Here is a 132,606-nt window from a genome sequence, read left to right as displayed (position 1 = left end):
ACCACCTATCCAACACTCCAAAATCTCTTTTTTTAAACACTTGAAATTATGTAATGCATTTTTTTTTTTTTTTTTTTTTACAGAAAAAATATCTAAATGCTCTCTGTTTGTACTGACGCAGTGGGTTCACTATCACTGATGGTCATCTTGGGTTTTAAAATCCTGCTGACAAGCAAGTCCTTGTCCACTTCAAGTCACATTCAGCTCAAAGGGAGACACGCAGATAGGAAACAGGCTGCTTTAATGAGTGCAGCTCGAAAACATTATAAAATTGTCAGCAATCAGATTACTGTTGGCACCTACAGAGAGGATGTAGTTAAATGTGTGCGCTGTGACCAGTTCAGCTCCAAATGAGTGGCTAAAATAACAGGAAACTTTTCCTCATGTAGTTTCCACAGATCACGAGCGTGCACAGTCACTAATGGTGGATAATGAGGTGAATGGGTTTGTCAAGTGTCTCTCTGTGTTACCTTCTCTCATTTTGCTGTTGCTCTAATGCTCATGCTCATTTGTCCCAGAGATTTCCCGAAAAGAGGGAAAATATTTGCCCCTTTATTCTCACTAATGAAGTCTGCCACGTTTACTGAGACTAATCTTTATCCCAGACTGCGCAAACAATCCTCAGTAATGCTCTAATGACACCGAGGTAAAATAATGCGCCTTCATTTAGTTAGTTAGTCGTCTTGATGGTAAAATTAATGGTACCTTTTAAAAAATCACATTAAACAGTCAGCATGTAAATAAATGTAACTACTACAATAACTGGTCGTCAGAAATAGCTGCCGATGTTTTAGTAATGCACTCTAATTAAATACAATTTTAAGGTAAGGTAATTGTGCATTTCCTATGTATATATTTGCACATGCATTTTTCTAAATTTGCAGGTTGGATAAATCTGATGGGTTTTGACAGTAGTAATGAAGTAGGGAATTAAAAAAGCATTTCCCTAATCTCTACTTTTTTGTGAAACATTTACTAATTTGACACATTTTTAAAAGAGCAGTTTATTGAGGAAATGTCTCTTTAATGGACAAATATGTTTGTGAGCCATGGGAATGTGTTTTCACAAGATTAACACTCAGGATGCTTTCATGAAACATACTAATGGGTAAAGTGACTATAGCCCAGTGGGCTGGCATTCCTATACACTCCAGCTCTTCTACTGTGCAGCCTGTAAACTCCAGACCGGTGTTCTCCTCCTGACACAGACATGATTGTGGCCTCTTTCTGGGTCCGGCTTATAAGATCTGACTCAGATCAGCCAATTATCACCTTGAACAAAATCAACCACAGTCATAATCCACTTAGTATCACCTGTTTGGAAAAAGGAATGGATTTTAGTGACATCTAGATCCATCAAGAACAATAAAACAACAATACAGCATGGGTTGTGTGACAATAAAGGACAAGAAAAGCACTCAGAGAGCACAATACTCCACCATGGCTGCTCAGTCGCATTTCTGACGGATGAAATCTTGAAAAAATTTGTGGCAGAAATCACGGCACCATAGAGTATGCCCATTTAATATAGATGTACCCACAAACAAAATGACCTTGTGCTGAGCACAGGTGTGTGTTATGCATGCATATGTTATGTACAGATACCGAATTGTGTGACCTAAATATGTAGTCGGCGGCGGGAATTGATGGGACTCAGAAACACCCCCACGATTTAATCAGTTGTTCCTTGTATCATTTCTGATGGATAAGTCCTGATAAGTCCACAGTGGCGGATTTGTAGTAGGATTGCAATCATGTGATTGTCAGCAGGCAGCTGACGAAGTGTTCACTTGATGTCATAGTTACAGTGACACATACACACACATACGCACACAAATCCGTGGATCCAGACTATAAACCACATCACTGCCAAAATCTAATCATTTGGTCCTTGTGTCATTTCTGACCTCCCCTGAAAAATTCATCCAAATCTGTTAGTCTGTTTTTGAGTCATGTTGCTAACAGAGAGAAAGACAGACAAACAGACAAACCAGGAATATTGCTTACTACTCTGCCTCCTTGGTGGAGTAGTAAGCAGTACTGTAAGTCTGCAAGGCCTATATCCTGCATTCATCCTGCCTATCTCCCATCTTTATGAAAGTTTCTGCAAAGTATAGCAGACTAGACTCACGAGTAGAGTAGAGCTTCTGTGTGACTTAACAGAGAAAGAAACATTTCTACACAGCATCTCTTTGCAATAGTGACATGCAGTGCAGTGATATTTCCCTGCTGGATGTGACGCCTGCAGCTATCTGCACATTCATTCTGCACAGGTCAGAAACACAGGCCATGCACAGTAAAGTATAAATGAGGTCCCATTGTTATGTTGGTCTGTATTTCCCCTGCAGCCCTGTTAGTCATTAATATATATATCTTCGCATCTCTGACAGAAATTCCTCCACACTTATTCTTCTTCTCAGCAGTTAAGAGCATGACTGCAGCATCCTAATGCAGCCATGAGCTACTTAAATCATCTGCCGCAGCTAAATAAAACACAAACATTCTGTTCAAGACAATAATGAAAGCAAGATCTGCACATCCATTTTTCCAGATGTTCTCACCACAGCTATCAGTGGAACTCATACACACACATACAGTATATGTATAAATATACATTTATATTTAGTGAGCGAGCCCTGGCAGCTATAAAGCAGCTATTCACTTCTCTGGAGAGGCTGTAAAAAATGTCGCCCTCCCACCTGATAGACTGCAAGAGACTGTGTCAACACACACACACACGCAAACACACACACACACACACACACACACACACACACACACACACACACACACACACACACACACACACACACACACACACTACCCCCTATTCTTAACCGAAAGCTAGAGGAGATTCAGAGCCAGGATTGGTGAAAGAAGGCCTTATGATCGTGTGCAGGCTTCATTTTCTTATTAGCAACTTATGTAGCAACAATTTTAGTCTAAAATTGAGGAAAATCTGTATTTATAATTATATAGAGAGTGTTTTGACACATGCGTTAGGTGACTGTGGGTTTGCAACAACATAGTATGATCATATATAGCATGATCTGCTTTTATTTCCAGAAAAATGTATGTACAGAATACTTGTCTCATTACAGAGCTAGTGCCATCTACTGACCAAGGATAGATGCTGCAGGATTCAGTACATAAAAATGTCTAATTTTGTTCTTAGTAAAACCATAGTTTCATGTTTGAGGATGTATACAAATACTCTGCCTTGAATAATAGCTTGCATCAAATATGTTTTGCCATTAAAAAGTTTCATTACCAGGAGAGAAATTACATCTGCACTACAGCCTTTATTGAAAAATCCATCATATGGATGCCCTTATTTGTCATTTCCAAAGTGAAGCTATGTCTCATATGTTAATGAAGGTCCATTTTCAGTGGATGTATAGTTTATGCTTAAAGTTTCCACATCACACTTCTGTGTTTTTCAAAAGAAGGGGACTTCAAATACACTGCTCTGGTAACAAACATATTTCTTAATTTGTTAACATGTCTATATGGTGCTTTATATATGATAGAAGACACACCATAACTAAAACATGTAGTCAACACCATGCTTGAGCATTTCCACCTTGAGATTGCATTGTAACAATGGCATTCTAAAAAACATGCATTCAGACTTTCAGGTTACTTACATAACAGAGCTGAGACCCCCAATCCTGCATCATTATTCTTCTTCATCATCTGTTTCCAATATAAACATCCATCGATCTATTATCTCTACACCGCTTAATCGTCATTAGGGTTGCAGGGGGACTGGAGTCTATCCCAGCTGACTTAGGGTGAAGGCAGGGAACATCTGGACAGGTCACCAGTCTATCATAGAGCTACACAGAGAGAAAAAAAACAGCACACGCACATTCACACCTATGGGCAATTTAGAATAATCAATTAACCTCAGCATGTTTTTGGACTGTGGGAGGAAGACGGAATACCCAGAGAAAACCCTGCATGCACAGGGAGAACATGCAAACTCCATGCAGAAAGATCCTGGGAAAGCCGGGAACCAGGGATCTTCTAGCTGCAATGTGAAAGTGCTAAACATCGAGCCACTGTGCAGCCCCAATATATACATCTGTGACTAAATTACTGCATTATTACAGTTTGTCATTGTGTAGTGTACAGGAGTTTGACAGTGTTTAGCAGAGCTGTAGGTGAGCTGGTGTGCTGGAGCTGCAGTGGGTGAGGAGGGGTCAATGGACAGAGAAGCAGGGACTACATAGATCTGTATTGTAAAGCTACACACAAGCCATTTTAAGGCAGTGTGGGACTATTTTCATGGAGAAAATTTCCTGAATAATAAAGTTTGATGCACAAAGACAAGTTTTAAGGGTTTAATCAATGGCCAGAGAGAGACTTGAACTATTTGCAAAGATGCATTTCAACCTGTTAACATCTTAACTCTGTAATGTTGTGACCAGTGTCCCGGAGCCTTGTGTCAATATAATAATATACACAAACAATCAGACCTAACTGATGTGTCAGACATCCTGTTGGAGTGGCACAAGGTTTTAAGTGGCGAATGTGAGCAGTAGGAGCATATTTTCACCTTGCAATGTATGTTCACCCACAAAAATAAATCCATTTGCATTTCTTCAAACTGCAAAAAACTCACAGTGCATCCAAGCAGCTAACCCTAACCAGCTGATTTCAGGTACAGGAGGACATTCTGAGAAGTGTTATAATTTTCTGGCATGTGCAGTATGTTTATGTTTCTCCAACCTGTTGCTGAACTCCAAGATATTGCTGAGACACGGCATGTAAAACCGTGTAAGCTGTTGCTGAATAGATACAGTGCTTGATGTGTGTTAATGTCAGGCTGAGAGGGCCATAAAGACACATCATTAGGATGGCATGCTTACTTTAGAAAGCCTCTGAGTGTTCATCTTATCTATCACCCTGAACCTGTGTGCTGAATTACAGTCTGCAGAGTGTACATGTAAAACAGGTTGTACTGTGGAGCTGCTTTATGTCAGGAGCTCTGATGTACAGACCACTGACATTTATAAAGAAATATATGCTCGGAAAGAATATTTGCACTTGCAAATTAGGTGGTTGTGTGCATTTTAAGTACGTGCATCTATATGTGAATTTAGACTCATTTAACTGTACACTGGCTGCCTACATCACAGTGGTATATTTATACTTACTCACAGTCATAATTTCTAAATTTGTAAGTGTAAATGTGTTTTCTTAAGAGTGCCTCTATGTCTTGACCTCCACATGTATAGGTGCTCTCAGGTTGTATCTCAGAGATGATCAAATTCTGTTTTCTATTCACTGTTATGTTAGTAGTGTTGTGAGGCTGCGGTGCTTTACCATCTTAATTGAGCCTTTTAGCTTGCTAACGTTTGCGAATTAGCACTAAAACGAATGGAAGACGTGAAATGGCGTTCGTTTTGCAAGTATTGTGTTATAAACTGAAGTGTTGGATGGCTAAAACCTTTAACCTGATGTCCAGAGGTCACCAAAGTTATCATCCTGTAGGGTCTGTACATTTTACATTTACGTTTATTGCTGTAAATGTGTTCACAAAATCAGAGAAAATGAGAGATATTTGGCATTTAAATTCCATCCATCCATTATCTATACACCGCTTATTCCTCACTAGGGTCGCGGGGGGTGCTGGAGCCTATCCCAGCCGACTCGGGCGAAGGCAGGGGACACCCTAGACAGGTCGCCAGTCTGTCGTAGGGCCACATACAGAGACAAACAATCACTCACACATTCACACCTACGGGCAATTTAGAGTAATCAATTAACCTCAGCATGTTTTTGGACTGTGGGAGGAAGCCGGAGTACCCGGAGAAAACCCACGCATGCACAGGGAGAACATGCAAACTCCATGCAGAAAGATCCCGGGAAAGCCGGGACGCGAACCAGGGACCTTCTAGCTGCAAGGCGAAAGTGCTAACCACTACGCCACTGTGCAGCCCTGGCATTTAAATTCTCATGTAAAATTAGGGTTTCAAAATGTATTTATGAGATGGTTGTTTTTGGTCATTTTATTGTTCCTGCTACCGGATTAAGATGCTTACCTTACTCTGCTCTTGACACAAGTGAAAAGGTGCGGGAATCACTATACATCCTCTGGGGACCAGGAAAGTCTGGATGAAATTTCACAGTAATCCAGTAGTTGTTGACATTTTTTTATCTGGATCAAAGTGGTGGATTGACAACAGAAAGACAGACACAGAGCTACACTTGTCCAGTGATAGGAGCCATGTGACCCAAAAGCAAAGCTCAAAATTCAAACAATTTCATGATCATCACCATATTTTATACACACATTCTTTACACAAGTGTGTGTGTGGGCTCTCTTTGTGTATATGTGAGCATGTATGTAGGCGTGTGTGTGTGTGTGTGTGTGTGTGTGTGTGTGTGTGTGTGTGTGTGTGTGTGTGTGTGTGTGTGTGTGCACGCACATGGGTGCAAGTTTTGTCTTATTTTCTGCAATCTGGTGAATTTTAATGCACCAGTTTGTGCTTGTCTGCTTCAGTTTATAGTGGAAACATTTATTGGTGTGTGTGTGTGTGCGTGTGTGCGTGTGTGTGTGTGTGTGTGTGTGTGCGCGTGTGTGTGTGTGGGAACAGAAAGAAAGAAGCCCATCGACCGAAACGGACGCCTCAGCACTTTTCCTGAGCTTGAAATTTGTCACCCTCAAGAAAAAGCCTCAGTCTGCTTCCAGTTGATCCCATCAGAGAACCCGTGTCAGCAATATTCCGGCTTGTTTCCAGCGTGCGGCTGCTCATATTTGGATCATCTGAGCTGGAGAAGAGAGAAAACACAAGCGTCTCTGTGTTGACCTCCCTCGTCCGCTCTGAGAGGTCTTTCAGGTGGACTCTGGCCTGTGTAATGCTTCGAGTTGCAACTTGAGTCGCAGAGAATATAAATGAACTGAAACTAGTCACTAAAAGCAAAGGAATGAATGTGTCAGCAAAGACACACAGATGAATAGACAAATAGTCGAGGTACAGTTTTAGGCGAACGTGACTCTTAACTCGTAAAACAAATTAACCAAATGCTTCACTTTGGTTAGAACAAATGGGACATTCAGCGTGGAACTAGCGCACTATATTGTATAAAATGGTGAGCAACAGGATATCACAGTCATTTAAAATGTAATATTATTGATTTTGTGAGTCAGCTGAACACCATATTCATACACACACACATTCTCTTTATGACCCAGACTGTGAAAACACACTACCTGTCTGTGTCTAGAGACTCCTTGCGTGCCCTAATATATGTGCACCCCAACACATAAAGCCTATACATTCAACATTTGGTGACGCTATAACATGTCTGAGGCTTTTCTTACTGGGTAAAACACAAAAGCGGTTCAGTTCTTCGGCTGCTGCAGGACAGAACAATTTTTTAATAGGTTTTGTGTTGTGACTTTGTCAGCAGTCTGAGCAATAAATACCAAACTGGAGGCAAATACGGTGAAGCCAGAATTGAAATCGTTACAATAACTAGCAGAGTGGCCAATGAATTTTCAAGATGAGAACTGATGGAACCTAATGAAGTGGGATTTTTTTCATTTATAAGACCTGAGTACTAAGAGTGGGTCCTAATGATGAAACACTGCTTATATCATCCTCATGTCTTGCTCTTTTTTTAAGTAATTTTTTTGGCCTTTATTGTAGATGGCAGTGGAGAGAGAGAGAGAGAGAGAGAGAGAGAGAGAGAGACAGGAAATGAGGGGAGAAGAGTTGGGTAAAGACCTGCAGCAAATGGCCGTGGGTCAAACTCAAACCATGGCCACTGCATTGGGGACTATAGCACCTGTTCGTGGGTTGCGCGCTCAACCGGTTGAGCTACTGGGGCGCCCATCCTCATGTCTGGTTGACATTATGGTGTTACAAAATTGAGTGCAGGTATGATGCAAAAGAGTTTCTTTTCTTGATGATCATGCAGCTTAGTGAGGTGTGATTTTTTACACGTGAGACCACGTGTGTCATGACTCATTACTGTTGTTAGAGCTTGTCTCAAAATAAAAGAGTACCTCATATAGAGTGGCAATGACTTTAAGCATAGCAGAAATATCTGGGACTTGAGAAAGGTGAGGTGATGAGGATGTATCTTTGGCTCCTTGAATCCAATAAGCTACAAGCTACACAATATAACCTGCAGATATGTTTCACTGTGTCAGCACTTCTAGTGGACTTGCACAGGAGAAAAGGGGGGATGCAACATATGGAGGTGGTAAGAGTGGATGGATGGGGTGACAAAACATTTAACTACATGTTTATTATTGTTACAATGACAGAAATCATCTGTTTCAGGTCACTCTCAAGAAGGAGATGTTAAAGAGTCCTCAGTGAGCTTCCTGAATAAATAAAGCATGACTAACTTACTAATTCAAAACAACTTTTGTGCCTAAACCTCTACAATTCTACAATTCCATTTAGTAGATGCTTTTATCCACAGTGATGTACATCTGAGAGTAGATACAACACAGTCATAAAACAAGTTTAAGTGTGATAATAGGAGCTTGGTATCTACAGGCAGTGCAGACGTAATAGGGTTTTTTATTTGGATTTTTTGTTTGTTTGTTTTCTCCAGTTTTGTCAGTCTTGATAAAATGCTATTTTAGTATGGTGGTGTTCTGGAAATTAGGTTTTCATCCATCTCTAAGTTCAAGCACTGATTATAAAATCACTTTCATCAGTTTAGACATCATTTTAGAGCCATTGCAACACACCACATACACAATAATGTAGGAGAAGTACACAAAAGGTGTTTTCTTGGTAAATTCTAACCATGACTTAAGTGAAAGTAAAGGATCATTTGCATTGATGAAGATGACTTCTGTTATAGTTTATCTCATAACTAACATAAAATTCTTGAAATGTTTTTGCAGTAAATTTTAAATCTAAGTACTAGTTTTGTGAAGATGAACAATTCTCCTTGCTCCAGAGAAATGAGACACACTCTTTGTTCCACAGTGTATAAACTGGAAAAAACGACTTTAGTCTGAGATACTGTTTCTTTGTCTGGCATTCCAGTTTTCTGTCAAGAAGCAACTGCAGGGTTTGGCCCGCCAACAGTCTTGGCTGTCTGCACCTTTAAAGACAAATTCATAGTCACAAATCAAGACAAGCCTGTCTGAGATCACAGCCACAGAAAATGTGAGTTACTTCAGGGTTATTAAGGGGATTTTCCATGAAACAAAACTATGAATGGCACACACATTTCTCCCTGCACATGTGAGAGGAGCGGTTTGATTCTTGGTATTTTGTAGTTGAGAATCACTGACTCCTTTTACATCATCTTATAAAAACTATAGGTATACAGCAGGACTAACTGGAATCCCCAGAACTATGGAGTTGGGATACTCTTCTTCAGCAGCTCCTGGTGAAGTTCATTTGCTTTCCAGTAGAGCTGGTAAGCTCCAGTATTAGAAATCTAGAGTTTTACAGGCAATATAACTATAAATGTGTGTCACCAGGCAAACCTTCCCTGTGTAAATAAAGCTACAACATAAACATCTAAAAAAAATTTCAGGCATGTAAGTTTCTGTGCTGCTCCTTCAAGATATATCGCCATGCAACAGCTGATTGACATGAATGATGGTGAGCAAACCTGATGTTTCTATTTCATCCGTGTGCAACTGCTGAATAAACACTGCATCTGCAAATAAGTCCTAAATGAGAGCAAATCAGCTGTTAATGCATTCTCCTTTGAAGACGTGGATGGTAAGTATGCGTCAGTGAGTGCAGGGAGCACACAGCCAGTATTTACACCTCTGAATAGAGTTCGGTGGAAGCCGAAATGGGAGACACGCCTTTCCTCAACCTCAGGCCAACATTAGCATGTTTAACTTTAAACACAAAGTATATACTGTATGCATACTGAAATGGTCACACACGTGCGAACACACCTGAGGATTTTCTTGTTTTTAATCAGCATTTTTGCAACACACATTTCACATCTAATATTAATAGTCAAACTTGTATTGTCTTTCTTAAAATTCTGTACCGCATGCAGCATCTCATTTCCTTGGCACAGTACTGGAAATAATTCAACATGAACAGAAATTTTTGTTGTTCTGTAAGTAAATACTACATAATCTAACTATCTCAACTGAGACAGTTCCAGGGCTATGTTCATCATTAGTTAACATGGCTGAGAAATTGCCCAGAATCAATCAGTCAAACCCAGTCAATTTACCAAGTGCAAAATGAATGAACTCTATTTTGTTTTGGCATCACCAGTGCAGACAAATTGACCCTTTAACTGCATGAAAGAGATGTTTTACCATTTCTGTGGGAAACGCTCATCTGTGATTGGCTGGCAAGTGTCACAGATTTACTCAGCAAACAGTCATTTAACATCTCATGTTAAGATCAAACACACATAATTCTGAATGAAAAGCTTAATCATTGCTCTGCATCAAGACACAAGGAGTCTAAATTGGTAAGCTTACTGGGGCAACAGTACAATCAAACTCTGACAGAAGACACAGCACACTGTGGACTTTATAGACACTGTTGCCTCACAGCAAAAAGGTGCTCAGGCTTCTTCCCAAAGACATGCATGGTTGTTTAGCTGGTGATTTTGCCCAACAATCTGTCATGGACTGGTGACCAGTGCCTAAACCGCCTCTCGTCCAATGTCAGTTGGACTCAAGCCCCTGACAAATGTGGTGTAGCTGATGGATGGACTTACAATAGCATAACATAATATAAACTTTATTGATCCCATACTGAAAACTGCAAACTTCTACACTCTCCCTAACTGATAGACGTGAAATAGCATCAGATTATGAGGATCTGAAGCTCTTTCACCACCACCACAGGCTGTGAAAGCTCCTGTTTGGAGGAGCCCTGAACATACTATAGACAGGTTTGAAAACATCTAAAAGTGCAACAGATCCTGTAACTTTAAGCCCAGTGAGTCAAACATTCTGCAAATCGCCTGCTAATGATCAGATGACGTCAGTTCCATTCACCAGTGGAGGTAATGAGTGTGGAGATGAATCAGTGGAAGATGATTCAGCCCAGGTCCATCTGTGGAACCACAGTTGAGTTGAGGTGTATTTCTTTTGATTATACTTGTGCTGCAGGAGCACACAGCAAATACTTTCCCTGTAGCATGTGTGTTAGAAATCATAGATAAACAAAAATTTTCAGGCTACTTTTAACTTTCAGATGTACCTCTGACAGCTTTGAAACCCTGTTTGTCTGTTGCCTTTGTAGTTTATGTAAAGTGTTTTGTGAAGCATCGACCTTTATTGTAAACCAATTTGATGAAGAACTTTACAAACACTGTAATAATGTGACTCTGGCCAGAAGCACCAGGTATCCTTTTTTCTGTGCGTCAGCTTTGATATTCCAGGCTGTTTGTATGACCTCACCAACTGGCAGAAGAGTACCACATCTCTCTCTCTCTCTTTTTCCCTCCCTCTGACTCCCTCTCTCTCTTTCCAACATCTAAATGTGTGGTAGAGTTTGAATAGAGCTTCTTTCTGCACTCCTACACAGGCAGGAGCGAGAGGCCCCTGGAGTCGCTGGCACTGGGAGCGCTGCAGCATCAACGGTACGTTTACAACTCACCACTGGAGACCCTGACAAGGAATATTGTGAGGAGGTTTTAGGACAAACTTTCACATTTCTTCCTCTGCTTGGGGGACAGGTAGTGATTCAGGTACTCAGATGCCAAATCGAAGGTAACTTTTTAAAGTTTGTTTTTCAACATGTAATGATAATTGAGAGGAATCACATTTGATAAGACTAAAATCTTCTTAGATTTTTAGTGTTCACTTCAGTCAGTTTTGTGATCTTCTTATTGTTGGAGTTGTGGGTTTTTCTTTATTTTTTGCTGAGTTTATTTGTTGGTGTAATTTCACTAGACTGTATTACTTGGTTGAAAATGTATATTTATATAGTATTTAGTAATAATACCACGGTTTGCACTCTGGGAGTTATCACTCTACTGTATTATCAGATGTAGTCAGTGTCTTAGTAATCAGGTCTTTTCTCTTTGCAGCAGTGTGTCCTACAGTTGGCTGTTTTCTAAATGATTTGATCAGTTCTTATATTCAGTGACTATTTACACCAGTGGTCTAACTGTTTGTGTCTCATTAGGCCTTTAAGCAGCCGCTCCACACTGTTTGCATGTCGGCCGATTGTAACCGCTTCAATCAAATAGCTATTTGTACTCCTCTTTTTGTTTGAAAAGTCACTTTTAGAGGTCTGAAAAGGTCAAATTACTCAGTAATTTCAAAAGCAAAAATTAGAGGAAATTCTAAAAAAAAATTATTTAGTAGGATACAACAGAAATGTCTGCCTTGTGATCCCTTAAATGTATCTCTAGTGTAGGTTCAACACTGATGTAGACTTCAGGCACTGCATGGAATAAGATTCTACAGCACTAGCTGTCTGTGACTTTATGACAGAGATCAAATTTATTACAACTTTTTATATGCAGGACACTGCGGTCTTGTCATTGCTTTGTAAAAATGAATCAATATATTGTCACACAAGGTCAGAAATGTGTTGTTTCCACATTTAATTCTTGAGACTTTGAGGTCTCAAATGGAAAGAAATTTCACTTTTGGACTGAAATTCTTGTTGGTTTTGATTGCAAACTGCTCCAATCAGTATTTGGCTAACAGAGTTTAAACACTGAGAAACAGTAACATCCTGTTACTATGGTTACATCAGGCTGCATGAGCACATGTTGTGAATTACATTTTTCAGATGTCAGCATAAAACTCAACTGACAAAGGGTTCAGTTAAATCAAATATCTTTACACTTTGCATTTAGAATAAACTCATATTTGAGACATTAGACGTTCTTATTCCAGCTATTAGTCATATGTGCCTGTGTGTATGTGTGTATGTGTGTGTGTGTGTGTCTGTGTGTCTGTGTGTGTGTGTTTGACACATTTCATGAACTAAAGTGCACATGCTGCCCGATCACATCTTTGATCTCAGGCTAGTGAGTATGTAGGCATGCACTAATGTACTCCTGAGCACCTGTGAATATGAATTTTTGCCCTCCACCCATTTCACTGTACAAGAGTCTGTGTGTGTTCTCAAACACAGGCCTTACAGTATGTGTCAGTAGTGGCGTATGTGCACACGCTCCCATGCGTTTTGCTTTAGCAGGGGCATCAGACGTGCGTTCCCACACATCCCCTTGCTGATCTATGAGTGTTGGTCTGTGTTCCTGTGTGTGTACATATCAATGTCGACTCTGTTCTGCTGCTGAGGGACTCTGGAGGGTTAGAGGAGAGTGGGTAGGTGGAGGGAGGAGGTGGTGAGCGGAGGGCTCCCCTGGATGCCCGCCTTGTGTTTACCTTGGCAGGGTCGCACCCCTCAATGCCCCGCCCCCATCCACTGCTGGAACAGACCAAGGCCTTATTGCCCTCTACCTCAGCTTGGAGCAGAACATACCACAGCAGCCGAACAGGGGAGCAGCAGCCACCCCACTGACTGAAAGGGCACACTGTGGAGAAAGGGCTGACCTGGCCTGGCCAGGTTGGCTCGCAAATACTGGTGCCACATTTTAAATGATGCATTTAAAGAGAACAGAGGATGTGCTCAATGGTGGGGTGGCATGGAGGCAAGGTTTTGGCTCGAGAAATGAGGGAGGGCTTTTGCCGGTGATTCCTGTGTTAATGCATTGTGACACAGTGAGCACAGTTGGATTGTTGGCTAGGTGTGACTGTCTTTGTTCATCACTGTAGGGACTACCCAGCTGTGACAGAAGACATTGTAATTTCATGTAAACGTATATTAGATATAAAGCTCTTGGGCAAAAGTACAGACATACTGAGGCATATGCAACTTCAACCCTTTGCCAAACATTCCCAAGTATACACTACTGTTCAAAAGTTTGGGGTCACCCAGGCAATTTCATGTTTTCCATGAAAACTCACACTTTTATTCATGTGCTAACATAACTGTACAAGGGTTTTCTAATCATCAATTAGCCTTTCAACATCATTACCTAACATAGTGTACCATTAGAACACAGGAGTGATGGTTGCTGGAAATGTTCCTCTGTATCCCTATGGAGATATTCCATTAAAAATCAGCCGTTTCCAGCTAGAATAGTCATTTACCACATTAACAATGTCTAGACTGTATTTCTGATTAATTTGACGCTATCTTCATTGAAAAAAAATGCTTTTCTTTTAAAAATAAGGACATTTCTAAGTGACCCCAAACCTTTGAACGGTAGTGTAATACATTGTAATTTCATGTAAACAGACATATGGAGGCATATCCTACTACAACCCTTTGTCAAACATTTCCAGGTATAAATAGACAAAAACATTTTTTAAGCTAAAATGTAGCTACAATGGCAGTCTACGAATCGTGTGTCACTGCACACAGAGTCACAGGCACCAACGACGTCACATTAAACTGACACATCTTTGAGAACACGTCTAACTCACTGCAGCAAGACCAGAAAAATCAGCTGCTGTTAAGCTGACATACGTCATGCTTTGCATTTGTAGGTTTCACATGTTATTAACTGATTGTTTGGGACATTGTTGACGACAGTGTGACTTTATGGCCAGACAGTAAATATGCAACCACAACAGAATGGAAATTTTCCACAAATAAAGTTTAAAAATGTCACTGGATTTTGCTGTTTCATAAATCAGAGCTGAAAGTTTATTCTCAACAATTTGAACAAACGTTCAACAGTCACAAACAGATTGTATTCATAGTCCCTTTCCTACAGTGACATCTTGAAGAATAATTTCATGAGAGCATGTAGTTGGAAGTAATTTGGAAACAGTAATAATGTGGTAACAAGCCAGAGAAGTTGAGCTGCAGCCTAACAAAGTTTGCAAAACCCTGAAAATACAGATTTAACCATAGAATGATTAGAAGCATTTGTAAATAATAGAGAAAAGTCCCAAAAAGCCAGAAGTCAGGAGTGAGTCAGAAACTCAACTCAAACAGCCAAAACAATAAAACATCAGTCAGATACTATATGTATTTGCAAATAGGTTCCGTCAATGGACGGATCATCACAGACTCGTGATTATTCCCGGGTGGATTCGTCCTTCTGTCTACATATGCTGTGTGGTATTTTGTGTTTCCTCCCAGACTGTGCCAACATTCACTTCCAGACAGATCATACACAGCAGCGCAAATATTAGTCCTACTGTACTGTATGTGCTGATCTGTGGAACTCTGAGAACGCTAGCGGCCCACGCACACACAAACAAATCCTCATTCATACAGCACGTTCCACACACAGATACACCTAGTGCGTCTGCATAAAGTTGTTATGCATTTCAGTGTACAAGATTGTGTTCTTTTATGCTGAGTCACTTGAAATACCAAAGGTCACTGCAGTTCTCTGTTGGTCTTTCACTAGGCTGCCATGCTGTGGTGACCATGAGCTTCAGGTTTATTGGCTGTAAATGTCTCTCTGTGGCTGTTTGGAATGAACGGGGAGCGTTCTGCAGCCCGTCCTGGGGCTCGTGAACGCAGCACAATGAGGGTTCAGTTGGGACTTGCAACAGTTTTGTATATTTGACTGCGTTGCACGTCACAGCAGTGGAAAGTTGAGGGAAAGTAAACAATGTGGTAATCAGGGTTTGACAGATGTGAGCTTGTGATACTGAAGCTGATATTTTTGAACGGAATGTGCCAGTTGCTGATATTTAATTATATTTATGGTCAAGTTTGACTTTTGTGACCTGAAAAAACTAGCAAACAAAAAGATCAGAAGCTGCATTTAGGTACCAAAGGAGAGTTAGGATTGTGAAATTCCAACATCCTGCCATCATGCTAACAAACAAAGTACAGCTGAATTAGTTTTACTGTTTTTTTTTTTTTTTTTAAAAGTACTGGACAAAGTGATTTTTTTTTCCTGGAAGAATGTTTAAAAGTATGTATCTGCACTACCAGTCAAAAGTTTGGACACACCTTCTCATTCAATGGTGTTTATTTAATTATTTTCTACATTGTAGATTAATACTGAAGACATCAAAACTATAAAAGAATACATATGGAATTATGTTATAAATAAAAAAGTGTTAATCTTCAGTATTAATCTACAATGTAGAAAATATTACAAATAAATACAAAGCATTGAATGATAAGGTGTGTCCAAACTTTTGACTGGTAGTGTATGTATGTATAAAAAAGTCAGGGCAACACAAATGTTGCTGTAACTCATCCTATGGTTCCACCCTCTTATTTAAGTAAAACCTATGTACAGGTGTCCCATTAAAAACAATCTGACCCCAGACAGTATTTGAATGCATCCACTATGTATACAGTGCATATAGGTTTTGCATTGTTAAACTAGCATACACACACAAAATAAGAGAAGTTTCGGTTGGAGGGAAAGCTCAGCTTTAACGTTCATTTATTCATTAGCTTTAAACAAATGGAAAAGCATTTGAGATGAATGAATCATACTTCTTCCCCACTGCCCAAACTTATTATAGCCCTAAACACATTTCCTGTGTCCAGAGACAGAGGGGCTTTCATTCCTCAGTAGGCATTTCCAAATGATACTAGAGACTCTTGACGTCCAGTTTCCATTTTAGCTGCTGAGGTTGACGCAATAAGCCGCTGCGCTGCATATCCTGGATTACACAGAGTATGAAAATACGTGTACAGGAGTTAGGAAAAAACACAGTGGCACACAGAGGCAGAGGAAATTGTGATAAATAAAACCACTCATTCACTCTGACACTTACGTCACTGTTCATTCACACAAATGGCCATTTCTGGTACAGATAAGTTAGAGAGTTTGTGTTAGTTTATATATGGTTTGTACTTGCTTTATTTGTTCTTTGCCAACTTTAACTCACGTATGATCAGAAAGAGATGAAAGGCTTGAAAAGTATATACTAAATATGTTTTCAACTCTGTCTTTTCCTTCATTAATCATTTTGTCAACACATACGTGATTCCAGTGTTGGGTATTTTGCAGGTAACAATGACCCCCCTGCTTCTGCTGTGTTTGTCTTTGCTGCCCTTCATCTCGGCAACAATATCATTTGAAGACCAAGATGGTAAGTGGAAACTATGAAAAAATCCAGTGGCAGTTGTTGCATTTCAGTATTATTTTTGTAGAAGAGTGCAATTAATGTGATCCTGGAGCTTTAATCTGTTTAAAGTAGTGGAGGGATCAGTTAATCCATTTCTCTGTTGTGTACACAATCTGATTAAAAGTTAATTATATGTGTTGCTAGTGTCCCAGCTAAGTCTGCTTTTCTCACGTTGCCCCTTTTTAATCATTTACCAGGGTAGATTTGTAGTGCAACACATTTTTAGAGATATAATTGTCCTGCAAATAAGTAGGAAACAGAGCAAAGTCATTCTAAGTAGACTTTTACGATTGTTTAATGAGTTTTAAAGACATTATTTCATGGGATCGATTGATTCAATTCTCCTTGAGTGAGTCATTTATTAATTAGAGATGCACTTGCTAATTTGACCCCTGACCTCAGTTGTTCTTGATGTTCAGATCAGGAAGTCAAATTTGGGAGAATATATGTGCAGGATAATTGAGAGACAACAATATAATTTTTTTTATACTGTGCCATAACCCATTGTTTACAAGAGAGTATGAGGCTTTACCAAATGTACATCAACACAGTGTATTAGATTGACTGTGCAAAAAAAAATCTAAACATAACATTTACCTACCTCCACCGCAGACGTGGATGGCACATTGCGTGTCAGCATCCCTGTGGAGATGCCTCTGCGTCCTCTGCTAGGAAGCAAAGTCGTGGTGCCATGTTACTTTCAGGACAACACCGTCAACGACCCCGGAGCCCCAACCATTGCCCCGCTCTCACACCGCATCAAATGGACCTACGTCACAAAGGAGAAAGTCAGCACAATCCTGGTGGCATCAGAGGGAAAGGTTCAAGTGGAGACAGAGTATTTGGACAGAGTGACAATGGTCAACTACCCGCTGGTGCCCACTGATGCCACCATGGAAATGACAGAACTGAGGTCCAAAGATTCTGGCACCTACCGGTGCGAAGTGATGCATGGCATCGAGGACAACTATGACTCTGTGGATATCCAGGTTCAGGGTAAGCTACTGAAACAGTTCAGTTCACTACAATGAGCTATAACAATAGTATCATCACCGTTTATCCGAAAACCTAATTCCCTCAAAGAGTTCTCAAACTGAAAGTTAACAGGAGTTTCTTTTTACACCTCCATAAGCTCGCCTCTAGAAACAGCATTTCTGCTTGTTTTTTGATTGGGTTTGCATGAAAAAAAGTAAGGCTGTGAAAGCATTCTTGGGCAGAAGGGCATTTCTTCAGATTACCTCTACTCACTATGTCTATCTCACAGGAATTGTGTTCCACTACCGGGCCATCTCCACCCGTTACACTCTGACATTTGAGAAGGCCAAGGCAGCCTGTATCCAGAACAGTGCCACCATTGCTACTCCAGCCCAGCTCCAGGCTGCCTATGATGATGGATATCACCAGTGTGATGCTGGATGGCTTTCTGATCAGACTGTCAGGTAGTATTCATTATCCATTATTATTATTACACAATAAAGATACATTGTTTACAAGCTTTACAGGTGCTTGTAGCTGGGTGACAGAGCCAGGCTAGCTGTTTCTTTCATCTAAATCTTATGCTAAGCTAGGCTAACTATTAGTAGCTGGCTTTAGCATCATATTTAATATCAGAGATCAGTCAGTTAAAGCTCAGTGAAAGAACTGATCAATTAATCAGACTCTGTTGACTGAAATCTTTCTCGTCTCCTGAAGATACCCCATCCATGAGCCACGGGACCGTTGCTATGGTGACAAGGAAACCTTCCCCGGTGTGAGAACTTATGGCGTGAGAGACGTCAACGAGACCTACGATGTGTATTGTTTTGCAGAGAAGATGTCAGGTATGCTCATCAAACATGGGCAGCAACAAAAGCTACCTGACCCACATGAAAGCTCTATAACATAAACCCGACTGCATACGTCATTGTGTTCTCCTGCCCTCCTCAACCCTCTCTCCTCCCAGGCAGAGTCTTCTACTCCATGTCTGTAGAGAAGTTTACCTTCTATGAAGCAGGAGATCAGTGCGCCAAACTGGGTGCCAGACTCGCCACTACTGGAGAGCTTTACCTTGCCTGGAAAGGAGGCATGGATGTGTGTAATGCTGGGTGGCTGGGCGACAGGAGCGTACGTTATCCCATCAACATCGCCAGGCCTCAGTGTGGAGGGGGGCTCCTGGGAGTGAGAACCGTCTACCTGTTCCCCAACCAGACAGGATACCCCTACCCAGACTCTCGCTATGATGCCATCTGCTTTCAGGGTAAATTCCTTCTGAGGACTTTCAGATACTCATATGTTGACTGATGAATTTTCAGTGCATTCTGGGGGCTTGTTTGTGATACGACAGCTGTCTGGTAATGGTTATTTAAGCGTATACAGACAGGTGATGAAGACGGGATTGCTTAGTCATATCTGGAAAAGCAAACATTTGATCCTCCTTGAAACAGCACTGACTGACAAAGTTGAGATACTCAAACACTGCAAGAAAATGTTTTTTACTCAACAAAAATAGCAATAGCTGCATTATTCTTCTTTTGCCTCAGGAGCTAGAACTTCCACCATTAGCAGAAATAGCTTGTTGGAGTTTTGAATAACAGTCCTCCAGTCTGTGATAATGGCTTGCTGAAACGTTTGACTGTTCTTGCTTCAAAAATCCTTCAGTTGCCAGTTGATGGATTTGAAAGTGTGAGAAATGTGGGCAGTGTACTTGCTATGTGACTTACATGACTGGTTTGTTCTTTTTTTTTTTTTTAAACTAAAAACAATAAAAATGAGCACAAAATTGTAACTTCATGTAGCATTTGTATTTGAGCACACCTCCTTTATCTATAGACACTGTTTCAAAAAGGATCGTTTGCCTGCTCATATATGCGGAAAAAATCAACAATTTCCATTAGACACACTTTTTTTTTAACATGACTGTATTATTGTGTTAAAATGGGTTTTCTGAAATGTCAGACGTCTTTGTGAATTGGAAGTATAAATATCTATCCTTGCTTCTTGACTGCCAAGGACATAAAACGATGTCAATCATTCCCTCTTGTCTCCACAGCTGGTGAGGATGGAGGTGTGGTGCCTGAGAGGACCACCCCCTTCCCCGACATCATCAACATGACACCAGCCCCTGGACTCTTTCCAAGCAGCACCACTTCGGCTGGGCATAAGGAGAGTAGGTCTGGAGGAGTGGACACTTTCTCCCCACGACCCATCCCACCCAGTGTGACAGACACAGTGACCCCTGTGATCCGTGAGCCTGGACTGGGTCTCACAGATATATATGCTGCCATGGCTCCCACCGGTAAGTTGATAATGCACGTTAAAAATACGTTTTAGAGCAGTGCTGTAAAATGACCCAACAGCAAAAGACGATTGTAGAAGAACAGCTTCAGTGTAACTCAAACACAATATTTCCTGTTAAGCATCAACATCTCAACAACAAATTAAATAAGAAGCAGAAAGTCAGCTTTTTTACTTAGATGCACCATCTCCCACAGTCTTCTCACGTGTTGCTTGCCATTTGTCTGTTGCCCATAAATCCCAGTGCCATGATTGGCTAACTTGATATGACATCTAAGTGCAGGCAAGACAGGACTTGACCAAGGAGGGAAAATGAAAAAGATAAAATGAGATAACCTTTTCACCCCTCCTTCTCCTCTCAGGTGTGGTGTTCCACTACCGACCCATCACCGGTCGATACACTCTGACCTTTTTAGAGGCTCAGCAGGCTTGCCAGAATATTGGGGCGGTCATTGCCAGCCCTCCACAGCTGCAGGCAGCCTTTGAGAAAGGGCTACACCAATGTGATGCTGGCTGGCTGCGCGACCAAACCGTCCGGTGAGCTGGTTACAGATTTTAAATAACAAAGTAGAATTTTTTTCATGCAAAAATGTATGATTTTGTTCTTGGCTTCTTATGGCAACCCCAATGATGACATCAGATTGATTAAAAATTCTTAAAGATCCTGGCTGTTGATGAGATGGATGGGTTGTTTTAAATTTACAAGAATCACTACAAAGCAAGTCCATCATATGCTGCACTGACACTCCCTTTCATGCTTAGGTATCCAATTGTGTCACCCAGAGATAACTGTGCTGGTAATCTGCCACACCTTCCAGGAGTCCGATCCTACGGCCTTAGACCGGCCACTGAGCGCTATGACGTATTCTGTTATGTGGAACGTCTCAGAGGTCAGAAGCATTAAGACTAAAGTCCTGAGATCAAGTCACTAGAATGCACATTTAAAGGAACCTTTACAATCTACAAACTTGCCTGATTACTGCAGTCATGTTTGCACTGTTCTGAATGTTGGTGTATTATTCTGTCTGTCAGGTGAGGTCTTCTTCACCAGCGACTATGACAGTTTCTCCTACGAGGAGGCTGTGCAGCACTGTCAGAAACTCAACACCACCCTGGCTGCCCCTGGGCAGCTGTATGCTGCCTGGAATCAAGGACTTGACAAGTGTCGTCCAGGCTGGCTGATGGACCGCAGTGTCCGTTACCCCATCACAACCCCCAGGTCTCACTGTGGTGGTGGCCAGGTGGGAGTCCACATCATCTATGCATTCCCCAACCAGACAGGCTTCCCGGATGAGCATTCACGCTATGACGCCTACTGTTTTAAAGGTAGGAATGGGTTAGGGTTGGTTGAATTTACATGTGAAAATAAAAATGCTATCAGCTACAGTTCTTCTGCACTTACTGTGCACAGCAGCATAGGAGGACTGTAGATGGGCACAGCCAGAGTACCAGCTACAGGGCAACCAGAGGCTTTTATAATTTTATTGCCAGAAATTTTTTGGCCTTTTTGCCTATATTATTGTGAACAGTGGAGAAAGAGACGGAATACATGGGGAGAAGAGTCGGGGAAAGACACACAGTAAATGGCAATGGGTTAGACTCCATGACCACTGCATTAGGGACTATAGGCCCTGTTTATGGGTCAACCTGTCGAGCTAGAGGGCCGCCCATAAATTTGGGTTTTTATTGATGTGTGATCCATGCATGAGGGTGGTAAATGACTGATTCACTTTGATTAAAATACCAGCATGCATGCCATCAAAGTTTGGCAGTACAGAATCTTGAACCTCCCTCACTTTAACTCAAAGAGGAAAAAAAAAATCTCTTCTTGATGCCAGTGGCAGAAAATCAAACATGAGAACAATCCTCACCTTCTGTGGAGCTAAACGCAGGCAGCAGTGGCAGCTACTTTTCTTATTCTTATTGTTCAGATTTTCATTAACAGCAATCATAGTTGATAAAAGCTAAATCAGGTGCTCTGTAAATGATGTATCTGTTGTTTTTGACCACCATGGTGTAGTTAACATTCTGAGTGCAGTTTATTTGAATAAAAGGAATTGACTTACAAAAATACACATATGGATAAATATTTGGTGGATATCTTAAGGCATTGAGCTACACTGTAGGATAAATAATAAAGAACCTAAAAATAAAGCTGGCTGAAAGCAATGCATTTATGGTTGAAATAGTGTTTATGTGTTGCTGAGGTATTGTAACGTTTGTGATTCCGTTTTCAATGTGACAAGATATTGTACTTTGCTGTGACAGCAACATGAATGAAATATTTGTGTTAGCAGTGGGCACAGCACACGTTTTGACATACCACTATATGTTGGGTTTGCTGTACTGTTTTTGTCAAAAATGACCCTATTTCTTCATAATTGAATCTGTTACCTAACTTTTTCCTTTGCAGCTGAATTTCCTGTTGTTCATGCTGAAAATGAAACCAGTGTAGACCTGACAATAGTGGCTGTGGATGTTATCAACAAGACAACAGTCACAGTTGATCACTTTGCTCCCACTGGTAAGACAGATACATGGAATTTGTCCATTTAAATCCTTATTAATATTGTCATTAACATTTAAAGACTTTTTGACAAGAAGCAAGCAAACAGTTTCCCATTCTGGTGGTTTTCAATTTGAACTGTGAAGTTTCCAAACACAGACAATGTTGAACTGCTTTGCTCTAATAATTTGTCTTGTTTGCTTTTAGTTGAGACTACTGTAGACTACAACGAAACTGAAACCCACGTAATTATTACTGAAACTGAGTTTATCAACAAGACAACCGTCACAACTCAACAAGTTGCTCCTGCTGGTAAGACTGCTGGTATTCACCGTGTGAAATTAAACTGTCTTCATCTTTCTCTCTCGACGTCAATGTTTTACAGTAACCAAAATGGATGTTTTCTGTCCATGTAAAAGTGGCCACAAATAAAAGAATTACGTTCTGCTTTATGGTAACATTTTTATTATATATGATCTTTTTACAGGGATTATAATTTGTAAGCAATGGTCTTATAGGTTTAAAAAAAAAAAAAACAACATTTATACCAGGAACAAAAATGGATCCAGAAATATGAAAATCTGGTAAATGGTGTTATTTTGGTGCATAACAAAAAAATTAGCCCTTTCAATCATGCCGGTGGTTTTGGAATAAGAGTCAGTAATAAGGTTTCAGGTTGTGAAAGGTCCTGTTGGCTGGATAAACCATTTGACTAATAGCTGCAGATGATTTGGACCAAAATACTCTTTGAAATAAAAAAAACATTTTAAATATTTTATTACCAATTATGACTGCAAATTTGGTTGCTTGTTAAAAAGTCAGAAACCCATGAGATTTAATTAGTGGATTAACAGCACTTTTGGCTGCTTTATTACGAAACAGAAAGAATAAACACCAGACAATGGGATTTCTCTCAACCTGGCAAACCAAACGTTCTTCCTAAAATGAACTATAACTGATCTATAAAGCATAAGTAAATAATTTAGTAACTATTAATGAAGACATAGGTAACATTTTAGAAGCCCTTTATAAAGAACATTGTGTTAGAAAGTGGTGATGATAATTCCAGAAAAAGTGAACACATATTTATCTTTCTTATTTAAGATATAACAAAGTATTTAATGCGGTCCTTCCTGGATTCTCCAACAGTGAGACCAGTTTTACCTCCACCTCCAGTTGATGTGTCCGGCTCTGGGTCAGCTGATCATTCAGCCAGTGGAGAGATCTCTGGGGAGTCTGGAACGTCCAGCACCAGTGGTGAAGCATCTGGGTCAGGGCAGGGCGTCATCTTCAGCGGACACACTGATGTCTTCTCTGGAGACCAGTCAGGCTCTGGATATCCACAGGAGGCCGAAGGAGGAAGTTCTGTCATCTTCACATCTGGAGATGCGGGTAGTGCATCTGGATCTGGATCTGTTGAAGGGTATGACAGACAACATTCTGGCTCTGGTATATCAGGATCAGGTTTTGCCAGTGGAAGTGGAGACATCAGTGGAGAATCAATGATCATCATGGTTGATGGAAAGATGGTGGAGGTGTCAAAAACCCACCAAACATCCACTGAACAGGAGCTTGGCCAGGGCGGCATTGATACCAGTGGGGGCTTCTTGGAATCAAGTGTGTCTGGATCAGGAGGTATGTCTGGGTCAGGCTTCAGTGGGTTTTCTGGCGTTTCATTTGTCGACCACAGTGCCATTGACCTAACAGTCCAGCCATCTGGGGAGCAAGAGGTGTCCGGATATCACCCCTTTGGATCAGGGTTCCGTGGTGGTTTCCCAAGTAGTTTTCCATCTGGTGTTTCAGGCAGTGGCTCTGCCTCTGGAGACTCTTACCAGCATCGTGGTGATGTCATCTACATAACAGATGATGAGATGATAGAGATGACTGTATCACCACTGGAACGCCAGCCTGAGCAGGGTCGGGGTGTGGTAGAGGTAAGCGGGGAGGGAAGTGGGTCAGCGATCCACCATGAATTCAGCGGCAGCTTCCATCTCTCAGGAAGTGGAGTTCCTCATGAAAGACCAACTGCTGAGGGACTCTCTATCGCCCTGCCGCCTAGTTCTACGATGACTCACACAGAGTACATTGCCTCTCTTGGCCAATCTGGACTTGGGGAGATTGGTCAGGAAGAGGCCACTCCAGCAGTAGTGACTCCAGACGCAGCCTACACCAGCCCAACCACAGCACCATCTGTGTCATTCGCAACTCCTGCTGTTGTGGAGCAGCCTGAAGTAGTGGAAGGTAGGGGGTTTAGGTGTTTACTTTGCTTGACTTCTGCTGCTGATATAATACTGTATAGCAAAATAACCTGTCATGCTCATGTGATCAGCATTTGTCTGTAACTGTACAAATAATCAAAATGGTAAATATGTATATATATATATATATATATATATATATATATATATATATATATATATATATATATATATATATATATATATATATATATATATATATATATATGTACTTTGCTCTCTTTTCTGTCAGCTTCTGTAGACCTCTGTGATCCAAACCCTTGTGGTTCAGGAACCTGCTCTGTGCAGGGAGACATCGCTGTGTGTCAGTGTCCTACTGGTTTCACTGGTGATGACTGTTCAACACGTGAGTACCAACCCACAGCACACTGAACATTATGTTTCAACGCCACAGGGCTGAAAAAATAGAAGGAATCAGATGCCAATTTAGATATTCTGCCTTTCGTCTATTTTAAAGTCTTTTGTCCAAATTTGTGTGTAGCTTTGCAGGGCTGTGCTGAGGGCTGGTTGGAGTTCATGGGCAACTGTTACCTCCATTTTGCGGAAAGAGACACCTGGTCTGAGGCAGAGCAACGCTGTCAGGAGCTCAACGCCCACCTGGTCAGCATCAGCTCCCAGGAGGAGCAGCAGTTTGTCAACTGTGAGTGGCTGATTGAGCGCAATTGAATGATCTTCCTTTTACATAACATGTCAAAGACTGATCATAGTGTTTGTTGGTGGGACTCTGATCAGGGATCCTATCCTAGCATCATTTATGGGGACAACATGTTTCATTTGTTATAAAGGTCAAATCTCTTTGTTTTTGCTACACAGCCAATGGTCAGGACTACCAGTGGATTGGACTTAATGACAAAGATGTACAGAATGAGTTCCGCTGGACAGATGGCAGTCCTCTGGTGAGTTTGGTTGGGGATTTTTGACCATTCAGTTGTGTACTCAGGAGGTCGTAGCAACTACATCACTGTCTAACCTAATGCGTCTGACTTATTGCTTTTCTTTGCTACTGTAGGAGCAGCTGTTGTAGAAATACCACTTTTTACTTCATATTAAAGTTGCTCATTGACTAATTATGTATTTACTGAGATACTGTTTGTATAATGTTCTGCTCAGACTTTTGAGAACTGGAGGCCTAACCAGCCAGACAACTACTTCAACTCTGGGGAGGATTGTGTTGTGATGATCTGGCACGAGGGCGGACAGTGGAATGATGTGCCTTGCAACTACCACCTTCCCTTCACCTGCAAGACTGGACCTGGTCAGTTTTAAGGGTTGGATGCAGAGCATACAGTTGGGTTACTAAAAACCTTCTGTGGTTGAAAAAAAAATCCCAATCAGTGCCGCTAACCAGTGAGATAAAATGTGTAGCTCAATGGCTAAACCACAGCATTATCTACACTGATTCCCAACACATCTTCACGAACTGCAAGACACTATGGATAAATGTCAAAGTGCTTAAAAAAAAAAAGACACGTTTAAATAATTGAGTTTGTCTGTTTGAGTAGTAAAAGAAAATGCAAATATATATTGTGATTTTTGCATTAGACCAAAATGAAATTCTGAATGGGGTCATGAGACAAACATGAAGCAGCAACTTTGATGAGGACAAACTTTGTGAACCCTCAACTGTCACTGAACATTGTTGGCTAATTAATGATTAATTTTAAACTGTCCTGTCTGACAGTGATGTGTGGAGCTCCCCCAGAGGTGGAACACGGCCGACCGATGGGCAGCAGCAGACAGCGCTACCCCGTCAACTCCATAGTCCGCTACCAGTGTGATGCAGGCTACACACAGCGCCACCTGCCTGTCATACGCTGTCTGACAAATGGACAGTGGGAAGAGCCACAAGTGGAATGTACAGAAGGTAAGCTAATAAGGAAATTCTGAAATATAGATTTGTGTACTGTACATTTTATGCCTTCAGTACAGAGCTGAGTGAAGAGAGAAGGGAGGCCCATGCTGCAAACGGCCTGGTCGGGCACAAAGCGGAGACATAGTTTATTATCAACACCTCAACCAGTAGGATACGTTGGTGTCCCTGGTGCTTATTTTGAATCTATTGATGGACAAGAAATAGAGAACCCAGAACACTGGAGAAGATTTAAACCTTGAAACGAATGGGGCGTCATTGTGTGTGTGAAAGTCAGTGTCAGTAAGCCAGGTGTAATATTTTGTGCACACCTCCTGCGGTGCTAACATTTCAGCACTGCACTGATGAAGAGCCCATGGCAGCTTCTGAAACAGATCCTTCAGCCACACCACTCCCTTGCAGGGTCATTTATAAGTCTTTTGGCAACTCATGTTTACATGATGTCATCAGTATGCGTATCTTTTCTCCCCCCAGCCGGCGCCAACAGTAACCGGCTACACAAAAGGTCCCTCAGGAGAAGAAGTAGAGGGGTCAGCAGCCGACAGGAACAGAGGAAACTCCACTGAGCGGAACTGAAAGGACATACAACAGAGAGCCACAAAGGACCCCTCTTGTAAAGAAGCATGGACTCCAATGCAAATGCCCGACCAAAAAGATAGCTTTCCCTACCATGTATATGCACACACTGAAGCACATTTAGACAGTGATAGTGTAACTGACAGATGTTTTGGATCTTTGAGTGTCACCCTGCACCTTCTCAAGGCAGTTTTTCTTTGTATTTATAATTTATAACTGCAATCCAGTATTTGAAATTACTATCTCAATGCACATGTTAATCTTTTCTGCAATCAGTTGCCAGCACTGCACAAAGGGTAAGGTCAATAAAATTGACAAACAGGGATACAAGAGGCTGAAGAGTAACACACAAAGTCCAAAACAGCCCAGTAAAAGTATTATAGGTTCCCTGAAGTCAAACACATTGTTACTATAGATTTTTGCTATATTTTTAGGGTATTTTTATAGATCTGTGTTTCTTAGCATTTGTTTTATTTTTTCTTTATTTAGTCTCAGAGTCTTAAGACAACATCTGTGAACTTCAAACGGCTGAGACCAACAGTTTTTTACATTCTAGGCCAACACAGTGATTATCAAACTTTTTAGTTGTGACATTGATGCGTGATACAATATGGCTGTTTCATCGGATTTGTCAGGCTTCCAAAAATCTGAGCCAAAGCAGTAATGAACACATAATGTATTATATATGAGTCGTCATTCGTGCCCTTAAAATGATTCTGTCACAACCTGAAGTTTGACGTCCACTGTGCTGCGACACCAACACAGTATCAGATGTACTGATAAGATTGTGCTGTTCCATTTAATGATCAATAGAAATCCAAGTTCAAGATATGATTAAAGTGCAACAAACCTGGATTGAAATTGTCAGCACTCATGCACTTTTGAGGTTTTCACTCACGTCTGTGCTAATTATTTGAATCCAGTGCACCTTAAGCTGTTTAATAAAAGAAAAAGAAAATCCTCATCTGTAGCAAAATGTGACGAGGAAACCAGCAGCAAGTGTGATCTGATACTGCCGGGACGATGCACAAGGCCACGTCTCTGGGTCATGTGAAGCTGTAAAAGATGAACATCCAGTTTTGCAGGTCGGAGTTTTTATTTGTCACCTCTCGAAATCAATCCATGACCTCTGTCAACACACTGATATGAGAATCATGGATGTAATTTCTAACTGTATATATTCTCACTGTTATTCTCTGAACAGCAGGATCTGTCAATAACTTACACAGAGCAGACAATTTAATAGTTTATTAGATTTATTCATCAACCTGTTTACTGATTTGTTAGTTAAATTAACTGGATTTTGTACTTATAAATTACCAACCAAATGGACCTGACTGGTTTGACAGCAACTGTACAGAAGAAGACACAAATTGGTTATGTTTTGGTTTTTTTTGTTTCATTAAAGCATCTTTGTGGAGGTTTCTGTCTGTGTGTCAGCAACAGAAATGTGCTCCTTAAAAACCTGAGAAGTTAGAAGCTGTGAAAGGAGTAGAAAATATGAGGATGATGGGGAGAAGACTGAGGTGGACGGGGGGCTGTAAAATGTTGACCATGACCTTTTAAGGTCAAGATTTGTTTTAACTCTGAGTGCAGATAGATACTGTAGTCCTTATCTGACTTCACATAGAACAACCCATAAACACTGAGTCTCTCACAGAGACACACACAGATTCAGTAAACATTACGGAATATGAAAGATGAGACAACCTCGGTATACCACAACACAAAGTGCCTTGCTTTTTTCAGATTCTAGACAAACAAATACACGAATGAAGTCAATTTGGATGCTCCTACTGTGTACTGGAGTTTGTACAGAATAATCTCAAATTTCAACATTAGGCAAACACGACAAGTAATGATGTAGAGGACAGCTGAAGGAAATCATTGAGCTACAAATAAATGTGTGTCTGTATCAGTGTTTGCCAATTTACCGATTCCTCAACAAAACTAAACAAAATAAACCAAAATATGAGTAACGTCTCACACAGACATCATGTCTGTTGTGACCTTGTTCAGATCCCGAATCCTGATGTGAACATGCAGTATACTGTACTGTGCAGTACCAAATAAAACTTGGAATCATGTGTCTCTGTGAAATCCTTGTCAAAGTGTGCAAACCTGTCACCTTTCAACCCAACAATCACTGACATTTTGTGTTAAGCTACTGTAACGGCTCTTTGCACTGTATGTTAGTCAACTTATGAAAATTATGTTGTTTTCTGGAAATATATTTCCCTGCGGCAGTTAAATTTGAGGTAAACTCTCAAGAGCCAGAGGCACAAACCTGGCTTTTAGTTTGTTTTTGCCTTCCTGTGGAACCCAGAAGTGAAAAAACACACAATAAATAGCTCCTTCATCAGCCTCTACAGCGACTACCTTCATCACTGCAGCCCCTGCAAACAGATCTGCTCTGTGTGTGTGTGTGTGTGTGTGTGTGTGTGTGTGTGTGTGTGTGTGTGTGTGTGTGTGTGTGTGTGTGTGAGACAAACAGGGAGAGTAGTGCTGCATGTATATTAGGTTAAGTGTGGTTGCGTGTTTATATGCATCTATGTGATGTGTACGTCTCTGTAGTCACACAGTCCATATGTGTGCAGTAATCTGAGGTGTGTGTGCAGTCGTGTAACGTGTGTGTGTGTGTGTGTGTGTGTGTGTGTGTGTGTGTGTGTGTGTGTAGTGTGTGTACACTCATGCTTGGCCAGCAGGTGTAAATAGGATGTGTTTATAAACCTGCTGGCCATATAATCACTAGGACTTCTGTTCATACCCGGATGTAGGAGGGTGTAGCGACGTGCTGGACTCCACTCATCTAAAAGTGCATCATGTCCAGACAGGCTGGCGTGTGTTAGCTTTACGTACAGTGGCCGTTTTGTGCGGGTCAGTAACCCATCTCACCCCTCTACCCTGGCATTCCTGTTCGAACAGTAAGGCAAACTGTATTGCCAGTATGTGAACGCCTCTACCAGTGGTAGTCAACAAATTCCCTGAACAAATCAGAGAAAGCGATTCAGGCGTGCAAATCCCCCAATTAAAGGGCACCCAGAAAGATGCTGAACATGTTATTTATTTCTGAACTGTTCAATAAAGTGCCCCTCCACTTCAAAATCTATTTTGATCAATGCCACTTCTCTTGAACTTCATTATGCAGAAACATGTATATTCAGAGTTCCACCGAGAGTAAAGCAAGCAGTCCTGTACCTTCCAAGAACTTAGAGAAGTGTGATGTGAAGACCTGGAGCCTCTACTGCACTTACAATGAGAATTGATGTTTACTTAAGTTCTTTATGTAATAGTAAGAATTTTAAAGCATGTAACTGAACTTTTATTAAAGGAAAAAACAATTCGGACACAAATCATGATTTAGAACAGAGCTGTTTCATACATCCAACATACTGTACATCTGAATGGTACGTCCTGAATTTTTTACCTTGAAATTTGGCTGGCAGTCATGAATGTCAGACAAATCCATGTGTCCAACTAATTAAGTCAGTCTGATAATCAGTTACAATCACTTCAATTCATGACAAAGTACCTCAAAAATATGTATTTATTAGTTAATGATTAATGGTAACGTATATAATTTAGTGATTAGCACCTAACCTTTATTACTGATGATATATTGGAATATGCTGATATCACTGTAATGTTAGCATACTACCATACAAACTATGAGATAATATTGATTTTATTATATGTGCTGACATGTTTACTTTGGCATGATGCTAACTACTGTCATTGCAGTATGATAACTGAGGACATATTAACATCTAGTGGTTGTTAACTCTAAACATGCTAATGTTAGCATACAGGTCAAAGCAGAGTTAAGCACTGTTGACATTCATGCCAGTGTCAATGACTGGAAAAGGTGTGTGTTTAAGCTCACCTCCCTGTCTAATGTTACTGCTGTGGAGCAGGCAGCCTCACATAAGCATTGGCATTACTACAGAAGTTTAATCATGGTAAAAAAAGAAAAGAAAAGAAAAAGCATTGCCAATAGTATTGATGTTCACTGAAGTGATATCATTTTTGGATGGTGTCAAGCAGTAAACATACAGTCAGCTACTTTTGACACTAGTTGAGACAAAGTCGATTCTTAAGCAGCCTGAGAGGTCAAATAGGATCTTATGAGTCTACCATGGCAAACAAAAGAGGCAGAGAGAGAGCAGCAATGTTCTTGGAATTTGAACAACATGCATGGTGGCATGATATCATAAAATAAATACATACACTTGCTGTTTGGGGTCACTTTGAAATGTCCTTATTTTTGAAATAAAAGCAGTTTTTTTTCAATGAAGACAACATTAATCAGAAATATAGTCTAGACATTGTTAATGTGGTAAATTACTATTCTAGCTGGAAACAGCAGATTTTTAATGGAATATCTCCATAGAGGTACAGAGCAACATTTCCAGCAACTATCACTCCTGTGTTCTAATGCTACATTGTGTTAGCTAATGGTGTTGAAAGGCTAATTGATGATTAGAAAACCCTTGCGCAATTATGTTAGCACATGAATAAAAGTGTGAGTTTACATGGAAACATGAAATTATCTGGGTGACCCCAAACTTTTGACAGTAGTGTATATATAATTTTTACTGATCATATTTTCTAAATGCACAGTAGGCAGCAGTAGCAACTTCTCATCTGTTTTCTTATAAAAATAGAAATAATAATAAAAGCTCAATCAATTACTTTATAAACTGTATGTTTCATCAGTTATTTCTTTCCACGATAAAATAAAAAAGCTCCCCTTAAAATCCTGGTATAGTTTGCACACTGACTAAACCATGGGTACAATACATTCAAATAACTTGTCAAAACAGAAAATTTGTAGGTTATGAAAATACATGAAACGTCAAAATGACAGTGTTCAAATAATATTGTATTCACAGCAGTGTTTTTATTAATTTGTAGAAAATAGTACAAATGTGTAGACGTAACGAAAAACAAAAAAGGTACGCAGGTGTAATGCTGCACTGTTTGTTCTTCCACAATGTATGTAAACAAGGTAGTTACATATTAGAACAATACAAAGAATCACTCAGAACTTTTGCTTTCTCCAGCACAGAGCACTACTCTTAATCACTCTTTATAAAAATGAAAAAGAGACATACCATAGCTTATAAAAGTGGATACACAGTATATTTCACATTGCTGGAAAGGCAGAGGAAGACTGTAATTGAAATAATCTACAATTAGCAAGAGATGAAAATCTGTGGACCAGCTGGGAAGATCTGACAGGAAAATAACAAGAAGTACTCTCTTCACTCCATCAACCATAAAGGCGCCCTTTGGAAAGGCCCAAAAGTCTGTGGTTGTAGTATGAAGCTGCCAAGAGCGAATGTTTAAATGTTTGTTACTGTTCCAAGGGACACCGCTTGAAAAGTCAACTGGATCTGGATGGGTAGATAAAAGACTGAGATATGATTGGAGAGCATTAAAATAACTTGAATAGGGAGATTTTTCTGAGTCTGGACACCTCACCTGGTTTTGAAGTGTCTCATCTGTGAATGAAAGTCAGTTCCGGTAGTGGAGCAAATGCAAAAATGTTGAGTCAAATTTCAGAACTGTTAACAGAATTATCTATGAGCGAAATTTACACCATAAATAACTGAATGTAAGAACTAACCATGGCATGATGACTTTTCTTCAGAATGATGATGACATTGCGACCTAATATTCTACACTCTTTGGCCAATAGTATGTAGACACGTCCATATATTTTACTGTACTTGTTGTCTGGGGCAGTTTTTATGGTTAGGATTTTGTCATCGGGTCAAATGGAAACCTTTCTGCTACATCAAAATAAATATATTTCAGACAGTGTGCTTCCATTTTGAAGGCAACAGTATGAAAACTCTCTCCTGTTTCAAAAATGTGGTTTACAGCTTCACACAAAAGTCAAGGTTTTATAGCAGCATAATAATGCCCATGGTTTTTTAAGATGTTCAGCAGTAACATATGGGTACGACGTTCCAGTGTCCACATACTTTTGACCATGTAGTGTAGGCATTTAGTCGTGCAAGTAGTATTGCTTGATGGATGTGCATAGTTTAATTGCTGTTGACTGGTGGTTAAGTTTAACACTAAGACGTTGGTCTCATGGAGGCGGACAGTGAATAATCCAAATCACTTTAAACAGCTGAGAAATTAACAAACTGGCTGACTGCTAATTTCCATCCATACTACAGCTAATGCTACCCTCCTGAGCAAAGCTTTGAACCAGTTCACTGTTTGTTTTTGCTTTGTGCTGAGTCAGAAAGTCTATCGATAACAGTAGACACCAAATTTCAGGGACAGCGGGGGGAACCCAAAACTGCGCACACCTGGTTGCAGTGGGCCACAGTTAGCCCGGGGCTTTGTGATAGGATAACGGACACTTCCATCGGCCAGCCAGCCTGCGTCACAGCGGTCCAGTCCCATCAGCCTCCATGCAGCATACAGCTGCCCCACTTTGGCAATTTGACTTCCATCACTGGCACAGGCCTGAACCGCTTCAGTGAAGCTGAGCTTGGTCGACTGCTTTAAGAAGTACACAGTCCCTAAGGCAGAAGAGAATATTCAGTAAAGAGACTGGAAGATTCTGAGATATTTGGATCTAAAAAAGTGTCAGAGCTCATACTGACCCTTTACAGAGGCCGAGAAGCAGAAAGCATCGTAGTGGTGGAGGATCCGATGTCGTTGTCCATAGTTCCGCAAACCAGGGGCCAAGTCTTCACCCCCGCAGCCGTCACGTGACACTGTGATTGGATACTGAACAGTGCCATCAGCCAGCCAGCCGGCATTACACCAGTCTAGCCCCTCCTCCCACGCTGTAAAGAGCTGCTCAAATGTAGCCAGAGTGGCGTCCTGATCCTGGCATGCTTGATGGGCCCCAAAGAAGTTAAAATGGTAGCGTCCTTTCTGAGAGTAGTAGGGGAACACCACACCTGTACACAGAGAAGTATTTAGGACAGTTTGTAAAGTCATACATTTCAAAATGGTTTACAACAGCCTCATCACCAAAGGGTCAAACATTTTCAAAATAACATACTGCTGGATGTTAAAAAAGAGAATGCTTTCCTGTTTGTTTTGCATATGAAGAAAGCAGTGATGTTGCATCAATGCAAAGAATACTAGAGCACAATGAATTGTAAAAAGAAAAATTGCAGGAAATCTGCAATAACTAATTCACTGATCACCTTTTAAGCTGATGAGGTGAACCTGGTGGCAAAAAAATGCTTATTTACACATACAGCTTAGAGATATGGAGTAGACACATGCATGCAGCGGGCTACTCTTATAGGAATGTAGCATGACCATGTTGGAAAACAGTATCCTTTTCTCCTTAATACATCTACGGACACAACAAGCATCTAAACTTTTTGATGTTGTTATGCTACGGCGAACAAATCAACTGTTCACTGTCGTTTTACAGTATGTGTACTTAGGTCTCCCTCACCTCCTAGAAAAAAATGCCTTTCTGTTTTTAGCAGTGACTTTGTTTGCCCGCTAATATTAGTCACATACTTTATCTGATTGAATAATACTGCTGCCTGTTCAGAAGCGACAGCTTCCCAAATATCAAAACACAGTCACTTAAAAGTGCTGAAGAAAAACTGAAATATTATGCCAATATTTACATCATGGACTTTCCTAAAATTACATATTACCTTGAAAGACACCGTGAGTCACAGTAGCAGCCATGTCACATAAAAACACTTGTGATGGTGCTGAAAAAAATGCAACGTGCATCTTACACTATACTTTACTATTTACATACAGTAAGTAGAGAAGCACATGGCCAGATTAATACACAAGGAGGTCACAGATAAATAAATGAGCTATAGGTCACATGAAATGCTAAGAAAAGTGGATACAGCACATTAGTGAGTCTTGCCTCACTGGTCAGTCAGGGTACAGCAACTAAAACACTGAATAAGGCCAAAATCCTAGATGTACTAAGAGAGCGGCACCACCAGTCAGCCTTGCTGTTAATTTTTTTCAAAGGTTACCGGCAGTATTTCAACAAAGAAGCTGTCTGTGGCCCAAAAACTTTTTTTTTATATTGCCTACCTTTAGTTAAGTTCAGTTTTACTCTTTCTGGGTAAAGCAATTTTTTAATCAATGGAGGTTTCATATTTGCAAAGCATTCCCACTGCATAAAAAAGAGATTTGATTTTGGTGATTCCACAATATAGGATGCAAACATCCAGGCAAGAAAACTTTTTTGGATCATACACCAGGCACCGTGTTTTTCAGTCTGATATCAAGTTCTCCTTAAGATTTAATTTCTGAAATGTGTTTTCCCACAATTATTATTAAAGACATATTTAGGAGTTCTCACGTGGCACCTCCAATGACACACAAGGTTTGTATGATGGAATTATAAACCATGGAGGTTTTCACATTACTTTAATCCTTTTCATATGTAAAGTCTATGAACTAAGTGACATCAAGTGGGTGAGGCTGGAGAAATCTTAATTCTAATGACTGAGTTTTTATTGGCATGCATCCAGTTCTTCTAATACATCCCAGTGGTGGCTCCCTATTGACAACTTGCATCGGATTTGACTTCAGTTGTGTATCCTACACTCCCAAACTTTTAAAAATCCATAAACAACCACATCAAGCTTGATAAATGTACTTCACACACACACACACACACACACACAAACACACACATCTCACCCCGCAGCTCCAGCTCCACCGTCACACTCTCATCCTCCAGGCCGTCGATCACCTCACACCGATATCTTCCTGTGTCATTGAGTTGCAGCTCATTGATCACTAGAGACATGTCCCCTGGCGCTGAGCGCCTCAGACGCACGCGGCCCCGGAAGCTGCCGTAGCTGCGGTGACGGTTGCCCATGGCGACCATAACCTCAGTTTCCCTGGCGAAGGCTTCAGGGGAAACAGGTGCAGTGATGGTGTTGGCAGGCAGCCAGGACCATTTGACACGAGTCCTGCGTGGTGCGGCCAGCTCAGGCTCGTAGTGGAAGTGACAGGGAAGGGTGACACTGCTCCCCCTCGTGGCCGACACTGAAGGCTGGGGGGACTCCACATGGAGACGAACCCCATTGAAATAGACTAGAAAAGACACAAAGAAGAAGGAATAATAAACAAAATGAACTGTAGAATCCTAACTTGGTTCTTTGCATTTAGTAGTGATGGGATTACTCACAATGATGACACAAGCTAAGTCACGCTGCTCTGTGCCTTTAATATTTGCTGTGTAGAAAGTGGTACTAAAGTGTTAGGATAATAGAGTGCCTGCTATGGTCTATCATAACATTAATGATGGCTCTGTTCCATTTAAATGACACTGAATCGAGATTTTTGTTAGACAGCCCTCTCCATCATCATCATCAAAACACCAAATGATAGATCATCGTTTGTAAGAATCCTGTTCATCCATCCAGTGGCGTTCCAGAGACTTGGAGAATTAAAGCAAAGGAGTCTAGAAGCTGTGGTGACACATGGTGGCCCAACACCTTACTAAGACACCTGATGTTGGCTTCTCCTTTGGGTTATCACCCATCAGTATATTTACAAGGCCACTGTGAACATTCTATACACTCTATCAGATATTTGTTTTTCTGTTCTATTTATACATACTGGCTGCATAAAAAATGAAGAGATTATATCGTTTCATTGAAACAGGAAATGAGAGAAAACAGCCACAGATGGAATTTGGCTTACCACTGCCAGTTATGCTTTAAAAGTGTGTTGTTAAATTGTAATTGTCATCTTTTATTTAGCATCCTTTATAAAAGCAAACCTGGTGGAGTCTCTGCACTTACAATTCAATTGCAGTTCAATAAATAAGCCTTTAAATGTGTCCAATGAATTGCTTTTGGTACTCTTGGTACATCATGTACTAAGACTTCTTCTTTGTTGGTGAACTTCAGTATTTTATTGTCTGTTTTCCACAGTGTACTAAGAGCTGTTTTGCTATTGCCTATAAAATTGGCTTAACTGAGGGCAAAATACACCTATACTTCAGTGCTTCACCTTCTCTTGTCCTGACATATCAAATTCCCTGAGAAAGGTTTATTCAGTCTAAAGTTATCCATCCATGTTTAATTCAGCTAAAGTACCGTTAGTCCTTGAAGGCCAACTTTGCTTTCTCCCAAGTGATTTCAGTTAATGAGCGTGCACTTCAAGATCCCTGACTACCACGGTACAGTGATTCCAAATGTCCAATCTTTTCCTTTTTATTTCTTCATTACACTCTGATTAATCAATATCAAGTGACACTGTAACAGCCTGGTGTGTAGAACCACAATTTTAAACAACAATTTGACAGTGAAAGAAGAGAAGAAACCCACATTCTCCAATTCCAGCGTTTGTTTTGATACCCCTGGCTGACTGCCTGAGCTCCAGAAATTATAGCTGTCTTCGCACATCGAGGTCACTTCCACACAGCTGTGTTATGATGTACACAAACGATGCATGTAGCCGCTCTGTATTTCACACGTGCAGCAAACACACAAATCCGAAAAGCCCTTCCTTTCCATCTTCACACAGACACACAAAGCACCTACTCTCTCCGTTCCCGTTGCCGTTGCTGATGTCCTGGTAGTGAAAGCCATTGTTGTACCCGAGGATCCTGCCCTGTCCACCGGGCAGCAGCAGCAGCAGCAGCAGGTACGGGCAAACGGCCGGCAGGGGGCGCAGTAGACCGAGCATGACGCTGTCTGTGCTGGAGCAAAAATACAGTCCTCTTTATGGAGCTCCTCCAACTTAAAAGCTGTCATAAATACCAGGCTGCAAGTAAACGAAGGCTCAAAACGGTTTGACACGGATTTTAAAAAGTAGTAGAGGATGAATTAAACTTTTGACAAAATTAATCCTGCGTCTAAAAAGAAGAAACTTATGACAAATTCTGCAGCAGACGCGAATTTCTACTCATGAAGTCAGGTTAATTACATCTCCCAGAGAAAAGAAGAAACAAAGAAAGAAAACACCAAGGAAAATTGGTTACGGAGAATGCATAAGCTATTGCTCTAAATAATTATTTGATAAGTAAATTTCTTATTGTTTTAGTTGTGAAAATCCCCAAATAGTCGAAATTTAGGCAACTGGACCTTAAAATTAAGTTCTCTGAGATGAATCATGATGCTTAAGAGACGACATTAGATCGATTACAGAAACAAAGTAGACAAATTTATCTACGTATTATATAGTTTGTTTTCCTCAGTAACATGCAGTTTCTCCGTCACTTAAACATTTAACTTCTGTCTTTCAGCAAAGTTGGAATATATATATATATATATATTTTTTTTTTTTTTGGTCAAATTTAACATCTTCCTAACTCCAAGCTGCTCCGTAAAGTTGCCGCATCTCAAATAAGTCTTACCTTCTGTGAGTTTCAAGCTACTGCCGCTCTAAAATTCACCTGAAAACACGCGAACTGTGTCCAGTTTAAATGCGCCCAGTGAACGTGTGTTCATGGGAAAGAGTCGGAGGTGGTCAATAAACTCACCGAGAGAAGCAGTAGTCCTCCCGGTGTGTCTCCGGTTGGTTCACCTCCTCCTCATCCTCTGCTGCTCTCTCCGCTCCACACCGTCCCGCCGCACACAGAAGCGCGCGCACACGTCACGAGCCGAGGCATCCCGTTTGAAGTGATCGGTGACCTCATCAGTCACGAGCCCGTCACTCAGGAGCCCACACACCTGGACTGAAGACTGCAGCAGAGATGATAACACACTGCACACACACACACACACACACGCACACGGACACTCAACACAACAGGACACACAGTGAGGATAGTACATTTTCTATCCACCAGTGCTACTTTCTATTTTTACTCCATTATATTTTCATATGGTATTTTCGCCCTACTTCTTATTCCACTATGATTTACTGTGTTTGACAGCTGCAGTTATGAGCTGCTTTTAAATTCAAATCTTACCTAAACAAAACCGCATGAAATGATAAAATACAGCCCAAGGACATATGGTTTGATTTCCCCTCTTTCAGGCCCCACTGTCAAACAATTACACAATGAAAGCAAAGAACAAAGAAAACGTATATATATATATATATATATATATATATATATATATATATATATATATATACATATATATATACATATATATATACATAGATATAGATATAGATATAGATATAGAGAGAGATATAGATATAGATATAGATATAGATATAGATATAGATATATGTAAGTTCATTTTTATTTCATTCACTGATGAAAGAAAAAAAATTCAATGCAGCAACAAGTTTCCAAATTTCTGAATGAAAGGGAGCAGAAAGAAGAATAAACTTGTATAATCTGCCCCTTTCTATCAAACAATTAGTTTACAATGAGCATTACTTCTTGCTTCTACTCCTCTTAATTATCTCATGGCTGCTCACATTTACCTGAGGGGCCCTGTGATGATTGATAGGTCTTCAGATGTAACTGAGGGGTCATGGGAGCAGCCCCAGTGGTTCCCAGCTTGGAACAATGGCAGATTCAAATAAAAAAACCTTCTTTCTTTTGCTTTTGATGCTTTAAGTAGAACAGAATGGACATCATGAAACAACCAGTAACACAGAGTGAATGAGTTTGGTGTTTGAGAAGTTGCTGGATATTTTTGGGGACAGGATCATGTAATGACCCATTATTACACTTGTCCATCCAGAGCATCATGTGGCAGATTGTTTGTCGTACCGAGCTGTCTGAAGCGATATCTTACACAACAAAAGGTGGATATGTGGACGTCCAGGTATCTGGCTGTGACCCTAACTGACATGTAGCATCCAGCAGCCAACAGCTGTTCTCATCTTTCTCTTGTCCTCTGTGGCATCGTGTCATTTGAATAAAGTTGGGTTTTTATAGACACCTATCAAGTACAAAGTGTCTGTGTCCTGGTCACACTATCTGCTCCTTGTTATTTAAAACCACACCTGACGAGGGTGTGGATTAACTCAGTGGTTGAGAATGTGTCACCAGTTGAACAGCTCAAAAACCTCATGCACAGTTGGAGAATTTGGTGCTTTTTATTCCTCTTTGATTAGCTATGTTTGACAGATTCAGTTACAAGACACTTTTTAGACTCATATTTTAAATAAATAAAACACGATAAATGCATGAATACAAACCATTGTTAAATGATCAAACATATGGTTTCTGACGTTTTTGGCTTGTGGACTTTTGAGATCTCAGATTTCCTTCACACATTTACCTTAAAACATTTCAGGCCCAAATGTCAAATTATTTCACAACAGAAGCAAAGGTTAAAGAAAAAGAATATGAATATATTTGTGTGGCAGAACATTGTTGTTTCTTGCTTCCACTCCTATTAATCATCTCATGATTGCTCAATTTTACCTGAGGGGCCATGTGATAATTAATAGGCCCTCAGATGTGACTGAGGGGTCATGGGAGGGGCTCCAGTGGTTCCCATTTTGGCCCGACCCCAGGTTGGTAACCACTAGATTAAAAGATCTTAAAGTAGTTCGGCCAGGCTTCATCTCAGCAGTGAACAGCTGCTATAACTCAGGTAAAGAAACTGAATACTTTGTCCACCCCTGGCTATGAATGTGATACCAAGACTCCTCCATCAGTCAAAAAGACTGATGATGAACTTTGACATGAAACAACTGATGAAGTTTACAATGGATCCACCACGAATTACAGTCAGTAAGTTAGAGTCATGGGATCCTGATCATATAAACATTCATAGACAGATAATAGATAATAAAACAAATTAGGGTTATTATATATTTATTTATTTATATATATATATATATATATATATATATATATATATATATATATATATATATATATATATATATATATATATATGATATCTAGCCACAGCTTTCTTGATAATAACCAAAATCACTTGAGTTTTTACATCAGTAGCTATTGCATTGTACTGCCAAAAACAGCGCTTTTAGGCATTACATGTTTTATTTATACACACAGGAGTTAGTACTTGAGTGCATAAGCATTTTTTTTAAAGTTATTTTTGGGCCTTTTACCTTTACTGACAGGTGTAGTGGAGACAGACAGGAAAGGAGGGAGAAGAGTTGAGGGAAGACATGCAGCAAAGGGCCGTGGGCAGGAATCAAACCCAGGGCACTGCGTCGGGGACCAGACCCTGTACATGGGTCGCCCACTTAACCCATTGAGCTATCCGGGAACCCCATAACCATTGTTTTTGATGATAGCAGCCGTGCGTCTTGGCATGCTCTCCACCAGCTTCTGACATTGTTCTGCTGTCACAGCAGTCCATTCCTGTTGCTCAATTTCAAACAAATTATCTTTGTTTTTGGGCTTGTGGTTCTCCACTTTGCATGTGATGATTTCCACAGTTTTTCAGTTGGATTTAGATCCGGTGATTGAGCAGCAAAGGCATGGTTCCAGTGTTCTGGTTCTCCATCCAGGCTTTAACTGACCTTGCCACATGGCAAGGTCACTCTCCACTTTCCTACACTTATATTTTCAGTTAAATTCATTTACTACAACACAGAGAAAAACCCACAATAAACAAAACTAAAGATAAATTTTACTGCTACATTTTTTTATGCATTTCTATAGATTTTGTAACAATTGAATTCTTCAGACGTCAATATTTCTGTCACGAAAATCTGATATGACAGTCCTACAACAAACACTGTTAATATGACAATGATATAAATATCTGAATAGAAACTGACACCACATCATTGTATCCTGCATACAGATGGAATCTAGTATTTACATTATTTTCTCTAAATTTATGGGGTCAGTTCAACCTACTTGATCCCTCCCTTGACTTCACCTCTTCCCACTAAATATGGTCAAAAACGATGTGCTTTTCTTTTCTCAATCTGTTTTAAAACCTAAATATGTCCATTTGGCAACATAAAAATTAATTCCAACTGCTACATTTGTACAGCACATTATTACAGAGAACAAGTATATAGTTTACACTTGCTGTAAGAATTCATTTACCCAAATTATAACAGTCGGTTTTACTAGGTTTAAGAATTTAAAAGCAGAGGAAAATCCTCATTAACAGTTAACAACACAGGTGTATTTTACTGCTTTTCTCTGGCTGATGCAACCCAAACTGACCTGACTCTGACCCTGCAGTTTTTAAATATACTATAAAAGAGGCATTCAAAACGCTTTGTATTTGTCTTTGTAAATGTAATCTAAATCCTTAAAACGTTGACTGTTGTCTATTTGATGGAGAAAAACACACATTTTATTAATCACAACAAATAACTGAGCTTTAGACCAGTGTTTTTACCATCAAGTGTAAATGTTGTCCAGTCTCTGCAGCATTTTGAAAGGCTGCCAGCTTCTGTACTCCTGGTATGTGAAGGCCGACAGAATATATTCCATGCCCGTTTTGCCATATCCTCAAGTAACACAACAAATATTGCCACATGAACTCATATTTCAGTCATTATCTGAAATAATAGCAGTCGTGATGGAAAACAAGAGCAATTCCAGTTTTCCACTGGGGCCCACTAGAATGTGCTGCTGCCTGGATATCTGAGTGAAGGCTGGTTATCACGCTGCAGATGGAGGCTGCCCTCCTGACACTGGCACATAGTAAACCCTAAAGTTAGATATTATTGTCTGACACAATGCTGCCATCCTCCAGAAGAGCTACAGCACTCAGAGTCCTTCAAATAAACAGCCTCAGAGTCCTGCACGCAATACTTTCCTCTGTGGTCAGCTCTCTGCAGCCACTGATGTTTTTTTAGTGACTTGACTGACACCCAGTTGGCGTAACAGAAACCTGAGCCCACCACGATTTCAGCCGAGGCGGGGGTGGACTCAGGATTCCATTTTAAAATCACACTCATAAAAACAAATGAAGGCTGATTAGCATATATCCTTATTTTGCAATTTGTTTATTTTTTTCCATATTTTCATAGTTATGCCATCATATTCTTTCCTTTTGAAAGATGAAGTTGCATTATACATCGCATGCAGCCACAATCATGAGTCTGAAAGGTTGGGCTTTGTTTTTACGCTAGTGCATGTGCTACATGCTAATAATAACAACACTGTAACATGCTCTCAATTACACTGTTAACATGTTGGTGTTTATGTTTAGACTATTTTAGTTTTATCACATTAACATGCTAAAACTTGTTAATAAGCAAGAGCACATTCCAATCACATTCCACAAGCTTAGAGCCAGTCTTAGATGCCAGCGAAAGTTTATTCCAGGTCACCTCGAGGGAAGCTCCGAACAACTGTTGAACATGGGATTCAGAAGGGGCAGTGTGGCTTCAGTCCAGGCTGTGGAACAGTGGACTACCCCTGCCCTTACAGAGCCACAAAGAGGGTCATGGAAGTTTGGCCATCCAGTACACATGTGTTTTGTGGACTTGGAGAAGGCCTGCGTCTGCCAGGGAACACTGGTGGGTCATGACGGAGTATGGGGTATCAGGGCCATTCGTTCGAGTAATTCGGTCTTGTACAACCAAATGATGAGCTGTTTTCGTATTTTTGGCACAAACATGTTTCTGGTGTCTGTTGAACTCAGTCATTTCCCATCTTTTTTTCTTTTTTTTTGTTACCCAGTTAATTAGATGATGATTTCAAACTCTGCCCAGCCAGAGACCTGCATAAGAAAGAACACAGGACCAATGCTCTGGGGCCGTAACACCTCAAAGTCCAAGGCTATGGCTCTCTGCTGGAAACTGGTGGATTGCACTCTTTGGGCTGGGGGTGAGTTGTTGCCACAGATTAAGGTATCTTGGGATCTTTTTCAAAGTATTAGGAAAGAGGATGGTGAGAAGGACAAGGATCATTAGTGGAGTTGGAGTTGGACTGGATATATTGTTTACCTGTCTGTCCCATCCCTCGCATATTGTCCTAAGTTTGGAGTAGTGACCGAAATAATGAGATCACGGATACAAGTGGCTGAAATGAGTTTGCTCCATAGGGTAGTTGGGCTCAGCTTTGCAGATAGAGTGCAACATCTGGACAGAGCTCACAGTAGAGTTGCTGCTGCTTCATGCTGAAAGGAACCAGCTGAGGTGGCTCGGGCATCTGATTAGGATCTTTTCTGGGTGGCGTTGTTGGGAGGTTTTCCCAAGTCCATCAAACTGGATGAGACAAAGAACTAACTAGAGAGATACACATCTCAGCAGGCCTCGGAACACCTTTGGTTCCCTCAGAAGGAACTGGAAAGCTTTGCTGGGGAGAGAGACACCTGGAATGCCCTGCCAGGCTACTGCCATCTTGACCCGACCTGGATAAGCTGAGGGAAATATACGGATGGAATGACATTCTCATCGGTCATTTTGCAAATATTTGGTTAAAAGAAAGGTTGGATGATCACCAGAGTCACTGGTGGGGACAAGGAAAGTAGAAGGGTTACCACAGTTATTAGGATACGTACTCTGGAGGCCATAAATGTTTGTACAATTTTTCACAGCTGTCCATAACCTTCAAACAATGGTCTGACTTAAAAATCCCTAAAAAAGACGAAGCCACTTAAACATTGGTTTGAGTTTATGTGACCTTGCAAACAGTCAGTCTAAATTATTGCCACAGTCATGGCAGACAAATGATAATCATCTAATGGCAGAAATTCCAGATCCGAATCACAGCAGCAAGTCATCAGCTGTGGTTTCCCAAAGCTGAATTTCTCATGCCAGTTAAACCTCAGTATCCATCCGGTTGTGTTCTTCCTCCTCCCTCAATCCTCATTTTCTTTTCTTTCTTATTGTATCGTTCCCCAACATACAGGGTGTTGAAATACAGATGATGGTGTAATGACTCATGTTGAGTCACATTCACATTATCGAACAGTTTCATGAAATAAAAGCATAATTGTCACATCTGTGACAAGGAGAGGTGTAATTTACATCATTAAACCATTAAGGTTTGCATATTTGCATCTTAACTCATCACCACTGATGCTGAATATTGTGAGTCACAGCTTTATCTTGGTTACCTCTTCACGCTCATTCTCTCTTCACCACTTCCCTGCACTGGCTTCATTACCATCAAAAATATGTGCTTTGAAAGTAAATATTTACATTGAGTTCAAAAAAAGGCTTGCTTCCTCACCTCAGATTTCCTTTTTAGACTTTACAACAACAAGACCAAGAGTCTCACTAGTGGCTCTGTGAGGATGCACTTTGAGCAACAGTATACTAACATGAATGAAATGTTAAGCGGGTATCATGTTTATTATGTTCACCATCTTAGTTAAACATAGCATTCTAGCTTTTGCCAGTTAGAGGAGTTTGATGGACGATAGTTTTATACGTTTAAAATAGGCAGAAAAATTTTACCTGATGATAGTGTTGGTTAAAAGGTCAAGAAATATTTCCCTTTTATTCAGTGTCATTTTGTCATTGTCATTTTGACTCATTGTAAGAGGGGTTGGAATGTGTGTACCAAATTTCATGTCAATCCATCCAACCGCTGTTAAGACCTCTCACACAGAAATCCCATGGTTCATGAGCCATGAAGCCAGGGGGTCAACCAAAGTCATCCATCTTCTAGGAAGTGTAGATGTCAGTACAACATTTCATGGCACTTCATCCAATTATTGTTGGGATATTTTCAGTCTGGACCAAAAAACAACAACTGAAATAGACACAGCCATCCAGAGCCTTGCCGCAAGCCTGGCTAAACAGCAGCTCCAGTTGTGTTTCAAGGTTACGCTCCAGGCTCTTTATTCTCTCAGAATGTCTAAAAGTGTTTGGCTGTCCTCAAAATGAGCATGGGACGGAACTCTGTCTTCCATGCAAATTACAAGGAACCACTCTTTCATTTATGCATTTATGTTCAGCAGTAAAGTTGCTCTATTCCCAAATGAAATTAAACCTCATAAAATTTTAAGAGCTGGCGTGATTAGTCATCATAAGCCCCTAAAACCATGAACCCTCCCCTTGTGTCTGTAGCTCCCGCTCTCATCCAGTGTGACAGCCGTTTCCCCTCCCTGCGTCTCTAAGCCATTATCTCTCAGTGTGTTTGAAGAGGCCAGACCGGTGCTCTTCCCAAAGCCCCAGATGAAAGGTTTTAGCCTGAGGCCCCAAATACCAGCAGCCCCTGTGAACTGCTGGGTGACTGAGTCTTTGGAGGGGTGTAATTTCTGCAAGGCAGCGACATTCAGGCCCGGAGAGGTGAGCAGAGTTTGGACCTGAAGCCCAGAGAGATGACATGAAAGAGGAAAGGATGGCTGTGCATGTTTGGGTTCATGTGATCGAGCCAAGGAGCTGATCAAGTCAGTATGAGCAGACACACACTGTCATTAGCAGGGACTCCTCACAGAAAGGGACGGTTAGTCACCAAAGGTGTGTGTGTGTGTCAGAGAGTGTGGTTTCAGTGTGACTGTCGTGATTAGAGAGGAGGGCTTCAATAAAAGGCCAACAGGAGACTGAAGTGCAGGGCTCAGGGTAACAGTTTCCAACTTGATTAAAAGATAAAGGCCAAAATGAACTGTAATAACAAATAAACACTACAATTTCTCATGTTTTTGTAACTCACAAATGCAAGATAAGCACCTACTAAAAATGCAACATGCCAAACTACGGGGACAGTAATGAACATCAGTGTGTAAAAGGCCCTCATCACCTGCCAAATCAACAGCTTCAAACAGTCATTTGAGCAGAAATAGCGCAGCCTTTCACCTCTTTTAAATGACATCCCTGGAGAAGTTGCCTGTGTTGGTACATACCTGATCTAAAATAGCAGTTGTTATCCAGGAGTGGATCCTTCCTGTGCCTCCAGTTTCCTGCCTGCTTTGGCCCGATGCCTCCATCTGTCCCTAGATAACTCCCACACCAGGACACAAACATAGTAGAGAGCAGCACGGAACTGATGGAGATGCAGTCAGATTAAATTACTCCCATTTATGAGACAGACATTTTCAGTTTACAAAGAACATGCTAGACTTTGTCCACCTTTAGGTGTACAAGTTTAGTGTTTATTGGCCTTAGCAATGTCTGACTCAAGAAGTGACAAAATGAAAACATAATTTAATCAAGAATGCATATTAATGGCCATTTGTTCAGTTATCATTTCACATTAATTTGTCAGGGAAAGTTTCATGTAAGGTGTATGGTTTTCATCTGGCAGATCTTAAGATGGAACTTTTTTCACTATTTGAAGAAATCCTGTTCCTTAGAGTGTACTACATTAAGTTTTATACCTCGTTAACATGCCCATATGGTGCTTTTTATATGGTGGAACACAAATTAAGAGTAAAATAAGCAGCTAACGTCATGGCTGAGCATTTCCACCTTGAAACTGACGTGTACCAGTGACAGACTAAAAAACCAAGTCAGACCCAAGGAACAAATCCTGTCTACTTGTGGGGTGGGGCTTTTCGGTTTCCGGTTCAAGCATGTACGGCTGAATTACTGCAATATTACAACGGTCCATTGTGGAACAAGAGTAGCGTTACAGTGTTTGAGCAGAGTTGTAGGTGAGCTGTTGCGCTGATCTGCAGCAAATAAAAAGAGGTGCACAGAGAGGCAGGGACTTCATAGATCTGCAAATTCTAGAGGAGGCAACAGTGTAGAGTTTCATCTGAGCCATGTTAAGGAAGGAAGGGATTGATTTCATGGAAAAATTTTAAAATGTATAACTTTGATACACAGAGATGACAATTTAGGGGTTAAATCAAAGACCAGAGAGGGACTTTAATACATTAGAATGTGAGATTTGAGGACAACAATTATAACATTGCTTTATACATCAAATAGTAGCTGAACTTATTCCGTTTACAAACTTTCTTTCAACAACCATTTAATTTGAATACATTTCAAATCATCTGTTCAGCGACTTAAATCGAATGTATTGAATTATCTTGCAAACATACTATTATATTTATGAGATTCTCATTTTAGGATGTACAGTAGCTAAGTATTCAAATGTTACTAAACTACAACAAAACCTAGAAGCTGAATGGAAATTAACAACTTACAACTGACACATAGTGGATATCCAACCATTAAAATGTAAGTCTGTGTAAATTAAAAGAACAGTATACAGAAAAAAAAAAATTATCTTCCACTGTATACTGGACCATTAAGCCTCCTCGAGCTCCGCAGAAAAAGGACAATAGAAGTGAGGAAAAAAAAGAGATTAGGAGGATTAATTTAAAGCAGAAGCTAAGAAGAAATCTGTCATTCACTCTACCAGTGAATCCAGGAGAAAAACAGCTGGTTTACTGAGGAGAGCCGGAGGTAACTAGATCATCAACTTCAGTCTTACATGATAATTAGCTGGGATTCATTAATTGAGCATATAAAGTCATGTAATCTGGTTTCCTTAAATGTTTTTTGTTGCATTAGTGGACTGATGTTTGTGCAGTTTCGGCACAAAAAAGGTTCTCCACTGCTAACAGATGAGGATTTAACCTTCACAGAGTCATTGTCTGAATGTATTTTCATATAATTGAATGGTCTTACCCTTACAGAGGGATTTCACTTCTTGAGCGTGACCTTCACAGACTGTAATGAGGCGAGAAGAAGACATGCCCTCCTCGGGTGAAGACACCTTTAAAAGACCGCAGAGTGGTACACAGAGAGATTAGGCCCCTGGGGCGTTTAAATGCTAAACAGGCAAAACGACCCTCAGTGCTTTTGGTCTTTTGATCTTCCACCTTTTTAAATGGAAAACAGCTCCAATTAATTCAGCATTATGATCTGTAATATTACTTAAATATTCCATCCAGTAATACATATAGATTTAAATATTACTGCTGTGCAATTCAAGCAAGTTACAGTCAATTAAATGTGTTTTTAAATTCTTTATTTATTCTTCATTTTAAAATATAAAGGCCAAAGATAAGGTCCTCTTAGAAACACAATACTGGAATTTAAAAAAAATAAAAATCCAGTCCAAATTCTGTGAGGTCAGCAGTCAGTATAGCAAGAAATGAATTCATAATACAATAAAACACATCAATTTCTTCTAGATAAATCATAGAAAATAGCAAGGGAAGAAAATATCTATAACATCAAAGCTGATGAACACCGAGAAACTATGAAGCTATGTCACCAATTAAGTCAAATCGGTTCAACTTAAACTGACCAACACTAGTCAATAAAATGCATGCAGACATGGATAACACGGGTGACTGCTTATGGAACTGTCTGCATCAATCATAAATATTGTACAGTGTTTGACACCAACATCTATCTGCGACCTCTCAGTGGCACTGCTATCCCCTCATGCATTTTTAAGGATCTTGAATTAATATTCATTGTTATCAAAACTAACACAGTATAATATTGCACAAGCCCATAATTCATAATTCATGGGGTGGAAAGGTTTAGAATACTGTGACGGGGTGGCAGAAGCAGATGATATGGCAGGTCGTGTCATGTCCAGTGGAACCGTTAAAATCAGTTTTAATTTGGTTTCTCTTTTGCCGTCTTATCAGCGGCGCCACAGCTTTGAACTAGTGGCATAATGCTGGACCCAAAATAAATGATCTGCTGCAAACATTAACATCTATTAATGCGGATAGACCCAGAACAGAGGTACTGTATATATGCATGTGACATATTAACACTTTGACAAAGCAAGAGATTCCCCCAGACTTTTAGAACTCAGTTTAATCCAACAAAGACACTGAATTAAATGTCTATATTCTCTTCTATTTTACGTCTACATATAATAGCGTATATGTTTACTCTTTGTTCTTCAATGCACAATACTGTTTTTTTGTTTGTTTTTCTTTTTGGTTTTTTAATATTTCAAATATTAAAACACAAACATCAAAGTGCCATAAAAAAGTGAAACAGGGTGAACACAACTAGAAGCACAGCCAAGAGAGTGAGTGAAGGAGTAGCGTTCAGTAGCACTAACTATACATTTGGAGCAGATTTGCTTTGACCTGAGACGATAACATCCATCATTCTTTTTAAACTTGCAGCCACCACATTGTTATTCATTTCTCAATTTATGAAGCTAAGCAATCAGTAATACATGCAATTTTTGGACAATTACTGCTTTAATACTGTTATTCTAGCAAAACACTGGTGTAAAGTATAATACATCCACAGCTGTCTGCTATTCCAAGAATCCTGTTGCCAATGAAAAATGGATTTCAAGTGGTCCAAAGAAGTGTCCAGGTCTGAAGTGGTTCTGAGAATCACAGATGGTGAGAAAAATCAGGCTTCTTTCCATATTCTTTCCACATCAAACAGCCTGTTAAAGATGGGACTAATTAACTGTACACTGACTATGAAAGCAATTGTTTTTTCTGAAATGAACCACCTCATGCAATTTAATACTCATCTGCTGTAGCAGCCAATGGCATATGAAAACTGCATTAACTGTCACGTATATTAAAAAAAGGTAAAGTGACTAAAACACTTACTGCCAAAGGTGAGTTCATTTTCCAAATGAATAACGCAAGACTTGAAAACATGAGTTGTTGCGTAACATGCACTTTTCTTGGCAGAACACACCATACCAGCTCATGACAGCCGCATGTGTAAATCTTAATGGCTTTTTCCTCAAGAGCAATGAACAGTCTCTCTTCTCTTTCCCATCAACAATGATCTTAAACTCTTTTTGTCCTTTGTTTACAACATCCTGTCTGTCAATGAGGGTGTCTCCTCTGGCTTTGAGGCCACATCTGTTTGACTGTTAAACAGACAGACTGTGATGGTTCACTGACTGATTATGTCCCACAAAGACAGACTTAACATATCTGATTCCTCTTTAGTTCTGTGTGTGTCTGCGTCAGTGCAGTAGTTAGCAAATTTTTTGAAATACACCCACAAACACGAAAACCTGGGGGTGTGTTGGACACAAGATGACTTGACTTCACAATTTGATTTGAAGCAGCCAAATCACGAAAAGAGTTTTGTACACCGCTTCAGTAAAAATTACTTGTATAAATGGAGGATTTTCACTCATCTGTTATTAGCTGCTATCTGTGTATGTTTGAATGAACACTATGTTTACACCACAGATGTTAAACCTCTTAAAGCAATCCAAACAAATGTACATGAGAAACATAAACTGAGGATTTTACTGTCCAAACAACTGCAGAGAAATACAACGAATACTGAAGCACTAAGTGGGAGCCTTTGAGATGTTCGGTCACTTATTTTTGGCTCAACAAATAAAAATATGTTTAAGTGCGTTCTTTAGAAATAACTTGCTAATTTAGCACAACAAATCAGAATACAAAGTTCACGTTACTTACCATTATATTCATCTGTTTTGTTTTGTTTTTTATGAATGGATGCACATTTTGGTGAAGAAAAATAATTGATCATGCATCTCAATGTATCCTCTTAAGATATATATTGTGTGTGACTTGAGGGGACATCAAGTGGTCGGTTAAAGGATGTGTGCAAGCTGTTTAGTGGAGCTTATTTACATCACCAGCCGTGGGTCTTGGAGGTTCAATGTTCCAGGTAGAAGTCCAGGCAGCACCAACTGATACAGCAGCAGTCTTGTTACCCCTGACCTCTGACACAGGAATGAGGGAATCCCCACCTTTAATTTAGCCAATAAATGGGATCAAATTTGATCCCAGTCCTGCTTCTTGAAGAGATCACAGATTTGGTTCAGGTGGAAGAGATGAGTGATCAAATCAGGAAACAATAAAATGAGGGGACATGTGAGCTTAGCTCAATAACGGTCCTGGTAACAGTGGTTAAGGGTAACATCTCCCACCTCCTACCAGCCAGGGTTGGAGGTGGGAGAGGTTGTGTGCTACTCTGGTGTTTGCTGCCCCCTAGGGCTGAGAGCAAGGCAGTGCAGGTGGCTCAGGAGGGGAGGGAGGGCAAAGGAGGGCCAAAGGGGGGAGGAGGTAGAGAAAGGAGGAGGTGGGGGGACAGCGTTTAGGGCAGCGCTACTCATCACAGCCCAAAAGCTCCATTCGCAGGGTGATGCGCTCGTGCCACTCCCAGGGAAGGATGCGGACGTATCGGCCATAGAAGGGTGGCTCAAAGATGTTCTTTTTGTGAACGTTGTTGTCGCTGTTTCCTGGGAAGATCTGGATAAAAGACGGCAACCATTTAAAACAATACATCATTCATTCCGTAATGACTAAATAAAACTGGAAAGTTTTGCTGTCATTTTCTTCACAATTTATATGTTCTTAATGTAAACTCAGAAAGAACATTGCTTCAAATTACTTAGAGTCTGCTAATTAAAAAACTCTTAATAAAGACAAACATAATATGTGTGATGATTAACTGTATATTTTTAGGAATTATTTCTGGGGAAATTACATGAAAGGAAATAAATGTAGTAAGTTATCTTACTTTGTGAAAGTTGTTCTACTAGCACAAAAGTGAAAAGCAGAAAATCTTCCAACTTAACTGGACAGACACAAGCAGAAATTATGTAAAAGAAACCTTGACAATTAGTACTAGTTTGTAAACCATTTTAACACCATACCATAAAATGAAGATTAAGGCAAAAACTTAACTTCAGTCACAAATGTTTGATGGATTAAGTCAGAGCCCCTGTTAGTGGCCCACATCCCTGATTTAATGTCTTAATACTGGTCACATCTGGCAGATAAATTGATTTTGGATGCATTATGGATGAAGGCATACAGAGAACTAATCGGTCCCAGCGGTACCACAATTGGTTCTGGGTGTGTAGACGAGTATGTCAGACACAAGCTTAACTATTACTCAGAATGTTTTACTTGTTCTGTGAGAGCACAGACATGCAAAAGAGTGAAATTTTTTATTTTCTTCAACCTAAGTCAGTATTTATTTCCATTATTTAAAAATGTGCATATCTTTTATTTTAGTGTATTTTCTTAACAGCATTTTTCATACATTTAACTCTCTCTAAAATATTTTACAAAACGCCACGATGCTGTCTACATTTTTTTTATACACATCTCACATGCATTTACAGATACATTACAGTCCTCTCTTTCAGTTGATATTTTCTTTATTTGTATTTATATTCTGTGTTATTATATAATTACAACAGCTTGCAGAATTAATTTGGTTTATTTCATGTGTTACTGGACTGACCTTGTCTGCTCTTGTTTTCTCATCCTTCACTATAGTCCAGGACCGTCCATCATCACTGTAGGCCACTTTAAAAGCTGTAACAAACTGGATGGAGCCAAAGTCTTTGGCTCCCTGTGTGATGATTCCTGTGATTTTCTTGGGAGACTCCAGGTCCACCTGAGGATGCACAAACAACGTTACAAAAACAGCATGTGGCAAACTAATAAAACAACAACAGCTCTGACTTGTCCTCCTGCCCTACCTGCAGCCACTCAGATCGGTTGTTGGTGGCAGCGATCCAGGCATTGGTCTTGCCCTGTTTGTCCAGCCGGGCGTAGTGAGGGTGCCAAGTGAAAGCCTCAATGCTCCAGGTGCGGAAGGTGCTGGAGGCCGTGATCTGGCGGTCAGACACCAGTCGGGACTTCATGCCCATCGGCTCTGAACAACCTGAGGTGTTTGAATACACTGTGGAGGTGAGACAAGGCAGAGAGGAAGAGACAGAAAAAAAGAGGAATGGAAAGAGAGAGAAAGACAGCATGATGGACAGGGGACAGACAGGAAGCAGCCCAGGCCAGCCAGTGGTATGAAGCACCAAACAAGCACCTAAAGATGATGACGTGCAGGACGAGACCAGCAGATGCTGTATAGGTGAGTATACAGCTAGAGATGTGCAGTTTAAGCTTTGCTAAGGTCACACTGTAATCTCATAGTGCCTTCAACTCTTTGTTTCCACAATCTGTGGTTCAAGTTGACTACGCCCACATTATTAAGTGATTCTCCACAAGTTTTCAGTTTACAGCACTCTCACTCCAGGGCTTCAGACTAACTTTTCCACTAGTAGCACCGGTGTAACCAACTTTCTTATTAGGTTGCACCTTCCAAATTGTCACAGGCAAAACACATCACTTGCTAAACATCTGCTTATCAATAGACACCACATTGGCCGACGCTCGCTAAACGCCCCACATTGCAGGCTGAGGTAGCTGCTGTTGGGTGGTTGTGGTGTGTTCAGACAGGTGTGTGACCAAAAGTGGCCTTGAAAAGAGTAAACTATGGCTTTCTAATGTCTGATCTGTCCCAGATGGAACCAAGTGTTGTTTTTCTACATGTAATCTTTTCTAAGAGCGGAAAAAGCAGCTCATGTTGGTGCGCTCCTCATGCCACAAAAAGGCCGCATTTTTAAGCGTAAATACCAGATAGTGTTCATGTAATGGTGTAAAGCTAAAATCATGACTGTGATTAATATTTCTGCATTAGCCATTGTAAGTGAATGATTTGCTTTTTTTCCTTCAAAGGTTCAGTATCTTCCTGCCTCCACCTGCCCTCTGATCATCAGGTGTGTCTGTGTCGGACCTCTGTATCCACCTCCACTTTCTTCATTTAAAAAAAAAAAAAAAAAAAAAAAAATTAGCTACGGCTCACTTTATCTTTTTAACACACATCAACTAAACAGCTTGTTTTACGCACCAGGCAATGACAAACAGAACAACCAAAGTTACACAAGTAACATAGTGACACCAGTGCAGCTCAATGATCATCATTCACACACGAATGCGACCAGATGAAATTTCAACTCGCACACTCAAAAAACAATCGCATATGCAACCATTGTGGCCATAGTCTGGAGCCCTGGACTCTGTATAATTTCACATGTTCAGTATGTACTGAATACATGTCATAAAGTTGAAAGAAACTTGTGAAGCTCAGAGTATAGTCTCTAAAGGTTGTAACTTCATAGGTGTATGGATTAGTGGAGCAGCTGAGCATGATGCACAAAAAATATCCAGCTGTACTGTTGCTGTGTGACATCGCATACAGCACCCGTTTGTTTTCAAAACACTCTACACTTGAAGTGATTCACTCAGTGGAGTGGAATTCAGTCAGGGTTAGTGACACAACAAAATGCACTTTTAGTAGTGAAAGTATGTAAGTGTGTGTTTTTAAAAGATCATAAGAACAACACAGGCTGGATGTGAAGCAAAACAAAAATTAAGGAATCATGCATAAACTGCGAAGCACGATGGGAGAAGAACAAACACTGATCTGACAAATGAAACAAACATCAAGAAAGACAAGTGTCTGACAGTGTAATGACACCAGCGAGTTCGGAAGAACAACAACACAGGCTTAAGATAACATGATGAAAAGACATTTGTTGCAATACAGAAGACTTAAAAGAACCAAGTATTACATTAGCTTGCTTGGGTGACTGTTTAGATCAAGAATATGACCAATCTATTCTCTGCAGTTAAACTTTGACTCATTAGCATCCATTCTTCTGCAGTGATTATAATCATATGGTTTTGATAAGTTCTAGGGATCATCTTGTAGTAGACTCATAGCATACAGCTGTGTCGAAAGTTACTGAGTAGTGATATCATCTGAATGACATCCTTTGAAATATGATCAGTCACTGAGGGCAGACCTGCAAATAATTAGCAAGTAATCATCATAGCTACATGCTTTCCTTCAAAATATAGCTGTTTGATTTTCTTTCCTGGAAACACTTGTGCTAGTTTCAGTCACAAACATCAGAAAAGACAAACCTAACAATGTGCGCATGTACAAGCAGCAAGTCTATGGTTTTCTGTGTGAGTTTACCGTTGAGTTCGCAGCCCACTAGCTCCATTCGCATTGTGCAAGCCTTGCGACACACAACAGGAACAATGCGGATGTACTGGGCAATGATCGGGGGGTCAAACAGGTTGGTCTTGGTGCCGTCATTGTCCACGTTCCCCACAAACACCTATGAAAGAGGGGGAAGTTAGTGGCACTGTGTTTTCTTATTTTTAACCGAGTATTGCCAAACATCAGTAGTGGTAGCTTTTAAGCAGACATATACAGTATTCTAAACCAATTTGTTTCTCTGTTTCATAGTTGATGCAGTTCTCAAAACTGTCACAGTAAAGTTACAGTAAAGTATTACAAGACTTATTTGTGAGACGTGTGCCGTATGATTTATTCGTGAGAAAGGATGCTGCTCCCCCTTGTGGTTCATTTACAGTATATCTTAACACAGTAAATTGTCTTGGGGCAGGTGCAACTCAACTAGCACATCTTTCAATATTATATCAACAAAATCTAAATAAATCAGTTTAAAACAGGCTTGTGGACAATAGTGCTGTGGTTTTGTTGTGTTTCCTTACATGGTCCTTCCTCTGTCCATCTGTTCTGTACATGGTATATGTCTTGCCGTCAAGGCTGGAGGCCACCTTGAAGGCCTTAATGAACTCAGCTGTGCCCATACGACTGGCCCCTTGCGTCACAATACCTGAAAAGCGCATCTTTCTTTGCATGTTGATCTAGAAATATCGAGATAAGAGACACAAAGACAAGTTGTTTTGTTTTAAAGCAATTATCAGTGCAGTTAATGTCAGGATGTCAAACACTGAAAAAAAGAGTACAGCAGTGAGAATAATAATCCCACCAGTGTGTGATATTTCATCCATATAAAGAGCAACAATTAATCAAATGACTTATATTTGGCTAAAATGTATCTGTTCCAAATCTTGATGACTTATGACCTCTAAACATCTCCCTCCTACATCTCTCATTGGCTTTTGTTCGCTATCAATCTGTTAATGTACTGTATCACTGGTCTCACTTCGATCCATGGGTTCTTGTCATGTGCAGCTGCACTCCAGGCATTAACCAGTCCTTTGTTGTGGAGGCGGGCGAGCTCAGGTCCCCAGCGCTGCAGGCCCAGCAGGCTGTAGCGGACGGATGAGGCTGAGATTTGGGACTCAGCGATGCCTCCTCCCTCCATGCCGAGCAGAGAAATACAGCCTGAAAAGGTGAGATGCAGATGAGATTCAGGTATCACCTTTTCCTCCTGCTCACATAAACTTTCCATACAACACAGATACTTGATTCAAGTTTTCTGTAGATGTAATGACATTTCTTGGCAAAAAAGAAAAAAAAAATTTACTGGCAGACATCGTTTTCTGTATGAGAATTCAGACAAAATTTCAGTGCTATAGCTCTGAAGAGAAATAGCGAGTAAACAATGACATTAAAACTGATACTCATTTAAGTACATGGTCACATACACAGAAAGTCAAAGTCTAATACCATTCAGCCATATTATGTGTGTGTCTGCTAAACCTTCACTTGGCTGTATAAGACATAAAATCATTCAGGATGCAGTGCATTGAATTAGCTTAATTGAATACAGTATTGATTTTTCATTTGCAACAGGCTATCTTTATGCTGCCTATTGATCATTCTAAAATGCAGCAGCTTGGCTGCCATCCCAACCCTATCATCTTTAGTGTCTTCCTTCAGTTGCTCTTCCTTCAATAACAATGTTTCTGTGACAGCACCATTTGTACAACACTATATCTATACAGCCTAAGAATAAGTTGCAAATCTCATAGACAAACCGATCACAATATGTCTTTTTTGGTGGCCATTTTTGGGCCAAATGAGAGAGAATTTTGTAATGTGAAGTGTGGGTCAGTCATACTTACGCAGCTGACAATGCTTCCCTACATACGGGGAAGGGCAGTGGCATTTAAAATCTCCATCCAGGTCTCTGCAGGTGCCACCATTCTCACATGGCTGGCCAGCACAGTCGTTTACATCTGCAGAGAGATAAATCGCAGTCACTTAATGTAGTTAAGCATAAGGCAGAGGACAGGTCTACTGTAGGCAAGTTTGAAAGCCAATTGCTTTGAGAAGTGTGAATAATCATATCATGCAGAGTTTGGTAAGTTTCATAAGGAGATTAACTGAAGCCAAGCCAAAAGGACTGGAGCCGTTGCAGACAGCAGGTTAGTAAGAGGAACTTGTTTCTTGTTCTTAGACAGTAAATGTAGCCTTAATCAAGATAAGTGGCATCAAAGGACCAGCTGGACCAGAAGATTGCATAGTGCTGATTATAAAACAGTCTAGCTGTGTCCAGTTTGTTGAGTGTGAATATGAGCGTTACTACGACAAAAAAAAGCAAAACTCATGAGACATGCTATGTTCAAAGTTGACTACAGGATCAGCAAGAGTCATGCAATGCTTGTGCTATTTTCTCTGTAATTTTTTGTTTCACCTCTTGATGGCACTCTCACAAACACTATAGTCCCGCTCAAAGTCTGTAGCGAATGAGTCAGAGGGAGCAAAACGAATCAGCAGAATGAAGCGGTAATAAACTCCTTTTCATCTCTCACCCACAAGAACTGCCAGTGTGACTAAACCAGCTTTGAACACACTCTATATTGACTGTATTTGCGAGGAACAAGGCACAAATTTAGTTGCTTCTACAGATGACTGTATACCAAAAGGAAAATTTCAGGCAATTTCCAAAGCTTGAATCTTTAGTGGTTATTACGATGGATGAACATGCACGCAAACAACCCAGGCACAACGATGAAATGTTTGTAACCAGCAAACACACACATGGCAGCATCTCCCTGCCCACATGCTCTCCTATAAATAGCTCCATATCCAAACATTCATTTTCACACGTCACAGAAGGAATATAGTAATTCTGAAATGTGCATCCACAAACTCTGGATAACGAGATCCACAGCCATGACACTTCTGACTTCGGGAGCTCATGATAAATCATTAGAAAAAGATCCTTTCAAGCTGAAACAGTAGCAGAATAATTTATTAAAAAGAGCTCTCCACGTGTTTATAATAGCTCTTTTATTAATTTACTCTTGTGGAACAATGTGATACCTGTTTTCTGTCCGTATTCAGATATACTGATATACTCACAATATCAGGTCATCCTAAGGCGTTACTGGAACAATTAAGTTTTTATGATATGTAATGTATGATGTATAATGATGTCTAAGTATTCTAAAAAAAATCAGCTTGTAAAATAAACAGCAATTACAAACTAAAACAAGTGTGTAAATAAATGTGTAGGCCTAGCATCTACATGTTTGGGATTTAGCATCTGAACTACTTTCTACAGCCTTCTGAACTTTACACTTTAAGGTTGGTAAACAGGCTGGCAGGGCAAAAAGTTCGCAAAGTTGTCTTTCTCATGGAGGATTGACCTGCAATATGTCAAGGATCACGCACCTTCTACAATCCAGAAACCTACATCAGGGACTCATGACAAACTAACAAAACTTTGGTTCTGAAGAGCGTCAGCTGGTGGCCTTCTCTACTGTAAGAGGATTGAGCACCTGGTGGAACACACCGCCTGGTCAGCTCCAGGCTCTAATCCATTTATCCGACAACTGGAGGGAAGAGGGGGGTCATTAAAGGGAGGAGACTGAGCAGCACACAGTACCACCGGGACAGGTAAGGGAAGAGGTATATGTACTGTGATTTGCACAAATCGGATATATACATTCATGGCTCTCTGATTTAACTCTAACCATGTACGATGCTTAGAGATACTAAGAGACATTTGTCGAGGCTGAGCATGTAATAGGCAGAAAGACCAGCAGCAGTGACATGACACGTATCCAACAAACCCTTTGGCTTTTAACAGAAACAGTGCACTACCACAATATTTAGAGTGTCAATATCTGCCTCTGCATGAAGTAAAAACCAATAGAAATCTCATATGGCTTGTTTGAAACCTGACCTGGATCGATGCGAAGCCAAGGTCAGCTGGCAGTGCATGTGGTGATCAGCAAAGCTACACGCAGGATCTGTGCTGAAGCCAGCAGGATTTGGGGCCAGCCTGTGTCTGACAGCCCAAATCTGTTTTACTGGTGATGTCCTACAAAAGTATGGTGTCTTGCAACGTGTTATATTCTCCATACCTCGCAATGTGAGACCTCTGCTCAAAAGGGAATTCAAAGGGGGGTTTTTCAAGTAAACCATCTGTGACTTTTATGGTTCCACAAGACCATTTTTCTACAAAGCATAAGAGACATAAGTAAGAAAATTAAGAAAAATAAACTCTGGTCACAACAAAATATATTACAACACTATATGACAATTCTTACCTTATAGTAAAAAAATTTTTAGCCTTCAACTTTTGGACACAAAATTTTCCATGTGACTTACAGAGAAGTGAAGTTAGTCTTTACTACAGCCAATGACAACATGAATTGAGGAAATTACATACTTTTAATTACCATTCATACTGTTGTCATGGTACATTAACCAATGGGGTGCTCTACACCACAATGGTATTATAAAAAAAGGCTGAAAGGGTTCCCAGATGTGTTATTTTCTGTGCACTGTGGACTGGTCTAGCTGCAGTACACCAGGGAGTGCCAGAAGAACCCAGAATAGCTCACAGATTCACTTCTGTCCGCTGGAGGTATGCAGAGCTCTAAGATGAAACTTCTGATATCATAAAGTATATTTACCAAGCACAATATTTAAAGCGGTGTTTGGGAGTGCTCACTCTAAATAGATCAGGGCATGGTGACATCCGAACCTTTCCAATGTTTAATAATAACTGTGCTTCTTAAAACTGCAACATCTGCAGCATTTTAATATCTAGATTACTGCATTTCTGCAGTTTTAACTGCATATTCATTATTACTGTAAGACAAGCTCAGCTTACCCAGAGTCTGTAGTTGCTACAACAACTCCATCCTCCCTACATGTTCCAACAGATATACAGAGGGTACAACATGAGCATCTTACTCAGAGAAAAAAGGCGTCATCTAATTACAAAATCATGACTTCATGTTCTTGTGGCTTAAACAAAAAAAACTAGAAAGGGCTAGAAGTTTGAAGGACTTTCCCAGGCAGAACTTCTAGAGTCCAAACCGCATTATGATTACGTGTTTACATAAAAGTGGTTATTGTACTTTCTGGTGGATCTCAAGCAAAGCATTCGTCTCCTAACTGCTTAGTGGTCAAAAGGAAATGGAAATGAACAACCCAGTACTTTCAGGCTACAATAACTCTAAGAGTGAATACCAGAATACAGATGAAGAAAAATGATTTTAAAAGATTTTTTAAAGCAATGTTTTTAACATTTGTTGTTTTATAATTACTTTCTAGCAGACCACGAAATTCCAGATTTAATACTCATGAAGTTTGTTTAAATGCACTGGAAACTTATGATGCAGCCTAATAAACGTAATTGTTGTTTAGCTCAGTCATATCCGCTGCATTGGTTACATTTTCACAAAAGCACTCTGTGGTTAATTGTGACTTAACCCCTTTATTAGACTGTTGCCATTTTCACATTGATGTTTACCTGTGAGGGCTTAGCCTCTCTAGTCAAAACACCTGACAGCTGCTTCATGTTACTTAAGATCATGTTGTGGTTCCAGATAAGGAGCTTTAGGAGCCTGATCGGTCAACTTGTTAATACAGCTTGTTTAATACAGACAGTAGTAAACCCTGAAGTGTATACCAGGCTTCGACAAATCCATGACTGACTGACTGACTGACTGACTGACTGACTGACTGACACACAGACACAGACACAGACACAGACACAGACACACACACACACACACACACACACACACACAGGGGGGCATGAAGCCCAGTCTGCCCACACAACCACATCCTGGGAGGAGCTGAAAACTCTCCCAAAACAACAGAGATCAACACACTCAAACACACACCCGTTGGAGACTTCCAAACAGTCACACTAACAGGAATAATCTGCTCTGAAAATCTGGGATTTAGAGACTGTAAGCAAGAAAGAGACTGCTTCTCTCACAGTTTTTACCCATCTGCTTTGGCCTGAAGTGAACTGCTGTGGATATCTCACTCTCATTCTCTCTTTCTTCCTCTGCACCTCCATATTTGGGCTACTCTCCCCAACAACACACTCCTTCTTTACAACCCATAAAGGCTTTTAGGCCAATTTGACAAGACAGTCACAAGTGCTGCAGTCAGACCTGAGTAGTGAGTGTGACATTGTCAGGAGGGCAGACTTAATTCATCGTTCCGCCTCCATGTTCACTTTTTCGCCCGGCAACAGTAGCAGCGCTGACGCTGCTAGCACTAAGCGTGGACCGCCACTTTCTGTTGGCTAGACTGGTACGAGGGATGTGTGTATGTGTATGCTAAACAGTCTGTATATGAGATCATAAGCTGTGTGTGGTTGTTCATGTGGGTTGTGCAGTGCACACGTGACTAAGCTTTTTCCAGTAGAAGTTTTCTTGTTTCCTTGATATGTTTCTCAGTGGAATTTTAGTTCTTTTTAGAGGAAATGAATTCGGCAATTAAATACTGCATTTGAACTACACAATGACAAAGTGTTTCTAACTTATTTTCCATAATTGATAAAAAACCTTTAAAAAGGTATCAGACAGTAACATTTTCTATCCTATACTCTGTTCTCTGCTAGTCCATCTTCCACTTATTTACTGTTTCTATTTATAGTTTCAAAGATGCGTTGATTTCTGTGGGAACAACATTCTCTCCTACATCTGGCTCCAGTTTGCCCACTTCTACTTGTCATGCCTCACGTTTGGCTGTTTTGTGATTAAACCCACTCTCTAATTACAGGCTCAAATACACTATACATTTCTGAATATTTCATTTAATTGTCTGTCTCAATATGCAATGTCAGGGAGTGTGACAATGTTGGCTAAATGTTTAACTACACTACGCCTCCTTGGGTTCACCACAGTCACTGGTTTTCTGCAGCCTGTCTCCTTCTGTTTCACAAATACCATAGGAGCTGGCTACCAGGATGCTCATTCCTTGCCCACACACATGCACACACAAATTAGAGAGCACTTAAACTGTCAGAGCAGTCATCAGTAGCTGTAAAAGTTGGAGGACCTCCCTAACCCAGAAGTCCTCAGGAGGGTTCTCATAAACCAACATGGTCAAATAAAGTCCCTCATCATTATCCCTGAGGCATTATCTAATTAGTGCAAATGCCTACTCTGGAGAGGGCTCTTACTCTGGCAGCTAAACTAACATTACCAGCCAAATTACTTGAGAATGTATGGGTTTTGATGGGCTGAGATTTGTGGCTTTCAGGGGAAAATGAAAATGTTTATAGCAAAAAGGTACTCTGGGGATTTGAAATCAAAATAGATGAGACACTGTAAAGAACTCAGCTGGCTCAGAGGGCATATGTAATGTTTCAGTGGTGTTAGAGACTTAAGGGAGAATGATAGGTCTTTCAGTATAACAGGACACATACTGTCAGTGTGGATGAGCTGACCCAAAGGTGGCACATCTAACACTGACATGATCTCACTGTTTTTTTGTTGCTGGCCTTGACTCAGAGATAGTGCTGAATTCAGCAGTTCCCTGTCTGGGGGTACATGTGGGTGTGTGTGTGTTTAGTGTGTTGTCAAATTCCTCAGCTTCCACATGCAGCCAAGAGAACAGAGAGCACCTGGGTCAAAGAAGGAAAAGAGACAACAGTGCAACAGACAGTCTGATTTCCACTGTTACCTTTGTTTGAACTTAAATCTGCGCCTTGGACACCTAGGATAAAAAGGCATATATGATCAAACACAAGACACTTTGGCTCTTTCAAAAGTCCCACTTGATTCTTGTTAAATTAGGTCTTTACACACACTTGGCCACTGCTATTCTGCTGCTTTCTCTTGCAAACAGTAGCCATCTGTCTCTGTGTGCAGGCCTGGAGGCAGTTGGAGGAGAACAGCACATGTTCCCAGCATTGCTTCCCTCTCGCAGGTTGACCCTGTTTGAACCAACCTCATCTGAGTGACGTTTGAATGAAGCTGCATAAGGGCAACAGCTGTCTCTCTGGTGGCCAGCATCCGTCTTCATGTTAGGGTGTCGGGTTATACAGATAAACAAGGACTTCATCACACTTGCCAATTAATTTGACTAGGAATGTACAGTATATCTACAGTTAGCAATAAAAAGGATACTTGTATATAAACAATGTTATTTCATCATTGTAGATGAAACTCATCAAGAATGTCTCCTAAATAATTAAGATTCATTATTGCTACTCATTATTGTATTTTCACTACCTCAATAAACAACCTGTGGTAATAGTCAAAAAAATGTTTCATAGGCAGCCTTTACTACATGCATTTATACTCTATGAAGTGTGACTAGAAAGATAGGGAGACTGCCCCTATGACTCTTAAATTTGCCACTCTTCGCATTAACAATTCTTCTTGTGAACTGACACACCATTCCCAATGCTCCTGCCACTGAAGATGGTGCATCGGGTCAGCAGCGTGACCAAGAACATGCACACTGTTTTGCAGACAAACCTGGGGTTGTGCACTATGAATTAGATCTAAATTAGATGTGTGCAGATCAGATGGTTCATGATGTGCATACAGAACCAGACTTTCAGGGAGCATTGCAAACATGGCAGGAGTGCTGGGATGTGTGGTTTTGCTTTTTCTAGGTCTAAGTTTATCAGACCTCACACAATATATTGGTGAAAGCAGTACTAATGAAACTACTGAAGAGGGTGCACAGACTTACTGTTCTGGCAGTGAACTCCATCAAAGCCCGGCTGGCATTTGCAGACATATTCACTGAAGACATCACCTCTGCGGGACTGGCCCGTTACTTCACAGATGGCATCATTCTTACATGGGTTGGGGTTGCAGGGTCCTTTTGGTTAAGACAAAGCAAAGTTTAACTTTAAGCAGTCCTATGAAAGAAGCTTTAATCAAATTTGGATTGGGGCTAGTCTGGTCAAAATTTTAGAAAATGCATTTCAAAAGTTGTGAAATTTGACCAAATACTAATTTAATTTACAATTCAGCTTTACAGCTGCTAGAAGTGTATTTCTAAAGTATGTGATAAATTTTCTTTGTAGTAATTGCTTAATCGGCAAACTGGAAAACAAAGACCTTAGAGGCATATCTCACCAGTCTCAGTCTCATTGCAGGTTTCTCCAGAGAAGCCATCAGGACAGATGCAAATGAATGGAGCCCCTGCCCCAGTCACGCAGGTTCCACCATTGCTGCACACATTCACCGTACAGTAATCACCTGAGGAGGGAGAAATGACAGGTTGAGTACTACAGAACATTTGAACAGATGATAAACAGCTACTCTGCTCCAGCCATGGGCTGCCAGAGGACTTCAAACAAAACTAGTATTATCTTTTATTTGATCAAGTTAAAACAAATCCCTCAACTGAAAAAGTACTCTTCTTCAAATCAGCTGCTCCAAAAGAGCAGCAACAAGAAATATTGTATAAAAACATACATTTAAAAAATGGCTACACCCTCTTTCACCAAGATGTGGTTTATACTCCTCATTTCACATTCAGAAATGCCTGAAGCTAATTACTTCCTGTCAAATGTCTGATAATCCCAGGCCAATATTTCAGGACAGGAAGAGGGAGATCAGATATTGCAGCAGTTGCGATTTGTAAGCAGATTTTTCACTGGTTCTATAAATGTTGGAACTATGTTTTCCTATTTTTGTTCCTTGAGAAGTTTTTAGCACTCCAACATTTTTTCTGAACATGTTTTGAAAGAGCAGTGGTGAAAATTAAGTTGTCTCTCATTATTGCATTCTCCACTCCATTCTTTTGTTGTGCTGCTGAATGAAGAATAAACAGTCTGCTGCACGTTGGATGTGATGGTCTGAACAGCTGAGTAAGCCATAACTACATTGTAAACACAACACAAACACTGGATGCTTCCACCGCCATGTAACTGCTGCCTGGCCTGAACCTGACAATCTGGCAGCTCTCTGGGCACAAGGGAAATCATGTCAGCTAGCACTGGGTAGAGAAAAAAGGACGTGAAAAAGCATGTAGTGGTTTGCAAAATTCAGAGTGAATGATTTGCTGTTGAAAAGTTTCATTTCATGTTGCTTACAAAATAATTAATTGCACAAACTGGAAACTCAGTATGACATTTCAATTAGATGCCACAGATCCGCACAAACCAGCAAGCCCCAAGCTTAAGGTTCAAGCAATAATCCATGCGTAATTACAATTTTCTGCACATGGATGGAAATAAACTCTTAAATTATACCCTTACAGACCCATTATGACACTTGGAATAATATAGAGGAACTGAATAATTGAGAGTCTTTAACACTTGAGAAGACAGGGATGGCTTTTCTAAACACTTCTCATTTAGATAATTGTTAAGGAAATTGAGGTTGGACCCCAAGTGTGAAATTGGTGGTTGAAGCATCACCACTGTCCGCCACAGGCTAAAAAAAAATAGCTGTGTCCCCATTTTTTAGTGTTTCAGGGGGATACTCCTTCCTAACCTCAAACAAAACAGTCATGGGTGTAGATGACACTTTTTTTTTTTTAGCCTTCTACAGTAAAGATAAGAGCTGTTCTAGTTGTGCTGATGGTATAATTCTCAAAAGCCACAGGGCCACAGCTAAAAATGGTATTTCTGAGGGACTTATATGTCCTCTCAGTTTTTCGATCCTAGGATCTTCAGTAAAAAGCCTTTTGGATGACAGGTGAAATGTCCCCAAGAAACTAAAAGAGCAGTATGGCTGCATTTTACTGAAGCTCCTAGGATTGCCATGACCTGGATGACTGAGAAAAGACATTGCCTTTTGTACACAGTCACACACACTCTAATTTATTCCTCAAAAACACTCAGGGATGAGCGCACTCTGAGTGGTTTATTCAGGGAAAACTCTGGCCAACAGAGAAACACTAACTGCTCTTCAACAGAAGACAAAGAATTTAAAAAAAAAAAATAAAAAAAAAAAATCAAGGTATAAATGACCAGTAAGTAGTTGGTGGATTGCACTTAGCATTTCTATTTTTAACCTCTAATGTATAAAATCTGGATCCAATGTATTATTCATTAGCAATTAAGGAGATGTAGGGCACATCTGCATCATATTCAGTGGGAGAGAAGAAAAAAAGAGGAGGAAAGAGATTTGCTTTGTAGACATTCGATTTGGCTGTTTATACACAAACTGCACTTCCCATGGATGTCAAGTAATATCACTGCTGTATCCAGTGTCATGGCCTTCAAGTGCTTTCAAATCTCATGGGAGTCCTCAGCAACAGGCGTGCCTGGCACTGCCAACACATCCTTATCCAAAAGTTGCAGCTTGTTTACCTTTGAATAGTAACACAACCTCCCTTCCTACCCTGGCAGACGGCTCCCGTCAGGAAGCCTTGCTAATGCCAAAAGAAGACAATGCTGAACAAATGACTCTAAGAATGAACATTTTACTGGAACAATCTTACTGAAAAATTATGAGATAAAAACAAAACAAATATTAGACAGATACTGTACGTCATTTAGCTGTTTCTGTAAATGATGCTTGTGGTGCTCTAACTGAAGGGTAATTTAACCAGGAGCCTGCCTGGATTTACTGAGGAAATTAAATTAGTGATGTATCAGGTAGTGTGGTCCGCCAAGAGACAGTGATCAAACCAGGCAAAGCCATATATGTATAAAATACATGAAAAGATAGTAAACAGTGCTAAATTTCCCCCCTTTTCACACCTTTTCCACAGTGCCCTTGAAATACAATGAGATTTGATGGGTTACAAGACATACACAATATGCCCAAACAACAGTAAAACCAGCTGCCCCCTCCCTGCTCAGTTCTGTTCCCATTCAAGGAAAACCAGAGTCTTATTCCATCTCATCCTCTACATGAAAAGCTGACAGACATATGCAGTTTCAGATAAGTATGTTTTTCTAGCTCAAGGGAAATGATTGACCATAGTTTCGGTTCAGTTTATTGAGAAATCTCAATGGGAAAGTACGCTTTGATTTCAACAATTCTAATGGATCCAAAAAGGGATGTGTATAGGGGATGTTAAAACCTCAACAGGCACAAATCAAATTATCTACAAGGCTAGATATCATAGATGTATGTGTGACAGTTTTTGTAATTTTTTGGTACTATTTAAGGTGCTGCAGCTGCTCAGATACGGAAAGTCCCAAACAGCTGTAGCAATCCGAATACACAGATTGCATGTATAAATACTGGCTGTCCACAGGTCTCTCTGACCTCTGCAACAACTGTCTGCACCAAATTCAAAACAAGCCTTGCCATGTTAAAGTTATCCTGACTTTAACTAGATGTGGGCAAGGACCTATAAACACAGACTACATTTCAAAAACAACATGGCCGTTATTAGTATATCTGTTTTCATTATGAAAAAGAAACTGTTATCTGTTAAAAAAAAAAAAAAAAAAAAACTGGACAGCTACCAGAGCGATAAGTCATCTGAGGATACAAGCACAAACACATCTATTTTGCAGCAATAAATATTATGTGAAATTTATGAAGATTACACCAGTGCTTAAAGTGACAAACATGGTGCCACACTTTGTCTAAACCACAGTGACAGATTAGGAAGGTATGTGAAGTTTTGTTTGGCAGGAAAAGCCATTTCCACAGGGCATTGTGCTTTTCTCACTCCTTATGAGTCATGGTCTGTGCCTTTCCCATGATGCCTCTGCCCATGAATGAGGTTAAAATGCCAGAACAAAAACACAGAACAGTTACAGCCAACTTCACATAATGACTTAGTCCCCAAAGTGACCCACTGATAAAAGGTGTATGTGAATCTGTAAAATTTTGTCAGATATTAGGACACAGTGGAGATTGGGTACAACACCATAGTATATCCACTGTATATCCAACTTACAGTATCTAAAGGATCCACTGCCAGTGTATGACACCAGAGGACAGCATCAGAAGTCTCAGCTGTTTTGGTGGCATTAGGAAGAAAATACACAATACTAGGCAGGTGGCTTCATAGTGTTTAGCTCTACCGATAAAGTATGCTTATACTGACTACTGATACTGACTAACAATGGGTAACTTCTCTCATAAAACTTTTGAAAACAAGGCTCATATTTTAACTGATTTCAGTGACAGTGATTTGGCTGCACGGAAATGGGTTTGGAGTTAGTGTTCATGATAAGTCACATGTTTGCTTCTTGGAAACAAAGAAGCAAACGTGGCAAACATTCAGTCATTCAGCATTACAAGAAACTAGCAATGTGAATTACCTGAGAAGATATTACAACAAGAGAGTAAAACACCTCAGGGCTGTGTAGTTAAACCTGCTCGAATAAATCCTTTAAGGGCTGTGTGCCATGACTGAGGATGAAGACTGGGGAGCCTTTTCAGGACAAAAGGGGTAGGAGTGGATCATCTGAGGACACTTAATGCAGCACAGTTCAGAGAAACTACACAAAGGCCAAATAAAACTCATACTGACATCAGTGTGCAGGCGAAACGTCACTATTTCTGGAGGCTACTGGGTCAGTTTTAGACTGCTGTCAGTTTTAGACTGACAAAGTCTGGTATTTAATGCATATGAAAATATATATATGGGAACCTATGGGGAAAAATCTCTTTCATCTGAATTATTCTTGAGTAATCAAAGATGATGTAGCGCAAATTGGGGGGTTACAAACATGTAATACACTGGACAATTTAAGAAGGTTTTGAGGGATTTAGCTGATTAGACAGAACTATGGAAAGCGGTTGACTTAATTTGAATGAGTATACAAAGTAAAATATGTTATGACTCGATAGATCTACTCCATAATACTGGCTGAGTAATTGCTATATAATTGCAAACAAAAATATACACATATAAGTATCTTCTTTTTTTTCACAATAGATAATCTTTATTGTCCCAGGATGACAAATTTGTATTTCCATTTGCATTTAAACAAATCTCACAGAAAAAAAACATACACAAGACGAAAACACATAAAGCAGATGTATGAATGCATGCATTCATACCCATGCTTCTAAATCTATACTGACACATACTTAGACTAATCTGTGCCACATATTCAGTGTACTGTTTTATTTAAGGCTGCTATGATTGAGAGTAAGAAACTCCTACTAAAGCAGTGTCAAGTGTGAGATGGCTCAGTTCTTCAGATCTGAGAGATCAGGGGTGGAAGGGCCAATGAGCTTTAAGACAGTGAGCCTGATGTTTTTTTTTTTTTAAGATATAGCATGGTTTAAAAAGACAGAGAATAAACTCACATGGAAGAGAATTCAGAATAACACTACAATTGAAGGGGATGTACAAAATATAAAATATGCGTGTGCATCAGTGCTCATATCTGATGTGTCCTGAGGCCTTGAAACAGTAAACAAGCTGCCCTCTGCTCTGTCAAGCACACAACAGCATGCTGGGGCAAAAAGACTAGCAAGCAAATATAGAAACTCTGTGTTCCAGAAAGCCAAAGGGAGAAGCTTACATCACACACAAACACACACACTTGTCCAGTCCTCGTTAAACTGTTAAGGATGTGCTGAAGTATAATAAGAAGACCTAAGACCTGTAGTGTTCAGTCTGATCTGACAATCTGCCACTGTCAAACTGCAGCACTTGATGAAGGAGATGTGAGAAGAAGGGAACCTTGGCAAGTGTAACAGGGAGTGAATTTATTAGGGTTAGACTGACACAGTGAAACTGTTCGTTAAATCCTTCGATAAATTGAGCTTTTTTAACATTAGGATCAGCAGGACTCCAGCTGCAGGTGAGTTTTCTGCAATTGCTACTCCAGAGCACCGCCATCTGCTACTGCTCCAAAAAAAAAAAAAAAAAAAAAAAACGATGGCCAGACTCTAAAAATACACACTAAAGTCACGCACTATCAACAAAATAACAAGCTTTTCTCTGAAGTAGTACAACTGAAACAGAGCTAAGAATAGCATCACAACAGTCTAAATTGAGGCTGTATCTGTATGTCAGTACTGTAATCAATTTGCCTTTGCCTGTTTTCTCCATTCACATGAACACATAGATTTTGCGTAAACAAACAAAACAGAACTCTAAGCACTGCCAATTCTCTCCTTGGCTCAGTGTTTAAGCTCACAAGACAGGGTGTAAAATATTCAACATGACAGATTGGAAAGTGGGGCGACAGACACTAATAAAGTTGCCCAAATTAGAAGATACTCCATATTGCAATGAAACATTGATTAAGGAAGCTATTCAAAATTGAAATGGAATAAAAAAAGAGTCAGTCCTGTCCTGAGGGATTCGGTGGGAATAGCAATGATAAAGTCATCAGTGCTGAAGAAGACAGCAGCCTGAGGGGAAGACCCAACATGGGCAGATGGTAAGAGCTAGATTTGACAATGGATGCAGATATTTTCTTCACACATTCACAAATTTACTGACTCAAGAATTCCCTGTGTTAATATACTAGCAGATAAATCCACTCTGGTGCTTGCAAGGACAATTACTGTCTTTGTCAAATAAGTCAAATGATCAGTCATTTTGGCAATTCATTTTCAGTCAGTCAGTTATCACTTGAGCTGTATTCCAGTCTTTGTCTTGGAGGTCATTGGGTTTTGATATACAATACTGAATATGATATTTACAAAACAAAGTATACAGTGCACATCATTTTATGCTATAAGTCAATATCTAATCTAATTGTGCCTCAAACTGTAGCATTTTCAGGTCATACAAATTTGTTGTATTCAGCATTTTCCAGAATATATTCCTCCAAACCTTCAAGCATTGCAAGAATTTATCAGCTAACTTGCTAAATCTGCACCAATTTAGACAGAGAAATGTTCACATCCACCTGCCTGCAAGCACAAATTATACAGATACACATGCTCAAGCCACACCATTGGCCGAGCGTCTGGCTATATTTAGCCCTAGTTCACTCAGCTACCCTAAGTGGTCTTGTTGTGAGAAAAGACTGCCTCAGCCCTGACACAGAACACCATTTTCCACTTCTCTCTTCTCAGCAGCTAACAGAGAGGACAAGCAACTAGAACCTGCTGAATTGAGCCTAATCAGGTAAAACACAGCGGAATATCCTCACAGCTTTTAAAATGCTCTGTAAACACTTTGCATGACACAGCAGCAACAAGTCATATGTCCCACCCCTCTCCCACTACCACCTCTTTGGCAGCGTGGATGTGTGGAAAGGACTCAGCAAGCGCTGTTGTGGGTGGAAGTTCACTGGCATGTCTGTGTTGGCGGATGCATCCGGAAAAGTGACTCAACGTTGTGGTCAGAGTAACCACACCTATTCTCCACGGCTGTCCCGTCCCTGAGCCTCAAGGAACAAACACGCTTGTAAACACTCTTCTGTCCAAGTTGCACTGTTTTTCAGGTTGTATTTTTTGAGAAAAGGTACAAAAGTGCACCAAACCCTCGTGCAATGTTGCACAAGGGAAAATGAATATAACATAATGAAAATCTAAGTGGAACAGATTATTTTCAGTGTATCAGTCATTCCGTTTGGCTGCTCTGGAAGGGGGGAAAAAAAGTTGTTTATTTTACAGAGTTCCCAGTAAAATATCTCTATTAATATCTAAACTGAAGAAATCATCCGCTGACTCATAATGAAGACACTTGCATGTGCAGCCTGTAGTTTGCCAATACAGTCAATCAAAACAAGCACTGGAAACCACGTGCACTGCACACGACTCAAAATTCAATAATCTACAGTTTTGTCAATTAAAGGGACTGAGTAAAAGTATTTTGATAAAATGTCATAAGCAATGTGTCAAAGGCCTACTTTAATCTCAAGCAATCCTGTGATCTACCTTGTGCATTAGTTATCCATTTTGTATTACGTTGTGCTGCACATTTTGAAATAAACCTGTGAAGAACATAAAATGTGCCTAAGCTTTGACAATAAAGGTTGATCCCTAAAGGGGAATCGTCAGTAATTTATTGTTTATCAAATAGATAGTCACAAGTTTCATCTGAAAAGAAATATTCAAGTTGTCTTTTACACACCACTAGCCCAAGTTATGAAATATTTCTCCATAGGCAAAGAGTGGAACATTTTTACAACTGGAAAATACATCATACCAAGGAAAACACTTGTGCGACATGTGATTTCATTCCCTTGGTGTGTGAGCAGAAATGAAGGCAAAGGAGTCAGGCCATTTTGCCTTTTGTCCATCGGCCTAAATGTGTTTGATGCATGGAAATGCAAACAAAGCCTGGCGCCACTGGCAAGAGGTTAACACTGGAGAAGTACAATAGCTAGCCTACATGTGTAGTGCTTCGCTCTGTACTACGCTACCCTTGGGTTCTGAAAGCATACATTTGGAGGTCATGGAATGTCTGACCAAAATAATCTGAAAAAACACGCTTCTAAGGGCTGTTATTTTTCCGTCTTCTTGAATTGAGTGACGGTCCTCAACACACAACTGCCTATTTTTGCAGTTTCAGAACCAAACAGCGTCCTAGTTCACACATTCCCACACGTCTGGTTCACTTATTCAAGAGGAACTGGAACTTGTACACCTACAAATGCCCACCGCTCCGTTACTTGGGTGATGAATTGACGGTGGCACTTGTGCCAAGCTGTGACTAAATCACCACATACCACACACTCAGCGAGTAAAAAACACACCGAAGCGTTAAGAAAATCAACAGCTACTTGTACACTGAACAAATTCCAAGAGAGTGAGAAAAGACACAGAGAAAAGGCAACTTTAGTGAGCAACATCCACCAAGTCAACTGAAGCAGCGACGGAGCGGGACGCTAACGGCGAACTGTAAACAACTGAAAAACAGGCAACTTACCGTTAACCCCAAACACCAGGCAAGCTGTGAAAAGTTGCAGGCAGAGGAGGAAACGCGTCTGCTCCTTCATAGCTGCTGTTTCTGTTGGTCGTTAATAGTCTGTAATCGGTTTGCTCTGAGGACGACAGGTCGGCTGGAGCTCAGCGGAGTTGTGGACGCTGCTTCTGCAGCGGCTCGAGCTTGTTGTGGCTCTAAACTCCCAGCAGGAGGCGGAGACACGGAGCACGTGCGCCTCTGCTCTCAGCCAATCACAGCCTGGCATTTAATTGTAACTCTGCCTCCTCAGCCGCTCTGTTGCTGGAAAAAAAAGCTGTCACTGAGGGCAGTAAATTACCCTGGAAGTACAAGACACTCTGATGGTTAATGGTATGCATTAAGTACAATAACTTGATTAAGATCTGCAGTATTAAATCCCTCAGAGACACATAATGGATCCATGACGTTGGCAATTACAGTCACATAGAAACAATGACCCGGGTCACTGTTTCCATGCGTTTTAACTGAAGCAGCATTCATATTTTGATGATACCAATGCATCAAATGACAAAACAATAACAATGATCACACAAGACTCTGCACAGAAGAGTCACCACACTGAACAAAAATATAAACAGCATGCAAATGGTCTGTGCACGAAACCGTTCAGCTGGGGAGAAATTCTCAACCACTGAGTTAATCCAAACTCTAATCAGGTGTGGCTTTACATTTTTTTGGTCAGATAGTGTGACCAGTACACAGACATTCTTTTTGAGCAGTGATTACAAAAGACCACCTTAAAATGCTTTTTTTTTTTTAATTTAAATGACACAATGCCACAAGAGCAAGAGAAAGATGACAACAAGCTGTTGGCCTGCTGGATGCTGGCATGTCAGCTATAGCAACAAGTCCACCATTTGTCATCTAAGACATTGTTTCAGACAGCACAGCAGAAGAGACATTCTACCACATGATGCTCTGGATAGACGTGTTGAACAAAGTGATCATGTCCATCAATTTTACCAAGTCCTTTGGGAAAAGCGAGTGAACGTTCCACAAGCAGCATCAACACCCTCATTAACTCTGTGTCTCGCAAGTGTTTGTATTTCTAGTCCATGACTCCATACTTCACTTGCACTCTGTCATTTCCAACATAGTGCATATTTGGTTGCTTCATGATATCCATTCTGTTGTGGAGATACCTTATGATGGAACAATATTTACTAACATATCTTAATTAAGACAGGATAGAATTTAGTACAATATGACATGCTGGATTTACATTTTTGTTCAGTGTAAATCTGCTGCTACCCTCAGAACTGTTGGGCTTCATAACGGGTTTCAGCTCATTACTTAGTGATTCACCCACGCCTTTGCTGTTTTGGTGCTCTTTCCATGTTTTCATAGGTCACTGGGTAGCAGGCAGCTGTTGTCAGTGAAAAAAAACTGTTACATATATCTGTTGAATGTAATCGAACATTTAGCAGCTAAAGAGCAAGAAATGTCCTCTCAGGAGATGGTGGGACCAGAAACAGAGCTTTAAGAAAGACAAATTACATTTCTTCGGTGGACTCAAAAGCAGCTCCAAATGAATAATAATGATAATAAGCAACTTCCTAAGAAGTTTGCCATGTGAAAAAGTAAAACATATGTCAGTGTTGTGTTCAAATATTCTACCTTCATTTGGACAAACAAAACAGTAATGTTGGCTCAAAGCATCTGAAAGAGCTGCAAGAAACCAATGGACTAATTTACCAAGTACATCCCCACTACTTCTTCCACCAATGATTAATAGACACGCATTCCTTATGAAAATTCAGGTTTCATGTCCCATATTGAGTGTTAATTTATCACAGGTGAAATGGCTTTCCATGTGTGATGAATTGATATTAAATTTCTGTTGCTTGGAATGAGCACATGTGAATGTTCTTCCCTCAGATTAACTGCCTGTACAAACTTGTGCCTTGTGTGTTTTGTTTGTTTTTCAAATATGGAAAATATCTATATGTGAGTTTAATCCATGAAAATCCTGATTTTAAATGTGATAAACAAAGAGTTGGATTATAAATGGGCCTCAGGCCCTTGGAACCCAAAGCACAAATTTAGGTTCAGTTACTTGTATGTATTTTATTACTGGCTAGCTTCTATAAAAATTCCCAGAATAATGTGGCTATGATAATAAATGTGGCACGAGTAAGAGAGATAAATGATAGTTTTGATCGCATATGTGACATATATCAAGTTTGTTTTATTCAAAATTGTCCACACACTGAAACGTGGTCCCAAGGAGGGTAAAGAAACTAATTTGTCTTCTGTTAAGGAACTGCTTAGAACTGAGTCTGCATGTGTTATTTCTTCTTAATCACCCAGGCTAGTAGTTAGTTACACCAATTAAGCTTCAGTCCGTGATGTCTTTTCTTGATTGAGTCTAGTAGATGCATTGTTGGCCTATTCCTAAGAAATTCTGGGAAAATTCCCATGATGGCTCCATGCATGAAATCCTCCTCTGAAATGCAGATTAAGGCCAACATTTTATTGTATCAAGCCAAACAGTTCATCTGTGGGCGTTTCTTGAAGTGAGATCCAGCAGTGGGTCAGAGTTGATTTTTGTGCCGTCAGAGGGAGTGGGTGTCAGGCGAGGAATTGTTTTTAATGGGTGTGAGTCTGACAGCAATGTCCAAGAGTGTCAGAACCTTTCAATCTTTCACCTCACTTTTCTTGCATGGATGAATACAATCTATTTGTGGTTTTCCCTCCAGAACCAAATTTGGGAGACAAACGCAAACTAAATATAACAACAGTTACATGACTGTAAACTTTAGAGGATATAGTTACATAAAGGCCTGGAGAGAATCTTCCTGGCTCCTATCTTTACATTTCCTTCCTACAGCACACAATGGGATTCATTAAACGATAGGAGCAGCAATATTCACAGATGAACTCTGCAAACTTTGATTGTCAGGGTAAAACTTGTAGCCTAGTAACAAGCCAAAGTGATTTAAATGCAGCTTAAAGTGATCTCACACTGGTCGACTTGCACAAATACAGAGGAGAAAGGCTGCTGTATGTTTTATCAACTATTCTCATCAGATCTCCATGCTGGATCATCTCTCTCTTCTCATGCATGTTTAGATCAAATACAGTTTAAAATACAGTGATGGATCCCACCTGAAGCATGCTGTGTGAAAGTTATAGCTCTTCCTCTCACATGCAGAGAAAATCCTCTCCTAAGATGATCTTCTCACATCAAAGCTAAATCTCAAGTTATATGGAGCGATACCAAGCTTCTCTTATATTCACACTCATTAGTTTGATGAGCAGTAGGTGAAACAGGGTGAACATGCTGTACTGTGGAAAGGGAAAAACTTCCTGATATGGCTTCTATTTGATGAGGAACATGAAAAAGGAATGAAAATGCATGTGTCTCTTTTAGAGGTGGAAAGCTTTTTTTTTTTTTAAGTAAATGCAAATACAGAAGGTTTTAAGATCATTTCTGTAAAGACAGACTAAGTATATGCTGGTAAACCTGAAGTGACAGTGCTGCAACAGCACATAAATCTTCTGGTAGCACACATATAGATGAGTGACAAATTAAATTAAAAAAACTGAATGTATGAGTGGAGAAACAATTAATGCAAATGCTGAAAATATGCCTGAAAATGCTCAGAGTGTGTGACAAAGCTGATGTTGACACAAAGATCATCACCATTTTTTAGACAGCAATCTATGAAACAGTGCCTCATCTTGTACATTAATGAAACCATAAGGACAGATCAGGCTAGTTGGCATTTAACAGCCATCAAATGTGGTGAGAATCTACAATGGCAGAATTCTGTGATGGTCTTCTTCTATCAGACAAAGCCTCTTCTCATGACTGACCTTCACTGAGTCTGAGCCACCCAATGAGGATAATTATCACAAGATGACAGTTCAATGGAACTTGAATGAGACACCAGTCTGTTTGATCCTAATCCTCAATGCGGAGTGAGGCCTAATCCTGTAAACTCAAACCTTGAGGACATACAGCACTCTTGAAGGAGAATGTGACTCAAGAAAATCGCCATAGAATTCCTTAATGTATGTGCATCAGTGAGGTTTCACTTCTTTCTCCTACACAGAAACAAGATTGTTCGACTCAGCTCTCTTGCACTCATCTCCCATCTGGAAACACGAATGCGCATTCATACTTATAACCAGCACCACAAATAAAGAAGTGAAAATAATTGAGGATTCAAGTGTGCATGTCTCATGTTGACATTTATGGCTCTTGCAGCTGTTTTCACTCACAAAGTTCAATAGGATTGGGCCTAGTGGGAGCTCGCTAGTGTATCTGGTACTGAGTAAAACATACAGTATGTGTTCACCAATAATTACTGAATTTATTGTATGCCAAAAATGTAATTGAATTAATTCTGAATTGTGCATTTGTATCTCTGTGCAAAATTTTTCTCTTCAGCTTACTGTAATTTAGAATAAATCTTCACTTTAAGTGAGTGTTGAGTTTCTGTGGCTTGTGGCTTTAATATGTAACATATAAAAAATGTTGGTGGCTTGACAGTTGTGGGGTGAATAGCTATGAAACAAGATGAGTGCATGTTCCAGATGTGTCAAATATTTACTTTAAATCTAATACGGTTACATAAATAACTTGTAACTATGTCGTGAAGAAATTATAATAAACCCACAATCACTTCAGAATCATTCTAAATACAATAAATAGATTAAAAAGCATGATTAGGTCACTATGAATGCATTAGGTCTTTTCAGTACGTCCCATGAATGGATGGCGCCCTCCAGTGGTAAAAATACTAAATGTAAGGAGCTGACTGATAACTGGAAATTGAGGTGGTATATTATTGCTCTAATTTCACTTTATTAAATGTTGACCTGTTGGCTGCAAGACTAAAATCTGCATCAATCTCATATAATGTTGACACCTCTTTTGTGGAGTTAAACAATGAGAATAAATGCAGACCAAAAAAAAAATTATAATAAAAAATTGACCTGTTGTTTAATGGTCGCCTAACGTTAAAAAAAAAAAAAAAAAAAAAGCTGTCTTACCCAGTATCACAAACGCCACTCCTACCACCTAATTCTTATATTCACGCTTAGCTGAGAGATTATTGGGTAGACCAAGCTGAAATGAGTGCAGTGCAATGGAACAGTCGTAATAAATCCGTCTTTATGTGGATTAATTTGTGTTTTGAAGGTTACGTACAAACAAAGTTTATGTTTAATAAATATCTTGGGTGTTGACTATTGTTAAAGATTATTCTATTATTTTCTGTTGAGTAGTCTACTTGGTATTTGCGACCTCAGTGGTCTCCAGTAAGATCTGAGCAGTGACACCGGGCGGGTACTTACAGTAAATTAAGCCGTGGTTTCTGTTAAGGAGGAAGTAAGCTACACCGCTGTTTGTCGTGCTGCCTTACAGTACCATCGGATATGTTGTATTTCAAGGCAGGAAGACTGAGGCTTTAACACCGAAGAACGGGTATGGATGTGTATATGAATTACAATGTAACTTCATATAACTCATTTGATATGTGTGTGAAAAGTACACGTCCCAAGTCATACGAAGGATGAGCAAAGTGTCATGTGTTTTATTGTTGGCCGTAATAACAATTGAGACAACTCGGAGCTCTGTGGCAGCGCTTGAACGCACCGTGAGTTCGTGCCGGTCAGTCAGCCTCTCTGCTGTAAACAGACGGTGTTCAGACACGGCGCTCAACTCCGGGCGGAACCAACCAGAACCCGGCTAGAGTCCAAGAAACACCATGGTAAGAGCGCAAATGTCCTCTGTATACTTCAAAAAACACGTTATTTACTTTTTGTAAAGTCCAGGCTCTGTTCTTTTGTTGAGTCTTCGGACTTCTGCCGAAACAGTTGTACCTGAGTGACTGAACAAAAGGGAAGAAGAAACTGACTCACTTGTTGAGGCTAATTTAAGCTAACTGAAGGAGAGTCGACAGTTTGTTCTTTTCTGTCCACTTCTAGTTTTGCCAGATGTTTTCATGTTAGCGTAGACTTTTGTTAGTCTATATTTTTCACCTAATGCAGTAAGATGTTAAAAGTTGCCCTAACTTTTAACTGTGTTTCCAGCTCTGACTGAGCATCACACCCACTGTACTTTCTTCAAACTCAAGACAGGAGGTGAGTCAACACTGCTGAATGAACAAGGATTAGTACTTTCAGTAAACTTTCCAGAGGATGTTTTTCCACTGTTAGTTGGACATGAACAGGATCAGTAATTTGAACTATTTGATATTTTGTTCTAAGAGCCCATTGTGAGATTCACACTAATCTATTGTGGTATTTTTTTCTGGGTGAGCAGCTAAACGCTAAGAGTAAGTGCAGTACACATGCTAGGGACGTTAGATGGTGAAAAATCTATGTTGGTAATTTAACTGATGCCATTGGTTTAATAATAACAGTAATGCAAGAATAGAGTTCAGTGCTTGCCGTACTTATTTATGAATTCAGTGGGCAGTTGCTCCTGACTCATAGCAGCAAAATTACTTTAAGACTGAATGTAAAGACAATGAGTAGAGCTCATTCCCTCCATTGTTTTGATTGCATAATAAATTATAGCACCCTTTCAATTAGCGATAACTTAACAGCCAGAGATGGATACAGTTTTACAGATGATTTTCTGCTTTTTCTTTGGCAGAAACTTCTATTACAACAAAAGGATCGATAGCAAGTGTTTGTGTCATTAAAGGATGAAGTATCAGCAGGCTGAAAAATGCATTTATGTTTGTTATTGGCTCGTTTCAGTCTAAAAATTAGATATTTATTATAATAATTCTGCCTCCTATAGACTCTTTGCTTATGTAGCTATCCTTACTCTCTGTGCACACAGCAGGTCTTCTCATATATTTACAATGACCACCCTCAACGACGGTGACATGCACACCTTTGGCACAGAGCTGCCGGCCATGTTTGATGGCATGAAGCTGGCAGCAGTGGCCACCATCCTCTACATCATTGTCCGCTGTCTGAACCTGAAGAGTCCTACTGCACCACCAGAGATCATCTACCAGGACACGCCGCTCAGCCACTACCTGCTCAAATCCTGCCCAATGCTGACCAAAGAGTGAGAAATTTTAATACTGTCTAGTTTTAAAGATATGTGATGCAGCTTGGACTGCAACATTAATGACTTGAATTTGATTTTAAACCAATAATTTTCTTAGGTGCCACATATTTATGGTGTAAGCACAAAGCCTGCTGTCTTATTATCTAGTTTGTTCTAAACATACAAGAAGATTTTTATCTTGCAGCCACTAACCGATTATTTGAGGGATGATTGTGCATTCAACTTGAATTTGTCTCTCAGATGTTGACAACTGTTGAATGTTGTCTGGATTGTGATGATTCAAAAACATATGACATTTTTCTTGGTGAATGTACCTCCTTGTTCCTGTTTCACCAGTGTTGTCGTGTCACAAAAGTCACTTTCAGTTTAACAGAAGAGATATTCTAGAAATTGTCCTTCCTGGGCACAACCTGGTGCTTACATTGCCCACAGTGCAACACAGTTGCTGACTGTGTATTGAGACAATCAGGTATGTTATGGTAACAGCAGTTAATGTAATGTAAGTCACTAGCTTCAAGTGTGGCAAGCTTTCTAATTCCACACTTGCAGGTTTCTACTCTGAACACATTCTGTGTACAGAGTGGGAGTGTTTGTGGACATTTTATTTATCTACAGTCTGCAGTATGTTTAATGAAGATAATGAAAAGTTAATGACAACTGCCAGTTCCCTCTGGCAAATACATTGCTACTGCTTATTTTTCAATATAGATGAGCAGCACGTTTATTTACACATATGTGCTTCGAACTTAAAATTATGCTAAATATTTTTGCCTGAAGATCAACTCGTTTCTGACACACTTACATCTATATGCGAATTGGATGTGGCTCGGGCGTTATGCAGTTTGTTGAAAATATCAGCTACAAATAGGGGAGCTTCTGTAGCTCAGAGCTTAATACTATCGCAGGTGGCTGGTCCGTTGAACGACTGAGTGTGCCTGTAGTTTTGTCTGCCGCGGCCTGAGGTTAGAGTGGCACGTATGCCTGTTTGTGGGTTGATAATCTTTGCTAAGACTCTTTTGAACATCTTCAGGGTAGAGGTTACAGCTCAGTTTTATAATATAGAGCTTGTCCTTCTCTTCAGATACATTCCTCCCTTGCTGTGGGGGAAGAGCGGTCATCTCCAGACGGTCCTGTATGGCAAGATGGGACGTGTCAACACTCCTACACCCTGTGGGGTTCGCAAGTTCCTCCCAATGCAGGACGGGGCCACAGCGACCTTTGACCTATTCGAAGCTCTTGGAGACCACAGCGCTGGAGGTCAGATACAAATACTATGCTGTCTCTATTAACATGCCAAGGCCGCTGGCTTTAAACACACAACAACAGAGCTGCTATTTTACTTCTAAGACTTACTCATTGTTGTTTTTATTTGCATGCCTTTTCTCCTGAGTTTTATGTGCTCGTATGGATTATTCGTACAACAGCCTCAAGTAAGCAGCTCATACTACAGTATGCACAAGCAGGAAGAGCTCTAATGAAGTCCCTCGAGCGAAGATGTCATGCATTTCAGCAGCCAATTAAATCAGCACACAAACAAACACACGCACATGACATCCACTTTTACGCCTACTCATGACTCCACTTTATATGTTCCCTCTTCTGTGTCTGTTTATATATGTCAGATGACATTACCATGGTAATCTGCCCTGGGATCGGTAACCATAGCGAGAAAAACTATATTCGGACCTTTGTGGATTACTCCCAACGGCAGGGCTACCGCTGTGCCGTACTCAACCACCTGGGAGCCCTGCCTAACATGGAGCTCACCTCGCCACGAATGTTTACCTACGGTAAAGAGGGAATATCACATTGCAGTCAATGACTCAGAAATAACAGTGTCTGATTTTGTAGATTTTTAGTAATGCTTCATAAAACGGATGACACAAGAACCAAGTGTTTGTAAAGAAACATCAGATAGCCAAGCAGCACTTTTGGTATTTAATGTGACATGTGAAGTTTGAAACATTTGGTGAATCAAAAATGAATAACACAATATTATCTGTTTATTTTGTCCTACTATTAATTATCACTGCTCTACATTAGTAAAACTGTCCCTGTTATATTCAGGGTGTACCTGGGAGTTTGCGGCCATGGTGGGCTACGTCAAACGTGCTCATCCCCAGACGCTGCTGGTGGTTGTGGGCTTCAGTCTGGGAGGAAACGTCGTCTGCAAGTTCCTGGGTGAAAACCGATTAAACCAGGAACGAGTGCTGTGTTGTATCAGCGTCTGCCAAGGTTACAGCGCCCTAAGGTTCGTAGACCAGACAAACAAAGGAACAGTATTACAAGTGGATTTGATAGAGGAGAGGTATTTTAATTTGAGCATAATCTCAAAAGCAGCATTATTGTTATTGTATTCTATGTTAACATAGAAACTGACCACTTTTTCAAGCCTGCAGTATTTTAAATGTTGTTGGGTGATTTTCCTCCTGTAGTGTAGTTCTGTGTGTGAATGCATTTATGTGACTGTGTGTGTTTAGGGCCCAGGAAACATTCCTTCAGTGGGACCAGTGTCGGAGGCTCTACAACTTTGTGTTGGCAGACAACATGAAGAAGATCATCCTGTCACACAGGTAGAGAAAAACATTTTCTACAGTCAAGATGAAGAGTTGTAAATGTGTAATTCCCTTCAAGTTTATGACACTGCCATTTATGAAACATAAGTTGCAGCATTGCTTTGTTCTGCTTTTCAGTTCAGACAATAACATGCTGGGATCTTGTTTTCTTTAACCATCTGAACCCTGAAACCCACCAGTTGGTTTTATCTTCAAAAAATTGCTAAAATGACATCTGTGATGGGCCATTTTGTCAGAAAACCTAACCAAATTTATGCTTAAAGTCATGACGGTTAATCAAAATCACTTCATTCTACATGCTTCTATTTACCAAAAAATGAAATGTTTTCATGTGAAATGTTTCAAATTCAACTCTTTTTTAAAATGATTCATGTCATTATAAGTTGACCTGGCAGGATTAACAAAAAATGCCTAGATGTTGCTTGGAGTTCAGAGGATCAACATACACTGAGTTTTTTTTTTTTTTGTGAAATACTAAAATCCATAGGATGCAACATTTTCTCAATTGTCTATGCCTATGAGGGACATGAAATCATCCATATATGTAAGACTAATTCTGAAAAATTAGTCCAAATGTCTTAGTTCCATCCACGTTTTTTCTGCTTCTTTTATAGAAAGTCTGAAAGAATATGAGGGATGGGATGGCTTACCAACCAAACAAAGATTAAGCCTTGTGCCCTGATTTGTCTAAATGTTGTTGTGTTCAACAGGGACAGTTTGTTGGGCATGAGCTCCAGTAACATTAGTGATGCAGATCTGAACAGACTGTCTGCAGCTACTTCCCTGATGCAAATTGATGACAGCATTATGAGGTAAAGTATTCTCGGAGTATGAATTTGAATGGGCTGCAGCAGGCTACTCCAAAATCTACATCTCTTATCGCTGTCACTGACATTACCACATGATTTTCCCTGCAGAAAATTCCACGGTTACAACTCTTTGAGGGAGTACTATGAGAAGGAGAGCTGTGTGCACTACATCCACAAAGTCAGTGATGAGTATCTGTAAAACACTATTTACCAAAATTACCTCCAATACTACTGCTCTAGCTACTACTTATATTTTGATTTTTATTGCTCACACTACCAATGGAATGCCGTCTTACTATTACTACTACTATATGACTGCTGCTATAACTGCCGCTACTGCTGCGACTTCTGTTGGTGACCCAGTCTGAAGTGCTTAGACAGCAAACCTGCACAACTTATTGTGTGAATCAACACTTCTGCTCTTACTACAGAAGCTACTCCTAACAGCGTTGCAGTGTACAACCAGATCTCTACAGTATTTTAGAAATAAGCTAGCTGTTTTTGTCTCCAGGTCACTGTACCCCTCCTCCTGGTAAACTCCTCAGATGACCCACTGGTTCATCAGTCGCTACTGGCTGTTCCACGCACACTTGCAGGTTTGTGGTTCTTACCAAGATCCATTATCATTACAATCACTGGAAGCCTCTTTTAGTTCATTACCAATATTGAGGATACTACTGAATGGCATAATCAGCTGTTATATATTGCACAGGTGATGATGTAGAGTGCACAGCTTTGCATAGATATTTTCAGATGTGTCATGTGCACCTTTCAGAACAGTTAAGAGATTATAACACGTCATGTTTTTGTTTTTTTAATCCATATTTTGCATGTTTCCTAGAGAACAATGACTAGAACAATAAAACACTGTCCTCTCTATGGTACTAACTCAGAATAGTGTGCAGTGAATTAACCTGTTATCCCTCCTCTGAAGCTGAACACTGGAGACACAGGTTTAAGTGTTGATAAAGTCTTGTCGCAACTATCTGCTTAACACCACCCAGCCCAGACAGTCTTGTTGAATTTTTCAGGGCCATGTGATCTGCCTGGGCTGCTGGATTATATATATAGAGCTGTGTGTGTGTGTGTGTGTGTGTGTGTGTGTGTGTGTGTGTGTGTGTGTGTGTGTGTGTGTGTGTGTGTGTGTGTGTGTGTGTGTGTGTGTGTGTGTGTGTGTCTGTGTCTGTGTCTGTGTCTGTGTCTGTGTGTGTCTGTGTCTGTGTCTGTGTCTGTGTCTGTGTCTGTGTCTGTGTCTGTGTCTGTGTCTGTGTCTGTGTCTGTGTCTGTGTCTGTGTCTGTGTCTGTGTCTGTGTGTGTGTGTGTGTGTGTGTGTGTGTGTGTGTGTGTGTGGTCACAGCCTGCTGCCCTGTCCTGCCTCAGTAGTTCACATGCAATGGCCCCAATGTGTGTAAATCAGTGTATGTAATGACATAGATGTTGACAAGTGAACTCGCCTCCTACTTCCAGGAACCACTTAGAGTTACAGTTTTATTTTGATTTTTTTTTCCTGCTTTACTCAGTGCGAATCAGCTGTAATTATAGGTTTAGATTGAAGGCTTTCCGATTAATAATTTCTGATTTGCAGTTTAAATATGTTTTTTTTCTCAACTGAATTGGGTAGTTACAGTTTTCTGTCTTGTCTCCCTGCAACCTATTCAAAACCTAGTAGACAAAAAATGTATTGCCAGAAGTGTTCTTAGTTCTTGAAGATTTGCTTTCATGGGAGTACATTTTTGAGATCTAGTGACAAGAATCAGTGTTGTACACAACACGTGAGGTAGAGACACAAAATGTGTTATGTTGGAAAGAGACCGTTGGTGGTGTAGACTAGCAGAAGGGAAAGGATGCTGGTGTATTTCTGTGCAGAAACAAAATGTCTTTGCCGTTGACCTCACAGTCGATCACTGATCCATTTTAATGGTACCTCCTCTTTCAAAGCAGCGTAGCTTAATTATCAGGACATCTTTAATTATGAAACAGCTGGAGATGCTTATGCAGAAAATGAAAATAGGACAATAAACTGCCAAAGGTTAGCAACTTTAAGAAGTATAAGCATTGCAGTTTTGAAAAATGAAAGAACATCAGCAGCTATGGTCAGTATGTTTCTGCTCTACAGTCTGTTGTGTTGTGAAAACCACTGGGGCCACTGTTAGGTGTTATAGAATATGGGGTCAACAAAAATTCATTAATTGCCACTACTAGTTTATTCTCAATGAAGTAAATGACACCAAAAGGAATAACTGTGGAATATAAAATTGTTATCTTGCTCAACTGATTGAGGATTAGCACTCAGTCTGAAACTCTGCACAGGGTTTTGCTTATTGCTTTGGCTTTCTTAGATTTATTTTACTATTTTCATAGATGATATGGTTGAGGGGGGCTGCACAGTGGTGTAGTGGTTAGCACTTTCGCCTTGCAGCAAGAAGGTCCCTGGTTCGCGTCCCGGCTTTCCCGGGATCTTTCTGCATGGAGTTTGCAAGTTCTCCCTGTGCATGCGTGGGTTCTCTCTGGGTACTCCGGCTTCCTCCCACAGTCCAAAAATATGCTGAGGTCAATTGATTACTCTAAATTGCCCGTAGGTGTGAATGTGAGAGTGCTTGTTTGTCTTTGTATGTGGCCCTGCGACAGACTGGCGATCTGTCTAGGGTGTCCCCTGCCTTCGCCCGAGTCAGCTGGGATAGGCTCCAGCCCCCCCCGCGACCCTAGTGAGGATTAAGCGGTGTATAGATAATGGATGGATGGATGGATGGATATGGTTGAGTCTCAGTGCTCTTCCCAGTTTCTCTGATATAGAAGTGTAGGCAGCCCGAACAAATAGGTTTGTGGAGCACAACTAGACCTACTAGGAGTATATACTAGACTTGATTTGTCAGCTAACGTGGAATGTGACACTATTAGGATGCTGTGTGTCTGCTGCATGGACACATGCAGTTGTTTGGTAATTTGATAAGCCTGTTCATTGTGTCAGGGTTGTGTTTCCCTGAGTGTGTTGTGGTATATTCCCAGATGCAGCTTTAAAGGTGTTGTATGCAACATTCAGAGGGATGTCTTTGTAGCATCATCATGTCAGGCCAAAACAAATTATGCATTAGCACACCTTATCCCAACACTTGAGTTTCATTTAGAACCAGGAAGGTTGTGTAATTGAGAGACAACAAAAAATAATCCAGTCACAACCATTAGCCAATGCTAGCATAAAATGCATTGAATGGCCTTAAGTTATTGTCAACTTGTTTAGTGTTATCTTTACTTAACCTGTGTCTCCTCCGCACACATGATGAAACAGACACAAATGGACCAGAGTGGTGCACACACAGCGACACAAAGAATCAGAAGACAGCAGCAAAAGAGCGGTGGAGACTCTCACACTTAGCTGGAATGACACTAGTGTACACAAATGAGATAAATAAAAAATATTTTGTTTTTTTAATCTTTGGATTTTAAGGCACCAGTTGAAGGCTCGGGCTGCACTTTCAGTTTTTCACTGTGGTGTCACAGGTCACTCTCTGTCTGTTCATAAACGTAGGATGGTCAGCAGTTTCAAAGGGAAGGACTCACGTGCACTAAGATGCATACGTAGCTGCACTGGCTACTAAAACATTGAACAGAGAAGCTCAGATTCCAACACATGCACACAGTGTCACTTCAGTCTCTGCTGAGGACACCTTTATTCCGCTTTATCTTTACATAACAGATAGTTGTGCTCTGCTGCTTTAATGCTATATGCTCAAAATCTCACATACTGCAAATTTGAAGAGGCCACAATGAATATTTTTGAATAACAGTAGATTAAATGACAGTGTGCAACATGAAAGGGGTCACTTGTAGTAACAAATCCACAGATAATTATCCTCTGACTCACTTCCACTCATCTCTACAGTCGCTGCTGTTTTGGTTTAGTCCTTCCTATTCATCAGCAGGCATCTGTTTTCAGTGAAAAAGCTCTAAAATCTCATTAAAACACCTACACTACACAGTTAGCTGGTGACTACAGTGGAGAATGTAGCAGCTAAAGAACGACATGTTTTCCTCAGATTTAGAGGCAGGTAGAGGCAAGCACAACTCAGAAGAAACTGAATGAATGCTAATGTGCCATATCACAAAGCACACGTGCAAATAGGCAACTATTCACCTGATCATCTTTTTAAAGTTGTAATATGCTGGCATGTGTCCCACTGCTTGTTTCTGCAGTCCCCAAGTGACCAGTTAAGCTGTTTTTTGCAGGTTTAAATAATCACTTTAAGATATAAAATGTTTAAATGAGTCAGAAGAGACCTGTCCTTATTTTTTGGATAATATTGGAGCCCGTGTTTCTATTAGGTGCCATGCACTGAGGCAAAATTAATTGTTAATCTTCAGGTTTACAGATCTAATTGGTCAACTCAAACTTCACCTGCCTTTATTTCTAACTGTCTTCCTCTTTAGAGAAGATGCCCAATGTGGTATTTGCCCTGACACAGCACGGAGGACACATGGGTTTCTTTGAGGGGGCCGTGCTTTTCCCTCAGCCCCTCACCTGGATGGACAAGGTCATAATCGAATACAGCGACGCCGTCTGCCACTGGGAAAAGAAGCGGTTAGTCTGCCAGAGGAGCAGCCGCCAGCACATGAACTCCTGCCTGCAGAGCAAAAGGGAAACACTCAGCGGGTAACACATACATGGTCGCTCAAGACACACAGGCACATGCTCAGTCCACTGTATCTCCTCTACTGCAGCATGAATGTCCTTGCTGTTCAGTGATTCTGGCAAATGTAGACGGATTAAAACAGCAGGCTGAATGGAAGTGAGTAAACCAATCTGAAAAGTAAAAGTTACTGAGTTAATATTATTTGTGAGTGTAATGTGACCCCATGCTGAATTGTTGCTTCCTCTTTTGTTCTCATTGAACCTCTGGTATAATAGTAATTTATGCCATGCTGACTTTACGCAACAGTTTAAAATGCTCCTTTAGTTTGAGCAGCAGGGTAATAGGTCGCGTAGTATGAGTGTGACCTTTGACCTCTGTTGAAGAGATTATCTGTTTAAGATTTAAGTGCTTTAATATGAATATGAGTATCAGTAGCAGATTTGGGTTTCTGATACTCTGACAGGTAGTAGTATAGTCTGATTTATGATTTACAGCAGTTGTTTCCTGATGCTGTTATAACATTTTAATTGCTTTAGCATGAACATACAAAGAGAATGTCACTGCTTTTTGCAGGAAAAATCTGGTAAGAACATGAGGCATTATTTTACTCGTTCTGACACACTTCAGTTTTTCACTTGGCATTTCCATTCTGTGCAGTGGAGCACCAGGTTTTTTTTAATAGAGGTTTAGAATTATATATGAAAGAGACTGAGTCATCTCTGTAATATTCAAGTGAAATACAGAGATTTTTTACAAACCAGCTTTAACACTGTGCTGCTCTAGTTCAGCTTGTACCATTCCATAAACTGCTCCACAGTGCCTTGAAACATGCAAATAATTTTAGTAGTTAGTGTTATGATGCCTAGATGCCTGAGAGGAGTCGGGGTGTTTTAATGTACTAAATGCTGCTGTTTACATGGGATATTGCTGCAGAAGATGTCACGTCTACAATCCAGGGGTACTCAGAAAATGTAACAAATGACTGATCAAACTGGGTTGAACTGTGTTTAGAGACACTTTATTAGAAATTAGAGAACAAATAGAGAGTTTGAAAAATGAGAAATGCAGTTTTGAACTTCTTTTCAGACTCTCTCCTCGATCATTTGCACAAAAAGCCCTGTGTTTTGACTTTGGTTTCACCACAGTAGAGGTGTCAAACAGAAAATTAGTTTGAATGGATATCAGTTTGTACATTTTGGGGGTTTGCTTTGAGCTGCTTCTTGCTGGCTACGAGATACACATAAAACTAAATACATTGAAAAGAGCAGTAAAGCTCCGTGGTGTGTCATGACACTGTACTATGAAAATGCAGTGGACTCTACTCAGTCCTTATAGCTGAAAGTCGGCACTATTTTGATGTCTTATTAATTGACATTTAAATCATCAATTCTAATACAACTTCTCTCTCTGCCCTTTATAAATAGAGTACACCAAGCAGCACCACTACTGCTTTGTCTCAATGTGCAATATGTCGTGATTGTTTTGCCTGCACCTTACTGTCTGTATTGTAATTTATGGTACTATAACATGCATCAGCATATGGGTGTAACTTTTATAATCTAACCATAAATGTGTTTTGTTCTGGTGCAGTGCATAGCTTAGACTGAATAAATCCTTAATAAATCTTTTCCACAAACATTAATGTATGAAGATTTTTGAGCTATTCCTTTTGTAACTTTCTAGATGAATACAATTACTACGGCTTTTACTTATATACAGTTTATTGTACATTAATTGACATTCTTATTGGTGCACCAGGTAGCACAGTGGGTGAAACTTCATAATATTCATATTGAAGAACAATCTAAAAAAAACAAAAACACGAGAGAGAGGCACTTGTTGGAATGTCAAGCTGGGGCCTGCCAGTGTTAAAACGAGCCGTGTGGGTGAACTTTAGTAACTTCAAACAAAGCACAATTCAACAGAGGTGAGAGACAGAAAATCTGTTGCTCAAAGCTGAGTGATATTACAACATTTCAGCATTATTTCTTCACTGGAATGACATTTAAAAGACTTTAAAGCATCTCTGTGATCCAAGAATCATGCTGTAGTTTTTTTCACTTCGTTTAATTACAAGTTGTCTATACTTTACAAAAGCACTCACTATCTTTCTAATCATGCTTTTTTAGATTAAATACTTACTTCAGGGACAGCCATAGGATTCAGTTTAGCATGAAAATCCACTTGCTAATATGAGGATCTGTTTAAGCTAGCCAATCCACCACCGTGAACATCCAGTCATCTGTGTTGTTTGTTACAGTAATGTGGGGGTGGACCAGGACTGTTTGGAAAACTCTTCCTTGTTGGTGACTCCTAAAGAAGCTCTGACAGCTCATGTTTATGAATCAGTGAAAAAAGAACAGCCACAAAAATAATGTAAATCACTCAAATCTTTAATTTCAGAGCTTCTTTGATCGCGCCAAACAAAAATAAGATAAAGGCACTTAAATGTTCACTGTGATGAATTGCTTATTCCAACAAAATGTGAGATTTGTGTCCAGTCCTTTAAAGGTCATCAGTGCTAGAAATGAGGAACTTTGAGGTGAAACAATGTCAACCAAGTGGCTAATACAGAAAAGATACTACTGTAGAGTGACACGATGATTGAAAGTCAGACTGTCTTGTTCCTGTTTGGTTGTTCTATCATGACTTTCATTCATAAATGTTGTCCCTACAACCACACAGCTACATTGGGCTTTGATTCTCCACAGTCTATAGGGTTTGGAATATATAATGGCTCTCAGCCTCATTGACAAAGAGATGGATGACGTTTAGTCAAACAGCTTGGCTGCTGTGGCCTTGCCATCGTACTTGGCACCTTTTCCGTCAAACTCAGAAGGTAGTATATCAGCATCAAACTCCTTGTAATAGTTCTCCAGCTCGTCTCCATGGACAAACACCTAAAGCAAGAATAGAAGCTTTTAGATACACTTTTTTCAGCACCCAACTATCTGAAATGAGTAATGATTTAATTTATTGGCTGTATACAACACCCTGAGGTGAGGAGATTCTACAAACTCACTGACACACAGAGAAAAAAGCTAATACTGTCATTGCTTAAAAACATCAATAAATCAGTTTTTTATGAGGCATTTGGGGTATTATAAGAGTCTGATTTAAAAGCACAATTAGCTTTGCTGATCAGAAAACACCAGCATTAAATAAACATTAGCAGTTATTCAAAAGCACATTCAGCTGTTGGCAGTAGAACTCCCTGCATTCCTGTTTATTCCCATTGAAGATCTGAAACTAGACTACAGTCACTCTAACTGTGTCATTAATTTGATAAATCAGTAGACTCACTCTCTCTAGCAGCTTGCTCTTCATGAGTGGTTTGACCACATTGTACGTGGTGGTGAAGTACCAGGGCTGGTGGATGAAGTGCACAGCTTTGAAACGGGCAGGGAAGGAGTCCTGGTGGGACAAAAAGAACAATGTGCTTTGGTGATATAACCTCAAGAAGTCCTGCAGGAATGAGAGGAATGCTAAAATACTAACATAAAATATTACAGATGTTCTTAACCCTTTGATGCACAACATGGGTCAAAAGTGACCCAAATACAATGGAAAATGGGTACCCACACTATGCATCAAAGGGTTAACAGGTACTGGACATGTTCCACACCAAACTTTTGAGCTTTGAGCATCTCTTCTGGAACAGTTCAATGTTAAGAATCATTTTCCAACCTGCAGCATGTCCACCATCTTCTTGAGCTCAGTGGGTTTGATTCCTGATGCCTGCTGCATGGTGAAGCCCTTGAAATTTTCAATGATGCAGAACCCGTTGATCTGAGTCTCTTCGTTCTCCAGCAGCTTCTCAAGGATCACACAGTAGGCACGCAGGATCTGAATACAAAGACACAATATTATCTTAGTTGCATTAAACCTTCCTTATGTGCTTAATGTATTTTCTGCTCATTGGGGATGAGGGCTTACTGCACCTCATCGAAGGTGATCTCCTCATAGTCCCAGTTCTCAATGTTGAAGAGCAGAACCACGCGGCCGTATTTGTCTCTGCTCTGCAGGATGCCGGGGTAACCGGCCTCGATGGTGCTGCGTACAGCCTCTGGGGTCAGATTCTCAAACAGCTCGGGGTAATCTTTCCTGAAACGCACGTAGCCTAGATAGAAGCACAGGAGGATAATTTGAGGGCTGTTGGATTTCTGTCTTGAAAACCTCTAGAAGGAATTGGTGTCTGTCCTCTGGTTTAACTGTTCTGTCAGCCCATCATCTCTCAGGCACCACACTGAAGGATTTAAGAACCTTTTAAAGATACTTTCAGTGGAGCATTAATGAATTCAAGGAGGGTTCTACAGGCAGTGGAAGTTTTTATACTATCATCACAATCTGTTTCTGTGTGTATTACTCTCTTTGTTCAACTGCTTATTCTGACGTACCCTTCATCAGGTCGTAGGCTCTGGGAACGTCGTACTTCCTGGCCCGGATGAAGCGAACCAGCAAACTGTCTGGTTTGTCCCCAAAGGTGTCCTGCACCCCTTTGGCCAGATCATCGCCTCCATCTGCCTTCTCCTTAATCATTCCTCGCAGCTCCTTCACTGCAGACACCCGCTTCTCGTCTGTCTCATTCAGCTCATCCTTGGCCTGTAGAGGGAGCCAGACCAGACAGTTAGTTGTATTTGGAGGGTACACATTTTACACTGTTTAATTACAAAAGAGATTAAATGTTTGTTTTTATTGATATGATCAGTAAAAAACAATGGAGCTGTCAATTCAAATGTATATGTCAAATGAATATAACCTCCTTGTTCGACAATTTAACAGCTGACCAAGCTTTTTGTTCTGTTTAGCAGACAAATGGGGGCAGGCTGGCTAGGCTCACTGTTTAGGTACAACACCAAAGTTAGCCCCTGAACTTCTTATTCAATAGCTAAGGTTCTAGTTAAGGGAAACTTGTGTTACAGTAATGATACTGATACAATACTCATTTTATTGCATTTTATTGAGAAAGTGCAATTGACACTTTAGATATATTAATTTTACCTTATTTTCTCTATTCAGACTGTGATACATCATGTCTACCTTAAATAACCCTACATTGATGCATGATCTGACTAACAAGTGGATTCCAGTGATTAAAACACAGTTTCTTAAATCTTCACTCTCACTGTAAAAACATAAAAAACGTAATTGGAAACTGAACTCAGCAAATGTTTTCTGGCCTCCATGTACAGGGAACCTTCATTTGCTTGTTCAGCTGTTTTATGTCCTGATCTGCAACTTGATAGCACAACTAACTGTTATGCCCACAGAGGCTTGGTTTGATTTTTTTGTTGTTGTTTTTGCAGTGTGAGAACAGGCCTGGATACCTTCTGCCTGGTGTGGTCTGGCACGCTGGCGCAGGGTCCAAACACTGGCCCGTGGTCCTTGACGGTGAGACGTTCCAGCTTGGCCCTGAGAGCTTGTTCCTCCTCCGACACCATACGGTAAGTTCCACTCTGAAGAGAGACAAGAGAGTCAAACAACTTGGTCGTGATGGATGGCAAAAACTGAAACGTGGGGTATATTTCTGAAGTACTTTAGACCAAGAACAAGTACTCTGTGATTATTATCGCTGCAATCCTGTTTATGGTAATAAAAGTCAGATGTTAGCTCATTAAAACTCATCAGAACCACTAAGAAGAAGAAGAGCTTCTAGGGGCTCCAGTCCATTCTTTTTCTCTGACGATGTAGCAGTAACATTTTATTGTAGGATCCCTACCCTAATAGCTAAACTTGTTTGGTAAATACATATAATACATAATATTGTAGGGCCTTAACCATAATATTTAAACTACTTTGATCAGTTTATACAATAAATAATATTGTAGGATCTAAATAACAGTGACTTGGAATTTTTGGGCACTAGATGGTTGATGCTTTGGTAAATTAGCACTAAAGCTGTGTAGGTAAGTGGTGAAGGTTTTCAGCTTAGGCCAGTGCTGTAAAGTAGAATAAGCCCTGGCTTATAGCCCTATTCATTATGACCCATAATAATGGTAACTATGTAACTGAGGTTAGCACACCCCAGTACACCCTTTATCTCATTTTACCATAGCAGGAGAAGAACTGGTATAATTAATATCATTAATAATGGAGGCTTTCCACTAAAGTGTGCCAGTTCCATGACCTTCATATTGTGAATGCTCACTCACTGGCAGTGGCTTAGTGGCACGTCATAATGAGACACATTCATTTTTAATGATATTAGGTTTGTCTTTGCCTTCCCAAGTCAAACTGTCTGTGGTGATAAAAGGTAATCAATGATGTCACAGCAGAAACACCCTAATAATTTCCCTATAAGCACAGAAATACCTGCATTTATTTTGTCCTCAGAGAAACACTTCAGCTGTGCAATGCATCAGATCAAAACTAAAGGCTCCGCCATGTCAATATAATTCTCTCACAAGACTTGGCTGTGCTATGTGAGCTTTAAAACATGTCTAATTAACGTGAGACAGGATGCTTGTCCACTAATGTTGCAAGACTATAATCAATAGGCCTCAGTGTTTGGTTAATCTCCCTCACATGACTCTTAAAGCCTGTGAATACATGGTAAGGACTACTAGTAAACCTGAAGTGGGGATCAGAGATTAGCAGCTAAGGCTACTGTAGCTGCTGATGGAATCCATAACAATGGGCTTTGGTCTTGTGAAATGTTGAGCCGCAGCTGAAATCATGTTACAGGAAGATGAATAGATGTTTGTCCTGGTGAATGCTATTATTTAATGAGATTTCTTTTCATCTTCAACCCTCCTGTTAGAGCTCAGTCTGAAGAGATGTGTGTAAAACATCAGCATTGACGGTTCTCTTAACAAAATTTGAAGAGAACTGTCAATGCTGTTCTCTTAAAATATGTGGAAGTAAAGTAGAAGTAAAAGTGGAAGTACTCACGACCACAGCCATGTCTTCTGCTCTTTAAATCAGCGTTGTACTGTCTGGAAGAAAAACAAGACTCTGTGATCCACATCATTCCAAGTTTTTGTTTTCGTTTTCATTAAAAAATTAAATAAATAAATCAGACACATCGTATTCCACATAAATCCCCCTTCATCCCATCATCTCTGCTCTCACAGAGTACCTTGATTATGCTATATTTAGCGCCTACCCATTACTAAGTGATCTATCGGGAGATATGAGGTCTTTTGGTTTTATAATCAACAGGCTCACATTGACTGTCAAGAACTAAACTGGAGATTTTTGTGCTGATAAACTTTACACAAGTGTTCATAAAGAAAGTATTTATACCCAATTAGAACGAATGTATAAGCATATACATGGACATGCAGTAAGACTCTTTTCTTAGAAAAAACTACAGAAAAGCACTGCCATCCGATTGACAGAAATCTTGTTCGTAACATGCCTCTTGTTACTTAGTCGACACTTTAATTTTTAGGACTGTTGGTCTCGGTGGAAATATCTCAAACCTGTCAGTTTCAGTCTCATGATTTAAATACTGAACAAGTTTGCATTTTACTTGCAACTATATGTAGCTTAAATACGTCAAAATACTAGAGAGATATTTCAAACAAAAAACAGTAAAACATCCATATTATTTTGCTACTACATAAAACAAGTTCAGTGTCCCTTGTCAAAACTGATACCCAACAACTACAGCAAGAGTCTAAGAGCTGGACACCATCAGCAGCATCATCAGCAGAGGAGGCTGAGTCCTACCTGAGGCAGATGTGAAGTAGCTGGCGGGGAGTCGCAGGGGTCTGTGTGGCGCAGGCTGGACGGGACCTCTGATTTGTAGTGTTGGGATTAGTGGCGTCACAGCAGATTACACCCAACAGATTTCTTTTTTCTTTTCAATCAGCATAAAAGTGGCAGTGGGTGTGAAGAAGGGGGGCATCCATGGTGGCAGTTTTGGGCCAATGGTGGCGGCTCTCCGGTGTTGAAAGGCAGGCTGAGAGAGCATTTTGGATGATGTAATGTGGAGTACACACTTTAAGTAAGAGGCGGTTTAAGGGGGTGGAGGGATTTTATTGCATACCAGGGAGACTTGAATGGAGTGAAAAGTGGCCTTTGTGACTGTGCTGAGTCCTGGTTTGATTTGTGCAACATGAACATGCTCAGGTGAGAGGAGGGGTAGAGCCTCTGTTCAAATGGTCTGTTTCACATGTTCAGAGGCATATTTGTGAATGGGAGGCCAGGTTTGCCTATTTCCTCAGAAAACGTACATTACCAGTCAAAAGTTTGGACCACCTTCTCATTTAATGGCTTTTCTTTATTTTCATGACTATTTACATTGTAGATTCTCACTGAAGGCATCAAAACTATGAATAAACACATATGGAATTATGTAGTAAACAAAAAAATCAGTCAGTCTGGCAAATTGCATAAACTTTGAATGTATCCCCAAGTGCAGTCGCAAAAACCATCAAGTGCTATGACAAAACTGGCTCACAAGGACTGCCCCAGGACAAAAAGACCAAGAGTCACCTCTGCTGCTGAGGATGAGTTCATCCAAGTCACCAGCCTCAGAAATCGCAAGTTAACAGCACCTCAGATTAGAGCTCAGATAAACGCCACACAGAGTTCTAGTCGTAGACACATCTCTACACCAACTGTTCAGTGGAGACTGTGCCAATCAGGCCTTTTTGGTTAAATCACTGCTGAGAAACCACTACTAAGAAAAAGCAACAAGCTGAAGAGATTAGTTTGGGCCAAGAAACACAAGGAATGGACATTAGACCAGTGGAAATCTGTGCTTTGGTCTGATGAGTCCAAGTTTGAGATATTTGGTTCCACCCGCTGTGTCTTTGTGTGACACAGAAAAGGTAAACGGATGGTCTCTACATGCATGGTTCCCACCGTGAAGCATGGAGGAGGAGGTGTGATGGTGTGGGGGTGCTTTGCTGGTGACACTGTTGGGGATTTATCCAAAACTGAAGGAACACTAAACCAGCATGGCTACCACAGCATACTGTAGCGACGTGCCATCCAGTTTGCGTTTAGTTGGACGATCATTTATTTTTCAACAGGACAATGACCCCAAACACACCTCCAGGCTGCGTAAGGGAGATTTGACCAAGAAGGAGAGTGATGGAGTGCTGCGTCAGATGACCTGGCCTCCACAGTCACCTGACCTAAACTCAGTCGAGATGTTTTGGGATGAGATGGACTCCAGAGTGAAGGCAAAAGGGCCAACAAGTTCTCTGCATCTCTGGGAACTCCTTCAAGACTGTTGGTAATGTGTAAATGTAAATGTAAATAGTCATGAAAATAAAGAAAAATCATTAAATGAGAAGGTGTGTCCAAACTTCTGACTGGCTGTGTATATGTGGAAAAAGTGCCTATCTTTATATACCAATCAGGCGAAACATTATGACCACTGACAGGTGAAGTGAATAACACTGATTATCTCTTCATCATGGCACCTGTTAGTGGGTTGGATTAATTAGGCAGCAAGTGAACATTTTGTCCTCAAAGTTTATGTGTTAGAAGCAGGAAAAATGGGCAAGCGTAAAGATTTGACAACGACCAAATTGTGATGACTAGATGACTCGGTCAGAGCATCTCCAAAACTACAGCTCTTGTGGGGTGTTTCTGGTCTGCAGTGGTCAGTATCCATCAAAAGTGGTCCAAGGAAGGAACAGTAGTGAACCAGCGACAAGGTCATGGGCGACCAAGGCTCATTGATGCACGTGGGGAGCGAAGGCTGGCCCATGCAGTCCGGTCCAACAGACAAGCTACTGTTGCTCAGATTGCTGAATAAATTAATGCTGGTTCTGATAGAAGGGTGTCAGAATACACAGAGCATCGCATTTTGTTGCGTATGAGGCTGCAGATCCACAAACCAGTCAGGATGCTCATGCTGACCCCTGTGCACCACTGAAAGCACCAACAATGGGCACATGAGCATCCGAACTGGACCACAGAGCAATGGAAGAAGGTCTGATGAATCACATTTTCTTTTACATCATGTGGATGGCCGGGTGCGTCGCTTACCTGGTGAACATATGGCACCAGGTTGCACTATGGGAAGAAGGCAAGCTAGTGGAGGCAGTGTGATACTTTGGGTAATGCTGCTGGGAAACCTTGGGTCCTGCCATCCATGTGGAAGTTACTTTGTCATGTACCACCTACCTCAGCATTGTTGCAGACGATGTACACCCTTTCATAGAAATGGTATTCCCTGATGGCTGTGGCCTCTTTCAGCGCGATAATGTGCCGTGCCACAAAGCAAAAATGGTTCAGGAATGGTGTGAGGAGCACAACAACCAGCTTGAGACGTTGCCTTGGCCTCCAAATCCCCCAGATGTCAATCCAATCGAACATCTGTGGGATGTGCTGGAGAAACGAGTCTGATCCATGCAGGCCCCACCTTGGAACTCACAGGACTTAAAGGATCTGCTGCTGACATCTTGGTGTCAGATACCACAGCACACCTTCAAGGGTCTAGTGGAGTCCATGCCTTGAAGGGTCAGGGCTGTTTTGGCAGCAAAAGGGGGACCAACACACAATATTAGGGAGGTGGTCATAATGTTATGACTGATCAGTGTATATGACAAAATCCCAGAATTTGATTAGTAGAAACATTGAATACATCACAGAATTCAGTAAATTTCTAGCAAATCTGCCAATATATGTTCATGTTGTTGGGAAATTATGCCTTTGCAATGACAGGAATTAAAACATACCCCATTAACACTGTATTTTAGGAAGCATAGAATAAACTACATGAACTTTTTCAGTTTACCATTAGTGTTAATTTGTGCCACATATTTTGGTCTTTTGCTGTCACCAGACTTGGTGCATAGTGTATATGCGCTCATTTTTGCAACAGTAAATCTCATTACTAACTGAAAGACTATCAGAAGGCAAGGAAAAGTGGGAAAACAGCAAAAAACACAGCCGGTCACCAAGTAGGCCCATTGCTTTGGATATGTCAAACATCACAAGAATTGTAAAGATGGAGGTCCGTGCAGATCAACAGGGTCCGAAACAAACGTCACTTTCATGCGCTCTCACTTAAAAGCACACCACCTCCACCAGCACAAGGATTTGGATTTAGACTTAGGTGCACTTATATCAGTAAACACGGACCCTAAACTAAACTACTGGCAATTCCCTGTGATCAGATTAGTTCTCACATACGCATTGTATCTGAGCACTCAGAACATAATAACACCGTGCACGTGACAGTCACCTTGACAGCTGTGTTGTGGAGGACGTGCATTTGTGTTTGTGTTTGTGCAGAGTGAAGCTTTATATAATGTGATCAGCCCTTTATCACATCAGACCCGAGCACTCAGTCTGCATGTCTAATCACAGCGGAGTGAGGTTAGGGTTAGGTTGAGGTGTGCATGAAAATAAATTAACTAAGAGCCACTGGACTGAATTTGGTGTTTCATCTTTATTATAAATGCTGCAACAGGGCAACTGTTCAACTTTTTGTGAAATTTTGTGATAAACCCAGACTTCGAGGACTGTCAGTGGAGGAAAGATGAAGGTAGTATCTGTGGTACTTCTGTCTTTTCCATATGACAGTGACTTCCAATGTTTTTTTTTATCCGATTTCCCCCCACAAATCTGTTAGATGGACTCAAGAACTAACCTGTTTGGTTAAAATGGGTTCATTTTCCGTCTTTGAATTGTATCTTATTAAACACTCAATTATATAAATTGTATAAAAACGATAATATTTTATCCAACTGTCAGCATTTTGGGCAGTTTGGTTGGAGTTATTTATTCTTTAGTTGGAGCTATGTATTTGAACATCTTTCCATTACGTTCAGCTGTTTCCTGTTAATTCCTGTTCTACACTTTCAACTTGACTACAATGTTTTCCCTACGCACAAGCAATAATTTCCAACTGTTTAGTCCCAATTTTAGCTCACAACTTCTACCAATTTTAGCAGTTTCAGCTGTTTACCTATAGTATTAGTTTACAACTTTTTCTGTCAGCCATACTTTTAGGTGGCTACTTCAACCATTTAGTCACTTTTTAAAAATTGTTTCGTACCTAGTAAATTATTTATCCATTCCATTCGGCTCTGTATTTCTACTGCTTAAACATTACTTTTAGTTAACTGTTGGCTGTTCTGCTCACACCTGTTCAATTCTTTTATTAAATATAATTTCTGTTCCTCATATCCACTTCCTACTGCTGACGTAACATCTGGGGTTGGAAATCACTGCCATTGGACTGCACTTAGGGGGGATACATTCAAAGTTTTTGCAATTTTTCCGGACTGACTGACCTTCGTTTCTTAAAGTAATGATGGGCTGTCTTTTTCTTTACTTAGCTGATTGGTTCTTTTCATAATATGGACTCTAACAGTTGTCAAATAGGGCTGTCAACTGTTTACTAACCTGACTTCTGTACAACACAACTGATGCACTGTTCCCTCTAAGCTGCGCGCGTGTGCAATTGCGCACTGCTGACATGGTCTCCGCGGACAGAAAATCTGCGCTGTGCACAAAAAAAAAAATCCAACCTAAATTGTAAATAAAATAAAGACGTAACAATTCATTCTGTGCTATTTTTCAATGTGAGTCAGTGAGTGACCAGTGACTGGCTGCTGCAGCCAATGATGCGATTCACATACGTATTTACCATAGACTGTATATAATGGTATTTACGCAGCTAATCAACGTCCTGCGTCCTTATGTGCAGCCACCCTTGTTCTCATAGATATGAATGAGTAGATAGGACACGCCCCTTTGAGCTGCGCTACGGCGAGGCTAAGCTAGTGGGGGCAAAGTTTCAGTGCATTCCGTTGATGTAGACGGCGTGAAAACGGAAACAAGTATGCCGGCTCACTGTGCTGCATACAATTACACACTACGTCGTACGATTGAGACAAGGAAACTTGGAATGACTTTTCATAGGTGATGATTGGGATTACAGGCAGTTCTTTAGGACTGCTCTCAAATAATTGAAATGTTACTAAACAAGGTTATACTTATCAAATTAAATAGCTCTGGTCTCCAGTATATTGGTGAATTCGGTTCTTTGTACTTAATTTATTAGCATGATTTCTTTTTAATATGTTGTGTACAGACTTAATTACTTCTCTGTCTACTTTTCTTACTCCATGTAGGTTTCCCAGAGACTATGGGTTGAGGAAGAATTGGAAGTTTGTCGGCTTAGACCTGGTGTCATTCCATCAGTGTTAAACTTCCCGGCTCATCTTGGAAGAGTACGTGCCAGAAAGACCACGACCAAGCAGCCTTGAGATCTTAGGCAGCGTCTCCCTGAGGTGGGTGTCGACGGTGTTCACGGTCAGGTCTGTGGTAATCCCGTCAAAAAACAAAACAGAAAAAAATCTAGATTATAAATCAACATGTAACCAAAGCACTCTGTGTATAATGCCATAGTATAGAATGTAGTTCAGAAAATGTCAAAGTATAGTATGCTTTACTCAAGAATAACATAGTATGGCCTGTAGTTCATAGTACAGCATGTTGGCAAGAAAAAAAAACGTAGATTATTATGTGGTTCAAAAAGCGCAAAATGATAGGATGTTGCCTAAAATTGTCATGTATGATATGTGGTTCAAAAAATGTCATAGTGCAGTATATTGTCAAAATAGTATGTAATTCAAGAAAACATCAGAGTATAATATGTCATCTAAAAATGCCATAGAATAATAATTTCATTGCACAAGTAAAAGTGTAGTAACTTTTAAAACTCTTCGAATTCTTATATGTTGCTAAAAAAACTAAAACAAAAAAAAAGTCACAGTGATATGTCAATTAAAAAAGCCTATAGTATAGCGTGTCGCCCAACAAACATCATAGTATAGCATGTCGCTCTAAAAACGTCACAGTATAGCCTTTAGTCCACAGCTGTCAGTAGGTGAGGAGCAACACAAAAACAGTCCAAATGCTGGTTTCCAGAGGGTTAGACGAGAATTTATTTGAAAGAGGAAGTTTACAACAACACAACATGTGAGGGGTTTAAAAACAAATGGGTGTTAGTAAATAAAAATAAATAAACAGAACTAAAAGTGAACTTCATGTTGACATTGATGGGCATTCCAACCAGGAACAAAGTAAAAGATAATCAATACGAAAAAAAACTCTTCCTGTTCACCTCTTAAAACCCAAAAACACACCGCGGTAGCACCCTAAACTAAAACTACCAATGGGTTCCCCGTTTTCCTTTCTGAACAATTCAAAGGTCCCTCTCTATCTCCCCACACATCCACCAACCACTGGAACACATCTCCAAAGTTCTGCTGGGCCAGCTCAGCTTCCCCTCAGAAGAAGTTCCACCACCTGCCAGATGAAGGAGCCTTTTGAGAGGCAGCTGGCATCGTGATTGGACTGTACTTTGGTCTGTTCCAATCCAGCTTCAGCTCCAGAGACGGCAGGCAGGACGAGTCAACGGAGGCCGGGTGGACGAAGGCATGCAGTTGAGTATAATCCAGAAAACAACAGAGGAGGAGTGCAGCAGCCCAGGGCCAGAACAACCAGAGTATGTCTCTTAGAAAACATCATAGTATAGCCTTTGGTATGAAAAAACACCATAATATACATCGTATATTGTACAAATAACAAGTCAAAGGAAAGAGACATACATTGTAGAATTGTAGTAATTGTGGCCTGACTGATTTACTGATTATCAGTATTTTATTTTTTACTGATTTACGGTAATAAATAAATTTAAAAATGGTGCTACTTTGGCTCTGAACCTTTATCTACCTGTGGTCGCTCTGTCTTCTGGAGTGATTTGATTGGTTATACGTCACAAATAAAACTCCTTTAACTTAACATCTGTAAACAAAACAAAAACGTATCAACAAAGTTTTCTGCTAGAGTTTGTGTTCTTCTAAGTTTAACTCCAAGATTTTAAATACTTTCATTTACTGCAAATGAATATCTACTCCAAATGTCTCACTAATAATCATTATCAGCCTTAAAAACCCACAAAACACCCCTCTATACTTGACCACACTTAGTACAGTCCGGTTCCCCCTTCCATAAATCTGCTTGGAATCGTCCACTTCCTGTTTGTCAAAGTGGCCTTCTACCTGGACAGGTTTTGTTGGAGCTCATGCAACAAACATTTTGGGTAACTGCACTTTAATATGGATGGATGACACTGAATTAGAGTCTGTTTTAATGAGACTGAGTTAAGATGTGTAGCTCTGTCATTAAATACGAAATTATTTCTCAGAATACATAGAGAAAAGTCTGAAATGTTTGCTAGGTTAGCATCCACATGTTCTTTGGCTCAGCTAAAGCTAACTCTCTCCAACTTCTGGATCTCTTGAGTTGCTTGTTGTTAAAATATCTTGCTAGAGGTGCTGAAGCTCAGAAAGTCTGAGATGTTTGTTCAAAATAAGCTCATTCTCAAGTCTTATCTGAACTCTTTTGTTTGAACTTTCCCTAAACTTAGGAGTTAATGACAGAGCAGCACATCCAGACTCAGTCTCATTTATGTAGAGATTAAACTTCAGTGTCATTCATTGATGTTAAAGTGTAGTTTTTCAAATGTTTGTTGCACATGCTCCCGACCAAACCAGTCCAGGTGGAAGACGATGTGAAGAGAAAGCTCCAGAGGATGAATATCACACATTTACGTTGGAAATAAATGTCCTTTAATTAGACATTGTCATGCAAAAGTTGGATTTCCCTTCAATGATGTTCAAATCTTTGTTGAGTGTTTTGTTGATGTTGGTTTCTAAATGTTTTCTGACACTCGGCCCCAAAGATTAAAACCTTCTTCGGCTCACAAGCTGCAACAATTCACACATTATCAACTATCTTTCTGACTAAACTAAGATAAAAAGTGAAAAACTGCCTGATTCCTGCATCATGAATGTAAATCTTTTTGGTTTTTATGACAGTAAACTGAATATATTTGGGTTTGACATTTTATAAACCAAAACAAGAAATGAAGTACTGGAGAAAACAATCAACAGATTAATGATCAAAGAAAATGTGTTTTCCAACATATATGGCTGAATTACTCCAACATTACAAGATACATACAATTTGAATTCAATTTTATTTATATAACGCCAAATACAGGTCAAATTGTCTCAAGACACTTTATTTTTATATTTTTTGTCATATTTAAAATATGACAAAGTAAGAAATTTAAACCTGTTGACTAATCCAATTTATTATTTGGTTTTTAAGAGACTAATCGACAACTAAAATAACTTTCTCCACTAAAACTAATAAACATGAGGTCAAATAGAAGGAACAGTTTTAAATACTGCAGTCCCACGATGACAAGAATAAAGTTTGTCAACAAAAAGTAAATCTGCTGGTGGATTCCATTAAAGTCCTAATAAATGATAATAAAGTGTGATACTAAAGGTTTGTGGTGCTAAAAATATCAAAGTAAAGATATCAAGTTGAACATCTGGATGGAGGTTGATAAAAGTTGACCTCCCTTCATTTCTCTGGAGCGACTGCATGGATTTTATGGATGGTGGTTAAAGACCTGCTCTTCTAGTCGTCTTCCTTCTAGTCGCTGTAAAAAGTCACTCCATCCTGGCCGACTTCAACACCTCTTCATGACAGCTTGTTCTGCCTCCGACCTCGTGGAAACTCCAGAAACTCGGGAAAACCCATGGAGACTCGAAGAACTCGTGGAGACTCGAAGAACTCGTCGGGCGGGGGAAGGTGTGGTGGGAGGTGGGGGAGTAGAGGGGGTAGGCCGCCATCCACCTCCCCGCCTACTCTCCGCCCTGACTCCACCCAGACTCCGCCTTGGCTACGCCCATGTGGTCACTTCACGAACTACGATGCCAAAGGGACGACGAATTTATTTCTTTTTATCTGATCTGTAGCTCAGTGAGTTAAGGATTTGCCTGTAGAGCTGCAGGTCGCTGGTTCAAGACCAGACCCTTCTTAAATTTTATCAAAATTCTGACGAAGACAAACAAAGAAAAAGGCCGGTGGTGGGTCTTGAACCTGCGACCTTCCACTTGGTAGTCACTCTTCTTATCCCCTGAGCTACTTGCTCAGATACTAATTCTTCTTTTTTTTGCGCATTTATCATCTATTTTTTGACATTTTCGAGTGTTTTTTTAACTCGAGTCTCGACTCGACCGTTTTTCTCAGGAGGTTGGGCTTCAGCCTTTGTGCTGGAGGGTTGAACCCTCAGTTCCAAGACTTTCCAAAGCCTCCAGACCTCCCGAGTCCTCAGGACCTGAGCTTTCACACAGTCTGAGGGCTGAAATTTTCTAAGTCCCACAGTAGTTCTCTGTTAGTTTGAACCTTCAGACAGTCTGAGGGCTGAAATTTTCTAAGTCCCACAGTAGATCTGTTAGATTTAACTTTCAGACAGTCCAAGGACTGATATCTTCTAAGTTCCTGAGTAGTTCTCTGTTAGTTTGAACCTTTCCACAGTCTGAGGACTGAAAATCTAAAAGTTCTTGAGCAGTTCTCTGTTAGTTTGAACCTTCAGACAGTCTGAGGACTGAAATTTTAAAAGTTTCTCAGGACTTCTCTGTTAGTTTGAACTTTCTGGTTAACAGAAGCCTTAAAACTTGTGACCATGAGTCTTGATTTCACATTTAGACCATCCATCTGAGTTCTTTTCAGACCTTCACCTGTGGGTTTTTTAGAAATCCTCAACAAACTTTGATTCTCTTCATTGAACAGTAATGTTTGTGGAGATCAGAAGGTAACAGTTTGATCGATGCCTTCAACTACTAGTAGACTTTATCTGGAAATCAGTTTTCTGAAATGAGTTCTTAGTAAATCTGTCCACAATGAAACCAAGAACATAGAAAGAGGAAATGTTTGAAGAAACAACTTCATGTTTTCATTTCAGACTAGAAAACATTTTAAGGCCTTAATCTGTTTTTGCTCATTTGATCATTTTATTGTCTCCTATGTTTAATTTGATCTTCTAAAGTTTAACTGGTGCCCTTTCAAATGTTTTATCTTTAGTTTGATTCTTCTTAAATATTTAGTTTTGCTCTTTTCTCACCTTTTATTCTGTTTTAATGTCTGATCTGATTTCGAAATGTTTTGTCTTTTTAATGTTTTATTGTTGTTTTTTCAAATGTTTTATCGGCTTGTTTGAAAAATTTCCTTTTCTTTCCCAATGTTTAATTTTTCGATTAAATCTTTAAGGTTTTTCTTTTTAAATGTCTTACCACCTTTTAATGTTTAATTTTCTTTTTCTTTTTTCATTGTATTTTCTGTTTAATTCCTATTTAAAGTTTTATTGTCTTTAAGATTTAATTTTCTAATTAAACATTTAATTTTTTAATTAAATCTTTTGACTTTTAAAGGTTTAATAATCTAATTAAATGTTTTGTATTTTTCTAAATGTGTAATATTCTTGTTTAATTGTGTTTTTTAAATGTTTAATTATCTAAAATATTTCATCTTTAATGTTTAATATTTTTGTTTAAAAATTTTGTTTCATTTCATATTTACATGCTTTGTATCGTCTGTTTAATTATCTAATTAAATATTTTGTCTAATATAATTTAATTGCATTTAATGTTTAATTTTTAAAAGTTTTTTATATAAAACATTTTTTTTCCTTTGATTCAATTGCTTTTTTACTGTAGTTTATTTCTTTAATATTTTTTTTATGTCAAGATTTTAGCCCCAACCTTGAAAATGAAACAAACCCTTAAATCAAAATGAAAATAGTTCTGTTGTCACAATCATGAGTTAGTCAATTATTCAGTTTATCAGTTCAGCTTTATTTGTTTAGCACCTTTCACACAGATGACAAAACTAAACAAGCAAAGAGAAAAAACTATATTAAAACTATGTTTAAAACTCAAAAACAAAAAAAAAAAAAGATTTAACATCGTAATAAAATATGTTGTGTCCAGGGGATGGAGGGAGTTTATTGAAGTCTTCTTGGGCTCACATGGCAAATCATTTAAAATCTCAACTTGATATTCAGTCTAAGGAAAATGCAGAGCGACAGAAGAACCAACAATATCTCCTGTTTTCTCCTTTAATGAGTCGATTCTTCTTGTGCTTTCAGACCAAAGAACTACAGACTCTTCACAACCTGCTCAAACTCTTGGTACAGGACCTCACCACACGGGTCAAGAAGGTTTCCGTCTCATTTCTACTCTGAAGCTCACCTTCTCCTGCTCAAACTGCTGACAAATGTTTCTGTTGCTCTAAAGTCTGGTCTCCAGAACTTCCTAAAAACTCTCAAAGTTTCTTCTGCTGCAGGTTGCTTTGTAGAACTGTTCCAGAAAACCTCACTAAACCACATGGAGGGGCCTCAAGATAGTCGTCCAAATGAAACCATACAAAAACCAAACTAGCACAACCCAAACGCTAAAGTCTCCTGCAGCCTACCAGAGAACCTCTGAGAACAGAGAATCAGGACAGGAACTCTTACCTTCTGGACAACCAACGTTGCTTCACAAACAAGAATACAGAATGTGTCTGACCAAAAACCTCTAAAGACTCACTACAGCCAAGATAAGACACAACTCAGCTGCACCAAATCCACTAATCACTGCACACATTAGCACCATGTGCAAACTGTGGCTAAAGAACCACATTTACCAAGACAACTATCCAGTACAAAGCCCTAAAACACACCAAGAAACACATTAAAGACGACTTTACTGCTGGAAGCTGCAAGCCAACGCCTAAACAACAAACTAAAGCAATGGAGCCAAACCCGGTTCTGTGGTGAAGAGAAACAGAGGAAATGTTTGTCTGCAGCTAAATAAAGCAGGAAGACACTGAGCTGCTCAGGTGTTCCTGATAACACCAAGCAGCCACCTGGACAGCCAATAGGAACACAGCTTACTGGAAGTCCAGAGGGCTGGGTTAGTGAAGGAAATTTAATTTAAAGTTGAAGCAGAAAGTTAACAAAGAAAGTTGAAAACCACCTTCTGATCCCTGAAATCTCTGAGTTTTCACACAAAGAACACCTGAACATGTCAAACTGGTTCCATAGTAGAACCATCATTGTAAAAACGTCATAGTATGGTGTGTTGCTCAAAAAACATTAGGACCTGGCTGTCAGGGACAAACATGTAAGAAACATGAGAACAGAGAGAATCCAACCAGTAGGTCACAGTTTATCATCCCCCAGTCATCTCCTGAAGTCCATATGGTGAGAGACATCAGTATCTGGTTGTTCATTTACCAGAGGATGCTTATAATCATGCTGATGTGGTCTGTACTCTGCAGTATTTTAGTGACTCAATAAATGCCTAAGTTGTTTTTTTTAAAATGCTTTTTAGTTTTTAATAAACATTTAACAGCCTATATGTAATCAATAAATGGCCTTTGCCTATCTTAAGAAAAATTCACTCAGAACGCTGATATGTTAACAGTACTAAATAAATCAATAAATACATGCATACACACAAAAATAAGTTAATACATTAACTGTGTTAAGATAGGATTTAGATTTTTTAAAAAGTTGTTTATGTTTTTGCAGAATCCAGTATTACTCACTGGTTGGTCATTACATTTTATTAGTTTGAGTTCACTGTTTAAAATGATGCCACCTCTTTTCAGACAGAACCTGTGATAATAAAACAATACAAAATTTTTAGTTCCGTGTTAATAAAGCACTTAAAGCTTTAAGTATGGCTAAATGCTTTTTTCAAAATTAAATATATCACTCCTTAGGTGGTAGTGGCCCCAAGTTCAGTAAAGTTGGAAAGATATTCACAGATTCGGACTTCCAGCATCAATAACTCATTAGATATAGGTTGTCAAAACATAAACGGTGCCTCTTTCCCATTGTTGCAAGGCAGACAATGTGCTACAAGCCCAGTTTTATCAAAAGTAGCTGTCTTTCAAGCTACAGGAATAACATTGGTGTCTATGGAGTGAACAGGGTCCGTCTGCAATTTGCAAAACCGCTGCAACAGTAAAGAGAGACAAATATTCAATAACTTCACTCTTATACATTGTAGTGTCACTAAAATCACTGCAGCCTTCAACTGGCTCCTGTTGACAAAGTGTTTTAACAGAAATGTAAATGCTGTAATTTGATTCTTTTAATGAACCATGTAACTTGAATGGATGTGATGCTGGTGTGACCACAGTGCACACGTCTGATGTTGCTCACAGTGGTCCAAGGGACGCTCAGGGAGTTTGTGTGTTTGCTCAGACTCATGAAAAATTACAGGGAACATTGGTCCCAACCCCATTTAGAAGGCAAGAAAATCCACAAATTAACCTTGACGAGGCACACCTGTGAAATGAAAACCATTTCAGGTGACTGCCTCATGAAGCTCATCCAGAGAATGCCAAGAGTGTGCAAAGCAGTAATCAAAGCAAAGGGTAGCTACTTTGACGAAACTAAAATGTAAGACTTACTTCACACTTTTTTGTTTACTACATAATTCCATATGTGCCCATTCATAGTTTTGATACCTTCAGTGAGGATCTACAATGTAAATAGTCATGAAAATAAAGGAAAACCGTTTAATGAGAAGGTGTGACTAGTAGTGTAGTTCCAACACCCTCCACATGTTTATTTACTAATCTCTAATCTAAATCCTTAGTTAATTGTTAGATATGAGTGGGACCCTAATGGCAGCCATCATCTCAGCTCATCAGCTGCGTTTCCCTTTTTCTGGGTCATTTTTCCTTCTTAATTTCTTTCAAACTACAAATATGCTTCTTTGAAAACAGAAGTCAGTGTCTCCAGTGAAGGGTGTCGAAGGTAAACTCAGAATTAAGCAGAAGTCCTGTTGGGGAATATGTTTGAAACGCAGAGTAAGAAAATTACACTCGTTTCTGTACATCTACAAAACCCTCACTGGTAAAACACCACCATATCTGCGTTCATTACTTACCATTCATAACTCCATCGGTACTCTTCGTTCTAACAGTCTCATTAACCTCCACATTCCCAAATTCCGTACCACTCTCGGTCGATCCTCATTCCAGTTTTCTGCTGCTAATGACTGGAACTCTGCAGCAATCCTTATAACTCACCTCATCGCTCTCGTTGTTTAAAAAATCAGTTAGAATAACACTTCAGGACCACTGCACCTGTTTTTAGCCTTTCTATTTTTACAAGTCATTGCATAATTAGTTTTGTAATATTGTGTGATTTGCTGTACATGTAATCTGTTTTTGTTGTTCATTTTGTTTATTGACATAGTCCCCATTAAACAAACCCCTGTTTAAGACACTGTTGAACTGAGGTGACATATTTTTTAGTTCGCACTATGTCCTCCCTGCAGGACATCAAACTAGAATAGATGTTATCGTTTGACTAGTTCCTGTTACGGTGCTATCTTCTCACCCTGTGGCAGCACCATCTGCTGTCCTTCCAAACCAACCTGTGACCTCTGCTCTTGTGACGATGTTCTGCCTCACCGGGCAGCTTCTCTCTTCATCCAACATTGTGTGGACTCATTGCACCAGCAGCAGGCTTCTTGTGATTCATGTTTGGATAGTTGCCATTTTTCCTCCCTCTGACCCTGGTGGTGCTGAGGTCACTGACACATGTTTTTCTCCTGGTGCAATGACGAAAGAGCAGGCAGCCAACCAGTAATCTGCTAAACCAGGCCTGATCTGCTCAATAAAGCGATTTGGCGAACAAAATTAGATGGATTGGGAAAACAATGCTGTGCTCTGTTCTCTGCCTATAGCCTGAGCTGTAGGGCCAAGTTCAGCTTCAGATATGTGTGTGTGTGTTTTCATGAGTTTGAGTAAGAACTAAGACGCTGAGGCACAAAGACAAAGCCTTTTACAGAACCATGCAATACTGTATAACAAAATACACAGCTCCACCTGCAGCTTGCTGCACTGCATGTTCAGTTAATGCACATATTCACAACAGTGCATCATGATCTAGCCCCACACACTGACACACAGTTGTGCAGCCCTTCAGATCACTGTTTCACATGGATTTAGACTTTTCAATCGATTTATCAGCCGCTGTTAATACCTGAATACTTATGTGGCTTAATATCTTCTCCGTAAAGTTTGAACTCTTCTTTTTGCCAAATTAAATGAGTAAACTGGGTCAGCCCAATCCAAGTGAAGTGGGTTTTGTAACATATTTTGACTAGTTGCCGTCAGATGACTTCATATGTTGATCCAGTGTTTGTGACAGATGGTGATTCGCTGGTTTGGATGATCCCCAAAATATTTCCCAACACCACTGGCCCTGTGGTTTCATTTGTAATGCTACAGCTGGTAACAAAGCTGCTGCTAATGCTGATCTGACAGTGGACAATGAAGGACAATGATGATGACCATGGTTGGGGGTTTTATCTCTGCAAGTGACACCTTAATGTTAATATCAAAACCTTCAGACATGTGATGTATAATAGGGTTTGTAATAATGAGAATGTAGGTGAAATTTAAAGTTCATTATTACTCTGCCAAGGAACGGCAGAGTTACGTGACGATCGGCGTACATTTGTCTGATTGTCTGTTAGCAACATTACTCAAAAACAGACGAATTTGGATGGAATTATCAGGGAAGATCAGAAATGACACAAGGACCAAGTGATTAGATTTTAGCAGTGATATGGCTCATAGTCTGGATCCACGGATAGCGGCACGGCGTCACTGTAACCATGACAACAAGTTAACGCTACATCAGCTGCCTGCTGACGATCACATGATTGCGATCCTACTACAAATCGACCGCTGCGGACTTATCCGTTGGAAATGATACAAGGAATAATTGATTAAATTGTGGGAGTGTTTCCGAGTCCCATGAATTCCAGGTGCCCGCTACATATTTAGGTCTTCTATACACAACGTAAACATGCACAACACACACCTGTGCTCAGCGCAAGATCATTTTGTTTGTGGGTACAACTACATTAAATGGCCACATTCTATGTTGCTGTGATGTCTGCCATGAATTCTTTCAAGATTTCATCCGTCAGAAATGATACAACTAGACGGAGTACTGCGCTGAGTTTTTCTTGTTGAATGCTTAATTTGTAATATTTTGTACATTCCAGTAAACAGTAACATTTAAATACTTTTTTCGTATTTTCAGTAAAATGCCGCAAGATTGTGTTCATCATCATTACAACTGCTGTGCATACAGGGAGTTTTACGCCTCACCATGAAAACAAAGCAGTTTTAAATACTGATCCCTTCATAATTATGCCAGCGGCACACAGCTCCAATGCAAATGTTCTCTTCAGTCTGTATTATTGTACGGATAAATTTCATATTCAAAAACCTGTTAAACTTTTGACTCAGTGGGTAAAAACCCACCTAAAGAGTTTTGTTTTCCCAGAAAAAAATTACAAGGAGAATCAAGCAGATGTTCTTGTACTGAAAGACATAAGAGCCTCTCAGCAACTCCAAGCAAGTTTGACTCAGCTTTTTAACATCCATCCATTTTCTTTTACTTATCCAGGGTCAGGTCGCGGAGGCAGCAGACGAAGCAGGTCGTTCCAGACGCCCTTCCGCCCAGCAACACCGTCCAGCTTATCCTGGTGGATCCCGAGGCATTCCCAGGCCAGACGAGATATATAATCCCTCCAGCGAATTCTGGGTCTGCGCCAGGGTCTCCTCCCAGGCGGACGTGTTCAGAAATCCTCCGAAGGAAGTCTCTACGAAGGCATCTGAATCAGTTGTCCAAAATTTTTTAACAGTTAAGTTAAATAAATGGTAAATCAAAGTCAGAGTTCAGTTTTAACATGATGCTACTTTATTAGAACATTTAAGAGCAGCGAACAATGGGAGGTAATGGAACATCGTCACAATTGAGAACAACTGTTACACTCAAAACCACATATGCATTAACAGAACCAAAAAAATGCAACTATTTAAGCATGTCAATGCTTTTTCAAAAATGGGTTTGCCTTTAAGACAGTGAAACACAATTTAAACAAGTATTCTCAAACTGTGCTTTTCTAAATAGTTGCATTTGTGGCCAAAGATCAGTTTCTTTTTCCATTAATAGCTAATAATTTAACCTTTCAAGTAAGAGCAGGTGCTGTTAGAGAACTGCACATCTCAAGTTATTCAGCTATAAAAGCACCAACTCTTCACTCTATAAACACGATCAAGTCTGTAACGACTAACTTGATCACTAACACCTCTGCAGGTAAATATTTATTATCACAGCAAAAAATATGCTGATAGGAACTCTGACCATGTTTAACATGTTTAAAAGTAATAATTTAGAAAGTGTTTTCATTCAAGCAACAAAAGATCATTTCTCCAAACGTGATACAGTACTTATTCTCGTATGAGACAAGGTAGATTATTTTATCACATTTTTTTAAAATCTACTTCTCCTCAGACTCGATATGCCGTCACTGTTTTTCATCCACATTACTTGTAGCTGTGTGAACCTGTTACTTCCCTCTAAATGTGTCATGAATGCTCTCTTCTCATTGGCTGTCAGCTATGACGTCCTCCGGCCAGTACTCATCCTGCATGTAGTGTTTGGACGAGGCGAAGCTTGGCTCGTGTGGAGCGTCGTCATCTCTCAGCTTGTTCTGCAGCTCCTGCTCCCACTCACCCTCCACCAGCTTGTAGAGGTCGAGGGCAGCCCGAGCGTCCTCCACGGAGCAGTGACCTCTCCTCCCATCCTGGCCACACAAACACAAGCAGGGTTAACAACCAACCCAACAACAGTCAGAAGTCAAAGTGACTGCAAAATACTGATTACACTGCAATTACAGGTATAAAATTTTTTTTCCTTTTTTTCCTCAGACAAACGGATCATTTTGTGAAAACTGGGATTTTCTTTAGAAGCACATCTTCCAATTTTCTTAAATTTTGTGTGGAAAACGTTTGGTTAAAGCATAGTGTTACAGATTTTTCTCTAAGAAGTATCTCCTAATAACTCTTGTAACTCCAAGTGGTTTCTGGGTGCTCTTTGTGCCCTCACATTTTGACTCACTGTGGATGATTTTTTACTGCAGTATTAAATTTTGCATCTCTATGGAAAAGTCGAGATAGCTCAAAATACAAACAGAACAACAGAGAATATTTCACCATTTGTCATGTTTTCATACTTGTCTCCAATCTGCACCATGTAAACACAGCCTGCAGTTCAGCCCCGTTTATCTGCAGTCCAAAAAATATTTCTCACAATTGTCGGTTGCAACTGATTCACTTCTGGATTTACAGTTGTACGGGCAAGTGCAGAAATCTATTTTTTGAGAATCTGGTCTACTTTCAAACTTTTTAGTGGGACATACAGAATGTAATAATTTTGATGAAATATCACAATTTTATGATTAGATTTGGATAATTTTTGTCACAAAACAATAGATCGCAGATGAGTAGTTCAGTCCGCTGGCAAATTCAAAATCTGACGATTCTTGCTGTTTTCACAAATTCTCTCTCAGATAAATGATTTAATTTTGATGCTTTTGTGAAAGTAACTCGGGCAGCAGGTTATTTGGATTAAGAGGGGTACAGTCTTTTGCTCAGCCTGTTGGGTTGTTATATGAGAAAGAATACAGAAACTGCACAGGAACGTTTGACAACCATTATCTGTTATGCAAGTGTTTAAGTATTTTCTTGGCAACTTGGACCACAACTTGTCACAGTGTACGCAGGCAGAGAAAAGTCTTAAACCGTGTTTGACCAACACAACCTAAAGATGCCTTTCAAAGGTTGAGAAATGTAAATATATTTGGTTTTATATAGTAGATATGATGCAGAGAAGGAAATCAAACTGGACAGATGTCTACCAAAACACTTCTTTAAAAAAAATTCTACTACAAATAAAGCCACATATTATCAGTTTGTGATGTCTGAATGTGCTCCTGACAACTCACCTGAATCCTCCTGTTCAGCAGCTTACAGGCCAGGATTTTGAGGGAGGGGCAGCGTTCGCGGGGGAAACCGGCCAATCGGCTGAGGAGACGTGTCATTCCTGTGTCTCTGACCATGTGACCCGGATGGACCATGTCAAGCGCCTCAAAGTCGTTGTAGATGGAGTGGCCCACGACAACTTTGCCCTCAAGTATCCTGAGGACCTGCAAGAAAGAGCAAAGACACAGATATAAATAAAGACAGGAAATAATTTAGTGTCGACAATTCCCACCAGATCCCTTGTCCATCATATTACGGGGCAGAAGGCATCTTAACCCTTTGATGCACAACATGGGTCAATAGTGACCCATATTCAATGGAAAATGGGTATCTTTTGACCCATGTCGTGCATCAAAGGGTGAAAAAGAGCAGGCAGCAGTAATTCGCTATCACCTGTTAAGGCACAAAGCAGGGGAAAACTATACTAGATAAGCCAATATGCTGATATTTTCCAAATCATTTTGACTGTTTGCAGATTAAGACACCAACATATGCTCAAAGAGCAGCCACTAACAACTGTGCTTTCATTGATTAATCTATCGACTATTTTACTGACTAATCGACTAATCCAAACCGTTAATCTTCCTCCAAAAAACTAAATATAAACAACAGTTTACATAGTGCGTAAGAAGCTATAGAGTTAAAATGGGAACATCTACATAAAAATAACTAAAGGACAAAAGTATATTAAGTTTAAATACTACGTTAAACAAAGTAGAACATGGACATGGTACCTATTTTACAGCAGGGAGCAAACTTAAAGCAACTTTTCTCCTTATTTGTAATTATTCTCTTGACTTTGGAAGTAACCTTGAGTTTTATGAACATATCGCAGAATTTACAGCATAACATCTTTAATGTGTATGATGAGTTTGTCCAGTGATGCTATAAAATTAGAATTTTAGCAGCGTGGAGCAACAGCTCAGAGGTGACTGGTTAACCTGTAGTCTCCAAGAGACACATTTTTTGTAGCCATTTAACACTTGTTCAGTTGTCTGACAACACAAGCAGAAAAACGTATAAATGACAGCCACTTTATTGGGAATTCAGCTATATTAAAACACAGCATATGTGAACACAGAGAGAAACCGCAAGATGTTCCTATGCTGAAAAGCACACATATGTTTCTTTTCAGGTGTTTGTGCTGTGATCTGCCAGTTAAAGTGCAGTTTACAAACCACCTCTTAGTTCTGCGATAGTTTGAAATACTCCCACTCTCTCACAACATTGGTTCTTTGGATACTTTTACATTTAACCAAGTTGTATTCTAAAAAAACACACACACACACACAGCACCTACACTTGTCTGAGCTGCACTAATTGAGAGGAGACTAGAGGTTTCTCTGTGCACAGCTGTGTAGCTTATGTTTGCGGCAGCCTGCATATGAGGCACTAAAAGAGCATCAGTAAATTGTAAATTGCTACTGATGAGAATCTGTTCAGCAAGTGACACACTTTGTTCACAATTTCATGTATTTCGACACCAGCGGATGATCAGAATTCAGGTGAAGAAGAACCTTTCTTTAAATCTGATACTAATGCAAAGATTTGTACATTAGCAGGAATGTAACATAATGTGGAAATAAAAGCAGTGCTCTGTTTATTTATATAACAAAGTCCAATAATATTATTTTGTACATAAAATCAGTGAACAATCCTGATAAATACTTGTGATCTCAATATTGATCAAAATAGTTAAGGGGTTTTGTAAAGAACAAAACATCTGGCCCCATGTTTAGTGGATGAATATATGGCTATAGTGCACTGCAGAAGAATCACATGGTGAACAAACCCTTTAGTGTTATTCTCTTCTTTCATTTTCAACTGGCAAAGCAGTGAAAAAGTGACAACTTCCACAATTTTACGAATTACTTTCAACATAGATGGCAGCAGGATTACAGTGTGTGTGTGTGTGTGTGTGTGTGTGTGTGTCCAGGTATGACTGTTAGGAGAGGAGGCTGACAGAGAAATGATTTAAATAATTTACTATTTATGGGCAAAGTGTTACCAGACCACACTGTGAGGTTTAATCACATATTTTCATTGTGTACACTGGTTCCTCGTCTATATACTAACATGAAGATTTAAACTACATGTTAACACAAAGCAGGTCTTACCTCTTCTCTGGCCTGAGCGAAGTGTGTGGCATCGTGAAGATGATGCCTCCGGATGCCGCTCCAGCGAGTCCTGAAGTCTGTGACAGGCTGACAAGGTCTGACATATTTATCATACAGGACATTGCCATGGTAGTCCAGGATGCTGCAGCGGGCCAGCTCGCTGCAACGCCCCCTGGGCCCCGTCCCCACCATCTCACAGTCCAACGCCACCACTGTGGTTGGGCAAGAGCTGAGGCACGGTGAGCTGCGACCGCTGGCTGGAGGACTGGCTTCAGAGGAGAAACCACTGTCCACCTCCCAGCTGTCTCTGAGGGCTGTGAGTAAACTGTGGTGGTCAGCTGCTTTAGGTACAGGCCCGGAGAGTCCATGTTTAAATACATCAGCGGGTTTGTGTTCAGAGTTCACAGGGTTTTGCTTCTCCTGGTCTGTATCACTCGGTTTTGTTTTTCTGATTAGTGTATTTGCATCCAGTGGTTCGTGGTGGGTGCATTGTCTTTTTATCTTCATGCCGCCAATGATCATCTCCTGTTGCCGCTTCTTCCTGGCTCTTGCATCCTCCATGGCATTAAGCAGCATGGCTTTTTTGCACAAATACCTGTAGTTACTAAGAAGCCCCCGTGAGGAGGCTTTACACCTTTTTGACGGCTCTGCCATTGTTAAATAATGGAGCAGACATTGCAGTCATCTGTGAGGAAGTAAAACACAGAATTCAGTGGGCAACATTTAGCTTTTTAAAATGCACACATTTACTGTGAAATAAAAGGTAACAGTGTGTCAGCCACTGATGGTATTGCATTAATTTGGTCCTTAGTGTGTGTACGCAATGTGGAAACATATGGGAGTACCCTAAACATATTGACTATGACAGCAGGAACAATCTGAACCCATAAGTTTTACAGATTAAGTTAGATTTAGGACGTGTCGATGCAGAAATATTCAAGTTAAAACTTTAAGAGCTGGTGACTGACAACAACAATTTGCAGTAAGATGTGATGCAGATTATGAGAAACTTGCAAATATTAAATACAAGTCTGGAAGATGTCAGATCGGCCTCAAAATCCTCATGTGCAACTAAACTGTACATGCCATCAAACTCTGTTCAAGTACTAGTCAGGAGTGGTGATCTGTATGTAGAAACCCACTAATATCTGACTTGGATGTCTGTATTTTGAGACAGGCCGTGAGAGACAAAGAGGGCTCACGGTTATTTCTTAAAACGTGCTAGGTGAGTTATGATGAAGCCGTTTTGAACTCTAGTTCAGAAAAAGCCCGTGTTTTCTGTCATGTCTGATTTGTCTTCAGCTGTCCAGCTTTAACTACCTGATATTTCAACGCAGTTTGGCATTCTGTGGCGAAAAACCGAGCGACGTTTAGCTAGCGGAGGAAAACCACGTAAAACGACAAACTAAACGTCATTCTCATAGAAAAGGTCACCTCATAAGATGAAGACCAAAACCAGGTCATTATTTCTGACTGTTAACAAAATACAGTAGAGAATTAAACGATATTAAAAGGCAGGTACCGTACCTTCTGTGGCAACACGTGTACAGCCTCCGGACATGCCCGGACAGCTCCTCTCTGCGCTCACTGATTGGCTCATTGTCTTCTTCGTTTGCTGTTTTCCAGGAAGTGAACTGCAGCAGAGTCGCCGCCTGCTGGTCAGGTGCGCTAATACTCAAAATAATGATGCTCCATGTGCAGGGTTTTAGAATATATATATATATATATATATATATATATATATATATATATATATATATATATATATACATATATATATATATATATATATATATATATATATATACATATATATATATATATATATATATATATACATATATATATATATATATATATATATATATATATATATATGTATATATATATATATATATATATGGGTCACAGAAACATACAGAGCCCCTCTGGTGACATGGTAAAAAAATAAATAAATTGTGGCCACAAAATACTAATTTGTGGTCACGAATTAGGTACAACGTGCACACGAAATAATAATTTGTGGCCACGAAATAGGTATAATGTGCCAGTTCGGTAAAGTTGGAAAGATATTCACAGATTCGGACTTCCGGCATCAATAACTCATGAGATATATGTTGTAAAAACATAAACGATGCCTCTTTCAAATCGTTGTAAGCTAGACAATGTGCTACGAGGCCAGTTTTATCAAAAGTCGCTGTCTTTCAAGCTGCAGAATAACATTGATGTCTATGAGCAGCTGGCTGTGTGACGAGTGAACAGGGACCGTCTGCAAATAGCAAAACCGCTGCAAACAGCGAAGAGAGACACTACACAAATATTCAATAACTGCACTCTTATTTACTGTAGTGTCACGAAAATCACTGCAGCCATCATTTGTCTCCTACTGGTCATACAACAACTCTTGGTTTGATATTAAATATGAAAATCTGAATTTTAAGGAATTTTTAAATAGTACATAAAATTCAATTACTTCACTCTTATGTACTACAGTGTCACCAAAATCACTGGAGCCTTCAATTGTCTCCTGCTGGTCATACTACAACTCTTGGTTTGATATTAAATAAAAAAATCTGAATTTTAAGGAATTTTTATTATTGTCTTATTTTATTAGTAATAAAATTCAATAACTTCCCTCTTATGTACTGCAGAAAGATTACACTCTGTCTAACTATCAGTTGGCTCCTGTTGATCATACTACAACTGTTGGTTTGATATTTAACTATTTTTCATGATTTTAAGGATTTTTTTTTAATTAGTATTGAAATTGTTGTTATATATCTCATATTTTTTGTTGTAACAGATAAAAGTGCTCATCCATTTTTTTTTTGGCAGATTGTGGAACATTAATAACCAAAAGTAACTGAATTTTATTTTATTTGGGTTGTTTATTGCCATGTGAAGTTGTGCACACTATTTAGTGTTCATGCTTGTGTGTGAAGTTTAAGGATTATGAGTAAATTAGCTTTGATGGCTCTTCTCTTGATGTATGTGGTACTGTATTTTTAGATCCACAGTGCACCTGTTTGTCCAAATACATGATGCTGAATAGTAATGGAACTTGGAATCCTCATCAAAGAGAGGATCAGATAACTCCAATATAGCAAACTAAACTGTTTAGACTGTCTCCTCAAGTACTGAAGATTGGGAAGAAAGACAACAAGACGCCTTCTGACAAGGCTGCAGCATTAACTGATTCATTTAAACCATAATGTTAAACAGCTAATAATATTTTCCAAGTTAAGGACTGTACGGACAATACTTGGAAGAAAAAACCTGAAGGTATGATCAGTAGGACCTTTTGATGGTTGGATGGAGTTATTTTTTCTGCAGTGGTTAAGAGTAAAGTGATTGAATTTTATATACTATAAAAATTCCTTAAAATTTGGATTTTAATATTTAATATCAAGCCAATAGTTGTAGTATGACCAGTAGGAGCCAACTGGTGGCTCCAGTGAATTTGTGACATTACAGTGTATAAGAGTTAAGTTATTGAATTTTATTACTAATAAAAAATCCTTAAAATTCTTTTTAGTTTAGCACCAAATAAAGAGTTGTTGTATGACCAGCATGAGCCAATTGATGGCTGCAGTAAATTTGGTGACACTACAGTAAATAAGAGTGCAGTTATTGAATATTTGTGTAGTGTCTCTCTTCGCTGTTTGCAGCGGTTTTGCTATTTGCAGACGGTCCCTGTTCACTCGTCGCACAGCTGGCTGCTCATAAACATCAATGTTATTTCTGCAGCTTGAAAGACAGCGACTTTTGATAGAACTGGCCCGTAGCACATTGTCTAGCTTACAACGATTTGAAAGAGGCATCGTTTATGTTTTTACAACATATATCTCATGAGTTATTGATGCCGGAAGTCCGAATCTGTGAATATCTTTCCAACTTTACCGAACTGGCACATTATACCTATTTCGTGGCCACAAATTATTATTTCGTGTGAACGAATTAGTATTTCGTGCGCACGTTATAGCTATATTGTGGACACAATTTATTTATTTTTTTACCATGTCACCAGAGGGGCTCCGTAGAAACATCTTCAGACCAGATCTAAAAACACTTCTTTCTAAAACCTCTTGGACTTAATGTACTGACTTTACATTCTGTACAAAATTCTGACAAATGTCTTGTTTAGTATGACATAATGCTGTAGTAATAAGATTTCTCACTTTCAAAACAACTTTTATAATAGCCTCGATTTGCTACATTGTGTATTTAGCATGCAGCACTTGCTTTTTGAAAATTGTTTACAATTATGCACCAAGCAAAAGTCAAACTCCTTATATGTGAAAACCTACTTCGTGATAAAAGGGATTCTGATTAATCGGCACTTCATCATGTTGAACAAAGAGCCTTTCCTGAACATACATAATTATCAAGTTCATATTAATTATGTTGCACTATTTATCCCGTTCTGCTGTCATGGGAGCAATTGCTATAATAATTTTTTTATCTTCATTTATGAAATTATTTTATAAACTGACTTATACTGTCTTTACATTGCATTTTTGTTGTTTACTTTTATTGCACATTTTTTTTGCTTATTTATGGTGGAAGGAATTGGAGATCATACAGTTTGTTTTGGTTTTGTGGGCCTTTTTATTTCACAATCCTTCCAAATGTACAAAAACAAAGATGTGTTACAAAAAAAAGGAAAAAAAAAAAAATCACCATTACCATGAACCCCTGTGATGACGACAACAACAAAAACAAAAGCAACGGATGACTGCAGACTGGTATCGAACCAAAGTGCATCAGCCTGAGGTGTAGTAGACAGACCAAGGGAAATAGAAATCTCAATTTTTCAAAAGCTGTCCCCTCTTCCCTAAAAATTTGTTTTTGTTTTTAAACATGGGGCAGACCCTTGCCACCACCTCTTCACCTTCCACAGTATTCCCAGAGCAGCGGAGGACCTAAAGGGAGGACCGCGTCTTTTTTGACTTCAGAGCATTCGGTAGTTCACTAAAAGAGTGGAATATAATTTAGTTCTTTCTCTTCCCCAATCCTCCTCCTCTGGTCGTGGCAGCGGGGGATTGTTGAGTTCCTGTTTGGAGCTTTTTATAGCTCTGCCTTGTCATCCTTCTTCTTCTTCTTCTTCTTGGACTCCTCCTGCATCACTAAGGGGTTGGAAGCCTCCCTCTTCAGGTAGGAGATGAAGTCGCTGGGCTCGCGACCTCCCTGCAAAGAGAGTGATGAGACGGGATCGTCAGCGCAACTACCGACAACAATTCACCTGGCTGATGTTTACTGCAGCTGATACTCACTTCGTATTTCTTTGGGCTCATCTTGTGTCCAGCTGGAGAAAAGTAAATTGTGGGGAACCTGGAAAAGCAAAGGTTGAGGACATGCATAAGAATTCACATTACTAAATTATCGTAGCATCAGAGTGAAATTTCTTTTCATTGACCAGCTTGCCTAAAATGACACTTCTTTATCTTAGACATAAGATCAAGTTAGTCTCTGTTTGATGAATAAAACAACTGAATGAAAAAGTAAATGAGAAACGCATGACAAGGTTTTTCAGTGAGTTTCAGGCATTATAGGGAGCATATTTTGTTTACTTCAATTGTGATCCTGTCAAATGAATCAAATCTATAATATCTAATCCAGTTCTGAAACATTAATATCATCAGTGTAAGTACAGATAAAACATACAATATAAACTACAACCCTTCCTCATCCTGAGGCGATTTGTTAAATATCTTGAATAAACGCATCACAACCAATCTCCACCATACACTTCTGTGTACTGACACTTAAATGTGAACTTAGGTCACATAGTCTGAATAAAAATGTTCCTTTAAATTTAGAATACTTTATTTCTTTCATCCACAAAGCCTTAATGCTTGTTGAGGTCTGACGGAAGCCTGAACATTACACCAAGTGACTGATGACTCACCCGCTGACTTCATATGGAGATGGCACATCGTTTGCTGTGGCATCCATCTTGGCAATAACAATGTTGGGATCATCGGCCAGCTTTAGAAGCAGAGAAGACAAACTGTTACATGTTTGCGAGACGGATCACTAAATCTAAATTATTTACAAAACTAGTCTGGTCGGTCTCTTGTGCTGATAATAACAACCAGAAAACCAGCAACTACTGACTATAATGATTCTAATCAGGTGTATGGCATGAAATAGAGACACCAATTAACTGGGTGACAGAACTGTTATTTACATTTTATTTATAATGAAAGCATGAAGTGTTGACTTGCAAACTTTTGCTAGCATTATCTTAATCTGGGAAACAATAAAATAGCGGAAGGTTGGAAACCTTCCCCTCACCTTCTCTCCCAGCTCGTTGTATTTTGGCTCCAGGTTCTTGCAGTGTCCACACCACGGAGCGTAGAACTCGATCAGCACGTCTTTGCTGTCGTCATTGACGATGGAGTCAAAGTTCTCAGCCACCACAACCTGGAGACAAACAGTAGACGTTAGAGGTCGTGTCATATTAAAGCACTTCCTTTGTGTACTGGCCTGCTGGAGTATTTCTGGTGACCCTATATTAATACCTCTGACTCAGGATGAGCACAGAGCACTGAACTGAACAAACTGCTGTCTGTAAGAGCTTGGAGCTGCAACTGTGTGTGTGTGTGTGTGTGTGTGTGTGTGTGTGTGTGTGTGTGTTGTTAGCCTTTGTCTAGTGGCTCACACACAGAGGACGTTGGAGGAAAGAAGTAAATGTTCTAAAGTATGATTACATCTTGCTACAGCTGATGCAGAAAATGTTCGTTGCCACAAGTGGCACAAATTGTTTGCATGTAAAAACAGAAACTTGCAATATGTCGAATCGTTCAGTAAAAGTTCATCACAAGTATAGACAGGACTGTTCGACTGCTGAGCTCGTAGTTGATCCTCGCTAACCAGGTCTGTTATGTTTGCTAGCAGCCTAAAACAGTGTCAATTAAATTCTACAAACATGGGCTAATGACGATAAGCAGCCGTTTGATTAACTGTGGCCAAGTTCATAAATTCAGTCAGAACTTCAGAGCATCATCTCAACAGTCATTTAGAATTTCAGTTTCACTTTCAGAACACAAAGCAGCATGTTTTAGTGATTTGGGGGCTGCAAACAAACTGTTCTCTGATTGAATGTTGGCGTTCATAGTAGAAGTAGTGCTAAAACTGGTTTTGTCATTAAAACTAAATATAACACAGTAAAAATACAGTCAAAGAAAAAGGTTGGCCATTAATTTTATACTTAGAAAGTGAATAATGAAAGGGGTTTCATCACCACAATGTACTGACATTTACTTAACATTTGTTCAAGGAGGAGCTTTTAATTCTGATTTAATGCTGGACAGAAACACACAATGCATAATATGTTATCTGGTGAGTAAAACATGTGACTTTGTCCACAGTGCACTGATCATCCCATCACTGCAGTATTACTGTCTATAAAGTGATTATATATGTAAAGTGAGATCACTTTCAAATTTATTAGGCAAAACACTTTACTCCAGAGAGACAAAATATGACTATAAGGCCTATTGTATGCATCCGGCTACTTAAGCAATAGCATGTTGTTGGAATTTAAAATAAACTTCGTCCACACCAGGAGTGTCACATCAATCCAAAAAAAGGAGGACAACAGGGGAGTAATCTCTCTCTTTATCAATTGTGAACAATTATGTATGCATTGCATGTTTTGGTATCTTTAAAACCGTGTCCTGACTTGTCACCTTCTCTGTTCTCTCAGGCTTCTTTGTCCCCCCAACAGAGGAAGTCTTCCTCCCAACCTCCCCCTTCTCTTACCCCTCTATGGAACATGGACTCCAAGCCCATGGGAAATATAAAGATCATGTTGAGAATCAACACTCAGTACAGATCTTAACTAGGACTAATTGCTCACCTTAACAGGCCCATCGTTGTTCTCTGGGATGGGCTCTGATTTGAGGTAGCGCTTCAGCTTGCCGTCAAAGTAATCTTGCAGGAAACGCTCCAGAGCTTTTCCATCACGACTGTTGGTGGATGAAAGACGTTCAAGTGATCAGCAAAGATGGAGAGTGAAGCATACAGAAACAAACAAGCCTAAACATTCAGGCTCAACTTAGACGCCACTGCAGTAAAACTCTGTTAATGTAGTGATAATCTCTTTTGTAGATCTATCTGACACCATGTGACTGTTGCACAACTCATCTTTTTATAACCTTTCAGGATTTTACTGGCTCAGGGCCTTCGGAGAGTGACTACTGAGGACACGACAGTAAGACTGAAGTCTGTGTTACCTTATGTGACACAGATGTGTGCATTTTCCTGTTATTCCTGACCATTTGCTAAAAAACGGTCTATTACGCTTATCAAAATTGGGAATATTTTTTTTATCATTATTCTCAATTTTGGTGTTAGTGACTTTCCTTTTTCTGCAGGCTAAGACCTCATTGTGTGGAAGTGGAGGGGCGCCTAACATTACTTTGTGCAAGAAAGAAAATTCACATCAGCACAACATCAAGACAGAACTTCAGCAAACCCAAAATACTGCCACTGTGCGTCTCATTCTGGCACTGATATGTCAATATGATCCGATCAATGTTATACAGCCACTGCAAACACATATCACACCTGTGGTTTCTAACTTTACTGAATAGTGTTACTATGTTACATAGTGGACATCTGGGTAAAAAGAATTCCGCATTCTTTTGAAGTCAACTAGCTAGTTAATGAGAAGTTGTGGGTATAATTAAATGACTAATTATGTGTACGCTATGGGTGGCGAATTTTGGTGTTTGCAATGCTCTTGTAAACACATTTATCTGGACTTACGAGAATTCCTCAGTCATGACGTATTTGTCTCCCTTGGCGGTGCGGATGGCCACCAGAGGCAGTTCTCCTGAGCCGCTCTCCAGTCCAAACTCGGACACATCGTGGCTGAACATCATCTTGTTGGCGACGGCAAAGTTCAGCTTCTTGCCCTGATCCAGGAAGCTCTTTGCCACTTTCATCACTCTGTAAAACGTTGGGTTGGTTTAGGATGACATGAAAACAGGTGTTGCTTATATTTCATTACTGCTTCTTAGAATGTGGTTAACTGCTGCGGAAGAAAGAGACACAGTCTTGCGTTCAAAGGACCTGTGAGATTCAAGATTAAGCTGAGAGAGTCCCTACTGCATGGTGCTGAGGAGAGAACAGGCCAAGTGGGACATTAGAGACACACACCTGTTCCTCCAGTAGTTAGAGCCCTTGGGGTTTTTGTCGTAGTCAACGTCATAATAAGCCACCAGCAGGTCTTTTCCTCTCAGCTGGTCTTTGTTGTCGTCCGTCATGTGGGGACAGATTCCAAAGCTGAGTTGAAGAGCAACACAACGGATCAGTTTACAAAGTAATTTAAATCTACAATTTACATTCTTTTGGCCATCTTTTATAGACAACCACCAAACACTTGGGCTGTTAAATTTTGTATCAGTGTTTACGTCTTCTAGGAAAATCACAAAAACTGCCAAACATACTGACACTAACAAGTAAACAGGAGCATTTTGCATCATGTGAACCTGGGTTTAGTTTAAAAAAAAAAAAATACATATATGAAAATACAGTGGTTCTTCTGCAAACCCTCTTACAACTTTTAGTGGGAACATGGGTAAATCATTCATAGATGAAATAAGCAGATGACTCCTGTAATCGATTTAGTTTCAGTTTCAAGTGAAAACAAACGTCCTGTGACAGAGGCCAATTTTCTTTTTTTTTTTTTAAAGTGCTTAACAATACCACAGGAAATGGCATGCTAGTGAGCTTCACACTTACAGTATCCTGACCAACCAATGTGTTCTTAAAAACTCTGGTGAATCAATTTTAGAATATATTTTCTAAATCCTGGTCTTGGCCAGATCACCCTGTTGTACTTTTCCTGCATTATATAGATCATCTACAGTCTCATCTGCACTGTATAAGTCTGTATTGTATAATCGGATCTAGTATGTTTGTCTGTTCAAATAAGAGAATCATTTATCTATTTAGCCTTAAAATTCTATGACACCAGTTTATTAAGTTCAACAACTGGTACACAGTATCAAAAACTTTGTTAGTGTCAAATTGTATTTCCCAGATTGATCACCCAGACTATCTGAACTGAGCTACGACTGACTGGACATATCAGCAACTACATAAAGTCCTGTTGGCACTGGGCCCTGTGAGCAAATATGTACCATTACTATACAAGACGATTGTGAGTCTTCCTGCTGCCAACTATACCAACAAAGTAAACAGTCTTCCCATGTGATCTATAGGCACTGATGATAGAATGTGGATTAAGAACACAATCTCCACTAAAACTCAGCACTCACATGTTGTCCTGGATAAATCTCTTGACTTTGTTGCTGGTGAATTTCTCTTCGCTGAATTTGACTGAGCCGTCTTCAAACTTGTTGCTGAGTCGTGGTGGACGGAACAGAATAACTCCCCTGTAAAACAAAAAACAACAAGAACTGTCACTGTAGTTCTGCCACATTGACACCAAGGATGTTGGCAAGATCGAACATGTGAGGGTTATTTAGATTTTCTTTTCAAAAGTCTGTGCTAAGGGACTTGTGTCAAACCAAGACAGAAGACTAGGGTAAATGCACCAGTGTACTAAATGCAGAGTGAGCTACTCACTCTCCATCAATGCCCTGGCTCTGGAGGAGAGCTTCAGAGTTGGTGTGGGCAAACCGGTAGTTGTCCCTCAAGGCACTGGCTGCCTTCAGGAACTCTGCCTGTGCTGTGCTCTTGTCATCAGCAAAGAACCCTGTGGGGAAACATCAGTCACATTCAGATCAGGATGCAGTATCCACCATTTTTACTGACCAAGAACTATACCACAAAAACATCTGAACAATGGTTCTATTATCTAAGACAGCAGCCTATAATGTAATATCAAATCTAGCCGACTCACATGCTCTGAATTTAAACTAACAGTATACTAATAAGATATTTAGGAAACACTAACACTGGTGGCTACAGGGAGGCAATCACTAGAAAATTAACTCACCAACAACACTTGCATCTTGATCTGCAATAAACTTCTCCAACTGTGCATCTTCCTTCAGCTCCACAGAAGCTGGACCAGCCTGTTTCTTTAGGAAGCTGACAATCCCATCTACACAGAGCAAGAGAAAGGCAGAGAAAGAAGGCAGATAGAGGTAAAAAAATAAATAAATAAATAAAAGTGGCCATGAGAAAGCATAAATAAGCATGTATAGGTTGTATTTGTGCAGATACAACAACAGGTATGAACATAAATTACACTAGAATAAAATACCTGCAGTTCTGGGACCCTCATATGGACCAGTTTCCTCTCCATCCCTGAAGATCTTCAATGTTGGGTATCCACTGACACCATATTTGCTGCATGTGTTGCTGTTGGCTGTGCAGTCAACCTAAGGGGAAAGAAAACAATTCACTTTGTGACGAGGCACAGAGAGCACTACAGTTCAGAGTGCAGGGAGCCACACTAAAGTGAACAAAGTTAAGTGAACTGCATTATGCAATACCTTGACCAGTGAAACGACACCCTTCAGTCGCGTGGCCGCTGCCTCATACTCAGGTGCTAGCCGTTTACAATGGCCACACCTGAAGGAGAGAGGATGCTTATCAGTCAAACAGAAGAACACGTTTCGGGTTTCAGCTTATGATCCTGCGGGAAATCTACTGATTTTGCTGCACTGGAATTTAATATCTCTGATGTAATTCAGTGAGGGTTTGAAAAATTCTAGACACTAAGGCATCAAAGAATAAAAAAGGATTCACAGGACTGAAAATAATTTAACTTAAAGGTAACCAGTATTAGGTCCAGTGCACAACCCAAAGACAACTGGTTTATTGTCACAGAAAAATAGGCTTCCAAGAAATATTACCATTATACACTTGAACCCTGCAAAATGGTTGGAGTTTTAGCTTTGAAAAGTTAGTTAGACACTACATAGAACAAAATGTTCCATTTAGTGTTTAATTTTAAAAATTTAAGTTACTATACTGATAAAATACCATTTTATTTAAGTTTGGCACAGTGGTACACGTCACAGTTCATCTAGACCAATCAGAGGTGGACACCAAAACTTCTCTATCCAATCAGATCATTACAACAGTATCAGGACACACCCCTAACTTCCTCATAGCCCCATTTGTACGTAGTTTCCATTGAAGAAGCATCCGAATAATAAAAATATACGTCCAAACGTAACCTCTTACATATTTGCAGCTTATTGTACTCCCAAACTGTGGCAGTCCTTACACCGCTGGTCCAACTTAAAGAACGCTAACAGTGCAGATAATAAGCTTACACCTTTTCGCTTGTAGCTAACATGCTAACGCTTGGTCCCTTGCCAATTGTCCAGATAATTTGACAGTACGGACTCTCTTAACACTAACGATTAACAATGATTAACAAATTGCATGAATTAAGTGCGTTAACGCCCCCCGTAGATACATTTACTGTGTTATAACTTATGCGAGTGAACGTCACTGAGCTTAACCACGAAACAAGTAAGCTAGCATTAGCATTTTTCACATTTGCAAACAATTCATTCCTCAAATACTCTGAAAAAACATGTTAAAAGACTCACCACGGCGCAAAAAATTCCACAAGTGCGAGTTCATGGTCTCCAATTTTGCTTTCGAAATCGTCATCCGTGTAGTCAAGCACATCACTGGCCCGACTGAGCCCCGCGAGAGCGGCCAAAAAGATGAGCCTCAACATCGCACCCTGCGCGACCTAAAAGGCTTTTCACTGTTAAATGCAAACAAAAAAGTTTGAATTGCAATTCGGGTCCGTGGCGACCCCTCTTCGGCTCTTTAGCGACGTGAAAGCCAAGGCTGCACGTTCCTCGTACAGGGCCAAATGCAGACTGGTGGATAGAGAAAGAGAAAGGGACGAAGGCGGTGAAGACGTTCAGAGAGGCAGCGGGACCGCTCCTAACCACAGTGTGGCAACCTCCCATTGGTCCGTTCACCGTGTCACTCTGGCTCAATTAGCCAATGAGAAGGAGGCAAGTAAGACATCATGGTCTGAGAACCAATCATCATACGACTAAATCAAAACTCCTCTCACACGCGGAAGCGATTATGTCAGTTCACTGCTTCATATCGTGGATTTTAAATGAAGTGCAAACAACTCTGAGTGTTTCTATTACGGCTAGTTATGCTGTTTATTATGCCAGGCACATACACCTGCCCTGCCCATGCGTTTATAAGACCTCAAAATACCGATGCAGAGCTGAAACGTAGCTTCCAGCTGAAAATATGAGAATACAGTAGAATACAGCTTTAATGTCCCAGGTAGGTATCAGTATCAGTTAAAATTAATGAATACAGTTAGATACAGCAGGTAAATGAACAAACACCAAAAAGTATGCACACAAAGTCTGACACCAGCAGCACTGTTGTCATTGTCAAAGTTGTCAAAACTGAATTGAATTGTCAATAGTTACCAAAACCATCCAGTCCATGTCAACCATATCAAAGGTGAAATCACCAAATAAGACTTTTTAGTATGGTTCTTAATGTGAAGACATAAAAGATCAATGTTGGTGACTCAGATATGCTATACCAGAAGCACACCGTCATCATCATTGAAAAAATATTCCAAGCCCAGAAGCGAAGAAAATATTTAGATTTTTGTGCTTAAGTAAAAGCTCTAACACCACATTGTCTAAACAGTGTATTTCAAATAATTTATCATCAATTTATTTTTATTTTTTTAAGGATTACCTACTAAAGATAACATCAAATGAATCAAAAATACAGTCTAGACATTGTTAATGTGGTAAATGACTATTCTAGCTGGAAATGGCTGATTTTTAATGGAATATCTACATAGGGGTACAGAGGAACATTTCCAGCAACCATCACTCCTGTGTTCTAATGCTACATTGTGTTAGCTAATGGTGTTGAAAGGCTAATTGGTGATGACAAAACCCTTGTGCAGTTATGTTAGCACATGAATAAAAGTGTGAGTTTTCATGGAAAACGTGAAATTGTCTGGGTGACACCAAACTCTTGAATGGTGGTGTATGTATTAGGCCTGCGCCTAACATTCTTATCAACACCATCATTTTTAAATTGATTAATGTGCAGTTATTTTCCAGATCAATTGTTTTGCCTGTAAAACATCAGAAAACAGTGACTAGAGTCCACTATTTCCAAATTACACCCCAAAGCACCAAAATATGCTATTAACTGTAACATTACGACAAGGAACAGCAACAGATTTCTACGACCCAGGCATTGGGGCTAGAAAAAGTTGATAATTTTTGCTTTAAAAATGGCCCAAACACTTCATCAGTTCTGACAATATTTCAGATTAATTTTCAGTTGTGCAAGAGAGATCCAACCACTGGCAAACTGCTGGCACTGCTGACCACTTTTATCAGTTCATGTGTACCAATGAACCAGTGTCCTGGTGTTCTTAAACTAAGCACAGCCTTGGCTCAGATGTCAGAGGAAAGATCAACACACTGATCGCTGTGCCGATGTGCAGGTTTGTTCGGTCTCTGTGCCACGTATCTGTTGTGGAAAAACCAAAGCCTCCAGGATTTAGTGTGCTGGAGCCATTATCTGAATTAACTGTCATTATCTCAGTTTATGATGATTTTAGTCTGCATCTGTCCACTTTTGCTGATTCTTTGACATCCTGAAGCAGGAGTTGAAATGCTGTTTTAGTAGACACCTGTCAACTGGTTTTGGTAATGTGATCAACTGTTAATTTGCTTAAGTACAGCACAACCTACAAGACTCCAGAATGTTCACTAAATTTTGAGCCCTGTAGCAGGATTTTGCATGTTAAACATATTCAAATGAATAATATTTTTGTTTCTACTGAGCTCACTTGGTGCAAATTTCTAAATGAAGTTATCTTAGTCAGAATTACACCGTTAATTTGGTGCAATTGTAATTTTTTTTGGAATTTTTTGAATCCAGCTGTAAAACTACATCTCTAAAA

At 39.9% G+C, this 132,606-nt stretch overlaps 7 protein-coding genes across 15 annotated transcripts; 2 read left to right on the top strand and 5 right to left on the bottom strand.

Annotated features, from left to right (window-relative positions):
- The first annotated feature begins 11,421 nt into the window (after positions 1 to 11,421).
- acanb (aggrecan b) lies at positions 11,422 to 29,623 on the top strand. Of its 2 annotated transcripts, none has more exons than XM_023272636.3 (19): positions 11,422 to 11,556; positions 16,936 to 17,017; positions 17,666 to 18,049; positions 18,318 to 18,492; positions 18,746 to 18,873; positions 18,996 to 19,289; positions 20,082 to 20,327; positions 20,689 to 20,863; positions 21,089 to 21,216; positions 21,359 to 21,652; positions 22,740 to 22,850; positions 23,040 to 23,144; positions 23,982 to 25,073; positions 25,323 to 25,436; positions 25,572 to 25,730; positions 25,904 to 25,986; positions 26,201 to 26,345; positions 26,772 to 26,954; positions 27,435 to 29,623. In XM_023272636.3, the coding sequence occupies exons 2-19, from the start codon at positions 16,942 to 16,944 to the stop codon at positions 27,524 to 27,526; spliced, it is 3,984 nt and encodes a 1,327-aa protein (XP_023128404.2). In that variant the 5' UTR covers positions 11,422 to 11,556; positions 16,936 to 16,941; the 3' UTR covers positions 27,527 to 29,623. The 2 variants fall into 2 exon arrangements, with proteins under 2 accessions (XP_023128404.2, XP_035805158.2); XM_035949265.2 differs by lacking the exon at positions 11,422 to 11,556 and adding an exon at positions 11,611 to 11,686.
- A 2,793-nt stretch (positions 29,624 to 32,416) lies between these two features.
- On the bottom strand, positions 32,417 to 39,405 carry hapln3 (hyaluronan and proteoglycan link protein 3). 4 transcript variants are annotated; one of them, XM_055009398.1, is made up of 5 exons: positions 39,004 to 39,405; positions 38,063 to 38,215; positions 36,207 to 36,605; positions 34,163 to 34,465; positions 32,417 to 34,078 (listed from the first exon to the last, which is right to left on the bottom strand). In XM_055009398.1, exons 2-5 carry the CDS (start codon positions 38,205 to 38,207, stop codon positions 33,801 to 33,803), a joined length of 1,125 nt encoding a protein of 374 aa, XP_054865373.1. In that variant the 5' UTR covers positions 38,208 to 38,215; positions 39,004 to 39,405; the 3' UTR covers positions 32,417 to 33,800. The 4 variants fall into 4 exon arrangements, with proteins under 4 accessions (XP_054865373.1, XP_023128407.1, XP_035805141.1 ...); XM_023272639.3 differs by having other exon boundaries at positions 38,063 to 38,220; positions 39,004 to 39,403; XM_035949248.2 differs by having other exon boundaries at positions 38,063 to 38,220; positions 38,878 to 39,018.
- Positions 39,406 to 49,243: 9,838 nt separating this feature from the next.
- mfge8b (milk fat globule EGF and factor V/VIII domain containing b) lies at positions 49,244 to 73,967 on the bottom strand. 4 transcript variants are annotated; one of them, XM_023272624.3, is made up of 11 exons: positions 73,788 to 73,967; positions 65,159 to 65,281; positions 64,767 to 64,898; positions 63,747 to 63,779; positions 57,923 to 58,036; positions 57,058 to 57,239; positions 56,600 to 56,755; positions 56,055 to 56,199; positions 53,716 to 53,918; positions 53,475 to 53,630; positions 49,244 to 52,471 (listed from the first exon to the last, which is right to left on the bottom strand). In XM_023272624.3, the coding sequence occupies exons 1-11, from the start codon at positions 73,855 to 73,857 to the stop codon at positions 52,328 to 52,330; spliced, it is 1,458 nt and encodes a 485-aa protein (XP_023128392.2). In that variant the 5' UTR covers positions 73,858 to 73,967; the 3' UTR covers positions 49,244 to 52,327. The 4 variants fall into 4 exon arrangements, with proteins under 4 accessions (XP_023128392.2, XP_023128393.2, XP_023128394.2 ...); XM_023272625.3 differs by having other exon boundaries at positions 53,716 to 53,900; positions 73,788 to 73,966; XM_023272626.3 differs by lacking the exon at positions 63,747 to 63,779.
- A 5,418-nt stretch (positions 73,968 to 79,385) lies between these two features.
- On the top strand, positions 79,386 to 90,517 carry abhd2b (abhydrolase domain containing 2, acylglycerol lipase b). 2 transcript variants are annotated; one of them, XM_055009397.1, is made up of 11 exons: positions 79,386 to 79,543; positions 79,866 to 79,916; positions 80,629 to 80,859; positions 81,944 to 82,119; positions 82,485 to 82,652; positions 82,930 to 83,113; positions 83,343 to 83,435; positions 84,149 to 84,250; positions 84,356 to 84,425; positions 84,759 to 84,843; positions 88,673 to 90,517. In XM_055009397.1, the coding sequence occupies exons 3-11, from the start codon at positions 80,648 to 80,650 to the stop codon at positions 88,897 to 88,899; spliced, it is 1,317 nt and encodes a 438-aa protein (XP_054865372.1). In that variant the 5' UTR covers positions 79,386 to 79,543; positions 79,866 to 79,916; positions 80,629 to 80,647; the 3' UTR covers positions 88,900 to 90,517. The 2 variants fall into 2 exon arrangements, with proteins under 2 accessions (XP_054865372.1, XP_023128396.2); XM_023272628.3 differs by having other exon boundaries at positions 79,387 to 79,543; positions 80,626 to 80,859.
- A 730-nt stretch (positions 90,518 to 91,247) lies between these two features.
- On the bottom strand, positions 91,248 to 96,662 carry rlbp1b (retinaldehyde binding protein 1b). The gene is made up of 8 exons (XM_023272630.3): positions 96,550 to 96,662; positions 95,767 to 95,810; positions 94,203 to 94,331; positions 93,273 to 93,477; positions 92,817 to 92,995; positions 92,563 to 92,721; positions 92,179 to 92,289; positions 91,248 to 91,775 (listed from the first exon to the last, which is right to left on the bottom strand). Exons 2-8 carry the CDS (start codon positions 95,776 to 95,778, stop codon positions 91,647 to 91,649), a joined length of 924 nt encoding a protein of 307 aa, XP_023128398.1. The 5' UTR covers positions 95,779 to 95,810; positions 96,550 to 96,662; the 3' UTR covers positions 91,248 to 91,646.
- Positions 96,663 to 113,417: 16,755 nt separating this feature from the next.
- isg20 (interferon stimulated exonuclease gene) lies at positions 113,418 to 119,347 on the bottom strand. The gene is made up of 4 exons (XM_023272637.3): positions 119,211 to 119,347; positions 117,684 to 118,368; positions 115,530 to 115,730; positions 113,418 to 114,329 (listed from the first exon to the last, which is right to left on the bottom strand). Exons 2-4 carry the CDS (start codon positions 118,335 to 118,337, stop codon positions 114,129 to 114,131), a joined length of 1,056 nt encoding a protein of 351 aa, XP_023128405.2. The 5' UTR covers positions 118,338 to 118,368; positions 119,211 to 119,347; the 3' UTR covers positions 113,418 to 114,128.
- A 2,920-nt stretch (positions 119,348 to 122,267) lies between these two features.
- Positions 122,268 to 130,534, bottom strand: pdia3 (protein disulfide isomerase family A, member 3). Its single transcript, XM_023272623.3, has 13 exons — positions 130,232 to 130,534; positions 129,161 to 129,239; positions 128,929 to 129,046; positions 128,659 to 128,766; positions 128,286 to 128,415; positions 127,976 to 128,092; positions 126,852 to 126,977; positions 126,459 to 126,641; positions 125,548 to 125,656; positions 123,981 to 124,109; positions 123,592 to 123,671; positions 122,957 to 123,014; positions 122,268 to 122,870 (listed from the first exon to the last, which is right to left on the bottom strand). The coding sequence occupies exons 1-13, from the start codon at positions 130,363 to 130,365 to the stop codon at positions 122,751 to 122,753; spliced, it is 1,491 nt and encodes a 496-aa protein (XP_023128391.1). The 5' UTR covers positions 130,366 to 130,534; the 3' UTR covers positions 122,268 to 122,750.
- Between the last annotated feature and the right edge of the window lie 2,072 nt (positions 130,535 to 132,606).

Source organism: Amphiprion ocellaris, chromosome 3 (assembly GCF_022539595.1).
Source record: "Amphiprion ocellaris isolate individual 3 ecotype Okinawa chromosome 3, ASM2253959v1, whole genome shotgun sequence".
Lineage (NCBI taxonomy): Eukaryota > Metazoa > Chordata > Actinopteri > Pomacentridae > Amphiprion > Amphiprion ocellaris.
The sequence above is the reverse complement of the archived record's forward strand: the minus strand, read 5'-3'. Positions and strand labels throughout refer to the sequence as shown.

Coding starts and splice junctions, on each gene's coding strand:
- pdia3 (XM_023272623.3), bottom strand. CDS start 130,365: ATGTTGAGGCTCATCTTTTTGGCCGCTCTCGCGGGGCTCAGTCGGGCC. Junction 128,767..128,928: donor TGAGGGTCCCAGAACTGCAG/GTATTTTATTCT, acceptor TGCTCTGTGTAG/ATGGGATTGTCAGCTTCCTA. Junction 125,657..126,458: donor GTCATGACTGAGGAATTCTC/GTAAGTCCAGAT, acceptor ATCCACCAACAG/TCGTGATGGAAAAGCTCTGG.
- abhd2b (XM_055009397.1), top strand. CDS start 80,648: ATGACCACCCTCAACGACGGTGACATGCACACCTTTGGCACAGAGCTG. Junction 80,860..81,943: donor TGCCCAATGCTGACCAAAGA/GTGAGAAATTTT, acceptor CCTTCTCTTCAG/ATACATTCCTCCCTTGCTGT. Junction 82,120..82,484: donor TGGAGACCACAGCGCTGGAG/GTCAGATACAAA, acceptor TATATATGTCAG/ATGACATTACCATGGTAATC.
- isg20 (XM_023272637.3), bottom strand. CDS start 118,337: ATGGCAGAGCCGTCAAAAAGGTGTAAAGCCTCCTCACGGGGGCTTCTT. Junction 115,731..117,683: donor TCGCTCAGGCCAGAGAAGAG/GTAAGACCTGCT, acceptor TCTTTCTTGCAG/GTCCTCAGGATACTTGAGGG. Junction 114,330..115,529: donor TGCTGAACAGGAGGATTCAG/GTGAGTTGTCAG, acceptor TTGTGTGGCCAG/GATGGGAGGAGAGGTCACTG.
- acanb (XM_023272636.3), top strand. CDS start 16,942: ATGACCCCCCTGCTTCTGCTGTGTTTGTCTTTGCTGCCCTTCATCTCG. Junction 20,328..20,688: donor TGCTGCCATGGCTCCCACCG/GTAAGTTGATAA, acceptor TTCTCCTCTCAG/GTGTGGTGTTCCACTACCGA. Junction 23,145..23,981: donor TCAACAAGTTGCTCCTGCTG/GTAAGACTGCTG, acceptor ATTCTCCAACAG/TGAGACCAGTTTTACCTCCA.
- hapln3 (XM_055009398.1), bottom strand. CDS start 38,207: ATGCTCGGTCTACTGCGCCCCCTGCCGGCCGTTTGCCCGTACCTGCTG. Junction 34,466..36,206: donor GGTGGAGCTGGAGCTGCGGG/GTGAGATGTGTG, acceptor CTCTGTGTACAG/GTGTGGTGTTCCCCTACTAC. Junction 34,079..34,162: donor CTTCTCGGCCTCTGTAAAGG/GTCAGTATGAGC, acceptor CTTCTGCCTTAG/GGACTGTGTACTTCTTAAAG.
- mfge8b (XM_023272624.3), bottom strand. CDS start 73,857: ATGAAGGAGCAGACGCGTTTCCTCCTCTGCCTGCAACTTTTCACAGCT. Junction 63,780..64,766: donor TGGAGTTCACTGCCAGAACA/GTAAGTCTGTGC, acceptor TTTTTATCCTAG/GTGTCCAAGGCGCAGATTTA. Junction 58,037..63,746: donor AGATTTAAGTTCAAACAAAG/GTAACAGTGGAA, acceptor ATCTCTCTGCAG/ATGTAAACGACTGTGCTGGC.
- rlbp1b (XM_023272630.3), bottom strand. Junction 92,996..93,272: donor AGCCTACGACCTGATGAAGG/GTACGTCAGAAT, acceptor GCTTCTATCTAG/GCTACGTGCGTTTCAGGAAA. Junction 92,290..92,562: donor AGATGGTGGACATGCTGCAG/GTTGGAAAATGA, acceptor TTGTCCCACCAG/GACTCCTTCCCTGCCCGTTT.